At 44.0% G+C, this 144,179-nt stretch overlaps 4 pseudogenes across 3 annotated transcripts in view; all 4 read left to right on the top strand.

Moving 5' to 3' along the window:
• The window catches only part of LOC148007104 (sperm motility kinase Y pseudogene), a 22,455-nt pseudogene extending 5,556 nt beyond the window's left edge, over positions 1–16,899 (top strand). Inside the window, exons 3-6 of the transcript XR_015648500.1 lie at positions 10,275–11,989; positions 12,703–13,668; positions 15,782–15,960; positions 16,077–16,899. The product of XR_015648500.1 is annotated as a sperm motility kinase Y pseudogene (transcript). The remainder of the gene's footprint in view (positions 1–10,274; positions 11,990–12,702; positions 13,669–15,781; positions 15,961–16,076) is intronic.
• Positions 16,900–22,596: 5,697 nt separating this feature from the next.
• Positions 22,597–25,856, top strand: LOC148007103 (sperm motility kinase Y pseudogene; annotated as a pseudogene). The gene is made up of 2 exons (XR_015646210.1): positions 22,597–23,190; positions 24,284–25,856. The product of XR_015646210.1 is annotated as a sperm motility kinase Y pseudogene (transcript).
• Positions 25,857–68,057: 42,201 nt separating this feature from the next.
• LOC148007102 (sperm motility kinase Y pseudogene) lies at positions 68,058–89,664 on the top strand (annotated as a pseudogene).
• Positions 89,665–115,216: 25,552 nt separating this feature from the next.
• Positions 115,217–118,662, top strand: LOC148007101 (sperm motility kinase Y pseudogene; annotated as a pseudogene). Its single transcript, XR_015646209.1, has 2 exons — positions 115,217–116,806; positions 117,525–118,662. The product of XR_015646209.1 is annotated as a sperm motility kinase Y pseudogene (transcript).
• The last annotated feature ends 25,517 nt before the right edge of the window (positions 118,663–144,179 follow it).

Below are 144,179 nucleotides of genomic sequence, written 5' to 3'. Positions count from 1 at the left end.
CAGGTGTGTACCCTGCTCACTGTGGGGTGTCAGAAGAGGCAGCTTAGCCTCTTAATAAAAGTCAATCCGAACTATGGGCTGACAGTCTCAGAGGTGATGATGTACCCCTGGTCAATGAAAACTGGAAGAGGTTCACAAATCCTTATGAAGAAGTGATCCCTCCCATGCCAGATACTCCAAAAGAGGAAGAAACGTAATATATTGAGGTTTGAGGTAAAATATTATAGATTCATTGCATCAAAAAGGTATAACCAGAACATGGCATCCTATTGCTTAATGTAACAGCAAGGAATTGCTTCACAACACAGGCTCAGCAGCTTTGTCCAGTTACGGTCCCTTTCTCTACCCTTGCTGATTTCCCTCTAGGACTAAATAGGAATAGAAGTGAACACAACATAGACACATTGTTCTCCTCATCTTCCAATGGCCTAGTGTATCCCTATGATCATAAGGCTAGTCAAAGAGGAAGCAAAGAGCCATTGGGCATGCCCTTCTTTTAGGACACTCCCGACAACACCCACAGTGAACAAAGCATACATACACACCAGAAGTATCCTGTGTCTTCACTCAACAATCAGCCATACTTAGAAGAGCTGTAGCAACGAGAAAACAGAGGACAACCTACTTTCCTGCTGTCTCTCAGCAGAGAGCAGGACATTCCCCAGCTGGGGATTTCCCAGAGGCATTAAAGGATGAACCAATTCCAATGGGAAAATTCACTGATGAAGTTGTGTTGCTGCTTTCCTTCAAGAATGAAACATTACAAGGGGGTGGAGGAAGAGTTTTCTCCCAGAAATGAGGCCAAGGGAGATTGTCCAGAGAACACGCAGATGGCAAAACCCACGTGCCTTTGTACTTTGTCCTTCCCAGTTTGCTCTGTGCTCATTCTTCCTCTGGCTCTGTTTTCCAGTTCCCCATAATTCTTACCTTCTTATATCCTCTAAGTATTTTATGATTCTTCCCCCAACCCAACCATCTCCCTCTTCTGGATTTCTTATCTTCCCAGCAAGGACTCAATATGACTGCTGTGTAGCCCACTCTAGAGCGTGGTGCAGCTGAATGCATCCATTCACCTGAAGTTTATCACACTCTAAAAACACCAGCTTCCACAAAGTGAGGTGGAGAGTGGTATGAGCTCATGAAGGCTTCCATAGGTTACTGGTCCTAGCACACACAGCATTTATCACAAGAGCTATAGAACAAATTCTTATGCGGTCAAAAGTAGCATCACATTTCATTCAGCCTTAAATCTAATAACCAGCAATGACTTTGAAAAATTGAAATTACAGTTGCTGCAACAGTGCAGATCCTGTGAAGAGGTAGGTCCTGCGACAGTGGAGGCACTGAAATAGCGCCGGTTCTGTGACAGTGAAGGTCCTTTGAAAGTGGAGGCACTGAGATCGTGGCGGTCAATCTATTTACAGGGGAGCTGGTGCACAATTGATGTTCTGCTACAGTGGAGGTCCTGCAAAATTGGAATTGCTGATACAGGGGTATTCCTGTCACTGTAGAGATCCTGTGGCAGTGAAGTTGCAGAATCATGGGAGATCTTGCTTCAGTTGATGTCCTGAAACACTTTAGTTGCTACGGGTGGTGCTACGACAGTGGAATTCCTGGGATAGTGGAGGTTATAGGACAGTGGGTGTCCTGAGACAGTTGTAGTGCTCCTACAGTGGAAGTCCTGCAATAGTAGTGTTGCTTGGACAGTCCAGTTCTTGGACAAAGGAGGTCCTGTGACACTTGAGATGCTGAGACTCTTGAGCTCCTGAACAGTAGAAGTGCTGTGATAGTTGAAGTGCTGAGACACTTGTGGTCCTGTAACAGTGGAGTTGACACACAGACAGTGGACTTCCTGAGGTAGTGGTGGTGCTTAAACAGTGGATGTCCTGTGACAGAGGAGGTCCTGCAATAGAGGAAGAACAATATATGCTGGCTGATGACCCAGAGCTTCCAGAAAATAGACCACCAACCAATATATATCAGAGGATGGCATTATTTGAAACCAATGGGATGGAAGGCCCTTGGTCCTGTGGAGATGTGATGCTCGAACATAGGAGGAGGCTGGAGTGGTGGGTTTCGAAAAGTTGGGTGACTTTAGGAGCAGCATCATAGTGGCAAAATGGAGGGAGGAGGGAGAAGATGTAGGAGTGGGCATTTGTGGATTGGCACCTAGGACGTTGGACATCATTTGAGATGTTAAAAACAGTGGAAATGATAAGGTTTACATTGTCTGACCCAAACCTAAGGGATACTACATAAGGAACACAAAAACCCACAGGTGCTCACCAACATTCAGATAAAATTTGCCCATTGGCGGTCTACTCCAAAGAAACTCTTCCAAGAACACTGTTTAGTTTTTTCAAACAAAGTTTAAAACTCTTAAGTGTACTCTCAAATCTGCCCTAATTTGCATAAATCGGTCAAAACTGTTGGCTTTGTAAATATTTCTATCTTGTCCCAATAGTCACATGCTGGTCATCCCAACAACAAGATACTTGTCAAGGTGGGAGTCAATCAACATGGGATCCTTTTTCCAACTCGGCATGCAGACCCTCAGCTCACCTTCACACACACACACACACACACACACACACACACACACACACACACACAGAGAGAGAGAGAGAGAGAGAGAGACAGACAGACAGACAGACAGACAGACAGACACACAGACACAGATTCACAAACACATGCACACACAAACACACACAGACACACACACCCATGAGAGAGTGATAGATCGAAAGTGAGGTATATATGTATATATATATATATATATATATATATATATATATATATATATATATATAGAGAGAGAGAGAGAGAGAAAGAAAGAAAGAAAGAGAGTTCTTATCATCTACTATCTAATGCATATTGTGTGCTCTTGGAGTTGAGCACAGAGACTTGCACATGTAAACCAGTCCTGTACACCTAGGAACATTTTCTGATCAGTATTTTCTCATCTTTATGCAGTTCTTAAATTATCTTTAAGAGAGTGTAGGGCATTGACCTACCATGAAATCTTGGACCTAAAGGAACATTTTAATACAAAGCTTACATATCACTTACAGATGACTCTAGTAGGAAGTACATTAAGTTCAGAATCATTCAATCAGAAACCCTTAATGTATATACCCCATTCTAACTGCCTTCACTTAACCTCATGTTTGGACCACTGTTCCTAGCTGGAGATTCCTGTTTATCTCCCAGAATAAAAGGGAGGCTCCATGCTCAATTGGAACAGCAGATTCAAGGTGGGACTGTTGGGTGACATTACCGTGAACACCAGGGACTGCCCCACAGAGGCAGGTAGTGGCCCTTTCTTTCCTCCTGGGGAATCATTAGCTACATTGTCCTGAGCAGGGAAGGATCCTCTCATTCTAGCAGATGTTCTGGATGACACAAGGAATGTGAATAGATTATGAAATCACTTTACCACATTTCTTTCTGAGGCAGAGACCCTTGAGACCATTGGCTCAGGAGTAACAGTTCCAGATAGCAAGGTGAGGTCAGTGTGGGCCCTGTGTTGACCTATGAATAGTTATTTATGTTAATCACCAAATCTTTAAAACTTACAGCATGTGAGAGAAAAGTCTCCCAGGAGTCTCAGCTAAAACTAATCAGTGAGTTTTTAAGAACAAGAACAAGTAGGAAATTTAAATTCATGTGATTGCTACAAATAAAGCAAGAAACTGTCACTAGATCACCTTTGTGTAAGGGCCCTGACGACATACACAACTTAAGATGTGAAGTGCTCAGCTAGCACTCTTCGTGGCATGAACCCAAGACACAGTTTCTCTGTGTCTCATCACCTCTGAAGCATGGTCCACAAACAATGGCAACAAACCTTCTCTTCCTCAGAGTTCAAAGTTACCTTTATTGTTAGTGATAGTTTCCACAGTTAACTAACCTCTACTGGATAGACAGGTTTGACTAACCTTCTCTGAGCTTCTCCCAACCATGTACAGATGGTACATTCCTCTGCACATGAGGCCTGTTCCTCTCAGGCCTGCTGTTCTCCTTCCCAGATTAGAAACTGGATACCTTTCAAGCCTACATTCTTAAGTCATCTATCAACTTTGGGTACATGATAAGCACAATATGACATTGGGTGCCAAATAACACTTTCCTACCTGACAATGAATATGATCCAGGGGTACCAAACATGGAAACTGGTCAGGTAAGGTCAGGTAACCCCCATGCTATCTCCATGTAAAGATGAAGATTGACACACCTTCCCAAGCAGACTTTCTCAGTTTTCTCAGCCCACACAGCAGTCCTTTGCTGAGCTTCCTAACTCCCAGTGACTGATGAGAGTACATGAGAAGATGCCTGATTTCTGGAAAGCCCTGGGCCTCATGACCCACAGTAGCAGCAGCTTCTGATCACAGGTGATTTCAGGAACTGAAAATGCCTAATGTTCCTGTGTTGATTTGAATATTCTCAGCCCAGGGAGTGGGACTATTTGCAGATGAGCCCTCATTGGATAGGTGTAGCCTTGATTGAGGAAGTGTGTCACTGTTGATGTGACCCTTATGTTTCTTGTCCTAGCTGCATGAAAATCAGTTTTCTAGTAGCGGCCTTCAGATGATGATGTAGAACACCCAGCTCCTCCTGTACCATGTCTGCCTAGATGCTGCCATGCTCCCACCTTGATGATAATGAACCCAACTGCTGAACTTGTAAGCCAAACCCAAAGCAGTGTTCTTCTTATAAGATTTGCATTGATCATGGTGTCTGTTAATAGCAGGAAAACACTAAGTAAGTCACTTTCTACCACAGATTACGAGGTTAATTGAGTGATGTCATCACCTGAGAAGACATGGCCTCTTATTAAGGTTCTAATGTCCTAAGTAATTGCAGGCTCTCTTCTGGCCTAGGCATTGGCTATAATATTAATCTTCCCAGTGTCTTTTTCTCTGTAAACTGTACATTTTGCATTTCTATTTGCCCCATTTGCTCTTTTTCATTGAAGTCCTATACCTCAGTATAACAGAGGCCATACTGGGCTCTCTTCAAATTTTCATCGAAGAAATTTGTTTATTACTTTTTAATTAAGCCTCAGGTAGGTTTTTACGATGTGGGCGGAAGGAAGCCACATTTTTGTAAAAGCATCATACAAATTATCCCAGACCAGTTACAAGTATTATTGCCTTCTTAATCCCCTTGTCCTGGGCTTCCACATTCTGGATAGGTCTTGGCACTCCTGACTCCCAAGCTCCTGCCAGTATACCCCATTAAACTCTTCTTAGAGCACTGGGCCACTTCTAGTTCAAAGTTCTGAATTCTTGCATATTTTCCAAAACAAGTAACAAGCACAAACTGGCATGGTCAGGTATCACAGAGCAAGAGTCCGCTCTATTACATCCCCTTCTGCATTAGTTACCTTTGTATTTCTGTGACAGATATGCCATGAGCACAGCAAATTATAAAACATGTAGGCGACTAGTGATCCTATTTCACAGACCACCTGTTACCACAGGTTAAGTTCCATGACTACAGGGCACAGTGGAAGGAGCAGGAAGCAGAGGACTCACATCTGGAATCACAAGTACAAAGCAGAGAGTGCACATGGAGTGGTGCAGTGCACTAAAACCTCAAAGCCCAGCCCCACTGGCATTCTTTCTCCAGCAAGGGCACACCTCCTGAGTCTTCCCAAACACAGTCACCAACTGGGAAAGGAGTACTAAAATGCCCGAGACAGTGGAGGATAGCTCATGCAAAATATCATGATGATTCAGGAATTCGAATCAGTTACAGAGAGAACCTTCACTCTGGGTCAATGTGTGTTGCTGCAAAGCCAGAAAGCTGCTCTCCCTCCTCTTGAACATAAGATGTGGATTAAGTACAAATGTAAACAAGCATCTCCATGGAAAATCAACAGCCCTGTTAATCTGGTAATACTTATAGGATAAGTCCAGAGGTGCTGGATACTGAAATCACAGAAGAAGCCAACACAAACTCAAACCGTTTAGTCTATAGGAATAAAAATACCACAGAAGCCAAAATGGGTAACGATATGGAGCAAACGCTCACTCACTCAGCAGATAAATATACACCTAGCCCTTACTCACAGACCTACTTCATAAACAGTGTACATTCTGCTGGTACCTACTCAACACAATCCTAAATGCTGCAATCAAACCAAATGGTTTCTTACTTTGTTGAGTATGACTTAAAAACACTGAAGTACTCTGAAGGAGGTTAATGGAAACTTCACAGGGCCTGGGGAAGATGGCTAAGGGAGTACAGATTAACAAAGCAACACAACCCAATTTCCCCACCAGCAAGCAGAAACCGGCCTGATGTCAGTTGCCAATTCCTGAGGGTTTAAGAGAAGCCTACAGACTGGAAGGACAGAGGTAGGTGAGATTAAAGTACAGTTACACTGAATGCTCACTTGAGGAATGGGAAGGGTAGCAACTGGAAAGTGCTCGTGTGTGTGTGTGTGTGTGTGTGTGTGTGTGTGTGTGTGTGTGTGTGTGTGTTCCATGCATGTGTTTCTGTGTGCGTGTGGTTGGGTTGTTGCTGTTGTGTGCTTAATTTGAGACAGAGTGTCACCACAAACTGAAGCTGTCCTAAAACTCACCCTGTACACAAGGGTGGTTTGGACAGTAAAGAGACCTTCTCTCTCCTGACAGGGGGATTAATGATGTGTAGCACAAGCTATGTGTGAATGTAAATTTCAAAATCTGAAGATTTTATAAATCTCCTTTGGCTTGCTTTAACAATGCTGGTGATTATAGCAATACATGGTACACTGAGGACAGAACAGAATATATAGTGTGAGCTTTTGAGATGGTTCAGAGGTGAAAGGAATAGCTGATGATCTGAGTTTAGTTCCAGAGGCACTGTTAATAATCAAACACAAATGTAGCCGACTTTTATCCTGTGTAAAAATCAGTCAGGGCATCCACTCATCTAAAGTCTGGAAGCTGGGGAAGGGAACATGGAAAATGAATATCCTAGTAAGAGCACCATTGGAAGGGGAAGCCCTGGGTCCTGCTAAGACTGAACCCCCAGTGAACTAGATTGTTGGGAGGAGGGCGACAAGGGGGGGGGAGGATGGGGAGGAGGGAAGGGGATGTTTGCACGGAAACTGGGAAAGGGAATACTGGAAATGTATATAAAAAATACTCAAGTTAATATATACACATACACTGAGGTCAACCCTAGATAGGGCATAGAGCAATCCACACTTCATGGGATTCAACGGGGCATTTTATGAAAGAGCTATTTCCCAGGAGCACACCTGTGTGTCAAGGCCTCCCTTCCAGCTAGGCCTTTGGAATCTCCAGGGCTAAACACTGTCTCTTCCTTTGCAGAAGTGAAACATAATAAAAATTCACACTTCACAGTACAGTGAATAGCAGTAATCGCGAAAGGTGTAAATAGAACCGATGAGTACCAGAGTATGTGGATTGATGTTATATGAAATGTGTTTGGATGCCGTGCAGTATCCTCTTCCATGTTCCTACATACTGAGCAACGACCCTGTACAATTTCTCTCTAGACAGAACCATCTGGAATTCACTCACTGAGGGACTTATGCCCTGGAGTGGCAGCTACAGGTAGGACTTGTGCAACCATGTCACGAAGCGAAGAGACAGAGATGCCTGGATTAAATGGAGAGAAGCAGATTTGAATGGTGGAGAGGCTAACCTGCCAACGACTCCAAACCCCCAGCAGGATGACAATGGAGAACAGCGAGCAGTTTCCCAGCCAGCCTCACTCACCATAGCCAGACTTCTTCCAGTCCTTCCATTTTCCCAAGGAAAGAAAAGTTCAAAAAGCAGGGACAGGGAAAGAAAAACTGCTCTACTCCCAGGAGCCAAGGGCAAACCCCCTGGCACCTCCCTGTCTGAGCCCATAAGCAGAGACAGCCCAGTCCTGGGATCATCTCTAGAGGCTCAGGGACCCAGGCAGATGAGCCCTTGAAACACAAAGGGTTCCTCTACAGCATTCTATGGGTGTCAGTCCTGAGTCCCTGAGCCTGAGGTGCTCTGCACAGCTATTCAGAGAAGCCTTCTCCTGTTCTCTGTACAAAGATCTCTGTGTTGGATGTCAAAGGAGAGTGTCCACCCAGCATGGGTTGGGGCTCTGGCCCTCTAATCTGTTGGTCCATGTTAACTTCTCCACAGAGAAAGCTTATGAGCTTTGCTGATGCATCCATTAGGCGTTTGGGGGATTCCAACTCAAGTCTCTGCCTAGTCCTGCCGCTTTGTCTCAGGTGTTTGATGATAACCTAGAGCCTTTCTGAGGACTTATGAGAACAGTGTCCTCTTGATGGGTCAGTTTAGAAACAGCTTTGTCTTTAAAAAAAGAAAACTATACCATCAGTTTGAGGCTAATCTTTCAGAATTCAAAGATAACGTGACACCCTGAGTGTAGACATGAGGACTTTAAAGCAGGATGCAGAGTAAACATTCAAAACAGAGAACTATGGACAGCTAAACATCTTACAGGGTTTTATTTCTAACAGCCTAAAGTCTTTCCATAGCCCATAGAAGCCACGGTCTCAGAGTCCTTCCCAACCATGTTGACAGGTCCTATTGTGACCTCATGAGGAGCGATTGTGAGGCGGCCCAGAAAACACATATTAAGCTGTTGCCAGGCCTGGAATTCTTTGAGTGCTTTGAGAGTAGGAGTGGAGTGGAGCCCTCTGCGACTTGGTTGTATCTAGTGAGCTGTGTGTGGTTGTATCGAATTTTACTGTACTGTGTATATGTGTATGTATCAGTGTGTTTAAGAGAGTGTGTGTTGACAGATTGGCCTGTGTGTGAGTGCGTGTACACTTTTGCCTGTGTGTTTGTCAGTATATGTAGGAGTGTGTGAGTTTACAGGTTTGTATGTGTGTATGTGTTTGTATGTGTGTATGTCTTCTTGTGCGTATGTGTATCCCTGTGTGTATGTGTGTATGTGTCTGACGTGTGTTTTTCCAGCTTTGCTTGTGTGTAAGTATGCGTGTTTTGTGTGAATCTGGGTGTTTGTAAGAGTTTGTGTGAGTATAAGTTCACTTCTGTGTATTTCTGTGTGTGTGCCTATGTGTGTGCCTGTGCCTGTGTGAGTGCCTGTGTTTGTGTGTGTGTGTGTGTGTGTGTGTGTGTGTGTCTGTGTGTGCACGTGCCCATCCCCTTTTGCCCCTTGTATCTATATTACCTGCACCTCAGTGCAAGAGAGTGTAGAGGCCAGAAGTCACCCCGGCTGCTGTTCCTGAGGTAGGTTCTCAACCTTATTTTCAAGACAGGCTCTCTCACTGGCCTGCAGCTGCCCAAGTATCTGGGCTGGCTGACCAGTCGCTCCCAGGCATTTGGTATGCCAACCCCATAATATCAGTTTAAAGGCCTATGTAGATGGCTGGCTGCCTATTTCTTGATTGATTGATTTTTGGATGACTTCAAGAGAAAGAATTAGGTCACATATTGCCACGCCACTGGCTATTTCCTTATTGGGGTTTTGTTTTTTGTTTTATTTACTTATTTATTTATTATGGATTGCTGGTTTCATTTTTTAGTGGTTTTTATGTTCTCACATGCTATATTACTGCTTTGATTATTTACGGTTCTGCAGTCGGATGATTAACTCTATCTCCATTTTCAATGTCCTATGGTTTCATCCTTTTACATTATTCCTGTTTCTCTATTTCTTGAGTATAAGCAATCATTGGCTTAGACTTGATACAAATTTGCCCTTTGTGACACTTTGACTCTTCGGCCTTTGTTTAAGGTTTATTATTCACTGATATTTAACTGCCTTATTCCTTGTGGTTGGTTAATTTTAATTTTCAGTATTTTGCTCTGGAGAGTTGTGGATTTTTGTGGATCACTAGGTCCTGAAATTCAATGGAATTTTCCCTTAAGTGTTGGCTTTTTATATTTGTTTGTTTTGTCTTATACTAATTCTTTCTCCTCTCGTTTCTTTCATCTGTTTTTTTTTCTTCAGTGAACATCTATTCATAGTATTGAATATCTTTGGCCGCCCAATCCTATTGTAGTATGACGATTTTTATTTTCATCATTGCATTTAGTATGTGTGTGCTCTTGGCTTTCTCTTTTGGGGTTGGTTATTTGGGTGGCTTTTACTTATGACTCTTGATATTTTCCCCTTAACTTTTTCATAATTTTGCTCTATTTTTCTAGTCTAGTTTTTACTTTGTCTTTGTTTGTTTTTTTTTCTTTTTCTTTTGTTTGTTTATTTAGGTACCACAAGTGTAATTTTAGCTCCTATATTGCTCCATCTTTTTCATTATTTGATTCCATTTTTGTTATTTTTAGGTAGCATTAGTACTGATAAAATGCCTACAGAGACTGAGGAGGAGTTACCAACCCCTACACCCAAGCCCAGTATCTCTGAGGAGGGCAACTTCCATTCCCAATACCAAGTATTGGGGACAATTGGGCAAGGGGGCAACGCCAAAGTCCTCCTGGCCCACCACCGGCTCACAGGAACCCCGGTGGCTGTCAAAGTTCTGCGAAAGGACAAGCAGTGGTTCCAGCCAGCCATGATGGAAGCAAACATAATGAGAAAGATCAACCACCCCAACATAGTGTCTCTCGTACAAGTTATTGAAAAGGAAACGAGAATATACCTCATAATGGAGCTGGTGGAAGGCCAAGAACTCTACCAGTACATCAGAGAGTCAGGGCACATAGAGGAGGATGAGGCCCGGCAAATATTTGAACAGATATTGTCAGCAGTGAGCTACTGCCATGGAAAGGGGATTGTTCACCGAGACCTCAAACTGGACAATATAATGATTGATAAAAACAAAAAGGTCAAAGTCATCGACTTTGGGCTTAGCACCCAATTTCAACCTGGAAAAATGCTAAACCACCACTGCGGCACGTACTCTTTTGGTTCCCCTGAACTCCTCCTTGGCCTTCGGTATGACGGGCCGAAGAATGATATGTGGATTATAGGAGTGGTCTTGTACTGTATGGTAGTGGGAAAGCTCCCATTTGATTCAGTGATCATCCAAGAACTGCAAAGACAAGTAGTGGCAGGGGTATATCCTGCTCCCTGTGGAGTTTCAAAAGAACTGGAGGACCTCCTTAGTAAATTACTGAGGGTAAATCCCAACTTTAGACCAACAGCAAGAAAGGCGATGAAACACCCTTGGTTCAAAGAACACTGGAACAGATTAATAGGTCCCTATGAAGAAATGCTTCCCCTCACACCAGACCCGGCCATTTTGGATGCCATGAAAAGCATTGGATTCCAAGCCTCTGTAGTAAAACACTCTTTAAAACAAAGAAAATATAATGAGGAAATGGCAACTTATTTCTTTCTTTCTTTTTTTTTTTTTTTTGGTTCTTTTTTTCGGAGCTGGGGACCGAACCCAGGGCCTTGCGCTTCCTAGGTAAGCGCTCTACCACTGAGCTAAATCCCCAGCCCCCAACTTATTTCTTTCTACAAAAGCAGGCTCTCCAGGGGGATGGCTGCACAGCCCAGGCACAGCAAGTGAGTCCCGTTGCAGCACCATTCCCTAGCCTTGATCCTGCTGCTGCTTTTAGATTAGAACCAAAGAGGAGTGGAAGCCTGCCAGTCCTTGGCACCTTGCGGGTGTCATCCTCCCATGGTCACATATCTCACTATGGCCAGAATGCTCATCCAAAAGGAGGCAAAAGATACACTGTAGCTGGTCGTCTCAGGCCTCTACCGATGACACCTACAAAGGACCACTATCACAAATGTGCCATGAGTGTCCCATGCATTCAAACAACAAGCATCTTCAGTGAGAAGAGTAGCAATAAGGAAATCAAAGAAGACAACCCACTCTCCCACAGAGCCCCATTAGAGGATAAGCCCATCCCCAGCAGGGTCCGGCACAGAGGTTTTAAGGGGTGGACCAGGAATATAGCAAATGCCCTTATAAAGCTGTGTTGCTGCATGCCAAGGAGAAAGAAACCTCGCCTGGGGCAGAACAGAATCTCCCCCCAGAAATGAGCCACAAGGAGAGTCCAGAGAACAAGCAGCAGGCATAGCCCAGGTACCTTTGTGCTTTGTCCTTTTCAGTTTGCTCTATGCTGGTCCTTCCTCTGTCTCTGGTTTCCATTTTCCCCACAATTCTTACCTTGTATCTGCTCTAAGTTCTTTATCAGGTTTCCCCAACACCAAGCCTTCTCCCTCTTCTTGATTTCTCCTCTTCCCAGCAGGGACCCAATAGGATTGATGAGTTCCACACTCTACAGAGTTTTCTAGTTGGCCCATCCCTTCAGATGGACTCCAGCTCCCCCTTAGGCCAATAGCTCCCACAGGGTGAGGACAAGAGGTTCATGGGCTCATGGACTCCTCCAGGGGCTACTGATCTTTTCACATGTGGTCATCAATCACAAGTGCTGCAGAACAGAGTCTTATGTTTTCAAATGTAACATCCCATTCCATTAAGCCTCAAAATTAATTAACAAGGTTTGTCATTGAATAAGTATCAACAACCTAGTTTGTGGGATATAGTTGATGGTCAGAATCCTGCATGCATGCATATTATTTTGCATACTGGTTTTTTTTTTTGTTCCTAAGACCTAGTGATCTATTGAATTTTATAGGTAGTAGTTCTAAATGGTTTCTTTCAAAGACCTCAACTGAGAAGTAGAAAAAAGAAGTTATAATATAGTAAGGCAAATCAAAGCCCCAAATGGTAAGCTAAGAATTCTACCTCACTGTCTTTTTTGCTTGGAATAAATTGTCTTGTCTATTTCACAGTGTCATCTGGAAATTCTTTCATGTCCTCAGTATAAACAGTAGGTGATTTCAGACACATGGCAATGGAAAAGACACCAGCAGAACCTACAGCAGCAACAGGAGTAACAACAATAGCAGAAGCAGCATTAGGCACAGCAGCAGCAGGAGGAGGAGAACGAGGAGCGTAGGAGGAGGAGGAGGAAGATGAAGAGAGGAGGAGAAAGAAGAGGAGGAGGAGGAAGAGAAGGAAGAGGAGGAGAAAGAGGAGGATGAAGAGCAGGGGGAAGATTTTGATTCCCAGTCCCCGTGAGAATTGCTGATGACTACTTCTGGACACAGATATCATGCTGAGAACTGTTTATCAAAATGATTTAACAGAATATTAATTTTCATAGAAGACATGTCAATGTTCCTGAGGGCATGCAGCCCTGGAAAAGAGAGCCAGATGGCAGAGGCAAGCAGTGTGGAATGTTCTTACTGAGGAAGACCTTCTCAAAGCTGATGATGTAATAGGTATGAAGGAGCATTTCATGGGAGTCATGGTCCCATGCCCCTGTGTCAGGGCACACAGAGCTCCTAGCCTTGCATCCTGCGAGAGAGGGGGCCTGGAATATTCCCTGATCCCAACAGGGTCCTGGATTGCATGGTTCTCCCTCAGTCATGGTCCTCCCTGTGCCTCATGGGGTACGCAGCTTCTACGGGCTGAATTTATATCCGTGATTAACTGGAGCTGGACCACAACCACACCACAGGCAAGCCCAGGGCACTGAGGACATTAAGAGCAGCAGACAACATCTCCTCCACTGCTTCTGACTCTGCTCCACAAGGCAAGGCAGCTCCCACACAGCAGGCATCCAGCCTAACTCCCAGCAGGGAGAGTGTGAGATGTCTGTGGATGAGCCCACAGGGACTACAGGATTCTGTGGGAAGACATCTGGTAGCTTCTGGAGCAGCTGCAGCAGCCAGGACACATGAACTACAGTGGAGGTGAGCTATAGGAACAGGTAGCAAAGAGCCTGATCTGGCCAATGCTGATCTGAATCCCTGAGGGCAGGCTGGAATGGTCACTCAGGGCTATTAGAGTGAAGGCCAGCCAAGGGCATACAATGTGTCACTAACATTCTTAAAGTCTTGTCCAGGAAAAAAACCACTGGCCTTGACCACTAAAGTTGAGTCCAGACTCATGGGCTACAGGATAGCAGATTGAACTGAGTCTGAATTCCCATGAGTATGACCTCTGGCTGCTCCCTAGGCTCAGTGTAGATGAGCATGAGAAGGCACCATTGCTGTGTTTGCAGGAGTAGCAGAGAGCTCGGAATACATGACCCACTCCTAACCCAGACTAGAGCCACTCTGGGGAGGAGATGGCATCATTTGAGAGATGGGCTTATGCGGGACACTGTGCTCTGGTTTGTGGCACATACAGCTCCTGTCTTTCTTGCTGACAGTTCAGATCCTCAGCTGGCCTCATCACGGACAGTCCCATGAGGAGTGGGTGTTTGGTTCCTGCTTCCCAGTTAGGGCAGGAACAAGCCCAGATGCAGTGAGTAAGGACAGTGCTTCTGTCTTGACCCAGCTTCCTTGTCCTCCCCCCTCCCCCAACTCATCAGGAGCCACCCAGAGACCTTCATAGGAGTGTGGGTCATGTTAATCGGAATGCACAGCTGGATATTAAATTCTGGGTAAGGTCTCCATACAGCCCTGGTGGCTCCCACACCCTGCCTACCTAAGTTTTCCCAATTGGGTCCTCAGGGTCGTGGAGAATCTTCTACAGGCTGCCATGAATATACAGCCAGTTTCTTGGTAACATTGTGTTTAGCAGAGGTTCTCTGCTTCAGGCACAGAGCCTTCCAGTGAGAGGGTTTGCTGAGTAGCACACCAGGACCCTAAAAGTGTAGAGCCCTCCAGTGGTAGACATGAAGTACTGCAGGAGTTTATTTCCTGATTTCTTCACATCTACCTTGTTCTAAAGGCTTTTTGTCAGACACATAGGGACCTAAGAAACTTGAGTTTGCACCCCCATAGGGAACCCAGGACACCAAATCAGCAGCCCTGTTAAACGTCGGCAGAGGACAGTCTGGGCTCTGTGTTTATAGAATGGCTCTAGACTGGTAAAGACTGATTGACCAGCCAGTCAAGGAGAGTTAGGGACAGTTAGAGATTTGGAGGAGAGCATGAGCGGCAGACACAGCAGAGTCCAGGCCAACAGTGGAACCAGTTCATTTAATAGAGAAGCATATGCCCTCCCAAAAGGCTGTCAGCTTAAGGCACTGCACTGAAGACCTGACCCAATAACATGCCCAATTTACACATCACACACCTGTGGCTTGTGGAGGGTCCTCAGGGTAGATCCTAAAGTCCATCATGGCTGAAAGGCAGAAGTTTGCACATCATTGCAATGTGGAGGCTACTCTCTGCTGATGGGACCCACACACTCTGTGAAAAAGTTTGCTTAAGTGAAAGTTGGCTGTCCTTGAACTCTCTGGTCTTCCAGGGTAGTGTGTGTTGACCACATGCAGAGCCATTCCTGAAAAATGTAAGAGCCAAAATTCAACAATTGGGGAGAATCCTGTGCCAGATGGAATCCCTCAGGCCAGTGCGGATTCAGGGACATCCTATGCCATGGCATGGAGGCTCCCAAGAACTTCTAGGATCAATGTGAGCCACACCAGAGGCCACAGTCTATCCTGGGAGAACATTAAAGTATCTGGAATTATCAGGGACCCTAAGGTAGGTTCGTCAGGATATGGAGCTGATGCATGGTGGGATGCTTGGAGGATACAGCCTAAGGCAACGTAGAGGAAAGTGTGTTATGAGAGCTAAGACAGAGCAACCACACAGTCTGAGAACAAGTTTGCTTAAGTGAAATTTGGCCGTCCTTGAACTCTCTGTTCTTCCAGGGTAGGATGGCCTATCGGGCCCAGGACAGAGCGACTATGCCAGAATTACAATGGTCTGTAATAGAGGTGGAGAAGGTGTCAGGATGGGACTTGGGCAGTGGATGGAGCTCTATGACTGCAAAGCCTGCCTAGGCTCCAAGCACCCAGAGTTGGCTGCTGCAGGAAGTCCTAGATCACAACTCTGCATTTCCTCTTCCCAGGTCTTGCTTTTAACTACTGGACCCAACACAAAGCCTCCCTTGCAGGCTTACCAGAGCATGAAAATGAAATGGCCACCTCCTGTAACAAGAAAGACTTCTAGAAGAGGAAGGAGACATCAATACATTCACAAAACCTTCAACTCGAAATCTGTCTTGCCAATAAGTGTGCAGGGATAAAGGTAAAGCAGATATTGAGGGACCAACCAATCAATGACTGACACAAAGTGAGATCTGTCTCATGTGACAGACACAACCTCTGACGCTATTTATGATATTCTTTCTGATTTACTTGTAGACAGAAAAGTAGCACACCTGTCTCCAGAAGCTTCACTCAGCAGCTGAAAGCCACAGCCAATCCTCAGATGGAGCTCGGGAAGTCTTGTGGAAGAGTGGGGGAGAGTGCCAAGCAAACTGGTTGGGTTAAAACACTACAAGAAGTCCCCTACCGTCAGATACCTTGGACCATGGAGTATGCTAGAGCCTGTGCAACCAACCCCAGAGCCGGGTTAGCTATCTGCCGTTGGTCTCCATGTGGGTCATCTGACAAGTAGATCCAGGACTGTCTGTCTGTGTTGCCTGCATTGGATCTGTTCCCCATACCCGGACTGCCTGATTGTAAATCTTTGGGGCAGAATGTGCTCGGTCCATCTGGGACTAGAAGTCCCGGTGTGGTGTGGTACCCAAGGGACTCTCCCCTTGTCTTAAGAGAAGGGAGAGCATTATGGTAGAAAGGATTTTAAGGTGGGACTGGGAAGGGAAGAGGGAGAGTGACTGGGATCAGCATGTAACCTGAATAAAGAAGAAATTATTGGAACTAAACAAGTTAGCCTGGACAATGGAAAGATTGGTAAGTGGCTAAGAGCACTGAATGCTCTTCCAGAGGTCCTGAGTTCAAATCCCAGCAAACACATGGAGGCTCACCAATGTCTCTAATGACATCTGATGCCCTCTCTGGTCTTTCTAAATACAGCTACCCTGTACGTATGTATAACGAATGATTGAATGAATGAATGAATGAATGAATGAATGAATGAATAAATAAATAAATAAATAAATAAATTTTACCCTGTCTTAGTTATCAGGCAATGAATAAAATGTCGAGAAAATGTTCAAACCCATGTCATGGATTGCCTGGATCTTTTAGATCTGCAGGAAACATCTCAAGGAAGAACAAGAGAGGGTGGAGAAGAATGGGGAAGGGTTTGATCCCTGAAGTTCCTCAGTGTCCACTATCACAGCACTTGTCTTTGGGAGGTGACATCTTTCACTCTTCCAGACTGTCTCACCAATCAGAATTACAAGCTCTGTGGATGAACCTGTAAAAAGGACAGTTGCTCTTGGGCCAATATGGAGGTTCCTGACCTCTCAGCAAGCTCACTGCTGCCTTTTGAGGTCTCTGGAGGGTGAGCAAAATGAAGACACACAGAGTAGCCTCAGGTTGAGTCAGCCAGGCCCAGGGGGCTCAGTGGTGTCTCTCAGATTCCCAGGCCCTCCCTGAGATTGAACACTCTACACAGTGTAAGAGGATTAGGGGATAACCAGGAAATGCAGTTGCTCAGGTGGCTGACTCTGTAGGAGGGAAATAAATCACAGTGGGAAGCTTCAGGACAGTCAGGTGACCTGAGCCCTCCACAGAGTCTAAGTCCAGACTCACAGACATTCATCTGTCCACAAGTCTCCTAAACACAGGCCTTGTCTGACCTGCAGTCCAGAGTATGTTATCGTACAGTGTCCCTTAGAGAGAGGACATACTTTCCAGTTAGGCCTCTTCTGTGTCACACTGAGACTGGGTTTGTTGTACAGGTGATGCAGATGGGGACTGGACACAAGTGGCAGTCTATCACAGATCATGCAATAAGTAAATACATAAATAAATAAATAAATAAATAAATAAATAAATAAATAAATAAATACCCACTTATATCACTGCCTGCAATCCTCATTGTCACCACAAGGGAGCGCTGCTTTGACCTTCTCAGAAAGAAAAGCTGACTTCCCTCAGGGAAATGGATGGATGGATGGATGGATGGATGGATGGATGGATGGATGGATGGATGGATGGATAGACAGAGAAGTGATTTGACTTAATCAGTTTCTTCCAGTCCTACTTTTCTGGGCTAAACACCTTGGACATGGCTGTTGCAATTGCTTCTTCTTCATTTCTGCTTTCTTTGGCTGTTCATTGAAGGGAGCCCCCTTAGAATCTGCTCATCTCAATAAAGGCCCATCTGTGGAATGTATAGCTTCTCAGTTAGGAGCTGAGGCATTCTTGGAAGGACTTCCCAAAATCCCCTCTGGGGCAGTTGCCAGTGTTCTCTACTTCAGACAGCAGCTGCATGAAGCAAACACATACCTGCCTGAACATTCCAGCTTGGGTGCACGTCACAGTGCACCTGACCCAGGGTCCCTGTCAGTTACACATGCCACAGGGCCACTACTACAAGATCCCTTCCCCAGGACTCCTGCCCCATTGCATCTCCCCCAGGATCCCTGCTCTGTTGTAACTGAACCAGGGTCCCTGCCCTGTTGTTCCTGGCTCAGGGTTCCTACTCAGTTTTACCTGCCCCAACGACCCTGTCCCACTGCACCAGCCTCAGGGATCCTGTCCCATTGTGCCCACCACGCTGCACTTTCCTGAGAGTTCCTACTAACTGTCCCAAGGTGGCATTTTTCAAAATCTAATTCAAAGATCTTGCCAGTCAGAACCCATTGTCTTTGGTAACACCAAGTAGATATTTGCAGGGCACCCTCACCTACACTTAATCAATCCCTTCTCTCAGTTGTCCATGTGGAAGCAAAGAAACTAGCAGCAGAACATGGATTATTCATCCAGGATATCAGCACCCCAAGAATTCTCATGAGATGGGCTGCTGTGACTGTGATACAGGGTTGGCAGGGAGGCTTTGACACTGAACAAGCCCAGAGTGCTGACCCTGCTCACATGTGTGCCAGCACCTTAGCCTACCTCTAGATGTCCTAAACTCTGAGAGGAAGAAGGAGATCTTCCTACATAGAAGCTGTTCTCTGAATCTCTGATGGCCAAGGTCAAGCCAGAGTGTTTGAACATGCCAGTTCCAGCCCCTGAGGTTTCTCTGCCTGCCTGGTGTTTTGTTGTGCTTTACGTATGGCACGGTGAAGATGTGGTCCATACTAGGAATATCTTTGTAGACAACCGCCCTGGGTTCCCATGCTAAAATTCAATTAGGGACTGACAGGGACCTAAATACCAACAAGACAGTGCCAAGACCATGAGTTCCAAAATCAAGAGCAAATGGGGCCTTGATGCTATCCTGTGCTGATCTGACAGGAGTCAGCACACACAATTCTCCTGCACATCCAATGCCCCTTGGAAAAATCCTCTGTCAAGGGCAGGTGATGCCTCATGAGAATGAACTGTCAGCGTAGGACAAGACACTTGGGACTACTGTCCTGAACTCACCAGTCTCAGAAGAATGGGCTTTGAAAAGTTTTCAGAACACAGGACAGGGGTGTGTAAGCAAGTGCAGGTAATCCTTGGGAAACACATAGTTCCTGAGGAGGTTCTGAGATATGTTGGATCCAAACCTGGAAAAGGCAGCATTGTGTTCAGGGGGGTAAGAAAGCAGGAGCCTGCTGATGTTTTCACAGTATTGCATGGGAACAGTAACAATGCCCTTAGGAGCAGGATGTCCTAGCACTCTCAGATCAAGCAGACAGCCTAGAGCCTATTAGGCCCATATCCCAAGAGAATGCCGCTCATGTGTGAAGCTTCTATAGCCAGGAAGCTGAGGCAGGGAACATCGACATTGTCTCAGTTAGGGGTTTACTGCTGAGAACAGACACACCATGACCAATGCAGCTCTTATGAGGACAACATTAATGGACACAGGATTGCAGGTTCAGAGACTCAGTCCAGTATCATCAAGCTGGGAGCATGGCAGCATCCAGGCAGTCATGGTGCCAGAGTAAGTGAGAGGTCTACATATTCATCTGAAGGCTGCTTGGGGAAGATTGGCTTGCATGTGGATAGGAAAATGGTTTTAAAGCCCATGCCCACAGTGACACACCTACTTTAACAAGACCACGCCTCCTAATATTGCCACTCCCTGAGCTAAGCATATACAAACCATCATAGACATCTTGCAGGAGGGTGGTACTGTTCTATCAGAGAGAAGCCTCTGCTCCCGTTAATATACTGAGGTCAACCCTGGATAGGGCCCAGAGCCCTCCACGCATCCTGGGACTCAGGGAGGCATCCTATGAAAGAGCTTTTTCCTTGAAGGACACATGGGTGTTAAGGCCTCCCTTCCAGCCATGACGTAGGGAGTGTCCAATGCTAAACTCTGTCTCTTTGCAGAAGTGAAACAATAAAAATTCACCCTTCACAGTACAGTGAGTAGCAAAAATGGTGAAAGGTGTAAATAGAACCAATTAGTACCTGAGCATGAGGATTGGTTTTATATGAAATGTGGGTGGGTGCAGTGCAGTATCCTCCTGCATGTACCTACATGTTCAGTAACTACCCTGTTCGATGCTGCTTTACACAGAACCATCTGGAATCCATTCACTGAGGGACTCCATCCCTGGACTGGAAGCTACAGGTGGGATTTTGTATCCAGTTCTCCCAGCCCTGGGACAGGGATGCATGGATAAAGTGGAGAGAAGCAGACTAGAATGGTGCAGAGGTTATCCTGCCAACAACCCCAAGCCCCCAGCTGCATGACAATGTAGAATAGCCAGCAGTTTCCCAGACAGCCTCACTCCCCATAGACAGACTTCTTCCAGTCCCTCCTTAGGCCAAGGGAAAGAAAAGCAAAAAAAGCAGGAGCACGGAAAGAAAAATTGCACTACTCCCAGGAGCCAAGGACAAGCCCCCTCCCATCCTCTGATCTGACCCCATAACCATCCACAGCCAAGGCCTGGGCTCATCTCTAGAGGCACAGGGACCCAGGCAGATGAGCCCTTGAATCACAATCGGCTCCTCAAAAGCATCCTATGGGTGTCAGTCCTGAGTCCATGAATTGGAGGTGCTCTGCACAGCTATTCAGAGAAGCCTTCTCTTGATCTCTGTCAAAGATCTCTGTGTTGGATGTCAGAGGAGAGTGTCCACCCAGTATCAGTCCTGGGACTGTGGCCCTCTAATATGTTAGCCCATGTGAACCTCCCCACAGAGCGCCACCTCTCCTTGTGCAACTCCTCTTTGATCGCCTTCTATAGGAAGATGTTTAGAGTCCCTTGCACGAGGCAGGGAAAATGGCACACAGCTGAGGGTGGTAGACAAAGCTGGGAACACATCAGATATTGAGTTGGTGTGAGGCTCCCTAATCCATGCTTGGGCCGGTCTGTGCCAGCGATCCCATAAGTCCCTTTGATTCTCCCCATGTACACAGCAAGAACCAATTGCCAGGCCTACCCTCTGCCCAGAGCAAAGGGAGATTGGGACTTGGATTCCAACCTTGGCCATTATTGTAATACCTGACCTTGTAACCCTTGCTCCCTTTGGGGCTCGAACAGTCCCCCTCAAATGTAGACAGCAATGTCTAGATGGTGTTCACAGCTTTTCTTGCCTGAAACTGTGCTGTGTTTGATACTACAAACCAGGAAGTAGGGACTTGAACTTGAGATCACTGACTCGGGCTAGGGAGGACTCCAGGGCACCTGAGCTCAGCTGCAAAGGCAGAAGCTGAACCACAGTGAGCAGAGGTGGCACATTTTTCTGTTTCTTTCCTTTTCTGCTCTCAGGTCTTTCAGTGAACTCCACAGATGAGGATCTTTCCTCCCAGGCTGAGTGTCTGCAGCCATGAGGGTCCTCTCCAGGGGATTCAAAACCCCAGAAGAGTCTTCAGAAGGAAAGCGCTACACACTGCTCTGCCCCCAGCACTCTGAAAAACAGAGACCCTTTCTGGGCTTGGGCCAGTCAGTGCTCAATAGTTAGCTTCTGGCTGCACTGGCTGCTCACAAATAACACAGCAGACTGGGTCCTGTGACCTGGCTCTCACAGACTGTGATTGAGAATTTATTTCAACTGTGTCAGCACAGCCACTCTGTTCCTTCTGGTCCCAGTTTGCACAGAGCTCCTTGTCCTCATACACGCCTGTTCCATCACTGGACCTTAATATTTAAATTGAGCCCTACACTCAGGATGGACTTGGTTTTCTATACATCATGCCAACCTCTGTGTGAGAGGAAGTGTCTGCATGTGTATGCATACCCCCTTATGTGCCTAGGTGTCCATGCATACCACTACCCCATGTCCTGTCAGGGGCCATCCTCTGGACAGGTCCTCACGCCTGCATGTCAGACCACCTGTCTTCAAGCCCCAACCCCTCCCCACTCCACAGATGCTGAGCTTGTGGGCTTTGGGTATTCAAACTCAAGTCCTCACCCTTGGGAGGCAAGTGCTCTGCCTATCCCTGCAGCTTTGTCTCAGGTGTTTGATGATAACCTAGAGCCTTTCTGAGGATTTATGAGAACAGTGTCATCTTGATGGGTCAGTTTAGAAACACAGCTTTGTCTTTTTTCATTTTTTAAAATCTGTACCATCAGTTTGAGGCTAATCATTCAGAATTCAAAGAAAAAGTGACACAGCGAGCATAGACATGAGGACTTTAAAGCAGGAGGCACAGCAAATATTCAAAACAGAGAACTGAGGAGAGGTAAACATCTTACATGCTTTGATTTCTAAAAGCCTAAAGTCTCTCCATAGCCCACAGAAGCCAGAGCCTTGAAGCCCTTCCCAACCATGTCATGACAGGTCCTATTGTGACCTCATGAGGAGCGACTGTGAGGAGGTGCAGCCAACAGATGTTAAGCTGTAGCCAGGCCTGGATTTCTTTGAGTGCTTTGAGAGGAGGTGTGGAGTGGAGCCCTCTGGGACTTGGTTGTATCTAGTGAGCTGTGTGTGGTTGTATCGGATTTTACTGTACTGTGTATATGTGTATGTGTCTATGTGTGTAGGATGATGTGTGTTGACAGATTTCCTTGTGTGTGACTGTGTGTACACTTTCGCCCGTGTTTGTCAGTATATGTAGGAGTGTGTGAGTTTACAGGTTTGTTTGTGTGTATGTGTTTGTATGTGTGTACGTTTTCTTGTGCATGTGTGTGTCCCTGTGTGTATGTTTGTGTGTGTATGTGATGTGCGTTTTTATTGGTGTGCTTGTGTGTAAGTATGTGTGTACCTGTTCATATGTGATTGGGTTTTGTGTGAATCTGGGTGTTTGTAAGAGTTTGTCTGTGTGAGTATAAGTACACTTTTGTGTATTTCTGTGTGTGCTTCTGTGTGTGCCTATGTGTGTGTGTGTGTGTGTGTGTGTGTGTGTGTGTGTACACACGTTCCCATCCCCTTTTGCCCCTTCTTGTATCTATACTACCTTCACCTCAGTGCAAGAGAGTGTAGAGGCCAGAAGTCAGCCCGGGCTCCTGTTCCTAAGGTAGGTCATCAACCTCATTTTCAAGACAGGCTCTCTCACTGGCCTGCTGCTGCCCAAGTACCTGTGTTGGCTGACCAGTGGCTCCCAGGATTTTGATATGCCAACCCCATAATATCAGATTAAAGGCCTATGTAGACGGCTGCCTGCTCATTTATGGTTTGATTTTTTTTTCTGTGTTTAAGAGATAGAATTAGGCCATATATTCTCAAGACCACTGGCTATTTCCTTATTGTGGTTTTGATCTTTCTTCCTTTCTTTCTTTCTTTCTTTCTTTCTTTCTTTCTTTCTTTCTTCCTTTCTTTCTTTCTTTATTATGGATTGCTGGTTTCATTTTTTGGTGGTGGTTTTTATGTTCTCACATGCTATATTACTGCTTTGATTATAGACATTTGTGCAGTCGGATGATTCACTCTATCTCCATTTTCAATGTCCTGCGGTTTCATCCTTTTACATTATTCCTGTTTCTCTATTTATTGAGTACAAGCAATCATTGGCTTAGTCTTAATACAAATTTGCCCTTTGTGACACTTTGACTCTTCGGCCTTTGTTTAAGGTTTACTGTTCACTGATATTTAACTGCCTTATTCCTTGTGGTTGGTTAATTTTAATTTTCAGTATTTTGCTCTGGAGAGTTGTGGAGTTTTGTGGAACACTAGGTCCTGAAATTCAATGGAGTTTCCCTTAAGTGTTGGCTTTTTACATTTCTTTGTTTTGTCTTATACTAATTGTTTCTCCTCTCGTTTCTTTCATCTGACCTTTTTCTTCAAACTACATCCATTCACAGTATTGATCAGCTTTGGCTGCACAATCCTATTGTAGTATGACAATTTTTATTTTCATCATTGCATTTAGTATGTGTGTGCTCTTGGCTTTCTCTTTTGGGGTTGGTTATTTGGGTGGCTTTTACTTATGATTCTTCATATTTTCCCCCTTTTCATAATTTTATTCTATTTTTCTAGTCTAGTCTTTTCTTTGTTTTTATTTTTTTCTTTTTGTTTCATTTGTTTCTTTTAGGTTCCACATGTGTAATTTTAGTTCCTGAATTGCTCCATCTTTTTCATTATTTGATTCCATTTTTTTTTGTTATTTTTAGGTAGCATTAGTACTGATAAAATGCCTACAGAGATTGAGAAGGAGTTACCCCCTCCTAGGCCCGATCCCAGTATCTCTCAGGAGGGAACCTCTCATTCCCAACATAAAGTACTGAAGACTATTGGAAAAGGAAGCCATGCCAAGGTCCTCCTGGCCCACCACCAGCTCACAGGAACCCCAGTGGCGGTCAAAGTTCTCCGAAGGAACAAGCAGTGGTTCCGGCCAGCCATGACAGAAGCAAACATAATGAGAAAGATCAACCACCCCAACATTGTTTCTCTCTTACAAGTCATTGAAAACAAAACTAGAATATACCTCATAATGGAGCTGGTGGAAGGCCAACAACTCTACCAGTACTTCAGAGAGTCAGGGCACATAGAGGAGGATGAGGCCCGGCAAATATTTGAACAGATATTGTCAGCAGTGAGCTACTGCCATGGAAAGGGGATTGTTCACCGAGACCTGAAAGTGGACAATATAATGATCGATAAAAACAAAAAGGTCAAAGTCATCGACTTTCGGCTTAGCACCAAAACACAACCTGGACATATGCTAAACCAGCACTGCGGTGCGTACTCTTTTGGTTCCCCGGAACTCTTCCTTGGACTTCTGTATGACGGGATGAAGAATGACATGTGGACAATAGGAGTGGTCTTGTATTATATGATAGTGGGAAAGCTTCCATTTGATTCAGTGATCATCCAAGAATTACAAATACAAGTTGTTGCAGGGGTGTATCCTGCCCCCTGTGGGGTTTCAGAAGAACTGGAGAACCTCCTTAGTCAATTACTAACAGTAAATCCAATGTATAGACCAACAGCCAGTGAGGTGATGAAACACGCCTGGTTCAAAGAACACGGGAAGGGGTTCACAGGTCGTTGTGAAGAACTGCTTCCCCTCAGGCCAGACCCTGAAATTTTGGGTGCGAGGAAATGCATGGGATTTCAAGCCTCTGCAATAAAATACTCCCTAATAAAAAGAAAATATAATGAGGAAATGGCAACTTATTACTTCCTACAACAGCAGGCCCTCCCGGGGTATGGCTGCACAGCCCAGGCACAGCAAGTGAGTCCCATTGCAGCCCCATTTCCTAGCCTTGATCCTGCAGGTGCTTTTAGATTACAAAGAAAGAGGAGTGGAAGCCTGCCAGTCCTTGACACCTTGCAGGTGTCATTCTCCCACGGTCAAGTATCTCAGTATGGCCAGAAGGCTCATCCAAAAGGAGGAAGAAGGTCAACTGTGCCTGGTCCTCTCAGGGCACTACCACTATCACAAATGTGCCATGAGTGTCCCATGCATTCAAACAACAAGCATCTTCAGTGAGAAGAGTAGCAACAAGGAAATAAAAGAAGATAATCTACTCTCCCGCAGAGCGCCATTAGAGGATAAGCCCATCTCCAGCAGGGTCCGGCACAGAGGTTTTAAGGTGTGGACCATGAATATAGCAAATGCCCTGATTAATCTTTGTTGCTGCCTGCCAAGGAGAAAGAAACCTCGCCTGGGGCAGAACAGCATCTCACCCGAGAAATGAGCCACAGGGAGAGTCCAGAGAACAAGCAGCAGGCATAGCCCAGGTATCTTTGTGCTTTGTCCTTTCCAGTTTGCTCTATGTTCCTCCTTCCTCTTGTCTCTGGTTTCCATTTTCCCCACAATTCTTACCTTGTATCTTCTCTAAGTTCTTTATGAGGTTTCCCCAACACCAAGCCTCCTGCCTCTTCTTGATTTCTCCTCTTCCCAGCAGGGACCCAATATGAATGATGAGTTCCCCACTCTACAGATTTGTCTTGTTGACCCATCCCTTCAGATGGACTCCATCCCCACCTTAGGCCAATAGCTCCCACAGGGTGAGGACTAGAGGTTCATGGGATCTTGGACTCTTCCATGGGCTACTGGTCCTAGCACATGTGGTCATCAATTCCAAGTGCTGCAAAACAGAGTCTTATCTTTTCAAATGTGACGTCCCATTCCATTAAGCCTTAAAATTAATAACAAGGTTTGTCATTGAATAAGTATCAACAACCTAGTTTGTGGGTTATTGTTGATGGTCAGAATCCTGGATGCATGCATAGTTTTTTGCATACTGATTTTTTTTGTTCCTAAGGCCTACTGATTGGTAACATTTCTAAATGATTTCTTTCAAAAATCTTAACTGAGAAGTAGAAGAGAAGAAGTAATAAAATAATAAAGCAATCAAAGCTCCAAATGGTAATCTAAGTATTCTACCTCATATTTTTTTTGCTTAGAATAAATTCTTTTTTTCTTTCACAGTGCCATCTTGAAATTCTGTCATATCCTGTGTATAAACAGGTGGTGATTTCAGACACATGGCCAATGAAAAGACACCAGCAGAAGCTACAGCACCAACAGGAGTAACAGCAATAGCACCAGCAGCATTAGCAGTAGCAGAAGGAGGAAGAGGAAGAAGAGGAGGAGGAGGAGGAGAATGAGGAGGAGGAGGCAGAGCAGGAGGAGGAGGCAGAGCAGGAGGAGGAGGCAGAGCAGGAGGAGGAGGCAGAGCAGGAGGAGGAGGAGAAAAATCTGGAGGAGAAGGAATAGGAAAAGTGGAATAGGAGGAGAAGAAGGAGGAGGAGAAGGAGGAGAAGGAGGAGGAGGAGGAGTAGAAGGAGGAGTAGGCAGAGCAGGAGGAGGAGGCAGAGCAGGAGGAAGAGGAGAAAAATCTGGAGGAGAAGGAATAGGAGAAGTGGAATAGGAGGAGAAGAAGGAGGAGGAGAAGGAGGAGGAGGGGTAGGAGGAGGAGGAAGAGGAGGAGGACTTTGTTTCCCTGTCCTGGGATAATTGCTGAATGACTTCTTTTGGAGACAGATACTATGCTGAGCAATGTCTATGAAACAAATTATCAGAATATTAACCATTCATAGAAGACATCTCAATATTCCTGAAGAGGATCACCCCTGGAAGACAGAGTTAGATGGCAGTGCAAGCTGTGCGGAAAGTCCTTAATGAGGACGACTTTCTCAAAGCTGATGATGTAATAGTTCTGAAGGAGCATTTTGTGGGAGTCAGGGTCCCATCTACCTCTGTCTGGGCACACAGAGCTCCTGGCCTTGCATCCTGCCTGAGAGGTGACCTGGATTATTGGCTTCCCTGGTCCACACAGGGTCCTGGATTGCTTGGTTGCCCCTCATTCCTGGTCTACCCTGTGCCCCATGGTGTTTGCAGCTTCTATGGGCTGAATTTAATCAGTGATTCACTGGAGCTGGATCTGAACCCAAACCACAGGGAAGCCCTGGGCACTGAGGAAAATAAGAGCAACAGACAACATCTCCTCCACTGCTTCTCTGTCTGCTCCACAAGGCAAGGCAGCTCTCACACAGGAGGCATCCAGCCTAACTCCCAGCAGGGAGAGTGTGAGATGTCTGTGGATGAGCCCACATTACAGTACGATTCTGTGGGAAGACATCTGGTAGCTTCTGGTGCAGCTGCAGCAGTCAGGACACATGGAACTACAGTGGAGGTGAGCTATAGGACCAGGTAGCAAAGAGTCTGATCTGGCCAATGCTGATCTGAATCCCTGGGTGCTCAGGGCTACAAAGAATGCCAGTCATGGGCATGCAATGTGTCACTAACACTGTGTGTGACCACATTCTGAAAGTCTTGTCCAGAAAAAAAAACAAGTGGTCTTGAGCACTGAGTTTCAGTCCCGACTCATGGGGTACAGGATAGCAGATTGACCTGAGTATGAAATCGCATGAATATGCCCTCTGGCTGCTCCCTGGGCTCAGGATAGATGGGCCCTGAGAAGGCACCATTCATGGGTCTGCAGGAGTATGGGAGGTCTTGGCATTCATGAGGCACTCCTAACCCTTACTTGAGCCACTCTGGGGAGGAGATGGCATCATTTGTGAGATGGGCTTATGTGGGACACTATGCTTCGATGTATGGCACAGACAGCTCCTTTCCTTGCTGACAGTTCAGACCCACAGCTGGCCTCATCTCAGACAGTCCCATGAGGAGTGGTGTTTGGTTCTTGCTTCACAGTTAGGGCAGGAAAACACCTAGGATACGATGGGCCACTGCAGTGAGTACGGGCCACGTGCCTGTCTTGTCCTTGCTTACTTGTTTTTTCCTCTTCCTCCTCCTCCTCCCCCTCCTTCTTCTCTTCCTCTTCTTCTTCCTCCTTCTCCTTCTCCTCCTCCTCCTCCTCCTCCTTCTCCTCCTCTTACTCCACCTAATTTCAGGAACCACCCAGAGACCTTCACAGGAGTGTAGTTCATGCTAATCAGAATGCAGGGCTGGAGATCAAATTCTGGGTAAGGTCTCCATCCAGCCCTGGTTGCTCCCCCACACACCCTGCCTACCTGAGATTTCCAAATTGTGTTCTCAGGGTCGTGGAGAATCCTCTACAGTTAGCCCTGCTGATACAGCCAGTTTCTTGGGAACACTGGGTTTAGCAGGAGTCCTCTCCATCAGGCTCAGAACCTTAGAGTGAGTGAGAGGGCTTGCTGAGTGGCACACTAGAACCAGAAAGGTGTAGAGCCCTCCAGTGGTAGTCATGTAGTACTGCAAGAGTTTATTTCCTAATTTCTTCACCTCTACCTTGTTCTAAAGCCTTTTCAGGGACCCCTAGGGACCTAAGAAACTTGACTTTGGACCCCCATAGCGCAACAGAGAGACTAAAGCAGCAGCCCTGTGAAACTTCTGCAGAGGACAGTGTGGGCTCTGTGTTGTAGAGTGGCTGTGGAGTGGCATGAATGCTGACTGACCAGCCAGTCACAGAGAGCTAGGGACAGTTAGATTCTTGGAGGAGGGAGCATGAGCGGCAGACACAGCAGAGTTGAGGCCTTCAGAGGAGCCAGCTCATTTAATAGAGAAGCATTAAGCATTAAGCATCAGCTTAAGACACTGCACTGAAGACCTGACCCAGTAACATGCCTCATTTACACATCACCTACCTGTGCCTTGTGTATGGTCCTCAGGTTAGATCCTATGTCCATCATGACTTAAAAGCAGAAGTTTGCACATCACGCAATGTGGAGGCTACTCTCAGCTGATGGGACCCACGCAGTCTGTGGACAAGTTTGCTTAAGTGAAAGTTGGCCGTCCTTGAACTCTCGGGTCTTCCAGGGTAGTGTGTGTTGACCACATGCAGAGTCATTCCTAAAGACATAAGTGCCAAAATTCAACAATAGGGAGAGAATCCTGTACTGGATGGAATCACTCGGCTCAGTGTGGACACAAAGATATCCTATGCCATGGCATGGAGGCTCCCAAGAACTTCTAGGATGAATGTGAGGCACACAAGAGCCCACAGTGCAGCCTGGGAGAACATTAAAGTATCTGGAATTATCAGGGACACTAAGGTATGTTGGGCAGGATATGGAGCTGATGCATGCTGGAGAAGGTGTCATGAAGGGACATGGGCAGTAGAGGGAGGTCTATGACTGCAAGGCCTGCCTAGGCTCCAATAATCCAAACTGGGTACTGCAGAATTTCCGAGATCACAGCTCTGCAGTTACCCTTCTCATGTCCTGGTTTTAACTACTGCACCCAACACAAAGCCTCCCTTGCAGTATGTCTCAGATCCATTTGAGACTCTGCAAACCAGACATCTTTGTACGGAATGGAAAAGAACCCTTACTGCACAACTCAGGTTGTGGAGGCTGGTCCATCCTGTCTGACAGTGTTTCTGAGGCACTGGTATAGGGCTGTTTGGGGTCTCCTCTCCTCACCTTAGCCAAGGAGGTCCAGGGTCATCAAGCAGGTACAGTCCATGGGCTCTGATATGGTTCATGGTATGTTATCTACTCATGGAGCCCTCAAGATTTCTTTACTGCCCAGGCTCCAAAGAAGTATTTGATGTACCTTTACTTGGATGAGAGGAGACTTGAATGTCACTGCTGCTCACAGGTTCTCGGTAGTTGAGCCCAATAGTGGATGTATTTTTGTGAGTCATATCTGCACCTCCTCCTAACATCTGTTAGAGTAGATAAAGTCTGTCTGGCTGGGTGGGGCAGTACCTCCTCATCTAGGCCTTCTTGTGTGCATCTTGACCTCGGCCAGAACATGTGGAGTTGGGACAACCATTCTGGATGTCAGCTGATGCAATGCCTCACACAGAGGTGCTGGCAGAACTGAGGGTTCTATTCCCTGGACATTGTGACACGAAACAGACTGGGAACAGTGGGAAGAGGAGGGTCCACAAGGCTAGCTCAGACTCCAATCTCTAAAGATCAGATTTCATTTTCGTACAAAATCTGGTGAATTAGCCCTGTACAAGACTCATATTACCTTCCATTAGAAAACCTTTGGGAACAAAAACCCTATTGTAAAGTGGTGTCTGTGCCAACTGTGGGTGCCTGGCATCAGTCAGGTCTGGTGTCAGGATAGGCCCATCCACAGACATACACAGGCACACACACACACACACACACACACACACACACACACACACACAAACATCATTTCATGCAAGCCTACACCGCCCCCCCCCAATCACCTGCTATCTTGGGATGTGTCCAGGCTGCCTCAACTTAGCTTCTTCCCACCACATATGTCCCTAAATTGTGTGAACCAGGGGTGGTCACTCCCCTTGCTGGGTTCCCTATTCCTCAAGTTCAGGTGAGGTCACTCTGCTCCTCCTGATCCTTTCCTGGTCTAGAGCTTGTCACCTGACCCTGTGGTTCACAAGTGCTCCCAAGGAAGAAATAATCCATGTCTCCATGTTTACGTGGTTGCCCATACTGCTGATTCCTGGCAGGAGTCATGTGTGGATGGGTACTTGACAGGGTCTTGGTCCTTAGTTTGTCAGTGTCTCCATGAACACAGCATTCCTGTGAGACCAAAGCACTCCAGACACAGCTTGGGATATGCTGAGTGGCATGGCAGAGTATGCCCCTGAAGAGCAGGCAGGCCCAGCATGGCCACAGAACAGCCTTGGATGTGCCTGTCTGCCTTTCCCACCAGAGCATGACCTGCTGTAACAGGTGCTTGTCATTATCTTGGGGAACACAGCAGTGAGAACCCTGCTGGGGCTTCTGGTCTCCATGGAGCAGGCAGGGGCCTTGTGCTCACTTGTCCCTCACTAGTCCCCTTGGCCCAGGGATTGTGGTTTTCAGGACTCCCAGAAGCATCAGAGGCCAGCACAAGTCATCCTTAGTGTGTGCAGCAGCTACAGGTGCATGCAGGTCAGGACCTGTGCCCTGTGTCTTCAGAGACAAGAAGGAGCCAAGAGTATTGGCTGACCCTGAGAAGCCACTTGGGTCTCATAAAAATTCTATTTATGTCCTTCCTCTGGGCCTGTGGAGACATTGTAGGGAACTATACCAATTTCCTTGGATGCCAGGCTGTGCAGAACTGCAGACTGTGGTCACAATCCATAGGGAATGGACAGGACAATTACAGGCCACGCTCTGCCATGCCTCTGCCTAAAAGTGTGCAATGGGGTCAGGGTATGGGCATAAGGAGGAGCCCACGCAGATTCGAGTCTCCTTCCAATATTCATCTGTGGGCTGGGTAAAGAAAGCCAGCACAAAATCACAGTAACTTTATATGATTGTCTTTTAAAAGAAACATCAAAGATAACAGTTGTAAATCATGAAAATGGCATCTGTGTATGCGTAGACAGCTGTTTGCATGGAGCGTGTGTACCCACACTCCAAGCACAGACTACAGGCATGGGGAGTGTCTGTCTACACTTGGAGCAGAGCATACATGCTATCAAACACACAATAAAGGCCATCATGCCCAGGCCCTGGGTCTATAAGCCACTGAAAGCCTCTCACTCCTCAGTGGGGTCTGATGTCCAATACCTTAGAGACATCTGCAGACTGTGCTGCCAGAACATGAAGAGCCATGAGAGTCTCCCCCGGAAATTCTGTAGTCTTGCTGGAAATGCAAGAGGAAAGCCCAGCCTCTAGGCCAACGTGTAGCATAGTTCATACAAGTATCACTGACACACAAACATGTTGAAGACAACATGGCAGGGCCTGGCAGAGCTGTAACTTGGCCAAAGGTGGAGTGGCTGGGACAAATGAACAATCATGGCTGTGGTAGCTCCCTAAAGCCTGGATTTCTGCCCCCTCTATTATGGGGTCTCTGAAGAAGACAAACGGATGGACTCCTAGAGCATCCTGTTGATTAGCTTGCTGTTCAGATGTGGGATGTGGTCACAGTGCTCTGACAAGGCCACAAGAACATCCATGGGAGTGGAAACTAGCCTAGGTGTGTCCTACTGTGCCCAGGGATCTGCACTCTGGCTTATGGTGTGGAGGCCCAGGGTGCAATGGGGTCAAGGTGTGGCATAAGGAGGAGCCCACGCAGCATAGCATGTGAGTCCTTGAACTCACTGCATTTAAGTCCTGGGGTGAGTCTCATGTGGTCAAACTCTGCATGACTCAGGTGGCTGACATCTTACCTGCTGTGATTGACATCACCGGCTTTTACAATGTGGGTGTAGCCTTAAGAGCCATGTTATATACTTGTCAACTGGAAAACAGAACTTGTGTTTCACTTAGGATGGATGTGTGTCCTTCCAAAGTGTGAGTGTACCATACTTTTGTTTTCTTCCCTCCCTCTCCACTTCCAAAGTCTGGAAGGCCTCCTTGATGTGGGCTCTAGACCGCCAACGCTCACTGCAATGATCACTTGGGTTTGCCATGAATGAACTTCTGTACTGGGAACTGACCTGGCACAGGGCTAGGCTTCCCTTCCTTGCTGACCGAGCAGAAACCTGTGACAATCAAGTGACACCTGAAAGAGTTCCTGTGCACCAAGTTGGGGTGCAGTTCTCTGAGTTGCATGCCTCTGTGGATGAGTCCCACAAACGCCAAGGCACTGGTGACAGGCCTGGAAAAGGACAGCATAAGTCACAGGAGACCCCATGTTGATCTGGCAAGGGATAAGCACTCTTTGCTATGATTAACCTTATCTTGCTCATGGACAGACAATTCTCATGTGAACCAAGTGTGCTAAGTTTAAGAAAATGGGCTGGGGCTGGAGAGCAGGCTCAGTGGTTCAGAGCCTGGCTTTCAAAGCACTTTCAAAGGTCCTGAGTTTGATTCCAGTCACCATATTATGGATACTAACTAACTATAATCAGATCTGATGCCCTCTTTGGACACACAGATGTACATGCAGATAGACCACTCAAATAATTGAATCTTAAAAGAAAGGAACAAAGGAATGAAAGAAGGAAGAAAAGAAAGTTAAAGAATGAAAGAAAGGAAGGAAAGTATGAAAGAACGAAAAATCAAGAAAGGCAGAGAGAGAGAGAGAGAGAGAGAGAGAGAGAGAGAGAGAGAGAGAGAGAAAGGAAGGAAGAATGAAAGAAAGAGAGAGAGAGAGAGATAGAAAGAAGAAAAGAAAGGAGGAAGCAAGCAAGCTGGTCAGCTGTAGAGAAATGGGCCTGTAATACCAGACAATCAAGACACACAGTAGGAAGGGGGATCAGAAGTTCAAGGCTAGCCTGGTCTACAGCATGAGTTCAAGGTCACCATGGACAACTTAGTCACACCCTTTTTCTAAAGGTGAGGAGGGCTAAGGCTACTAACTCAGTGGTAGAGCACTCGTGGGGAAAGCAGACTGCTGTCCATTGATACCTCTCCTTCCTTGCTCTGAAATACACAATGGTATTAGAAGAGTCAAAGGTTCTTGGCCTAGTATCCACTATTCTATTTGCTACATCGTTAAGGGTGCAGTTTTTGGTATTTTGGTCAGGGATCAAATCTATGAAATAAAACTTAAGCAATACTCTTATTGCTGTCAGAGTGGCAGGTGGATGATAAATGCTTGCCCACCTGCATCAGTACAAAGCTGGTTCCTTGGACTCCCTGCAAACACATCACTGCTAACTGTATGCCCTGTGTAGGCTTTTCCAGCACTGTACATAGCTTGAAAACCTTCCCTGCTATGGACCCTTGAGTGGGCATCCTGCCTCTCTCAGTCTCAGAAGGGAGCACCTGGTCACCTCTAGGCTCACAGGTCAGGGACCTCTTCCATCCCATGGTGAACAAGACTGGCACGGCTGCACACACCTTGAAAAAAGAATATTTTGGCAACCCTTAATGAAAAAGATGGTTCTTACTTTCCATTATGGCATTCTATAAAATACGGGTATTTCCTGGTACAATTACACATGTCATTGATTGTGTGTGTGCGTATGTTTTTGGAGGTTGGAGGGGGATAATTCATTTCTCTAAGCCCCTTCCTCAATGCGAGGCGAAAAACATTGACTCTCATACAGACTTTTAATAATTACACAGTTATTTACATATTTTTAAGATTTGTTTATTTTTCCAACTTTTTTTAGTGCTCTCTCTCTCTCTCTCTCTCTCTGTGTGTGTGTGGGTATGTGTGTGTAATTAGATATAATACTCAGGGTCAGTACATCCTACACTTGAGCTACCCTATAACTTTTTATGTTTTAAACAGCTTTATTATGATATCTTTGACATATAAAGCTGATATGTGCTAGAGGTGAGCATATTGATGTTCTTAAGGACATGTTCTTTCTCAGATACAGAACGCAAGCTGGCTAAAATCCTTGCTGCTTTTGCAGATTAACCTTGTCATGCACTGAAGCAATGGGGCACATACTAAGCACACTCCCTGAGCTGCTTCCTAGGTCGGTAGCACTTGCTCCATCCCAGGCACAGCTGGAGTGGGCAGCTGTAAGGTTGAGGACCTGCATTTAGGACACTGGTCCCCAGGAGCACCTTACCTGCAGGTCATCCTTTGTACCTCTGAATGTCACTCCTGGGTTCTCACTGCCTGGCACTTAACCATAGACACCACTGTAGAACTGTCTAAGGCCAGAAGGGCAAAAACATTGTTGTTATAAATTTCTACTATGTAAACGTCAAATGTTGAGCTTCTTGAACAGTATTCTGAAATGAACCTGGGAGAAACACAAGAAATATGGTCTGAAGTCTCTTCTGGAACTGCCACTCCAGCATATTCTTCCACAGGCAGTCACTCTCCTCTGCACTACCGTCCCCCTTGTTTTGCAGCTCATGGATCTCCTTGCTTAGCATATCCACAAGGTGCATTTGCTGTTGCTTCTCCAGCTTCTCCCTGGCATCTTGTTTCCATGGGTCTGGAGACAGACTCCCCAGAGGACAACTCCTCTTTACTGATAGTTATGAACTGCAGATACCTGTGCTCAATAGTGGGGGGCTGCTGCGGGGACTACAACACCAGAATGACTGTTTCTTGGGGCCTCTGCAGTGTGGAAGGTTTTCCTGGTTTGGTCGGTGTGGTCAAAGAAGAGAAGGAAGCAGGTTCAGGGAATGAGAGTGCATCTGTCACCCATTCCTCTCCTGCTCCCTGTGCTTCCTCTCTGCTTCCTTGTCCAGGCAGGCCTTCTATATCTCAGACCACCGCTGCTGCTCCTCACTCTCTTTTGCTAGCCAGCAGCCACCTGAACAGACTGGGATCCTGCCTTGTTTGCAGAAGGTGGTGGGAGGGGCAAATCCACTAAAATGCCGCCAAAATCTGGTGTAGTGGACCTGTGGTAGAGGAGGTGGTGGAGGGAGGTCTGTTCATATGGGCTGGGAGACAGTAACAGTGGTGGGCAGCACCTCTGCTGGGGTTTCCCAATGGCCAGGACCACTCTTAGTCAGAGTGGAAGCAGGGGTAACTGACTTGGAGGAAGGGTTCAGGTGCTCCTGTCTGGATGTCATAGATTCCAATGAGGAGCTCTGGATCCACATATTACTGTCACACTAGAGACCCTTGCCAGCCTCTACTCAATGGAGCTCAAGTAGGTAAAACTCTTCCTGAAGTTCTTCCTTGGAAGAGGTAAGAGGCTGAGAAAAGAAAAGAGGAAGCTCTACTACTTCAGGGACTCACCAGAGATGTTAGCAAAATTTCATGCATGTTTCTTCCTCACAGAGGAGGTAACAAAAACTGGGGAATGGGTGAATAACCAGACCTGACACTGCTTTATGGCTCACCTGCCAAGTAGCCAGCTGTTCCTGTGTCTATGAAGGAATAAAAAGATTTTTCTATACACTGATGCATGCTGTTTGTGGCACTGTCACTCCTGCAATTTAGCTCCTAACCAGGTCTAGGATGAGGGGGTCTGTTCTTGTGAAATGTAAAGAAATAAACAATCAGATGCTTGAAACTGCATAAAAGGCATACTTTTTCCTCAGGGATCTGTTGTACAATCTTTTAAAAAGCATTCAAGGGGGTTGAAACCCCGAAAGGAGCTTTGCCATTTCAGGAAAGGGTGATGGAGGGAAGATTTGTATGGTGGGTTACTGGGAAGACAGGAAGGGCTAATATTGGATTATAAATGAAATAAATAAACGGTTTTCTAAAAAGCATGTATTTTAAATGCTGTGCTAAAAATGTAATGTTGACCCTATGCTTTCAATAAAAAACATTTCACATTTTCTTATTTACTCATTTACACTAATTCTCATTTTCCAGATTCATTAATTTAGTATTAGTTTACTTGAGTAGCGTAATAAAAATAAAACTTCAGTGAACAAAATTCAGGAATGATAGTTAATGTAATTTGTTGAGAACTGTATCAAAGAAGTCAGATATTTCACAAGTAAGAAAGTGTTCCAGGTCATCTCAGATCTCATGCAGAGGTCTCCAGTGGAGACAGATGTTAGCTGCTGTTCTAGTGGTATATGCACACTTCTCTCCAGGAATAGGAGGCTGATCTATTAGAAATAGTGTTAAAAACCCAAGTGTCACATTAAATGACAAGTAAAATAAACATAACAATGTTCCTTTAAATGCAGGAGCCATGTCATACCCATCATACACTGAGGGCAGGATGTTTAGCACTGAGCCAGAGACAAAGATGTACCAGAAGTCGGCTTCACGCACCCCTACAAGTCTCCTGACACCACAGACCAGGATAAGGACTTTCTCCAGGACCAGATGAGATCTGTGCTAGAGACATGAGAGTAAATACGTGAAGCCTTTTGGAGGTTGAAGCCTTTTGGAGGTTGGGGTCCCTATTCAGGATATTCCATCCTCACTACTTTGTTAGCCAGCCTTTTAAGTGTAAAAATGATCTCCACTACCTTGGAAACCTGACACTTTTTTGAAGACACATTTACAGTGCATTTTGATCTATAAGGTCAAGGGTTTTTCAAGTAAAATCCTAATTTTGGACTAATTTGAGACCTCTATGAAAACAACAATGATCGAAGTACAATGTGCCTCACTGGCTTCTGGGTTACAAGGTGACTTAGAGAGTGCCTCCTCTTGTCACTTTGGGGCTGAAAAGGTGATCTGCTCTGTTTTTCATCAGCCTGTCTTTACCAGGCAGATTCGTTGGATCACTGTGCTCTGTCCAAGGCTTTTGAGGACTCTCTGGGGAGTCGTTTTGAGCTGAATTATTATAGAGCTCAAAACCTTTACTCTTCCACCTATCGATGATGGACAATGCCATCGTCTGCTACACATGTGGCTGGAGCCATGGATCCCTCCATGTGTACTCATTAGTTGATAGTTTGCTACCTGGTAGTTCTGGTGGGTTGTGGTTGGTTGATATTGTTGTTCTTCCTGTGGGGTTGCAAACCCCTTCAGCACCTTCAGTCCTTTCTCTAACTCCTCCATTGGGGTCCCCCTATTCAGTGCAATGGTTACATGCAAGCATACTTATTCCAGAGCAGTGAGATGGGAATGGGTGGGTGGGAGCGGGAGCATCCACATAGAAGCAGAGGCAGGGGGTTGGGAGAGCATGGGACGGGGATAACGTTTGAAATGTGAATACATAAAATATCCAAGAAAAATAAAACTTACAAAAACTTCACCCTGTGCTCTGGGTTTACCTGAGCCATAATGATCTGAAACTGAAACCAAAGCCAATTCATTCATTCTCTCCCTCTCACTGGTTCTAAGACTTGAAGAGCTTCAAAGTATGCATCTAAAATTCTTATATTTAATAACTGCTCTTGGTACAATAGGGTGATCTTTATATACATTCTTTGACTAGCGTAAAAATTCAAAACCAACCAAGCAATCAGAAGAAACCATAGCCCAGGGTCTCACTATATATTTGAGGCTCAGACAGGGGCACCGGAAACTAACAGAAATCTGCCTCTTTCTGCATTCTTAGAGCTGGCATTAAATGCACATGCCACCACAAGTAGCTTTATATGAACATTTTCAAAAGCTTTTACATATATTGTGTCTAGAAAAACATTTCATTTAATTAGTAAGTATCTATGGGGGAAACAACTTATTTTTTTTCTCAACACCTGAATTGTAATTTGTAAATAACAAAGTAACCTTTTTTAGATTATTTTTTAAAAAGTACTCAACTTCTCTTCTCTCAACTGATAACACACATATTATTATCCATCAGAATGACAGCATCACATGGTGCTGTCACCTGGTGTGATTATCCACACCTGTTCACAGTTTAGTCTTCCTGTCTGCTCACCTGGGACTCATTCGTTACCCACGTCCCTCTTTGTGTTTGTAAATGGTGTTCTGCTTTAACATGCCAACACATGGTCTAGCCAGGATTGTTTCCTGTTCTACGCTTTAGTAAAGAGTATTCTAGGCTGTCAGATACTGATACTGTTGTTGATACTCTAGCTACAAAGGTCAGGGCTAGGGTGTGCAGGTTCCACAGCTGAGTCAGGGTCAGAAGAGTGTTCACAATACTGCACCTAACAGACTGTGAATATATCTAGGAAACTGTACCATCCGATCTGATCTGAATCATGATCCAGAAGTATTTCTCAGCATCATGCACTCAGTCTCAACTAACTTCTTCCTTGAAGAGTTGAGCAAGAGCTGTGGTAGGAGTTACTACATGGGACTTTTAGGGCCTCTCTTTATAAAAATAATTTATGTGTATGAGTGTTTGCCCAGCATGTGTGCACATGAATGTTTGACTGGTGTCCAAAGAACTTAGAAGAAGGTTTCAAATCCCCTGAAATTAGGGGCAATTGTGAGCTAACACTGGTGTTGTAAAATTCTGAACCATCTTTCTAGTCCCAGATTTTGATAACTTTTAGGAGGAGCCATATCTCAATACAGGATTACTATATGTTGGCTAACCTGGCTTGAGTCACTAGCTCTTACCTCTCTGCACCATGGAGGACAATGTCTGGGTAAGAAAGGTGGACAGGCAGTGAGAGAGGATGCCTTGATTTGCAACTTCCAGGGTAACCATGGAACTGGTACTAGTCATGAGTTCAGCTGCCTTAGGTAGAAAAGAAACAGCGGTCACTGTCACAGTAGAGTCTATGTTCAGAATACTTGTGCTTAGGTTCCTCAACCCGGTTGCTGTGTGGGAAATAAACTAGGCTTTCAGAAGATTATGTCCTGTCCACATCACTTATGATAATTAATTATAAAACAGGTAAATATATTCTATGCTATAACATTAACATTAAGATATTTAAACATTTTACAAGCTCTAAGTATATGTGTACATATTTATATAATTATTTAAGGAAATATTCTAAAGAATATACATTCTTATGAGTGAACACAAATGAGATTCATGTGCTCTAACAACTAGGATTATAGGGGAAGATGAGTAAACACAAAGAGCTTTTACATCACTTCTTTTTGAATTCAAATTTCCAAATAAAAAGCAAAATATCACTTCAATACACTAAGACTAACCAATCAGCTTTAAAGTAACCAATTAGTCATACCTTTCCTGAGAAAGTCCAACCAGACTAAATCCATCCACAATGACGAGTTGGTCATGGGCACCTAGTTGTAACCTAAGGGATACTACATAAGGAACACAAAAACCTACAGGTGCTCACCAACAATCAGATAAAATTTGGCCTTATGCGCTCTACTCCAAAGAAACTATTCCAAGAACACTGTTTTTTGTTTTTTCAAACAAAGTTTAAAACTCTTAACTGTACTCTCAAATCTGCCCTAATTCGCATAAATTGGTCAAAACTGTTGGCTTTGTAAATACTTCTATCTTGTCCCAATAGTCACATGCTGGTCATCCCAACAACATGATACTTGTCAAGGTGGGAGACAATCAACATGGGATCCTTGTTCCAACTGGGCCATGCAGACCCTGAGCTCACCTTCAGTTTTTCATACAAACACACACACACACACACACACACACACACACACACACACACAGAGAGAGAGAGAGAGAGAGAGAGAGAGAGAGAGAGAGAGAGAAGAGAGTGCTTATCATCTACTTTCTAAGGCATATTGTGTGCTCTTCGCGTTGAGCACAGAGACGTGCACATGTAAACCAGTCTTGTACACCTACGAACATTTTCTGTTCCGTATTTTCTCTTTTCTATCCAGCTTTTAGGATATCTTTAAAAGCAAGTAGGACATTGTCCTACCATGAAATCTTGGACGTAAAGGTACATTTTAATACAAAGCTTACATGACACTTACAGATGACTCTAGTAGGAAGTACATTAAGTTTAGAATCATTCAATCAGAAACCCTTAATGTGTATACACCATTCTCAATGCCTTCACTTAACCTCATGTTTGGACCACTGTTCCTAGCTGGAGATTCCTGTTTATCTCCCAGAATAAAAGGGAGGCTCCAGGCTCAAGTGGAACAGCAGATTCAAGGTGGGACTGTTGGGTGACATTACAGTGAACATCAGGGGCTGTCCCATGGAGGGAGGACGTGGCCCTTTCTTTCCTCCTGGGGAAGCAGTACCTACATTGTCCTGAGCAGGGAAGGATCCTCTCATTCTAGCAGATATTCTGGATGACACAAGGAATGTGAATAGATTATGAGATCACTTTACCACATTTCTTTCTGAGGCAGAGACCCTTGCGACCCTTGGCTCAGGAGTAACAGTTCCAGATAGCAAGGTGAGGTCAGTGTGGGCCCTGTGTTGACCTATGAATAGTTATTTATGTTAATCACCAAATCTTTAAAACTTACAGCATGTGAGAGAAAAGTCTCCCAGGAGTCTCAGCTAAAACTAATCAGTGAGTTTTTAAGAACAAGAACAACTAGGAAATTTAAATCCATGTGATTGCTACAAATAAAGCAAGACACTGTCACTAGGTCACCTTTGTGTAAGGGCCCTGACGACATACACAACTTAAGATGTGAAGTGCTCAGCTAGCATGCTTCATGGCATGAACCCAAGACACAGTTTCTCTGTGTCTCATCACCTCTGAAGCATGGTCCACAAACAATGGCAACAAACCTTCTCTTCCTCAGAGTTCAAAGTTACCTTTACTGTTAGTGATAGTTTCCACAGTTAACTAACCTCTACTGGATAGACAGGTTTGACTAACCTTCTCTGAGCTTCTCCAAACCATGTACACATGGTACATCCCTCTGCACATGAGGCCTGTTCCTCTCAGGCCTGCTGTTCTCCTTCCCAGATTAGAAACTGGATACCTTTCAAGCCTACATTCTTAAGTCATCTATCAACTTTGGGTACATGATAAGCACAGCATGACATTGGGTGCCAAATAACACTTTCCTACCTGACAATGAATATGGTCCAGGGGTACCAAACATGGAAACTGGTCAGGTAAGGTCAGGTAACCCCCATACTATCTCCATGTGGAGATGAAGATTGACACACCTTCCCAAGCACACGTTCTCAGCTGTCTCAGCCCACACAGCAATCCTTTGCTGAGCTTCCTTACGCCCAGTGACTGATGAGAGTACATGAGAAGATGCCTGATTTCTGGAAAGCCCTGGGACCCATGACCCACAGTAGCAGCAGCTTCTGATCACAGGTGATTTCAGGAACTGAAAATGCCTAATGTTCCTGTGTTGATTTGAAGATGCTCAGCCCAGGGAGTGGGACTATTTGCAGATGAGCCCTCATTGGATAGGTGTAGCCTTGATTGAGGAAGTGTGTCACTGTAGATGTGACCCTTATGTTCCTTGTTATAGCTGCATGAAAATCAGTTTTCTAGTAGCAGCCTTGAGATGATGATGTAGAACACCCAGCTCCTCCTGTACCATATCTGCCTAGATGCTGCCATGCTCCCACCTTGATGATAATGAACCAAACTGCTGAACTTGTAAACCAAACCCAAAGCAGTGTTCTTCTTATAAGATTTGCATTGGTCATGGTGTCTGTTAATAGCAGGAAAACCCTAAGTAAGTCACTTTCTACCACACATTACGAGGTTAATTGAGTGATGTCTTCACCCGAGGAGACATGGCCTCTTATTAAGGTTCTAATCTCCTAAGTAATTGCAGGCTCTCTTCTGGCCTAGGCATTCGCTATAATATTAATCTTCCCAGTGTCCTTTTCTCTGTAAACTATACATTTTGCATTTCTATTTGCCCCATTTGCTCTTTTTCATTGAAGACCTATAACCTCAGTATAACAGAGGCCATACTGGGCTCTCTTCAAATTTTCATCGAAGAAATTTGTTTATTACTTTGTAATTTAGCCTCAGGTGGTTTTTACGATGTGGGCAGAAGGAAGCCACATTTTTGTAAAAGCATCATAGAAATTATCCCAGACCAGTTACAAATATTATTGCCTTCTGAATCCCCTTGTCCTGGGCTTCCACATTCTGAATAGGTCTTGGCACTCCTGACTCCCAATCTCCTGCCAGTATACCCCATTAAAATCTTCTTAGAGCACTGGGCCAGGGTTCTAGTTCAAAGTTCTGAATTCTTGCATATTTTCCAAAACAAGTAACAAGCACAAACTGGCATGGTCAGGTATCACACAGCTCTATTACATCACCTTCTGCATTAGTTAACTTTGTATTTCTGTGACAGAAATGCCATGAGCACAGCAAACTATAAAACATGAAGGCGATTAGTGATCCTATTTCACAGACAACCTGCTACCATAGGTTAAGTTCCATGACTACAGGGCACAGTGGAAGGAGCAGGAAGCAAAGGACTCACATCTGGAATCACAAGTACAAAGCAGAGAGTGCACAGGGCGTGGTGCAGAGCACTAAAACCTCAAAGCCCAGCCCCACTGGCATTCTTTCTCCAGCAAGGGCACACCTCCTGAGTTTTCCCAAACAGAGTCACCAACTGGGAAAGGAGTACTCAAATGCCCGAGACAGTGGAGGATAGCTCATGCAAAATGTCATGATGATTCAGGAATTCGAATCAGTAACAGAGAGAACCTTCACTCTGGGTCAATGTGTGTTGCTGCAAAGCCAGCAAGCTGCTCTCCCTCCTCTTGAACATAAGATGTGGATTATGTAAAAATGTAAACAAGCATCTCCATGGAAAATCAACAGCCCTGTTAATCTGGTCATACTTATAGGATAAGTCCAGTGGTGCTGGATATTGAAATCAGAGAAGAAGCCAACACAAACTCAAACCCTTTATTCTAATGGAATAAACATACGACAGAAGCCAAAATGGGTAACGATATGGAGCAAATGCTCACTCACTCAGCAGATAAAATTACACCTAGCCCTTACTCACAGACCTACTTCATAAACAGTGTACATTCTGCTGGTATCTACTCAACACAATCCTAAATGCTGCAATCAAACCAAATGGTTTCTTACTTTGTTGAGTATGACTTAAAAACACTAAAGTACTCTGAAGGAGGTGAATGGAATGTTCCCAGGGCCTGGGGAGGTCAGCTAAGGGAGTACAGATTAACAAAGCAACACAACCCAATTTCCCCACCAGCAAGAAGAAACCGGCCTGATGTCAGTTGCCAATTCCTGAGGCTTTAAGAGAAGCCTACAGACTGGAAGGACTGAGGTAGGTGAGGTTAAAATACAGTTACACTGAATGCTGGAAAGTGCTGTGTGTGTGTGTGTGTGTGTGTGTGTGTGTGTGTGTGTTCCATGCATGTGTTTCTGTGTGAGTGTGGTTGGGTTGTTGCTGTTGTGTGCTTAATTTGAGACAGAGTGTCACCACAAACTGAAGCTGTCCTAAAACTCACCCTGTACACAAGGGTGGTTTGGACAGTAAAGAGACCTTCTCTATCCTGACAGGAGGATTAATGATGCGTAGCACAAGCTTTGTGTGAATGTAAATTTCAAAATCTGAAGATTTTATAAACCTCCTTTGGCTTGCTTTAAAAATGCTGGTGATTACAGCAATACATGGTACACTAAGGACAGAACAGAATATACAGTGTGAGCTTTTGAGATGGTTCAGAGGTGAAAGGAATAGCTGATGATCTGAGTTTAGTTCCAGAGGCACTGTTAATAATCAAACACAAATGTAGCCGACTTTTATCCTGTGTAAAAATCAGTCAGGGCATCCAGTCAGAGTTTAAAGTATTTATGGTGTTGTGATGCTACACAATCATAAGACTGATTCCTGTGGAACAGGCTAGTGAAGCAGACAGTAATCAACAGGACACGAGAAAACCTACAGAGCAGGAACTAGAGAGAAAGCTCAGGATTTCAGAGCATTGGCTGCATTTGCAGAGGACCTTCACTTGTTTTTCAACACTTCCAAGTCAGCTCACAGTCATGTGCAACTCAAGATCTAGAATATCTTACCCTCTTCGGGTTTTGTGGGCACTACATAACGCACACAGTGCACATATACTCATGTACACCCTTGTTGGATGACCATAATCCAACACAGCAGGGATAGAGCTCGCCACCCTCAAGCTTGCCAATTTGAAGGAGGAAGCCTTCTTGTTAAAAGCACTGGAGAACAGCAGGCACAAGGACACCTGACTCACACATTCCACCCGAGATCTTGAGATGGAAGCCACACATAACTCTGGCCTTCTCACTGAAGAGAGGTCATCTTTGGATAAGGAGCTTTCATCTGATCCTGTTTTCCTCTTGGATCCCATTACAGAAAAGCATTTGTGTTTGTCCAAGTCTGCACAGGTTCCCAGCACCCTTCCTAGTCATGTCTGACAAATCCATATGGAAACCACTGTGTAACTGGAGTCCTAGTCTATAGCATCTCTCTCCTTCATGCTACCCTCCTTTTATAATGGAGATTTCATAGGAAATCATATTCTTTGTGTACTTACAAATCCCATGTTGTTTACATGTGGCTAAGGTTTCTTCCTCAGCATGCATGGCTGGAGACAAGGCTGGATGCAGGTATTCTGTAGACAAGGCAAGATGCAGCTGCTCTGGAAGCCATAGGACACCAGCATCACAGCTGTAGTTCAGTGCATGCATGGCATGCATTCACAAAGACTGTAGCCCCAAGGTCAGGTACATCCACAAGGTACTAAGGAGAGGGACCTGATTGCTACTGTTGATGTTGCATTTCCTCTTTGTTCTGACTATTTTAACTGGAATTGCCCCCACACAGCAAAATTCCTAAGATATCTGACAGCCACACACAGATGCACATCCAGGTAAAATACAAATGCATGTGAAATAAAAATAAATAATTTTAAACTGGTGAGAGAGAGAGAGAGAGAGAGAGAGAGAGAGAGAGAGAGAGAGAGAGAATGGTGTTTATAAAAGAGAAACTTACCCTCAAAATCTATTTACTGTCCTGAAACTTCTTTCTCATGCGCAGAGGAACATAGACATGAAATTCTTTCTCTCTACACTTCTCAGTGTGTGCTGGGGTACTCTAGATTACTGGTTATTTGGTGAAATGTTGAGAGGTTTAGAAAGATGAACATCATGTTGCAAGTCAGTGGTCTTTAGTCCCTCGTGAGTTCCGTGATTTCAGCTGAGGATCTCTTGCAATGGGTTCTGTATCCAGAGTTATAATCATGAGCTGTGGAACTTCATTTTCTACATGGATACAGGGGCCCCAGTGTAGTCATCTGTTACTTCCCCAACGCATGAGCATGACCCAGGCCCAGTCACAAGTCAGAATTGGGTCCTCAGAGATGCCACTAGTAATGTATGTAGACAAAAGTAAGAAGTCTGGGGAGGGTAAGGAGGAAGAGTGTCAGGTTGAAGCCTGTTTCAAATTCAGAATAGCAGAGTATGTATTTCAGTTAACTGCTTTCATATTTCCCTAGTCGGTGCAATATTAGGATTTGTTAGATTAGATCTTTGAGCCAGAGAGCTAACACCACTGAAGCCAAAAATTTATACAGACAGGCTATCAGGAGTGTCACCCATGTTTACTCTCTCTGCTTCCAGAAGAGGTACAGACACATATTTCCTCACTCATGGTGAGTACAGCACAAAGGAAACCAGTGCATGCTCCTTACACGCCTGAGGACTTCCCAGGGTAGGGGTCCCCAACACACTGGGATCTGACAGTGAAAGTGTCTGTGATTTGACTAGGGCACTAGGGACTACTTACATCACTTTTCCAGGGATGGCACTGCAGAGATCAGACAGTAGTTAAACTTGAAATCTCATCACATTCAACTTCTTCCTGTGCTCCTAACACACCTGATCCCCACACCCTAAGAACTGGCATCCCTTTAAGCTGCTGCTGTACTTTCACACCCTGCCTCCCGGGACTCTGGACTCTTCCTCCTGATGCTCTGCTCCCAACTGCCTTACACCTAGCATTTTACTCCTTTCTTTTTATTTCTTGTTCCCATATCCTGCATGTGTTCTGAGTGGGTCAGCTATGCAGCTATGGGTAGGATCATGAAATATGTGGCTACACACACACACACACACACACACACACACACACACACACACACACACACCAGGTACCAATTTAAGACAAGGCAGACTGTTTATCTTCAGGGGATGCAATGCCTTCAAGAATTGGGACCCTGAAAAAAGAGCAATACACTTCAAAACAAAAATCCAAGGAAAATAAACAACTGGAGTGTCAGTGGAGGTTCTGTAAGAAGAGTGTCAGAAGAGCCTGTGAGAAGATGAAGGGTACACTGAACACCAAGCCAAACTGGAAACGTCTGCATCTGAACTGTGCAGCATCCACCCTGCAGTGTGGCATGCTGTGGGGGTGTCTGAGAAACCATATCTCATCACCTGAGTTTGCACGTATTTAGACCAAGTCTTTGGGTGTTGGAGGTGACTACTATATCTATAGATTAATTAAAATTAATATGGATGAATTCATCATGCATAAACAGTACAACAAAGTTGTCTAGACCCAACTGTTGGATGTATCATTAATGGATTATTCCTCAAATATTTCTGAGCACGAGGATGAAAAATTTAGGATTAATCTCAGTTCCACTAGTGGATGACTCACCAAATGTGCACCACACTGGAGGGGACCAACCATCAAAGGAAAGCTACGGTTCTTTTAATCTTTTGCAACTGCAGTAGCCTATGCAAAGCAAATACTCACATGTGTCTCATCAGTCAATCAGTCCACAGGACAGAGATTACCTATGCCAATCTCAGGGACAGAACAGCATTTTCTGTTTCCAGTTCAACTACCTTTTTTTCTTTAACCTGCAGCCAGGATCCAAAAAAATGCATCAAAACAGCATTTACCTGCTCACACTGAAACACCATTAATGAACAGAGAACAAGAAATGGTAGAAACAGTCTCAGCAAGGAGAAAGTCAACAGTCAGGTTGTGAAGACTCCATCACATACTACAGAGACAAGACAAGTCGGCCTCAGCAAGGCCCGGCCAGCTACCCACACACCCCATGGCTCTGAGCCCATCAGCAACAGACCTGAGGACTACCAGGGAAGCACGCTTGACACTCGAGACTCTTTTATCTTTCGGTCAGTAAGGTGCCGTGGAAAGTAGCTGGGAAGCAGAGTTTACAGAGAAAGTCATAGAAACATTTCAGCATTAAAAATCAAAATCTGATCCCTTCAAAGCCAGGTGTGCGTGCGTGTGTGTGTGTGTGTGTGTGTGTGTGTGTGTGTGTGTGTGTGTGTGTGTATAGGGGCTCATAAGACATAGGTGGTTTGGAAAATCAAGCAGAGGAAGGATTTATTGAGAAGCTGAGATGGTGGGCAATGAAGGGTGGATGTTGTAAGGAAGCTAGAGCATGGTGGGATTTTATAAGCCAAAGAAGTGAAATTCGTATTTAATTCCCTTAGACAACTGGTCCAGGTGCAGTGTTCCTGATGGTGGCTCAGTGCTCCAGCTGTGGATTCAGGGAACTCAGAACATCATACTGAAAATAATCTCTCAGACTACAGAGTCAAATTCCTGCTGGTGCTCCAGTCCCATCAGAGAAGAAAGTAAGTCCCTCCTCCTATGGATCCTCTCATTTTTGTCATTCTCGCCTGCAGGAGATTCAGTCCTTCCTCTGAGGGGGCTACTCATACCTGCAGGTGATTTAGACCCTCTTGAAGGGAATTCTGTCTCCAGATTGGGACGCGGACCCTCCTGTTAGAGAATTAACTCTCTACACATTCTCACAGAGTATGTGTGACTACCTGGAGACAGCATTATCTGCACTTCTAAACTCTGATTGGTAAAGAGAACCCACGATATGAGTTTGAAAACCTCTGAGTTATATACTGAGTAATGAAAACCTCTGAGTTCTATAATATTGATTTCTAAATGTATTCAGTTGATTATGAAAATCTCTGCAATATTTTGATGAAATTTACTTACTTCCTAGATTTCAAACAATAATAGAAGCTATAGTTAAAAGTTTAGTGTGTGTTTGGCCAAATTATTTACAAAATATTTTTGATTTTTATAAAAGTTGGTGTACGACATAGAAATTTTCCCCTATTTTGTTTTGTTTACTGCTAGGATATAGAAATGCTTTATTTCTGCTGACAGAGCTTATATTCATTGGTCTTGTATAACTCACTGTTCAGTGCTAAACTTTAGCAGATTCCTTAGGGTCTCTGCCATTTATAACAGGATTCCATCTACAAGTCGACTGCCTTGTTCTTCGTTTCTCATGGGATGCCTTTTGTTCAGTTTTCCCCCATAAATGACAGAGCTATACTGTGAGAAAAATGATGGACAGCAGTGCCAGAAAGACCTGGGACACATTTACAAAGTCTAGTCCAATTAGAATGGGGCATGGTGAGATAGTTCTGTTATGTTTGCTCTGACCCGATGAGTCTCTCTTCACTACCTTCACTTGGACAAGTTGTAACCCAATTAATATGGTGAAGGATGAAGTCCCTGACACTCAGTAGGTGACACTTAAAGACAGTGCCTCCCAGGTGATCCATTCAAGGAAGCCTGAAAGGTGGGCTCTCTTGTAATGACATTGGTGTCCTTATGAAAGGAACCCTAAAGTCACAGACACTTGAAGGGTGTAGACAATGACCACAGGGCACCACGAGGAACCAGCTACCTACAAACGGAGGAGAACTGGAGCCAACTCTTGGACCCCAGTCCTCCAAACGGAAGCCAACAGAAACCTCTGCTCAGTTCTGCCTGCAGCCCACAAACACTAGAGTGTGAATTCTTGGTGCCCTAGAGCCTGGAACTCGCTGCCTTAACCCCAGCTCTGTCTTGGGGTGGATGGAAGTCTTTTCTATCTTGGGGTGGATGGAAGTCTATCTCTCAAGGTGAGATAAAGTGGTCCTGAGTTAGGTGCCAAGGTACAGTCCCGGGGGAAGCTTCTCCATAGCTAAGCTGGAGCTTGAAGCAGGCAGAGCTGTGCTCTCCTTAAGGAACTTGGCACTTGTTGCTAGAACAGAGGTTTCTTCTTTCAATGTACACTTAGGCAAATTTGCAAAGATCCAAAACGCTGGCTGCGGCTCTCACCAGTTTCCTTGGAGTATGCCCACAGAGTTCCTTGTCTGCTACTGCCAATCCAAGCCTTGTCTTTTAAGGGGCTGCTCATGCCGTCATCTGACTTCTCTGGTCAGGAAGCACACCTGCTAAAAACTGAATTTTAGGAGGCAGATCAGATGAGAGAAAGGACTGAAAGAGATTGAAGGGGCTCGAGACCCCATATGAACAACAATGCCAAGCAACCAGAGCTTCCAGGGACTAAGCCACTTCCCAAAGACTAAACATGGACTGACCCTGGGCTCCAACCTCATAGGTAGCAATGAGTAGCCTAGTAAGAGCACCAGTGGAAAGGGAAGCCCTTGGTCCTGCCAAGACTCTACCCTCTAGTGAATGTGATTGTTGGGGGGAGGGCGGTAATGGGGGAGGATGGGGAGAGGAACACCCATAGAGAAGGGGAGTGGGAGGGATTAGGGGGATGTTGGCTCAGAAACTGGGAAAGGGAATAACAATCGAAATGTAAATAAGAAATACTCAAGTTAATAAAAAAAAAAAAGGCATAGTGACAGGAGGAACTGCATCCTGAACTTTTGTGTAGGAATTTTTGCTTGGACTGATCAAGTATCAGAAAGACCATGAATTCCCTATGTTTATACCAAGAGAGCTCCTTGAAATACCTGATCTGCATTTTGCGCTCCCTTTTACAAGCAACTACTCAGTTGAATGTAAGTGACTACATCCAGGTTACTTAGTTGGCTGCTAAGTGTAAATCTACTTTTACCTGTATTTAAACATACGGTTCACATGCCATTAAATGGAAAAGCCCCAGTGGTATTAGTTATAAAGGTGCTCACATAATAAGTTTTTGCCAAGAAATTTTCAGTAATTTATGTAAAAATCTATATGGAGAATGCAGTATAGTACAGTCAAATCACAGGCTTCATAATCCTATATTTAAAGTTTGATATGATTACAAAAATTAAAGCAGGACTATTTTAAATATTCTACTATATTTAATTTAAAATTAATCTGTTTTTCGATGCACCAATCAGCCATAATGTAGGTTAGCTTGTTTCCTAAGTCATGTGTTTTAAGAGGCGTATCAGTCTACCAGTTGAATTTGAAACACCTTTGACAGGATTGTATTATTTAGGTACCAGGAATATTAAAGAAGATGAAAAGAATAGGAAAGTTAAAATGATTTAGTAAGCATTAAGTTTTATGGATGCATAACAGCTTAAATCTTGATGAGATATGTGTGAGAAAACTAGTAGGGGGAGCATAAGTAAAGGAATGATCCTATCACTGCCTCTAAACCATAAAATGCATTCCTACAGTTATCTGAACTCCATTGACTATGGAAATCATGGTGACCAAAAAAAAAAAAAAAAAAAAAAAAAAAAAAAAAAAAAGAGGCAGATCAGATCATTTTTCTTTCTGATTATGTTCACAGCATAGTCTTCTTTATTTGTTTGTTTGTCTGTTTTTGGTTTTTAATTTTTTATTAGATACATTTCTTTACCTACACTTCAAATGTCATTCCCCTTCCCGGTTTCCTGTTCATAAATCTTAGGTGGGGCTTCTGTAAGGTTCAGACTCTCTGCTTGGGAGCCATTACCACACATGATGTTTATATTTTTGTTCACTTTTATCAATCTATTTGTTCTGCAGTGTGCTCTAAGAGGGCAATGAGTAGGGTTACATCCCAAATCCTACTCATTATGGAGTCTGCTGATGTTCAGCATAAGGAGTTGCCAAGTCAGGGGTCCTTGATGTGCTGATGCAGCAAATGAGAGTCCACAGAGGCCCCAAGCGGGAGATGGAGGAAGGAGCCATAAGGACAGTTGGGAAAAACAGGTCAACTTCCCTAAGATTCAGAAAAGAAGCAGTTGGTCTCCATCCCGAGGGAACTCAAGCTAAGACTCACAAAATAGTGCTACTAAGCCAACCCAAATTCTCTTATTTTTCCCAAATCCCTGAGAGCAGAAAGGAGTGGTTTCAAACTCCATGGGCTCCCGTCATACTCACTGGAATTCGATGCTGAAACTGCCATAATCTCTGTTCTGAAAAATCCCCTCAGGAACTAATGAAGGTCGTGGCTAAATCCGAGAGGAGGTGCGGGTATTGTTCATTGGCCACTCATGCGCATGAGCTCTATGCCCGAACACTGAAGTTTTCCAGGCTACCTTTCAGGATCCTTCGCATTTACAGTGCTTGTAAAATACAAATCAATTTACTGTGGCATCGAATACCAATCTCACCTAGAGGCATCACTTTCCCAGCCCACTGGCGATCCTGCCCCCTGAGACTTGTAATGGAGGAGGCCCTTCCCCTTCCTCTCTACCATCTCAGGAGAGTCTACCACACAGACAATGTCTTACAGGGTCCTTCAATCAGGGCCCGCAGGTTCTGTGTTCATCTCACACTTTAACATTTATCCACACCTGTGGTCTGATGATGTCTCCTGATCCCCCAGCCTTTCCTGTATGTGAGTGCCTGGGATCACAGGGTGAGTAGGGGCAGTACTATCTACATACTGTTTAAAACGTTTAGGCAATCTCAAGACTGGCACTTACCTCCCAGCGCTGTGAGTGAACAGGTTGAAAAAAACTCTTATACAAACAAATCACTTGACACTTTAGGAGATGAAAATTTCTTCTGCCAAGTCAATCAACCACCCTATTCTGATTAATTGTATAATAAATTCATGAGTATAACTGTTTCTGAAATCACTTTATTACCTGGGAATGGGCAAAGGAAGACTCATGTAGGATTTGGCAGAAAATGAAGTGGTACAGAGACCAGGGGCCACAGTAGGCCTGAGCCACAAATCCCACACAGGACAGGGAGCACAAGAAGACATGGTCCTGGGTCAGCACCAAATCTAGTTTCTAAGGGATGTCTCTACAGAATTTTTAAAATAAAGTAAATTAAACTATACAAATCCAAACACTAATCCCAATATATAAGTTCTGTTCTTCCACAAAAGTTCCCCACAAGCTTTTTAAACCCTCAAACATGCTTCCCCTTTCTTAAAGTTCCTTTGCATTATTTATAGGACACTGCTGAGTGTCATAGGCTACAGGTAACAGTACTCAAAGTCATTCCCTGTTCATCTGAACTTTACATCCTTTGACCAGCAACTTCCCAACTCCATCCTTACATTTCACCCAAACCCTGAGATTTGGACACTGTCCTGCTCCCCGTGCTAAAGCACAGTAGTCATGAGGGTGAGGGGACACAACATCCCACTGACCCTTCAGCCTGCTGGAACTGATCAGTGTATCTTGTGCCATGATAATAAAACATACCTTCCTTCCATCAGTACTGAGTGGCCACTTACATTTGAAACGTGAATGACCAGAAGACCTTTAAGGCAATGGGCTTATCAGTGCGTAGTTTGGGGAGTCCAGGCCTTAGGAAATCATTTCCCAACAGTAGTGTATGCTATTCAATATGCTCTTGCAACACTTATTCACATCTGACCTCACTGTCCAGGGATGGCCAAGTCTACTTCACTACAGGTCTCACAAACACACATGCAGTGTTTTCAGATGCTTGCAGGTTCTTGAGTGCATCTGTCTTCCCATAGACTAGGGACAGCAGGTACCTGCTCACATTCGGGAGGTATTTTTATGCTATCGAAGGCTGCCCATGTGCTGCAGACACAAGGAGAATGCACTTCCTGGGCAAGACAAGTGTGCAAATCCTTCATCAGCTCTCTGGGACATTCTATTCTCTTACAGAGGAAAAAGCAAAGACACACTTTCAAATAGGAAACTCGATAAACGTAAAAAATACTAATGGTTGTATTTCAACAATTGATCGTACAGCTCTTATTAAAAAGAATTTTTAGGTTTCAAATGCTTCCGTTTTATTTAAAATTGTGATTATTTCCCTGAGGCACAGATTTCTATGGAACAGAAAGTTCTTCTGAAACCATATTAGGGATTCTGAAAAAGAAAATGTGTTGAAATCATAAAGTCACCTTTCACACAAAATAAGCAAACTGAGGCCTTTCTCCCATAGCTCAACTGAGGAATGAGGATGCAAAATTCAGGAATTAAAATTAAATAAATCTGTTACGCTGAGAAAGAGATGCAGACTCAGCTGACACAAGTGTTCTTATAGCACTTAAGTCACAGGGGGCACAGCAACACGCTTCTTCCTTTCCTGACAGTTTTTATAAATCTCTTTACTAAATTTACAACTTCTGAGATAGCTGTGCTTGACAGCCACCCATGAGCTCCCATTTATCTCGGACGTCTTTGTTCCTACCTGCAAGAATGCTGTGTAATGCTCTGAGAGTTCTAGAGCCTTTGGAACCACTGAAGTATTAGTTAACTCTAACAGAACTGTCACCTTTGCTTTCCACCAATGACTAGTGTTCTGGTGATTTGAATTGATAAAAATAAAATCCCTAGCATCAAATCTGAAGCATTTCTCTAGAATTTTGGAAATTAAATTATGAATTAGATATTCAATCTCAAACATTTACATTGGATCAGGAGGCTCACATTTTAGAGGAATGATGTGTTGTGCGCCTTACATAAAAAACTACTTGTAGCCCACTCATGTAAATTAAAGAACGTACAGGCAACATTTCACCTGCCCCAAGAGACCTGTCTCCAGCATACAGGGTTCCCAATGACACAGGAATGCCCTAGGCTGAGAGGCCTGTCTCCTGCAGACAAGGTCCATTATGACACAGTAGTGCCCTGAAATTTTCGGCTATCACTGTCTGGTAGGAAAATGGAGTTTGGAGAAAGAAGAGAAAGATAATATCTAGGCCTACTGCCCTTGGAATGACAATGGAAAAGGTAGGGTAGAGGAAACACCCTGTCATATTTAAAGCCCTTCATTCTGCCTTCTGGGTCCAAGAGTGCCAAAGCTAACAAGAACGGGTAACTTCACCTTATTCAGATCACTAAGAACTAGGCAGGATTTTTCTTGGTAAAGTAAGACAAAATTTGTGGATGTGGAGCATCTCTCAATTGCAACCATTTCAGAAAAAGAAATTAAACATCACTTAGAAGTACATTTGTTCCTTCCTCTTCAGGCCCACCCCACAAATCCACTGCCAAGGTGAGACCTGCTTGAGTACAGGTGACCTCTCTCTTCTCACTTACTGTTCAGTTCATTCTCAAACTCTGTTACTTTATGAGAAGCTTCCACTTTGTCAGACACATCATGACTTTTTGAGAAGATGTGTGGACGCTCTTTAAACATCAGGTTTTCATGATCTCCAGAACTGCCAGATAAGTGTGCATCTTGGCTGGACAAGAGCAGAACACAAAAGATTATACATAAAAATACAACTAACTAGCCTAACTAAATTTTCATCTAAATTTTAATGTTTCAGTGAGAGCTGTTCATTTTTGCACATTATTTCAGTTATTTTATGTATTCTGGCTGAAACAAACTATACCTACTCTACGGTCTGAGCAGAACTTTAAAATCCAATCTTTGCTCATCAACTAAATGTCAGTTCAAAGAAAAGGGCAGGATTTGTGGAATAACCCTATAACCAACCTGGCCAAAAAGGTATGAGTACAACTTAAAATATATCAAAAGAGTAATAAACCAAGAAAGAATTCCATGCAGAAAAGGGGCAAAATAAACTCTTGATTGTGACTTTCAAAAATAAATATGTGCACTACTGATGGCTCAGTGATCAACTGATGATTACATAAATGCTAGGAAGAACAGGCAGCCAGCTTAGCCATTGAGAGACTCTCTTTCATTGAGCAAGGGAGAGTAATGAGAGGATAATTTCCGTCAACCTCAGGGCAAGCCTCCACACGCACCTATATACACAGATGTATATGGTGGTCCAACATAGCCACACTTATAAGGGAGAAAGAAAATAACAAAGTGAGGGTGCTCAATTTCATTAAGCATCAGAATTTAAATGTTTTGGCCATGTAAACCTACTTAATTATGGGGGTAGTTTAAAAGTACACCATTTCCACAAACTTTTCCCCTTTATACTACTGAGAGCTAGAACAACCCTGATTAATGTAATTCAGTGTTTCAAGGGCAGAGGACATATAACCTGAATGAATGTCCATACACACACACACACACACACATACACACACACACACACACAAACACACACACACACACGCATATATATATATATATATATATGTATGTATTTGGTCATACACATTCATACTTACGTAAATATAAAACCATATACAACAAACAGCCAATACCAAACAAAAAGTAGAGAAACTTGAAGCAATCCCACTAAAATCAGGAACAAGGCAAGCCTGCCCACTCTGCCCCTATCTATACAATATATTACGAGAGTTTATAGACAGAGCAATAGGAGAACAAAAAGAGATCAAAGGGATACACATTGGGAAGGAGGAAGTTAAGATATCACTATTGGTGGATGAAATGGTAGTATAAACATGTGACCAGAAAAAATTGTACCAGAACTCCTCCAGCTGATAAACAACTTAAGCAGAGTGCCTGGATAGAAAATTCACTCTACCAAATCAGCTGTCTTCCCCTACTCAAAAAAATAATGGGCTGAGAAAAATTAGGGAAACAGCACCCTTCACATTAGTCACATATAATATAAAATACCTCAGCGTGACTCTAACCAAGCAAGTGAAAGATCTGTACAACAGGGACAAGTCTCCGATGAAAGAAATTGGAGAAGACCCCAGAAGATGGAAAGATCTCCCATGCTCTTGGAGCAGCAGGATAAAGAGAGTAAAATGGCCATCTTACCAAAAGCAGTCTATAGATTCAATGCAATCCCCGTCAAAATTCCAACTCACTTCCTCATAGATTTAGAGCAATTCTCAAATTCATCTAGAATGACAAAAAAAACACAGGATAGGGCAAATATTCTCAACAATAAAAGAAATTCTGGGAGATCAGCATTCCTGACTTCAACCTGTACTACAGAGTAATAATTTTAAAAAACAAACAGTTATTGGTACAGGGACAGGAAAGTAGATCAAAGTAATGCAATGTACAACCCAGAAAATAACCCTACACATGGATGGGAACTTAATCTGTGACAAAGAAGCCAAATCCATCTGGCATTAAAAAAAACAGCATTTTCAACCAAAGGTATTGGTTGAACTGTCGGTGAGCATGAAAAGAGTGCAAATTTATCTATTCTCAACTCCTTGTACAATGTTCAAGTCCAAGTGGATCAAGAACCTCCATATAAAACCAGACATGCTGAATATAATAGAAGAGACCGTGGGAAAGAGCCTCAAACACATTGGCACAGGGGGAAATTTCTGACTAGAATTCCAATGGCTTATGTTCTAAAATCACCATTCGACAAATGGGACCTCATAAAATTGAAAAGTATCTGTACGGCAAAGGTCTTAATCATTAGGAGAAAATGGCAATCCAGAGATTGGGAAAAGATCTCTACTGATCCTACATTTGATAGAGAGCTAATATAAAAAATACACAAAAATTCAGAAGTTAGTCTCCAAAAATCCAAAAACAATATTTTTCAAACGGTGTACAGAGCTAAACAAAGAATTCTCAACTAAGGAGACTTGAAAGGATGAGAAGCACTTAAAGAAGTGTTCAACATCCTTCCTCTTCAGGGAAGTGTAAATCAAAATGACCCTCACAATCCACAGCACAGCAATGACTAAGATCAAAACCACAGGTGACAGGAAATGCTGGCAAGGATGTGGAGAAAGATCAACACTCTTCTACTGCTGGTAGAACTGCAAGCTGGTAAAATCACTTTAGAAATCAATTCAGTGCTTCCTCAGAAAATTAAAAATAGTTCTACATGAACAACTAGCTATAACACTACTAGACATAAATCCTCAAAGATGTTCCAACATATAACAAGGCCCCATGCTCCCTTATGTTTATATAAGCCTTATTTATAATATCTAGACGTTGTAACCAATCCACATGTACCTCAATGGAAGCATGGATATAGAAATTGAGATGCATTTGCACATTAGAGTACTACCAAGTTAGTATAAACAATGACTTCACGAAATTACAGGGAAATGAATAGATCTAAAATATATAAACTTGAGAGAGGTAACCCAGACACAAGCTGTGTACAAACTCATAAGTTGTTATTACCCCCAAAAGCTCAATATGCCACAATAAACCTCACAAACCATATGGAGCTTAAGAAGAAGGAAGACCGGGTTGGGGATTTAGCTCAGTGGTAGAGCCCTTGCCTAGGAAGCGTAAGGCCCTGGGTTCAGTTCGGTCCCCAGCTCCGAAAAAAAAAAAAAAAGAAGAAGGAAGACCAAAGTGTGGATGTTCATTCCCACATAGTACAGGGAACAAAATAATCACAGGAGGTAGAGCAAGGCAGGGACCTGTGAGCAAGAGAGTAGTGGTAGATACATATGCAGGGTTGTGGGGAGGACAGGATCAGGTGATAGAAAAGACATGAGCGAATTAGAGTTTCAGGAAATTGATTAAAAGTATGTAGCAGTGGGGAATGATGAACTGGGTGTAGCCACTACAAAGTCCCAGATGTTAGGGTAGTGAGAGTCCCCCAGGATGCAAAAGGTTGACTTTATCTGACGTAGCAACAAGGGGGACCTGCAATCTGTATTGACACCTCCACTAGATAGACACAGCCCCACATAGGCAAAGGGGCCACACAATCATCCTAAATTTTTTTTTCTTTTTCTTTTTTTTCGGAGCTGGGGACCGAACTCAGGGCCTTGCACTTGCTAGGCAAGCGCTCTACCACTGAGCTAAATCCCCAACTCCTCATTTCAAATTTTTAACCTAGGTATGTTCAAGTCCAAAGTAAAGACAGCAATAAAAAAATAGAACAGACACTGAAGGAAAGGCCATTCCTTTCCTTCAGTGCTCCACCTAGGATTCCATCCCATGAGCAGATACCAAACTGAGACACTGTTACTGATGTCAAGATGTGCTTACTGACAGAAGCCTGCTATTGCTATTCCCTGAGAGGTTGTACCAGCACTTGACCCATACAGCTGTAGATACTTACAGCCAACAATCAGACTGTGCCTGGGGACCCCACTGGAAGAGCTAGGTGAAGGACTGAAGGACCTGAGGGAATTCAGCCCCATAAGAAAAACATTATCAGGTTACTGGACACACAGAGCTCCGAAGAACAAAGCAAAAACTAAAGAATACACATGGAGGGAACCATGGCTCAAGATACATGGCTTTCACTGACATCAATGGGAGAGGAGGCCCCTGGTCCTGTGGAGGTTTGATATGCCAGCATAGGGGAATGTTAGAGTGGTCAGGCGGGAGTAGGGGAGAGAGTGGAGGAGCTCCCTCATAGACGCCAAGCTGAGGGGCATGGGGAGGATGGAATGGGTGATTGCGGAGGGGCAACAAGGAAGTGGATATCATTTGAAATTAAATGAATAAATTGTTTAATTTTAAAAAATCTCATGATCATCTCAGTAGATTCTGAAAAGGCCTTTGGCAAAACGTGACAGTCCATCATGTGAAACTTACACAGAGAGAAGGATACAGAAGAATACATGAACACAAAGTAATATACAGCAGTCCACTAGCCAATGTCAAACTAAATAGAGAGAAACTTAAAATAATTCCCATAAACTCTGGGGCAGGGCATGGCTGGCCACCCTCTCCCTAACATTTCAATATAGTTCTTGAAGTTCAGGCTAGAGGAATAAGACAACTAAATGTGAAAAACGAGATATGCATTGGAAGGGAAGAAGATATCATATTGGCATTTGTGATGATATCATAGTATGTACAAGAGCCCCCAAAAATTCTATCACAGAACTCCTACATTTGATAAATACCTTCAGTAAAGTGGGTGGATACAACATTAACTAAAAAAAATCAGTACCATTCTTTTAAACAAACAATGAAGGGGCTGACAAATAAATTAGGGAAACATTGCTCTTTACAATAGCAACAAATAATATAAATGTCTTAGTGTAACTCTGAGAAAGTGAAAGATCTGTATGACAAAAATTTTAAATCTCTGATAAAAAACAATTGAAAGATATCAGAAAGTGAATGCAATACCCATTAAAATACCAAAACAAGTCTTTACAAACCTTAACAGTGAAATTCTCAACTTCAAGTGAAAGATTTAATAAACCCAAGAAAGCTAAAACATTCCTGAACAATAACAGAATTTCGGGAGGAATCACCATCTCTCATTTACTGCTGTCCTACAGAGCTATAGCAATAAAACTACAGTATTGGTATAGGAACAGGCAGGCTGATCAATAAAATGAAATCCAAGACCCTGAAATAAACCCACACAAGTATGGATGCTTATTGTCAATAAAGTGGGCAAAATCATATGACAAAAAATAAGAAAGCATCTTGAACAGGTGGTGCTGGTTTAATTGGATATAGGCATAGGGAAGAATGCAATGAGCCTTATCTATAAACCTGTGCAAAACACATGTCCAAGTGGATCAAAGACCTCAAAATAAAACCTTATACATCAAATCTGATACAAGAAAAAGTGAGAAATAGGCTTGAGCACATTGGTACAGGAGACAACTTCCTGAGCAGAACACCAATGGCGCTCAGATATTGAGATCAACAATTAATAAATGAAACTTGATGAAACTGAAAAGCTTCTGTAAGTAAAACAAAACACTTAATAGAAATGTCTGCATACAGGTTGGAAGAGGATCTTCACCAACCCTATAGTGCACAAAAGGCTAATATTAAAATTACATAAATAACAATTGAAACTACAAGAGACCAAATATCCTAACCTAATAATGTGGTGCAGAGATAAATTCATCAGCAGAACTTTGAATGGCCAAGAGCCACTTAAAGAACTGGTCACCATCCTTGGTCATCAGGTATATCCAAATCAAAAGCACCCTGGGATTCCAACTTATGTGCATCAGTATGGATAAAATAAAAATCTAAAGTGACATCCAGCACATGCTGATGAGGATGTGGAATAGTGGGAACACTCCTCCATTGCTGCTTGGATTGAAAACTTGTACATCCATTTTCGAAATCATATTGGCAGTTTCTCAGAAAACTGGGAATCAGTTTTCATCTGGACTTAGCAAAACAACCCTGGGACATATAATCAAATGGTGACCCACCATCCCACAAGGACGCTTGATGAACTATGTTAATAGTGGTTTTATCTGTAATGTCCAAGAACTGAAAACAACCTGTATGTCCCCCTACTGAAGAATGGATACAGGAAATATTGTATATCTAGACAATGGAATACTCGTCAGCTATTAAGAATAAATACATTATGAATTTTGTAGGTAAATGGATGAACTTGAGAATGTTATCCTGAGTGAGGTAACCCAGAACCACAGAAAAATGTATGTCATTTATAAGTGGACATTAACCATAAAGTGCAGGATAACAGGTTGATAGGCATGAAGGAAGAAGGAGGGCCTGAGTGAGGAGGTGTGGATCTCACAAGAAGGAGAAACAAAATAGTCTAAGAAGGATGAAGTGATGGAACAGGGTAAGAGAAGAGGCAGGAAAGGAGATGGAAATGCTGGTCAGGTCTAGGGAGAGTGGTTTGGAAGAGGGCTAGGAGTGAGATTACAAATTGTCTGGGCAGGAGTGTCCAGGGATCTCTGGTGACTTGCTGGATGCCTGGTAAGGGAGAGGATGGGGGAGTCTATGGGGGTGACTCTAGCTTAGATTCCTACTGGAGCAGAAGATGGAAATGGCCACCTCCTGTAGCAAGAAAGAACTTCTAGAAGAGGAAGAGGACATCAATGCACTCACAACACCTTCAACTCAAAATCTGTTTTGCCAATAAGTGTGCAGGGATAAAGGTAAAGCAGATATTGAGGGACCAACCAATCAATGACTGCCCCAAAGTGAGATCCATCTCATGTGACAGAGACAACCTCTGACAGTACTTACGTTACTCTGATTTACTTGCAGACAGAAAAGTAGCACACCTGTCTCTGGAGAGGTTTCACTCAGCAGCTGAAGGCCACAGCCAGTCCTCAGATGGAGCTTGGGAAGTCTTGTGGAAGAGTGGGGGAGAGTGGTGAGCAGACTAGAGGGGTTAAAACACTACAAGAAGTCCCCTACAGTCAGATACCTTGGAACATGGAGTATGCTAGAGCCTGGGCAACCAACCCCAGGGCCAGGTGTAGCTATCTGCAGTTGGTCTCCATGTGATCATCTGACAAGTAGATCCAGGACTGTTTCAGTCTCTCTTGCCTGCCATGGGAACCCTTCCCCATACCTGGGCAGCCTGATTGTAAATCTGTGGGACAGCGGGTGCCTCATACTGTTGGGAGTAGATGCCCCAGGGAAAGGTGGTACCTAGGGAGTCTGCCCTTCTACAAAGAGAAGGGAGAGCATTATGATGAGAAGGATTTGTAAGGTGGCACTGGGAAAGGAGGAGGGAGAGTGGCTGGGATCAGGATGTAACCTAAAGAAAGAATACAGTACTGGAATTAAGAAAGTTAGACTGGAAATTGGAAAGATTGCTCAGTGTTAAGAGAACTGATTGCTCTTCCAGAAGTCCTGAGTTCAAATGCCAGCAACCACATTGTGGCTCACAAATATCTCTGATGAGATTTGATGCCCTCTCTGGTATTTCTAAAGACAGCGACATTGTATATATGTATACAGACACACACACACACACACACACACACACACACACACACACACACACACACACACACATATATATATAAATCAAATGAATAAATGAATAAATAAACAAACAAACGTAGGATTATTATTATTATTATTATTATTATTATTATTCATCCAGGATATCAGCAGCCCTAGAATTCTCATGAGATGGGCTGCTGTGACTGTGATACAGGGGTGGCAGGGAGGCTCTGACACTGAACAAGCCCAGAGTGCTGCCTCTGCTCACATTGTGCCAGCACCTTAGCCTAACTCTAGATGTCCTAAACTCTGAGAGGAGGAAGGAGATCTTCCTACATAGAAGATGTTCTCTGAATCTGTGCTGGCCAAGGTCAAGCCAGAGTGTTTGAACATTCCAGTTCCAGCCCCTGAGGGTTCTCTGCCTGCCTGGTGTTTTGTTGTGCTTTATGTCTGGCAAGGTGAAGATGTGGCCCATACTAGGAATATCTTTGAAGACAACTGCCCTGGGTTCCCATGCTAAAATTCAATTAGGGACTGACAGGGACCTAAATACCAACAAGACAGTGCCAAGACCATGAGTTCCAAAATCAAGAGCAAATGGGGCCTTGATGGTATCCTGTGCTGATCTGACAGGAGTCAGCACACACAATTCTCCTGCACATCCAATGCCCCTTGGAAAAATCCTCTGTCAAGGGTAAGTGATGCCTCATGAGAATGAACTGTCAGCGTAGGACAAGACACTTGGGACTACTGTCCTGAACTCACCAGTCTCAGATGAATGGGCTTTGAAAAGTTTTCAGGACACAGAATAGGGGTGTGTAAGCAAGTGCAGGTAATCCTTGGGAAACACATAGTTCCTGAGGAGGTTCTGAGATATGTTGGATCCACTCCTGGAAAAGGCAGCATTGTGTTCAGGGGGGTAAGAAAGCAGGAGCCTGCTGATGTTTTCACAGTATTGCATGGGAACAGTAACAATGCCCTTAGGAGCAGGATGTCCTAACACTCTCAGATCAAGCAGACAGCCTAGAGCCTATTAGGCCCATATCCCAAGAGAATACCGGTCATGTGTGAAGCTTCTATAGCCAGGAAGCTGGAGCAGGAAACATTGACATTGTCCCAGTTAGGGGCTTACTGCTGAGAACAGACACACTATGACCAATGCAGTTCTTATAAGGACAACATTAATGGACACAGGATTGCAGGTTCAGAGACTCAGTTCAGTATCATCAAGCTGGGAGCATGGCAGCATCCAGGCAGTCATGGTGCCAGAGTCAGTGAGAGGTCTACATATTCAACTGAAGGCTGCTTGAGGAAGACTGGCTTGCATGTGGATAGGAAAATGGTTTTAAAGCCCATGCCCACAGTGGCACACCTAATTTAACAAGACCACGCCTCCTAATATTGCCACTCCCTGAGCTAAGCATATACAAACCATCATAGACATCAAGCAGGAGGGTGGTACTGTTCTAACAGAGAGAAGCCTCTGCACCCGTTAATATACTGAGGTCAACCCTGGATAGGGCACAGAGCCCTCCACACATCCTGGGACTCAGGGAGGCATCCTATGAAAGAGCTTTTTCCTAGAAGGACACATGGGTGTAGGCCTCCCTTCCAGCCAGGCTGTAGGGAGTCTCCAATGCTAAACTCTGTCTTTTTGCAGAAGTGAAACAATGAAAATTCACCCTTTCAGTACAGTGAATAGCAAAAATGGTGAAAGGTATAAAAAGAACCAATTAGTACCTGAGCATGAGGATTGGTTTTATATGAAATGTGGGTGGGTGCAGTGCAGTATCCTCCTACATGTACCCACATGTTCAGTAACTACCCTGTTCGATGCAGCTTTACACATAACCATCTGGAATCCATTCACTGAGTGACTCCATCCCTGGACTGGAAGCTATAGGTTGCACTTTTTTATCCAGGTCTCCCAGCGCAGGGACAGGGATGCATGGATAAAGTGGAGAGAAGCAGACTGGAATGGTGCAGAGGTTATCCTGCCAACCACCCCAAGCACCCAGCAGCATGACAATGTAGAACAGCAAGCAGTTTCCCAGCCAGCCTCACTCCCCATAGACAGACTTCTTCCAGTCCCTCCTTATGCCAAGGAAAGAAAAGCAAAAAAAGTAGGGGCAGGGAAAGAAAAATTGCTATACTCCCAGGAGCCAAGGACAAGCCCCCTCCCATCCTCTGATCTGACCCCATAACCAGCCACAGCCAAGTCCTGGGCTCATCTCTAGAGGCACATGGACCCAGGCAGATGAGCCCTTGAATCACAATCGGCTCCTCAAAAGCATCCTATGGGTGTCAGTCCTAAGTCCATGAATCGGAGGTGCTCTGCACAGCTATTCAGAGAAGCCTTCTTTTGATCTCTGTGAAGATCTCTCTGTTGGATGTCAGAGGAGAGTGTCCATCCAGCATCAGTCCTGGGACTGTGGCCCTCTAATGTGTTAGCCCATGTGAACCTCCCCACAGAGCCCCACCTGTCCTTGTGCAACTCCTCCTTGATCGCTTTTATAGGAAGATATTTAGAGTCCCTTGCAGGAGGCAGGGAAAATGGCACACAGCTGAGGGTGGTAGACAAACCTGGGAACACATCAAATATTGAGTTGGTGTGAGGCTCCCTAAGCCTTGCTTGGGCAGGTCTGTGCCAGCGATCCCATAAGACCCTTTGATTCTCCCCATGTACACAGCAGGAACCAATTGCCAGGCCTACCCTCTGCCCAGAGCAAAGGGTGATTGGAACATGGATTCCAACCCTGGCCATTCCTATAATACCTGACCTTGTAACCCTTGCTCCCTTTGGGGCTCAACAGTGCCCCTCAAATGTAGACAACAATGTCTAGATGGTGTTCACAGCTTTTCTTCCCTGAAACTGTGCTTTGTTTGATACTACAAACCAGGAAGTAGGGACTTAAACTTGATATCACTGACTCAGGCTAGGGAGGACTCCAGGGCACCTGAGCTCAGCTGCAAAGGCAGAAGCTGAACCACAGTGAGCAGAGATGGCACACTTTGCTGTTTCTTTCCTTTTCTGCTCTCATGCCTTTCAGTGAACTCTACAGATGAGGATCTTTCCTCCCAGGCTTAGTGTCTGCAGCCATGAGAGTCCTCTACAGGGGACTCCAAACCCCAGAAGAGTCTTCAGAAGGAAAGGGCTACACACTGCACTGCCCCCAGCACTCTGAGAAACAGAGACCCTTTCTGGGCTTGGGCCAGTCAGTGCTCAATAGTTAGCTTCTGGCTGCACTGGCTGCTCACAAATAACACAGCAGACTGGGTCCTGTGACCTAGCTGTCACAGACTGTGATTGAGAATTCATTTCAACTGTGTCAGCATAGCCACTCTGTTCCTTCTGGTCCCAGGTTGCACAGAGCTCCTTGTCCTCATACATGCCTGTTCCATCACTGGACCTTAATATTTAAAGTGAGCCCTACACTCAGGATGGACTTGGTTTTCTATAAATCATGCCAACCTCTGTGTGATAGGAAGTGTCTGCCTGTATATGCATACCCCCTTATGTGCCTAGGTGTCCATGCATACCACTACCCCCTGTCCTGTCAGAGGCCATCCTCTGGACAGGTCCTCACGCCTGCATGTCAGACCACCTGTCTTCAAGCCCCAACCCCTCCCCACTGCACAGATGCTGAGCTTATGGGCTTTGCTGATGCACCCAACATTGATGGGGGTTTTGGGGATTGAAACTCAATTCCTTACCCTTCGGAGGCAAGTGCTCTGCCTATCCCTGCAGCTTTGTCTCAGGTGTTTGATGATAACCTAGAGCCTTTCTGAGGATTTATGAAATCAGTGTCATCTTGATCGGTCAGTTTAGAAACACAGCTTTGTTTTTTTTTTTTAATTTTTTTAACAGTGTACCATTAGTTTGAGGCTAATCATTCAGAATTCAATGAAAAAGTGACACCCTGAGTGTAGACATGACGACTTTGAAGCAGGAGGCATAGAAAACATTCAAAACAGACAACTGAGGAGAGGTAAACATCTTACAGGCTTTGATTTCTACAAGCCTTAAATCTCTCCATAGCCCACAGAAGCCAGAGCCTTGAAGCCCTTCCCAACCATGTCATGACAGGTCCTATTGTGACCTCATGAGGAGCGACTGTGAGGCGTCCCAGCCAACAGATGTTAAGCTGTTGCCAGGCCTGGATTTCTTTGAGTGCTTTGAGAGGAGGTGTGGAGTGGAGCCCTCTGCGACTTGTTTGTATCTTGTGAGCTGTGTGTGGTTGTATTGGATTTTACTGTACTGTGTATATGTGTATGTATCAGTGTGTGTAAGAGAGTGTGTGCTGACATATTTGCCTGTGTGTGAGTGTGTGTACACTTTCGCTTGTATGTTTGTCAGTATATGTAGGAGTGTGTGAGCTTACAGGTTTGTTTGTGTGTATGTTTGTATGTGTGTACCACCTCTTTTGTGTGTGTGTGTGTGTCCCTGTGTGTGTGTGTCTGTGATGTGCATTTTTTGAGGTTTACTTGTGTGTAAGTATGTGTATGCCTGTTCCTAAGTGATTGTGTTTTGTATGAATCTGGGCGTTTGTCTGTGTGTTTGCCTGTGTGTGTGTGTGTGTGTGTGTGTGTGTGCGTGTTTGTGTGTGCATGCACGTGCCCATCCCCTTTTGCCCCTTGTATCTATATTACCTGTACCTCAGTGCAAAAGAGTGTAGAGGCTAGAAGTCACCCCGGCTCCTGTTCCTGAGGAAGGTCCTCAACCTCATTTTCAAGACAGGCTCTCTCACTGGCCTGCAGCTACCCAAGTACCTGTCTTGGGTCTCCAGTGGCTCCCAGGAATTTGATATGCCAACCCCATAATATCAGATTAAAGGCCTACGTAGACTGCTGGCTGCTTATTTATGGATTGATTTTTTTCTATGTGTTTAAGAGATAGAATTAGGCCATATATTCTCAAGACCACTGACTATTTCCTTATTGTGGTTTTGTTTTATTTATGTATTTATTTATGTATTTATTTATGTATTTATTTATTTATTTATTATGGATTGCTGGATTCATTTTGGTGGTGGTTTTTATGTTCTCACATGCTATATTATTGCTTTGATTATTTACGGTTCTGCAGTCCGATGATTAACTCTATCTCCACTTTCAATGTCCTGCAGTTTCATCCTTTTACATTATTTCTGTTTCTCTATTTATTGAGTACAAGCAATCATTGGCTTAGACTTGATACAAATTTGCCCTTTGTGACACCTTGACTCTTCGGCCTTTGTTTAAGGTTTACTGTTCACTGATATTTAACTGCCTTATTCCTTGTGGTTGGTTAATTTTAATTTTCAGTATTTTGCTCTGGAGAGTTGTGGATTTTTGTGGATCACTAGGTCCTGAAATTCAATGGAGTTTTCCCTTAAGTGTTGGCTTTTTACATTTGTTTGTTTTGTCTTATACTCAGTCTTTCTCCTCTCATTTCTTTTATCTGACCTTTTTCTTCAAACAATCCATTCACAGTATTGATCAGTTTTGGCCGCCCAATCCTATTGTAGTATAACGATTTTTATTTTCATCATTACGTTTAGTATTTGTGTGCTCTTGGCTTTCTCTTTTGGGGATGGTTATTTGGGTGGCTTTTACTGATGATTCTTCATATTTCCCCCTGTTCATAATTTTACTCTATTTTTCTAGTCTAGTCTTTTCTTTGTTATTATTTTTTTCTTTTTGTTTCGTTTGTTTCTTTTAGGTTCCACATGTGTAATTTTAGTTCCTGAATTGCTCCATCTTTTTCATTATTTGATTCCATTTGTTTGTTATTTTTAGGTAGCATTAGTACTGATAAAATGCCTACAGAGACTGAGGAGGAGTTACCACCTTCTAGTCCCGATCCCAGTATCTCTCAGGAGGGAACCTTTCATTCCCAATATAAAGTACTGAAGACTATTGGAAAAGGAAGCTATGCCAAGGTCCTCCTGTCCCACCACCAGCTCACAGGAACCCCAGTGGCGGTCAAAGTTCTCCGAAAGAACAAGCAGTGGTTCCGGCCAGCCATGACAGAAGCAAACATAATGAGAAAGATCAACCACCCCAACATTGATTCTCTCTTACAAGTCATTGAAAACAAAACTAGAATATACCTCATAATGGAGCTGGAGGAAGGACAACAACTCTACCAATACATCAGGGAGTCAGGGCATATAGAGGAGGATGAGGCCCGGCAAATATTTGAACAGATATTATCAGCAGTGAGCTACTGCCATGGAAAGGGGATTGTTCACCAAGACCTGAAAGTGGACAATATAATGATTGATAAAAACAAAAAGGTCAAAGTCATCGACTTTGGGCTTAGCACCGAAACACAACCTGGACAAATGCTAAACCAGCACTGCGGTGCATATTCTTTTGTTTTCCCGGAACGCTTCCTTGGACTTCTGTATGACGGGATGAAGAATGATATGTGGACAATAGGAGTGGTCTTGTATTATATGGTAGTGGGAAAGCTCCCATTTGATTCTGTGATCATCCAAGAATTACAAAAACAAGTTGTTGCAGGGGTGTATCCTGCCCCCTGTGGGGTTTCAGAAGAACTGGAGATCCTCCTTAGTCAATTACTAACAGTAAATCCAATGTATAGACCAACAGCCAGCGAGGTGGTGAAACACGCCTGGTTCAAAGAACACGGGAAGGGGTTCACAGTTCGTTGTGAAGAACTGCTTCCCCTCAGGCCAGACCCTGAAATTTTGGGTGCGATGAAATGCATGGGATTTCAAGCCTCTGTAATAAAATACTCCCTAATAAAAAGAAAAATATAATGAGGAAATGGCAACTTATTGCTTCCTACAACAGCAGGCTCTCCCGGGGTATGGCTGCACAGCCCAGGCACAGCAAGTGAGTCCCATTGCAGCCCCATTTCCTAGCCTTGATCCTGCTGCTGCTTTTAGATTACAAAGAAAGAGGAGTGGAAGCTTGCCAATCAGATGCTTAAAACTGCATAAAAGGCATACTTTTTCCTCAGGTATCTGTTTTATAATCTTTTAAAAAGCATTCATGGGGGTTGACACCCCGAAACAAGCTTTGCCATTTCAGGAAAAGTGTGATGGAGGGACGATTTGTATGGTGGGTTACTGGGAAGACAGGATTGTAAAGGAAATAAATAAATGGTTTTCTAAAAATCATGTATTTTAAATGCCCTGCTAAAAACTATAATTTTGATACTATGCTTTCAATAAAAAACATTTCACATTTTATTTACTCATTTAAACTAATTCTCATTTTCCCAGATTCATTAATTTAGTATTAATTTACTTGAGTAGCATAATAAAAATAAAACTGAAAAAATAAAAAGTAAAAATAAAAGCTGAGTCAGGGTCAGAAGAGGATTCACAATACTGCACCTAACAGACTGTGAATATATCTAGTAAACCGTACCATCAGATCTGATCTGTATCATGATCCAGAAGTATTTCTCAGCATCATGAACTCAGTCTCAACTAACTTCTTCCTTTAAACCTGAGCAAGAGCTGTGGTAGGAGCTACTACATGGGACTTTTAGGGTCTCACTTTATAAAAATAATTTATGTGTATGAGTGTTTGCCCAGCATGTGTGCACATGAATGCTTGACTGGTGTCCAAAGAACTTAGAAGGTTTCAAATCCCCTGAAATTAGAGTTTTAGGCAGTTGTGAGCTAACACTGGTGTTGTAAAATACTGAACCATCTTTCCAGCCCCAGATTTTGATAACTTTTAGGAGGAGCCATATCTCAATACAGGATTACTATATGTTGGCTAACCTGGCTTGAGTCACTAGCTCTTACCTCTCTGCACCATGGAGGACAATGGCTGGGTAAGACAGGTGGACAGGCAGTGAGAGAGGATGCCTTGATTTGCAACTTCCAGTGTAACCATGGAACTGGTTGTAGTCATGAGTTCTGCTGCCCTAGGAAGAAAATATAAAGAAACAGTGCTCACTGTCATAGAGGAGTCTATGTTCAGAATACTTGTGCTTAGGTTCCTCAGCCTGGTTGCTGTTTGGGGAAATAAACCAGACTTTGAGAAGATTATGTCCTGTCCACATCACTTATGATAATTAATTATAAAACAGGTAAATATATTCTATTCTAGAACATAAACATTATTATATTTAAAGATTTTACAAGCTCTAAGTATATGTGTACATATTTATATAATTATTTAATGAAATGTTCTATACTAATATACATTCTTATGAGTGAACCCAAAATGAGATTCATGTGCTCTAAGAACTAGGGTTATAGTGAAGGTGAGTAAACACAAAGAGCTTTTACATCACTTCTTTTTGAATTCAAATTTCAAAATTAAATGCAAACTATCACTTCAGTACACTAAAACTAACCAATTAGTTGACGTGTTTAAGTGACCAATTAGTCATACCTTTCCTGAGAAAGTCCATCCAGACTAAATTCATCCACAATGAGGAGTTGGTCATGGGCACCTAGTTGTCCAACCTGAGCCACCAGAAGGGTGTAGGGAGAAAAGAAAAAAGGCAGCGTCACTGGTTGCTGCCGCTGCGGAGAGCTCATAGGCAGCACCCCACGAGCAAACTTGAGCCTCGGGACCACAGGTAAGACCAACTTTTCTACTGCAAGAGACCTGCCTGGTGAACTCAGGACACAGAGAGGCAAAAATCCTCTAGGACCAGGCACTTCCGGGGTTTACCGAGAGTCCCAAACCCGCGGATCCTGAAACGCAGCAGCTCTCTGCTCCCGAACCCTGTGGGAGAGAGACCTCACCACCTGGTCAGGTGGGCACTCCTGAGGCTGCAGAGCAGAGGAGACCACCAACACTGCCCACCCCAGCCCACATCCCTGGCCCAAGAGGAAACTGTATAAGGCCTCTGGGTTCCTGCAGAGGAGGGCCCAGGAGCAGCAGGACCGCTGCGTCTGAGACACCACCAGAACCTTAAGGGACAGACCAGATAAACAGTTCTCTGCACACAAATCCCGTGGGAGGGAGAGCTAAACCTTCAGAGATGCAGACACGCCTGGGAAACCAGAAGAGACTGCACTCTGCACACATCTCTGACGCCAGAGGAAAACACCAAACACCATCTGTAACCCTGGTGCACGGAAGCTCCCGGAAAGGGCGGTGCAGATCTTCCTGGTTGCTGCCACCGTGGAGAGCTCATAGGCAGCACCACACCAGCAAACTTGAGCCTCGGGACCACAGGTAAGACCAACTTTTCTGCTGCAAGAGACCTGCCTGGTGAACTCAGGACACAGAGAGGCAAAAATTCCTCTAGGACTGGGCACTTGCGGGGTTTACCGGGAGTCCCAAACCCGCGGATCCTGAAACGCAGCAGCTCTCTGCTCCCAAACCCCGTGGGAGAGAGACCTCACTGCCTGGTCAGGTGGGCACTCCTGAGGCTGCAGAGCAGAAGAGACCACCAACACTGCTCACCCCTGCCCACATCCCTGGCCCAATAGGAAACTGTTTAAGGCCTCTGGGTTCCCGCAGAGGAGGGCCCAGGTGCAGCAGGACCGCTGCATCTGAGACACCACCAGAACCTGAAGGGACAGACGGGATAAACAGTTCTCTGCACCCAAATCCCGTGGGAGGGAGAGCTAAACCTTCAGAGAGGCAGACATGCCTGGGAAACCAGAAGAGACTGCACTCTGCACATATATCTGACGCCAGAGGAAAACACCAAACTCCCATCTGGAACCCTGGTGCACGGAAGCTCCCGGAAAGGGCAGCGCAGATCTTCCTGGTTGCTGCTGCCGCAGAGAGCTCATAAGCAACACCCCACGAGCAAACTTGAGCCCCAGGACCACAGGTAAGACCAACTTTTCTGCTGCAAGTGACCTGCCTGGTGAACTCCAGACACAGGCCCACAGGAACAGCTGAAGACCTATAGATAGGAAAAACTACACGCCCGAAGGCAGAACACTCTGTCCCCATTACTGGCTGAAAGAAAACAGGAAAACAGGTCTACAGCACTTCTGACACACAGGCTTATAGGACAGTCTAGCCACTGTCAGAAATAGCAGAACAAAGTAACACTAGAGATAAACTGATGGCGAGAGGCAAGCGCAGGAACCTAAGCAACAGAAACCAAGACTACATGGCACCATCTGAGCCCAATTCTCCCATCAAAACAAACATGGAATATCCAAACACACCAGAAAAGCAAGATCTAGTTTCAAAATCATATTTGATCATGATGCTGGAGGACTTCAAGAAAGACGTGAAGAACTCCCTTAGAGAAACACAGGAAAACATTAATAAACAAGTAGAAGCCTACAGAGAGGAATCACAAAAATCCCTGAAAGAATTCCAGGAAAACATAAATAAACAAGTAGAAGCCCATAGAGAGGAGTCACAAAAATCCCTGAAAGAATTCCAGGAAAACACAATCAAACAGTTGAAGCAATTAAAAATGGAAATAGAAGCAATCAAGAAAGAACACATGGAAACAACCCTGGATATAGAAAACCAAAAGAAGAGACAAGGAGCTGTAGATACGAGCTTCACCAACAGAATACAAGAGATGGAAGAGAGAATCTCAGGAGCAGAAGATAACATAGAAATCATTGACTCAACTGTCAAAGATAATGTAAAGCGGAAAAAGCTACTGGTCCAAAATATTGGTCCAGGACTCAATGAGAAGATCAAACCTAAGGACAATAGGTATAGAAGAGAGTGAAGACTCCCAGCACAAAGGACCAGTAAATATCTTCAACAAAATCATAGAAGAAAACTTCCCTAACCTAAACAAAGAGATACCCATAGGCATACAAGAAGCCTACAGAACTCCAAATAGACTGGGCCAGAAAAGAAACACCTCCCGTCACATAATAGTCAAAACACCAAACACACAAAATAAAGAAAGAATATTAAAAGCAGTAAGGGAAAAAGGTCAAGTAACATATAAAGGCAGACCTATCAGAATCACACCAGACTTTACACCAGAAACTATGAAAGCCAGAAGATCCTGGACAGATGTCATACAGACCCTAAGAGAACAAAAATGTCAGCCCAGGTTACTGTATCCTGCAAAACTCCCACTGAAAATAGATGGAGAAACCAAGACATTCCAGGACAAAAACAAATGTACACAATATCTTTCTACAAATCCAGCACTACAAAGGATAAGAAATGGTAAAGCCCAACATAAGGAGGCAAGCTATACCCTAGAAGAAGCAAGAAACTAATCCTCTTGGCAACAAAACAAAGAGAAGAAAAGCACAAAAACATAACCTCATATCCAAATATAAATATAACAGGAAGCAATAATCACTGTTCATTAATATCTCGCAACATCAGTGGCCTCAACTCCCCAATAAAAAGGCATAGATTAACAAACTGGATACGCAACGATGACCTTGGATTCTGCTGCCTACAGGAAACACACCTCAGAGACAAAGACAGACACTACCTCAGAGTGAAAGGCTGGAAAACAACTTTCCAAGCAAATGGTCGGAAGAAGCAAGCTGGCGTAGCCATTCTAATATCACATACAATCAATTTTCAACTAAAAGTCATCAAAAAAGATAAGGAAGGACACTTCATATTCATCAAAGGAAAAATCCACCAAGATGAACTCTCAATCCTAAATATCTGGGCCCCAAATACAAGGGCACCTACATACGTAAAAATACCTTACTAAAGCTCAAAAACATATTGCACCTCATACAATAATAGGAGATTTCAACACCCCCACTCTCATCAATGGACAGATCATGGAAACAGAAATTAAACAGAGACGTAGACAGACTAAGAGAAGTCATGAGCCAAATGGACTTAACAGATATTTATAGAACATTCTATCCTAAAGCAAAAGGATATACCTTCTTCTCAGCTCCTCATGGTACTTTCTCCAAAATTGACCATATAATTGGTCAAAAAACGGACCTCAACAGGTACAGAAAGATAGAAATAATCCCATGCGTGCTATCAGACCACCACGGCCTAAAACTGGTCTTCAATAACAATAAGGGAAGAATGCCCACATATACGTGGAAATTGAACAATGCTCTACTCAATGATAACCTGGTCAAGGAAGAAATAAAGAAAGAAATAAAAGACTTTTTAGAATTTAATGAAAAGGAAGGTACAACATACCCAAACTTATGGGACACAATGAAACCTGTGCTATAGAGGAAAACTCATAGTGCTGAGTGCCTGCAGAAAGAAACAGGAAAGAGCATATGTCAGCAGCTTGACAGCACACCTAAAAGCTCTAGAACAAAAAGTTGCAAATACACCCAGGAGGAGTAGAAGGCAGGAAATAATCAAGCTCAGAGCTGAAATCAACCAAATAGAAACAAAAAGGACCATAGAAAGAATCAACAGAACCAAAAGCTGGTTCTTTGAGAAAATCAGCAAGATAGATAAACCCTTAGCCAGACTAACGAGAGGACACAGAGAGTGTGTCCAAATTAACAAAATCAGAAATGAAAAGGGAGACATAACTACAGATTCAGAGGAAATTCTAAAAATCATCAGATCTTATTATAAAAGCCTATATTCAAGAAACTTGAAAATCTGCAGGAAATGGACAATTTCCTAGACAGGTACCAGGTACCGAAGTTAAATCAGGAACAGATAAACCAGTTAAGCTACCCCATAACGCCTAAGGAAATAGAAGCAGTCATTAAAGGTCTCCCAACCAAAAAGAGCCCAGGTCCAGACGGGTTTAGTGCAGAATTCTATCAGACCTTCATAGAAGACCTCATACCAATATTATCCTAACTATTCCATAAAATTGAAACAGATGGATCACTACCGAATTCCTTCTATGAAGCCACAATTACTCTTATACCTAAACCACACAAAGTCCCAAGAAAGAAAGAGAACTTCAGACCAATTTCCCTTATGAATATCGACGCAAAAATACTCAATAAAATTCTGGCAAACCGAATCCAAGAGCACATCAAAACAATCATCCACCATGATCAAGTAGGCTTCATCCCAGGCATGCAGTGATGGTTTAATATACAGAAAACCATCAACGTGATCCATTATATAAACAAACTGAAAGAACAAAACCAAATGATCATTTCATTAGATGCTGAGAAAGCATTTGACAAAATTCAACACCCCTTCATGCTAAAAGTCCTGGAAAGAATAGGAATTCAAGGCCCATACCTAAAAATAGTAAAAGCCATATACAGCAAACCAGTTGCTAACATTAAACTAAATGGAGAGAAACTTGAAGCAATCCCACTAAAATCAGGGACTAGACAAGGCTGCCCACTCTCTCCCTATTTATTCAATATAGTTCTTGAAGTTCTAGCCAGAGCAATCAGACAACAAAAGGAGGTCAAGGGGAAACAGGTCGGAAAAGAAGAAGTCAAAATATCACTATTTGCAGATGATGTGATAGTATATTTAAGTGATACCAAAAGTTCCACCATAGAACTACTAAAGCTGATAAACAACTTCAGCAAAGTGGCTGGGTATAAAATAAACTCAAATAAATCAGTAGCCTTCCTCTACACAAAAGAGAAACAAGCTGAGAAAGAAATTAGGGAAACACCACCCTTCTTAATAGACCCAAATACCAAAGTACCTCGGTGTGACTTTAACCAAGCAAGTAAAAGATTTGTACAATAAGAACTTCAAGACTCTGAAGAAAGAAATTGAAGAAGACCACAGAAGATGGAAAGATCTCCCATGCTCACGGATTGGCAGGATTAATATAGTAAAAATTGCCATTTTACCAAAAGCGACCCACAGATTCAATGCAATCCCCATCAAAATACCAATACAATTCTTCAAAGAGTTAGACAGAACAATTTTCAAATTCATCTGGAATAACAAAAAACCCAGGATAGCTAAAACTATCCTCAACAATGAAAGGACTTCAGGGGGAATCACTATCCCTGAACTCAAGCAGTATTACAGAGCAATAGTGATAAAAACTGCATGGTATTGGTACAGAGACAGACAGATACACCAATGGAACAGATTTGAAGACCCAGAAAAAAACCCGCACACCTATGGGCACTTGATTTTTGACAAGGGAGCCAAAACCATCAAATGGAAAAAAGATAGCATTTCCAGCAAATGGTGCTGGTTCAACTGGAGGGCAACATGTAGAAGAATGCAGATCGATCCATGCTTATCACCCTGTACAAAGATTAAGTCCAAGTGGATCAAGGACCTCCATATCAAACCAGATACACTCAAACTAATAGAAGAAAAACTAGGGAAGCATCTGGAACACATGGGCACTGGAAAAAATTTCCTGAACAAAACACCAATGGCTTATACTCTAAGATCAAGAATCGACAAATGTGATCTCATAAAACTGCAAAGCTTCTGTAAGGCAAAGGACACTGTGGTTAGGACAAAACGGCAACCAACAGATTGGGAAAAGATCTTTACCAATCCTACAACAGATAGAGGCCTTATATCCAAAATATACAAAGAACTCAAGAAATTAGACCGCAGGGAGACAAATAACCCTATTAAAATGGGGTTCAGAGCTAAACAAAGAATTCACAGTTGAGGAATGCCGAATGGCTGAGAAACACCTAAAGAAATGTTCAACATTTTAGTCATAAGGGAAATGCAAATCAAAACAACCCTGAGATTTCACCTCACACCAGTGAGAATGGCTAAGATCAAAATCTCAGGTGACAGCAGATGCTGGCGAGGATTTGGAGAAAGAGGAACACTCCTCCATTGTTGGTGGGATTGCAGACTGGTACAACCATTCTGGAAATCAGTCTGGAGGTTCCTCAGAAAATTGGACATTGAACTGCCTGAGGATCCAGCTATACCTCTCTTGGGCATATACCCCAAAAATGCCCCAACATATAAAAAAGACACGTGCTCCACTATGTTCATCGCAGTCTTTATTTATAATAGCCAGAAGCTGGAAAGAACCCAGATGCCCTTCAACAGAGGAATGGATACAGAAAATGTGGTACATCTACACAATGGAATATCACTCAGCTATCAAAACAATGACTTTATGAAATTCGTAGGCAAATGGGTGGAACTGGAAAATATCATCCTGAGTGAGGTAACCCAATCACAGAAAAACACACATGGTATGCACTCACTGATAAGTGGCTATTAGCCCAAATGCTTGAATTACCCTAGATGCCTAGAACAAATGAAACTCAAGACGGATGATCAAAATGTGAATGCTTCACTCCTTCTTTAAAAGGGGAACAAGAATACCCTTGGCAGGGAAGAGAGAGGCAAAGATTAAAACAGACACAGAAGGAACACCCATTCAGAGCCTGCCCCACATGTGGCCCATACATATACAGCCATCCAATTAGACAAGATGGATGAAGCAAATAAGTGCAGGCTGACAGCCGGATGTAGATCGCTCCTGAGAGACACAGTCAGAATACAGCAAACACAGAGGCGAATGCCAGCAGCAAACCACTGAACTGAGTATAGGACCCCCGTTGAAGGAATCAGAGAAAGAATTGGAAGAGCTTGAAGTGGCTCGAGACCCCATATGAACAACAATGCCAAGCAACCAGAGCTTCCAGGGACTAAGCCACTACCTAAAGACTATACATGGACTGACCCTGGACTCTGACCTCATAGGTAGCAATGAATATCCTAGTAAGAGCACCAGTGAAAGGGGAAGCCCTGGGTCCTGCTAAGACTGAACCCCCAGTGAACTAGATTGTTGGGGGGAGGGTGGCAATGTGGGGAGGATGGGGAGGGGAACACCAATAAAGAAGGGGAGGAGGGAGGGGGATGTTTGCCCGGAAACCGGGACAGGGAATAACACTCGAAATGTAAATAAGAAATACTCAAGTTAATAAAAAAAAAAGTGGGGAAAAAAGGCAGCATCAATGCACAGCAGCATTCCTCACACCACACAGTCAGTGCACAGCAGCATCCCTCACACCACACAGTCAGTACACAGCAGCATTCTTCACACCACACAGTCAGTGCACAGCAGCATTCCTCACACCACACAGTCAGTGCTCAGCAGTATACCTCACACCACACAGTCAGTGCACAGCAGCATTCCTCACACCATATTCAATGAACTGCAGTGTTCTTCACACCACAAAGCATCCACAGCCATGAGCATCTGCACACTTTTTCACAAAGCTCGAGTGCAGAATGCCCTTCACTGATTCCTTTAAAACAAATACTGGCCACATCTGCAACACTGCCTTGGACAACGACTTAACATACATTTCCAGTTTATACCGGCCAGCACCCTATGCAAAAACTAGGTCAGAAGAGCACAATGAAATCACACAGCAGGAAATGAGCAAAATCCTACCCACATATACCCTGGAATCTTCACTAGTTAGGAAAATTTCTATTTTATGGTTCCAAACTTCTAAGAAAAATACTCCTGTAAAATGGACAATTGGGTCAGAAAATGCCTATGGACTTGGAATACACAAAATGATTATTTATAAAGTCTAAAACAGCTACAAATCTAAAGGAATGTGAAACATGACAAGTGACCAGCCCTTACCCACATCAGGACAGAAAACCAGCTTGGTACTAAATAATCCAGCATCTGCCTTCTCTATCTTCCATTTAAACATAATTTATAAATTTTAAAACAAGAAATTAACTTCTTGGAGGAAGCAGTTAACAGCATTTTGTAAGGAAATATTATCCAGAAAGTACTCTACTGGAATTCATATCCTGGAACTGAACAGTCAAATGCACTTACAATAGCATTCTATGGAAAGCTAATGAAATGTTTGAGAAAAATCTTAGGTATTGTATATAATTTCAGGATCATCAATATTCTGCTTAGAGATCATAATATAACAACGAAAGAGTTTTGGATCACATAGGGAAATATTATACAGTGCAGTCATGTGCATGAAGCCTTACCCGGACATTACTGGAATTAGCACAACATTATGTGTATACTTTTGTACTAACAATAAAAATAACTTACCATAATAACTGTGAGATAGTATATCATATAATAATGTATCATAAAAAGTGACTTCAAGAAATGAAGAAAAATTTCTAAAGAAGGAATCAAGAAGATGTTATTTTATATGCACACCATCTGTATTTCCACCCAGTAGTTAACATTTTAGTTTACCTTTTTCATTGCTGAGACTGGTCCATTTTCTCCCCTGCAGTAGGGAGTAGGGACAAGGCAGCAGTCATCAAGTATGCCGTGTGTTACTGTTTCATAGGCATACAACCTGTGTTTTATTTACATATAAATATATGGATGTATGTAATAAAATTATGAATAAAATAAAAAATTACATTGTACATTAATATATAAATAGAAATTATATATTATAAAAGAGAATTGTCTTATATAGGGTTCTTTAGAGTCACAGAACTTATGGGTAATCTCTGTACAGAGAGACAATTTGTTGATGACTTGCAGTCTGTAGTCCAACTCCCCAACCATGATCAGCAGCAGGTATGAATGGGAGTCCAAGGATCTAGCAGTGGCTCAGTCCCACAAGGCAGGCAGACAGGCAGGTGAAAAAGAGAGACTCTTCCTTCTTCCAATGTCCTCATGTAAATCCCCAGCAGAAGGTGTGTCCCAGGTTAAAGGTGCATACAACCACAGCTGGATCTGGGACTTGCTTTGTCCCAGGTGACCTTGAACTCAGAGACCTCCTTGCCTTAAGCTCCTGAGATTCCTAGCCACTTTGCCTCATGATCTCCATGCCAAGATGCAGTTCAGAAACTTGTATCTCCCAGCCTCAACATCAGGATCAAAGGTGAGCTTTACAATTCTGGGTTGTAGATCATTCCACTTATAGTCAAGTTCACAACCAGGAATAGCCACTACGAGTACATACGATGTGTCATTATACATGCACAATATATATACATACATACATATATATATATATATATATATATATACATATAAATTTGAAAACACCACAACATTTTATTAGTATATGTTAACCGAGTAAAGTGACAGATGTGGCATTTGTCTGCACATCATGCATGGGTGGGAGAAGAAATTATAAGCCCTTGCATCAAATGAGGAGCTGCAGTTAACAGCAGCTGATAGAAATTCATTCTTCCTTGGGGGAAGGCCATTGGTACGACTCCCAGTGAACAGCTGTACACACAGTATGCAAGCCTGACCAGGTCTAACAGGGCTTAATGAGATACAAAAAATTGGTTATGTGTATTTCTGTACACACACACACACACACACACACACACACACACACACACACACACACACAGAGGGGTGGGTTAGTGGTGCTGACTTTTTTTTTTTATTAACTTGAGTATTTCTTATATACATTTCAAGTGTTATTCCCTTTCCCGGTTTCCGGGCAAACATCCCCCTCCCCCCTCCCCTTCCTTATGGGTGTTCCCCTCCCAACCCTCCCCCCATTGCCGCCCTCCCCCCATAGACTAGTTCACTGGGGGTTCAGTCTTAGCAGGACCCAGGGCTTCCCTTTCCACTGGTGCTCTTACTAGGATATTCATTGCTACCTATGGGGTCAGAGTCCAGGGTCAGTCCATGTATAGTCTTTAGGTAGTGGCTTACTCCCTGGAAGCTCTGGTTGCTTGGCATTGTTGTACTTTTGGGGTCTCGAGCCCCTTCAAGCTCTTCCAGTTCTTTCTCTGATTCCTTCAACAGGGGACATATTCTCAGTTCAGTGGTTTGCTGCTGGCATTCGCCTCTGTATTTGCTGTGTTCTGGCTGTGTCTCTCAGGACCGATCTACATCCGGCTCCTGTCGGTCTGCACTTCTTTGCTTCATCCATCTTGTCTAATTGGGTGGCTGTGTATGTATGGGCCACATGTGGGGCAGGCTCTGAATGGGTGTTCCTTCAGTCTCTGTTTTAATCTTTGCCTCTCCCTTCCCTGCCAAGGGTATTCTTTTTCCTCATTTAAAGAAGTAGTGAAGCATTCACATTTTGATCATCCGTCTTGAGTTTCGTTTGTTCTAGGGGTCTAGGGTAATTCAAGCATTTGGGCTAATAGCCACTTATCAATGAGTGCATACCATGTATGTATTTCTGTGATTGGGTTAGCTCACTCAGGATGATATTTGTGGTGCTGACTTTTAACCCAGGATCTGATTCAGGTGGACCTCTGTGAGTTCTAGACTAATCTGATTTACACAGCCAGTCCCAGACTAACCAGGGCTATAGAGTCAAAAGGGGGATTCTGAGAGGAATCTTTTAGAATTTGGAGGAGAGAAGTTAGGGTTGATAAGACCATATTTTACTGTATAGATGTATGGAAATTTAAATAAGTGAGAAAATACATGAAGTAACTGAGAGGAAAAAAGTACACTCAATAATGGCAACTTTTTGAACTGACTTTTGTCCAGTTACTTGGCAAAGCAGAAATAAATATGCCTTTAACTGATTTCATCTATGGCAATGCCACTTTCCTTGAGTCAAAACACTTAACATAGATGATTGGAAATGACCTTGAAATCACAGTTACCCTCAGCATCCATGGGCTACATTGAAAATTTATAGTTCTGATTAAGAAGCTGGAAGATATTTCATAACTTTGTATTATCCACTGCGGATTATTTTATAGATCTATAGAATTCCACAACTCAGCTGTTAATTCATTCAATTCTCCCAGTAAACATCCATGATACAGTAATGATGCCCTAATCTCTTTGAACAGGTGCTCTGGTGCAGAGTTTGCCTGAGATAGCCCAACAGCTGCATCCTCTCTTGTCTCCTTCTAGAGAGCTTCATGACTCTGCTGAACAGAATATAAAGTTGGTTATTTGTTTGGATTTTACTTGGGATTTTTGTTTTTAGCCTTTTCCCTGATATCTTTCCATGATATATATTCTATTTTTCTAACTTTGATTTTAGTTCATTTCAAGCACATTATGCTACATGCAATTTTAAAATAACCCAGCACTAAGTCTGGCTAAACACAGGCATCAGAGTTTCACGCAGCCTCCATGGCTACTTCTATGCACTTGTTACTCTGCATCCTAAGGCTCGATTGCTAAGCCGATTGTGAGCCAGTTTAACATAAAATACCTTGACTACTCAAGATGAAATTGCTCTTTGTTTGAGCATGTGAAAAGATAGTCTTTTTATGAGCCAAATTTAATAATAACCAATCATAAGTCTTTGCTCATGCCTTGTGAAGGATGGCATAAGGAATCTTTACCTTTCTTGTTTGGTTCTCTAGAATTTTCTAGTTCATCAGGGTGGCTCCCTCTGCCCTTTCTGATCCAGAGAACTCTGGAAGGAGTCCAGGGCCTAATTACTTTTCCTATAAGCAGAAACATAAGGTCTTTCTCCCAAACTAGCATGTCCTTTAGCCAGTAACCAGAAAGATTTTTAGCTTGACATCTTTCCCAGAAAAATAGTAAAATAACCAGAAAATTCAAAATCACACACATTTTGAAAATTAACTTCTCAACAAAGTAACTAAACCAAACAAGCACAGTAGAAACCTTTCTTTCCGGCCTTTTCTAATCTGCCAGGCCAGGATATTGAACCCACTTTTGAGAGAACAGGAGCATCCTGTGAGACACTGAGACTTTCCTAGAGGATTTTATCCTCATCCAATCTCTGTTGTCTGCTTTGCAGGTTGTAGTTTTTCTGTTAGCTCAGCTTCTCCCTGCACAGCAGGAGCTCCCAGATAATCTGGGCCCATTTTCCCTGAGTTAGCTCTGAACCTCAGGAGGAATTCCCCAGGTGACTGAGGCCAAAATTGTGTCCTCTTCTATCCAATTAAACCAAATTAGCAACAACTAAACCAAACTTTATTAAAAGCAGGCACCCTTTACTTTCCCTCTCTGCCTGGAGCCATTCATTATACTGATTCTTTTTACAGGAGGAGAACCCAGAGCCTGATTTGGGTCTGTCTATCCCTGTGTTTAGATTCCCATGTGCTGGAGTCACTTGACTCATCTCTGCTCATTCAGGAATCTAATTCTCTCATCCCTAGGACAAGAATCCTAACTCCCTAGTGGATTGTTGACTACCACACTCGACGTCATCTATTGCATGTAGTTTTAAATTAAACCCATGCTAATTCATTCTATGCTCTGGTATCAGTGGTTAGGTTCACCCTACATGGCTAGTTCTATGCAGCCATCTTGTCTTGGTTCCTGCTGTTAGTTTGCTACTTTAACCAAACAAATTTTAACTGAAGTGCCTGGAGTGCTGTTGCATTTCTCATCCCACCCACACCCTCTGGCTGGCCTGCAGAAGGCTGGGTAAAGTTCCTCTCACAGGACTTGCCTTAGTCATTTGAAATGAAAATACCAGAGGTTTATACTAACCAGATTTACATGGGTAAATCTCCAAACCAAAAACGCCAATGGAAGGAACAGAAAACTCAATAATATAACGACAAAGTGTACGATTAGATTGGACAAATACACCTCTACACTACTCTGTTGCCCATTTATGAAATCTCTAGCTATTTGTGGCTCCTCCAGGCCACAGGGGTCTGCTCCATTTTCAACCTCTTCCTCCTCCATCTCCTTCTTGCCCACATCCTCCATCTCTATTTTTTTCTCTCCCTTTTCCAATGCATTCTGCTCTACCTTTTCCTTCCATTGTCCAATCAGAGGAAGTAACCTTTATTTGGCTAATTACTATTTCACCTGACATCATCTGAATATGTGATCTATTGCACTACAGGTCCACCCTGTTGGGAAAGCAAAAATACAAAGAGCTATCCACAAGACATTTTGCTCATTTTGAGTTAACACATATAGTAATTTCACTACATCTTTTTCATCATTTTTATTCTATTCTTATTAAGTTATTTCTAGGGAATATTTGTAGTTTTTAACTACAATGCTTACACATAGTAAGGAGGAGTTACAACACCCTAGACCTGAGCAGAATCTCTGAGGAGGTATACTTCCACTGTCAATACAAAGACTTAAGGACCATGGGACACAGGAGCAACGCCAAGGTCCCAATACCACACCATCAGCTCCCTGGCAGCCCCATGACCATCAAACTGCTTCTAAAGAAGCAATGGTGCCAGCCACTCATGACCAAGGCAGAGACAATGATGATGGTCGACCACCTGAACAGCATCTTATTTCCCCAAGTAAGAGCTCATTGAAGGACAACAGTTTTATGAAAACACCAGAAAATGGGGGTAAGGTAGAGGAGGATAAAGTCAGGCAAATATTTAGGCAAATTAGAGCAACTGTGAGCTAATGCCATGAGCACGGTATAGTACACAGGGAACTCAAACCATATAAGATTATGTTGGACATAAATGGATAAGTTAAAATCATAGACTTTATTTCGCCTTAGAACACAAGTTGAACCAGGGCAATGCTGAACTGGCACTGTGATGCTTTGTCTTTTGGAACTCCTGAACTCTTGCCCAGCAAACTTTATGATAGTCCACAAAATGACATTTGGACCTTAGTTTTACATGGTACTTAAAAAGTTAAGATCTTTACTCTGTATTCATACTAGATTTGAAAAGACTTGTTGTGGCAATTGTATTCTGCCACCTGTTGGGTGTTAGAAGAGATGGATAACATGCTTAGCCTCTTAATGATACTCAACATGAAATATAGGATGACAGTCACCGATGTGATTATGTACCGCTGGTTAAAGGAAGACCGGAAGGCTTTCTCAAATCCCTATGAGGACTGAGCTCCATCACACAAGACCCTGTAATTGTGGACGACATGGAACATATTGAGTCCAGAGCCTAAGATATTACAATGTATAATCAACCCATGGGATCATGTTGCTTACTGTCCTGGCAAGTTCTCCAGGTGCAAGGCTGAACAACAGAGGCTCACACATTGAGTTCAGTTATTCCCTACCCTTGATGATAATGATTCATTCCCTTTGGGCTCAAGGAAGTTTGGAAGCTACCCCACCCTAAGCACACTGGTCTCATCATCCTCCAATGGCTTTCAGTTTCCCTGCGGCCATAAACTATTCCATGATTAGGCATAAGAGCACCTGGTGCTGCCCTTCTCTCTTCAGGCCACTCCAGATGACACCCACACTTGAGAAACATGCATCCATGCCTCCAGTGTCGCCTGAATACACTAAATAATCAGCCTCACTGAGAAGAACAATAGCAATAAGAACACAGAAGCCAATCTACTCTCCTGGTGTGCCTCAGTAGGGAGAAAGTCTGTCCTCAGCTAGTGCCAGCCCAGAGGCTTTAGGGACAGACCAAGCAAAAGTGGTGTTCCTGACACAATGAGGTCCATTGTCAATGGAGGTACTGGGACAGTGGATGTGCTTCAACATTTGAGGTCCTCAGAATATAGAGTAGAAGCTATGGAGGTCCCAGGACAGGGGAAGTGCCATATCAATGGTGCTTCGACAACTGTGGAGGTGCTGCAACAGTCGAGTTCCTTCAAATTGGAAGACTTGTGACAGTGGAGTGGCTGAGTTTTTGGAGGTACTGCAAGAGTGGAGGTACTGTGACAGTTGAGGTGCTTCATCAGTTGAGGTCCTGTAACAGTGGAGTTCCTAAGACATTTCAGGTCCCTTGACAGTGGAGTAGCAGCTGGGACAGTGGATATGCTGCTACAGTGGAGGTCTTGAAAAACTTCAATTGATGCACGAGTCAGGATCTTTGACCTAGGAGGTGATGGGACAGTACAGGTGTAGGAGAGCAAGTAGAGGTGTGGCGACAATAGAAATGCTATAATAGTGAAAGCCTTGCAGCACTAGAGGTCCTGTGATAGTGGAACTGCTTCGACAGTAGACGTACTGTGACAGAGGAGGTCCTGCCAATTCTAGTTTCAGAGGAAATAGATGTCCTGAAAAGTGGAGGTCGTTCAATAGTGGGCTTCATGTGATAGTTGAGGTGCTACCACTGTGAAAGTCCAACATCAGTGGGTGGACACGCTGTGCCAGTTGAGGTAATGGAACTTGGATTTCCTGAGTTATTGGAGGTCCTGGGACTGTGGGGTCCTGGGAGAGTAGAGGTGTTGAGACACTGCTCTGTGACATTGGATGACCTTGTGACAGTTTAGGTGCAATGGCAATGAAAGTCCAGCAACAGTACACATACTGTGACAGTAGATGTCCTGAAAATTGAGGGTCCTGACAATGCAGCCGCTGTTAGTGAGAAGGTCCTACGACACTGGAGGTCCAGTGATAGTGGAGGTACTGGGACAGAAGCCACACTGGAACAGTGGATGTCCTGCTACAGTGCACATCAAAGTGCTCGTAACGATGATGATTTTTGACCACTCTAACTTCATTTCAAATTCATTTCAATTACGCAAGTAATTGAGTCTGAGGCAAGATAATACCTTGTCATGGTGCTACTTGAATGCCACTAGTTTTACAGTTAAGTCTGAAGGTCTAGGCTGTGACAGAGGAGGTCCTTTGACAGTGATAGCCCTGCAAAATTGGACATCCTACAACACTGGAGCTCCTGCAACAGTGGAGGTCTTGAGACTCTAGATTTACATTGACATTGCAGGTCCTGCAGCAGTGGAATTTCTCTGCGAGCTGAGGTCCTGCAACATACTAGTTGCTGAGAGAATCAATTTTCTGCAACAGTGAAGGTCCTACAATAGTTCAGGTCCTGAAAAGTTGAGACTCTGTGAGAGTAGAAGTACAGGGAAAGTGTATGTCCTGTGCCAGGAGAGGCCCTGCAATTTGGAGGCCCTGAGAATGTGGAGTTGATTTGACAACAGAGTTTCTACCACACTGGTGTTCCTGTGACAGTGTCCAACAAAGTCCTTGTATTAGAGAAGAAATAATGCCAGCCAGCAATGACCATGGAAGTGATGATGATGGTTGATCACCCCAACATCATCTCGATTCTTCAAGTAATTTAGACCAAAACAATACATCTATTCATGGAGCTGGTTGAAGGGCAACAGCTTTACAAATACACCCAAAAGTATGGCTACCTAGAGCAAGGCAAGGCCAGCAAAATATTGTGTAAATAATAGCTGTGATGAGCTACTGCTATGGGCACACAATATTTCACAGGCACCTAAAGCCAAAGAATATTGTGTTGTACATCAATGGGAAAGTCAAAATTACCAACTTTGGCCTTAGTATCCCATTCCAATCAGGGTAAATGATGAACCAGCCCTGCAGTACTTATACTTTTTGTGTTCCTGAACTCTTCTTTGGCAAATTTTATGTCGTTCCAAAGGACTAAATTTGACGCTTAGGTGGAGTTTTATATTTCATGGCAGTCAGAAAGTTTCCATTTGACTCTCTCTTCATTCTAGAGTTGAGAAGACAGGTTGTAGGAGGAGTGTGTGGTGCCTCTGGTGTGGTGTCAGAAGGACCTACTTAGCCTCGTAATGACAGTCAACCCTAGATATAGGCCAAAAGTCACTGTGGTCATGATGCAACCCTAGTTCAACTAAGGCTAGAAGCAGTTCCCAAATCCCTATGAGCAACTGATCCCCCTCAGGCCAGACCCTGTAAGTATAAGAGCAATGGAATATATAGGATTCCAAGTGCTGGAAACTAAGGACACTTCAACTGAACAAAATTATAACCAGACCATGGCATCCTACTTCCTTCTGCAAAGGCAGGAAGTTCACAGGCAAGACAGCACAAAATAGGCTTGGACAGTCAGCACAGTGGAGATGTGGGGAAAAAGCAGGTGCTAAGACAGTGGATGTCCTGCTACAGTGGCCTCCAAGTCCTTGTGATGAAGAAGCACTTATGCCATCCAATAATGACCATGGCAATGATGACAATTGTGGTTAACCACTCCAACATCATCTTCAATAATTGAGACGAAAACAAGTAGATACCTTGTCATGGAGCTGTGTGAGGTTCAATGTCTTCATTAATGTATCTGAAAGTATGGCTACATAGTGAAAGACAAGGCATGGGAAATACTTATGCAGATATTAGCAGCCTGGATCTACTGTCAGGGGCACAGAATAAATACAGGACTTCAAAACAAATAAAATGGTGGATAAGAACAATAAAGTCAAAATCATCGACATTGGCCTTAGTACCCAAGACAAACCAGAGCAAATGCTGAACCTGTACTACAGTGCTAACACTTTTGATGCCCCTGAACTCTTCCTGGGTTATACTTATGATGGTCCAAAGAACCACATATGAATGTTAGTCTTACATTTTATGGTACCTGAAAAAGTTACCTATGTTTTCATATAAGAGCTGAAAAGACAGGTTGTGGCAGGTGTGCATCTTGACCACTGTGGGGTGTCAAGAGAGCTAGATGACCTGCTTAGCATTTAATAACAGTCAAACCCAGAAATATCAGTCATAGACATGATAATGCACCCCTGCTTCAAAGAAGATTGGGAGCATTTCCCAAATCCCTATGAAGAAATGATACCTCTCAGGCCACACCCTGGAAGTTTGGAAGTAGTGCAACATGTTCCATTCAAAACACAAGACATAAAGATTCTTTACATCAAAGAAAGTCTAAGCGGATCATGGCATCCAACTGCTTACTGGAAGGACAGGCTATTCTGATGCCTGGCTTCATACCCAGGCTCAGACAGTGAGACTAGTAATGGCTCCATTCCCTACCCTTAATGATTATGCTGCTGTCCCTCTAGGACTGGACTGCAGAGGAGTGGAAGCCAACCCACCATTGACACATTGGACTTGTCAACCCCATGGCCTCATTTATGCCTTTGTCTATATTCTAGTCATAGAGCTTTCAGAAGAACCACTGGGACTGGCTTTCTTCACAGGCCACTACATTTGACCTGGACAAAACATACATGCCAGAGTGTCTTCTTCCTTCATTCAACAAGCAGCCTCAGGCCGAACAGAAGCATCAATGAGAACACAGAAGACAACCTATTATCTCTCTGTGCATGAGGAGAGGGCGAGTCTTTCCCCATCAGTGGCTGGCTAAGAGGATTCAAGGGATGGTCCAAGAAATTAGGAATATCCAAATGAAGCAGTGTTCCTGTGCTCAATCAAGCAAGAAAACTCTCCTGGGCAGGACAGTATCTCTCCTGAGAAATGAGGGCTGGAGACAGCATCCAAAAAATAAGCGGCAGGCAGGCAAGGACAGGTACCTTTGTGCTTTGTTCTACCCAGTTTGCTCTGTGTTGCTTAGCTCTGTCTCTGGTATCCATTTCTGCAAAATCGTTTCTGTCTTAACTTTTTAAGTACTGTATGATTCTTCCGCCAATTCTTCTCCCTCTTCTAGATTTCTCCTCTTCCGAACAAGGACTCAATATGACTGATGTGTACCCCAGGCTTCAGAGTTGTCCTGTTACCCCATGCCTTTACCAGGACGGTATCACCACCAAAAGGAAACGGTTCCCACAAGGTGAGGTCTAGAGGCCTATGGATTCATGCAATCTTCTAGGGGCAACTGCTCCTTGCACATATTGCAATTAATCACCAGCGATTTGGAACAAATTCTTATTTTGTCAAAAGTAACATCATTCTCCATTAAGCTTCAAAATAAATAACCAGCAAAGCCTTGTAATAAGTGATAGTGGTGTTGATAAAACAGTGCAGCACCCGTGACATTGTAGGTCCTTCAACAGTGGAGGCACTGAGAGACATTGTAGTTCGTGCAACAGTGGAGGCACTGAGATAGCGAAGGTCCTTTTACATTCAAGATCATGCAGCAGTGGAGGTCCTGAAAGAGTGGGCATCCTGAGACATTGGAGATGGGATTGGTACAGTGGAGGTCCTGAGACAATGCAGGTGTTGCAAGAATGGATGTCCTGCAACAGTGGAGTTCTTTGCACAGTAAAGGTCCTGCAATAGGGGTTGTCTTTAGACAGAGGAGGTCCTGCTACAGTGGAATTCCTGTGATAGCTGAAGTTTTGAGACAATGTCAGACCAGGCACAATGGAGATGCTGTGCCAGGAGAGGTTCTACCCAAGTCGAGTTGGTTATAGAGTGGATGTTCTAAGACAGTGGAGATCTGGTGACAGTGGAGGTCCTGGCCCACTGGAGGTTCTGGAACAATCGAGGTCCTGAGACAGTGCAGTTGCTCGAACATTGGAGTTTATGCACCATTGTAGGTCATGTGAGAGTGGAGGTGCTGGGACAGTAAGGGTGTTGGGACAATGGAGGTGCTATGTCACCTGAGGTCCTGGGACATTGAGGTCCTGCAATATTGGAGGTCCTAAGACAGTGTAGATGACCTTGGAATAGTTGAAGTCTGGAATAAAGGGAGGCTCTGCACCAGTAAATGTCCTGAGACACTGGAGATCCTGCAGTTTGCCTGGACAGTGAAGGTCCTACAAAAGTGGAGGTCCTGTGACAATGGAGGTCATGAATCGGTGCATTGGCACTGACCATAGAGAGCCAGCAGCAGTGGACTGTCTTTGCCAGTAGAGGTCCTGCAAGATTCTAGCTGTTGTGAAAGTGGATATCCTACAACATTGGAGAGCTGGCATTAGTGAATGCCCTGAGACAATGGAGATCCTGCAGGAGTTGGTTTGTTTGGACAGTGAAGGTGCTACAAAAGTGGAAGTCTTGCGTCAGTGGAGGGGCTTGGCAAAAATGGATGTGCTGCCACACTACTGGTCCAGCAACAGTGAATATCATGAGACAGTGCATTTGCAGTGACAGTGGAGCTCCAGCAACTGTGGAATTTTTGTGCCAGTAGAGGTCCTGCAAGTTCTAGCTGCTGAGAGGGTCTATGTCCTGCAACCTTGTTGGTCCTGCAACAGTTGAGGTACTGCAAAAGTGTAAGTCCAGCTACAGTGGATATCCTGTTATAGTAGAGGTCCTTTAAATTGACCTTGGTGAGACAGTGGACGTCCTGTGATAGTGGAGGTCCTATGACACTGGAGGGGCTGGAACACTGGAGGTCATGCCAAAATTGCAGTTCTTGTAATGGTTGCGGTGTTGTGACAGTGGAAATCTAGCGACAGTGGACATTCTGTAGGACAGTAGAGGTCCTACAATATAAAAGTCCTTGGACAGTGGAGGTACTGACGCACTGGAGGTCCTGTGAGAACGGAGGTTCTTATAACAGCTGTGACACTGGAAGTACAGAAAATGTAAATGTCCTCTGATAGGAGAGCTCCAACAAACTGAAGTTGCTGAGAGACAGGAGGTCCTCCAACAGCAGCGGTCCTAAGACAGTAGAGATCCTGTAACAGTGGAGAGGCTGAGACCCTGGAGGTCCTTTGACAGTGGACTACTTTGTAACAATAGACGTGCTATGACAAGGGGGTTGTACAATAGTAGAGGTCCTTTTTATAGTTGAGGTACTCCAACAGTGGAAGTTTAGGGACAGTGACTTCCAGTGCCCATATAGGTCTTGCAATTTGGAGGGTCTGAGACAGAGGAGTTGCCTGACCACAGACGCCCTACCACAATATTGGTCCTTTGACTGTGGAGGTCTTGGGATAGTTCAGGTGCTGGGACAGTGGAAGTTCTGCTATAGGGGTTATCAAAGTGCATGCAAAGAAGAAGCAATGGTGCCAGCCAAACATGACCATGGCAAATATAATGAAGTTTTTCATCCACCCCAACATCATCTTGCTTCTCCAATTGAGTCTGAGACAATTCTAATAACTTATCGTGAAACTGGTTGAAATTTTAAAACTTTACAAATACATCTGAAAGTCTTTCCACCGAGAGGAGGAAGGAGCCAAGGAAATATTTAGGCAAATATTAGCAGGCTTTATCTATGGCTATGGGCACTGTATAAGTTCACAGTGACCTTAAACCAGATTATATTTTGTTAGAGAAGAACAGAAAAGTCAAAAGCATCGACTTTGGCCTTCAACTCAAGACAAACCTGGGCAAATGCTGAACTGGCAGCATGGTGCTTACCCTATTGGTGCACCTGATCTCTTCCTAGGACAACTTTATTATGGTGCAAAAAAAAAAAAAAAAAAAAAAAAAAAAAAAAAAAAAAAAACAACGTATGGATCTTAGGAGTAGGCTTATATTTCACTGTTGTATTTGACTCTGTTGTCATACAACAGTTCAGAAGACAGGTTGTAGCAGGTGTGTACCCTGCTCACTGTGGGGTGTCAGAAGAGGCAGCTTAGCCTCTTAATAAAAGTCAATCCAAACTATGGGCTGACAGTCACAGAGGTGATGATGTACCCCTGGTCAATGAAAACTGGAAGAGGTTCACAAATCCTTATGAAGAAGTGATCCCTCTCATGCCAGATACTCCAAAAGAGGAAGAAACGTAGTATATTGAGGTTTGAGGTAAAATATTATAGATTCATTGCATCAAAAAGGTATAACCAGAATATGGCATCCTATTGCTTAATGTAACAGCAAGTTATACACAGGAATTGCTTCACAACACAGGCTCAGCAGCTTTGTCCAGTTACGGTCCCATTCTCTACCCTTGCTGATTTCCCTCTAGGACTAAATAGGAACAGAAGTGAACACAACATAGACACATTGTTCTCCTCATCTTCCAATGGCCTAGTGTCTCCCTATGATCATAAGGCTAGTCAAAGAGGAAGCAAAGAGCCATTGGGCATGCCCTTCTTTTCAGGACACTCCCGACAACACCCACAGTGAACAAAGCATACATACACACCAGAAGTGTCCTGTGTCTTCACTCAACCATTAGCCACACTTAGAAGAGCTGTAGCAACGAGAAAACAGAAGACAACCTACTTTCCTGCTGTCTCTCAGCAGAGAGCAGGACATTCCCCAGCTGGGGATTTCCCAGAGGCATTAAAGGATGAACCAATTACAATGGGGAAATTCACTGATGAAGTTGTGTGGCTGCTTTCCTTCAAGAATAAAACCTTACAAGGGGGTGGAGGAAGAGTTTTCTCCCAGAAATGAGGCCAAGGGAGATTGTCCAGAGAACACGCAGATGGCAAAACCCACGTGCCTTTGTACTTTGTCCTTCCCAGTTTGCTCTGTGCTCATTCTTCCTCTGGCTCTGTTTTCCTTTTCCCCATAATTCTTACCTTCTTATATCCTCTAAGTATTTTATGATTCTTCCCCCAACCCAAGCCTTCTCCCTCTTCTGGATTTCTTCTCTTCCCAGCAAGGACTCAATATGACTGCTGTGTAGCCCACTCTAGAGCGTGGTGCAGCTGAATGCATCCATTCACCTGAAGTTTATCACACTCTAAAAACACCAGCTTCCACAAAGTGAGGTGGAGAGTGGTATGAGCTCATGAAATCTTCCATAGGTTAGTGGTCCTAGCACACACGGCATTTATCACAAGAGCTATAGAAGAAATTCTTATGCTTTCAAAAGTAGCATCACATTTCATTCAGCCTCAAATATAATAACCAGCAATGACTTTGAAAAATTGAAATTACAGTTGCTCCAACAGTGCAGATCCTGTGAAGAGGTAGGTCCTGCAACAGTGGAGACACTGAAATGGCGCCGGTTCTGTGACAGTGAAGGTCCTTTGAAAGTGGAGGCACTGAGATCGTGGAGGTCAATCTACCTACAGGGGAGCTGCTGCACAATTGAAGGTTCTGCTACAGTGGAGGTCCTGCAAAATTGGAATTGCTGATACAGGGGTATTCCTGTCACTGTAGAGATCCTGTGGCAGTGAAGTTGCAGCATCATGGGAGATCTTGCTTCAGTTGATGTCCTGAAACACTGTAGTTGCTATGGGTGGTGCTACGACAGTGGCATTCCTGGGATAGTGGAGGTGATAGGACAGTGGGTGTCCTGAGACAGTTGTAGTGCTCCTACAGTGGAAGTCCTGTGACAGTGGAGGTCCCGCAATAGTAGTGTTGCTTGGACAGTCCAGTTCTTGGACAAAGGAGGTCCTGTGACACTTGAGATGCTGAGACTCTTGAGCTCCTGAACAGTAGAAGTGCTGTGATAGTTGAAGTGCTGAGACACTTGTGGTCCTGTAACAGTGGAGTTGACACACAGACAGTGGACTTCCTGAGGTAGTGGTGGTGATTAAACAGTGGATGTCCTGTGACAGAGTAGGTCCTGCAATAGAGGAAGAACAATATATGCTGGCTGATGACCCAGAGCTTCCGGAAAATTGACCACCAACCAATATATATCAGAGGATGGCATTATTTGAAACCAATGGGATGGAAGGCCCTTGGTCCTGTGGAGATGTGATGCTCGAACGTAGGAGGAGGCTGGGGTGGTGGGTTTCGAAAAGTTGGGTGAGTTGAGGAGCAGCATCATAGTGGCACAATGGAGGGAGGAGGGAGGAGATGTAGGAGTGGGCATTTGTGGATTGGCACCTAGAACGTGGGACATCATTTGAGATGTTAAAAACAGTGGAAATGATAAGGTTTACATTGTCTGACCCAAACCTAAGGGATACTACATGAGGAACACAAAAACCTACAGGTGCTCACCAACAATCAGATAAAATTTGGCCTTTGGCGGTATACTCCAAAGAAACTATTCCAAGATCACTGTTTTTTGTTTTTTCAAACAAAGTTTAAAACTCTTAAGTGTACTCTCAAATCTGCCCTAATTTGCATAAATTGGTCAAAACTGTTGGCTTTGTAAACACTTCTATCTTGTCCCAATAGTCACATGCTGGTCATCTCAACAACATGATACTTGTCAAGGTGGGAGTCAATCAACATGGGATCCTTGTTCCAACTCGGCATGCAGACCCTCAGCTCACCTTCTCACACACACACACACACACACACACACACACACACACACACACACACACAGGAGAGAGAGAGACAGACAGACAGACAGACACACAGACACAGATTCACAAACACATGCACACACACACAGAGACACACACACCCATGAGAGAGTGATAGATCGAAAGTGAGGTAGAGAGAGAGAGACAGAGAGAGAGAGAGAGAGTTCTTATCATCTACTTTCTAATGCATATTGTGTGCTCTTTGAGTTGAGCACAGAGACTTGCACATGTAAACCAGTCTTGTACATCGAGGAACATTTTCTGATCAGTATTTTCTCTTCTTCATGCAGTTCTTAAATTATCTTTAAGAGAGTGTAGGGCATTGACCTACCATGAAATCTTGGACGTAAAGGTACATTTTAATACAAAGCTTACATATCAGTTACAGATGACTCTAGTAGGAAGTACATTAAGTTCAGAATCATTCAATCAGAGACCCTAAATGTATATACCCCATTCTAACTGCCTTCACTTAACCTCATGTTTGGACCACTGTTCCTAGCTGGAGATTCCTGTTTATCTCCCAGAATAAAAGGGAGGATCCATGCTTAAGTGGAACAGGAGATTCAAGGTGGGACTGTTGGGTGACATTACAGTGAACACCAGGGACTGCGCCACAGAGGCGGGTAGTGGCCCTTTCTTTCCTCCTGGGGAATCATTTTCTACATTGTCCTGAGAAGGGAAGGATCCTCTCATTCTAGCAGATATTCTGGATGACACAAGGAATGTGAATAGATTATGAGATCACTTTTCCACATTTCTTTCTGAGGCAGAGACCCTTGAGACCCTTGGCTCAGGAATAACAGTTCCAGATAGCAAGGTGAGGTCTGTGTGGGCCCTGTGTTCACCTATGAATAGTTATTTATGTTAATCACCAAATCTTTGAAACTTACAGCATGTGAGAGAAAAGTGTCCCAGGAGTCTCAGCTAAAACTAATCAGTGAGTTTTTAAGAACAAGAACAAGTAGGAAATTTAAATTCATGTGATTGCTACAAATAAAGCAAGACACTGTCACTAGATCACCTTTGTGTAAGGGCCCTGACGACATACACAACTTAAGATGTGAAGTGCTCAGCTAGCAAGCTTCGTGGCATGAACCCAAGACACAGTTTCTCTGTGTCTCATCACCTCTGAAGCATGGTCCACAAACAATGGCAACAAACCTTCTCTTCCTCAGAGTTCAAAGTTACCTTTACTGTTAGTGATAGTTTCACAGTTAACTAACCTCTACTGGATAGACAGGTTTGACTAAACTTCTCTGAGCTTCTCCCAACCATGTACAGATGGTACATCCCTCTGCACATGAGGCCTGTTCCTCTCAGGCCTGCTGGTCTCCTTCCCAGAATAGAAACTGGACACCTTTCAAGCCTACATTCTTAAGTCATCTATCAACTTTGGGTACATGATAAGCACAACATGACATTGCGTGCCAAATAACACTTTCCTACCTGACAATGAATATGGTCCAGGGGTACCAAACATGGAAACTGGTCAGGTAAGGTCAGGTAACCCCCATGCTATCTCCATGTGGAGATGAAGATTGACACACCTTCCCAAGCAGACTTTCTCAGCTGTCTCAGCCCACACAGCAGTCCTTGCTGAGCTTCCTTACTCCCAGTGACTGATGAGAGTACATGAGAAGATGCCTGAGTTCTGGAAAGCCCTGGGCCCCATGACCCACAGTAGCAGCAGCTTCTGATCACAGGTGATTTCAGGAACTGAAAATGCCTAATGTTCCTGTGTTGATTTGAATATGCTCAGCCCAGGGAGTGGGACTATTTGCAGATGAGCCCTCATTGGATAGGTGTAGCCTTGATTGAGGAAGTGTGTCACTGTAGATGTGACCCTTATGTTCCTTGTCCTAGCTGCATGAAAATCAGTTTTCTAGTAGCAGCGTTCAGATGATGATGTAGAACACCCAGCTCCTCCTGTACCATATCTGCCTAGATGCTGCCATGCTCCCACCTTGATGATAATGAACCAAACTGCTGAACTTGTAAACCAAACCCAAAGCAGTGTTCTTCTTATAAGATTTGCATTGGTCATGGTGTCTGTTAATAGCAGGTAAACCCTAAGTAAGTCACTTTCTACCACAGATTACGAGGTTAATTGAGTGATGTCTTCACCTGAGGAGACATGGCCTCTTATTAAGGTTCTAATCTCCTAAGTGATTGCAGGCTCTCTTCTGGCCTAGGCATTGGCTATAATATTAATCTTCCCAGTGTCTTTTTCTCTGTAAACTATACATTTTGCATTTCTATTTGCCCCATTTGCTCTTTTTCATTGAAGTCCTATAACCTCAGTATAACAGAGGCCATACTGGGCTCTCTTCAAATTTTCATCGAAGAAATTTGTTTATTACTTTTTAATTTAGCCTCAGGTAGGTTTTTACAATGTGAGCTGAAGGAAGCCACATTTTTGTAAAAGCATCATACAAATTATCCCAGGCCAGTTACAAATATTATTGCCTTCTGAATCTCCTTGTCCTGTGCTTCCACATTCTGGATAGGTCTTGGCACTCCTGACTGCCAAGCTCCTGCCAGTATACCCCATTAAACTAGAAGTGGCACTGGGCCACTTCTAGTTCAAAGTTCTGAATTCTTGCATATTTTCCAAAACAAGTAACAAGCACAAACTGGCATGGTCAGGTATCACGGAGCAAGAGTCCGCTCTATCACATCCCCTTCTGCATTAGTTACATTTGTATTTCTGTGACAGAAATGCCATGAGCACAGCAAAATATAAAACATGTAGGCGATTAGTGATCCTATTTCACAGACCACCTGTTACCATAGGTTAAGTTCCATGACTACAGGGCACGGTGGAAGGAGCAGGAAGCAGAGGACTCACATCTGGAATCACAAGTACAAAGCAGAGAGTGCACAGGGAGTGGTGCAGAGCACTAAAACCTCAAAGCCCAGCCCCACTGGCATTCTTTCTCCAGCAAGGGCACACCTCCTGAGTCTTCCCAAACAGAGTCACCAACTGGGAAAGGAGTACTCAAATGCCCGAGACAGTGGAGGATAGCTCATGCAAAATGTCATGATGATTCAGGAATTCGAATCAGTAACAGAGAGAACCTTCACTCTGGGTCAATGTGTGTTGCTGCAAAGCCAGCAAGCTGCTCTCCCTCCCCTTGAACATAAGATGTGGATTAAGTAAAAATGTAAACAAGCATCTCCATGGAAAGTCAACAGCCCTGTTAATCTGGTCATACTTATAGGATAAGTCCAGAGGTGCTGGATACTGAAATCACAGAAGAAGCCAACACAAACTCAAACCGTTTAGTCTATAGGAATAAAAATACCACAGAAGCCAAAATGGGTAACGATGTGGAGCAAACGCTCACTCACTCAGCAGATAAAATTACACCTAGCCCTTACTCACAGACCTACTTCATAAACAGTGTACATTCTGCTGGTACCTACTCAACGCAATCCTAAATGCTGCAATCAAACCAAATGGTTTCTTACTTTGTTGAGTATGACTTTAAAACACTGAAGTACTCTGAAGGAGGTTAATGGAATCTTCTCAGGGCCTGGGGAGGTTGGCTGAGGGAGTGCAGATTAACAAAGCAACACAACCCAATTTCCCCACCAGCAAGCAGAAACCGGCCTGATGTCAGTTGCCAATTCCTGAGGGTTTAAGAGAAGCCTACAGACTGGAAGGACTGAGGTAGGTGAGATTAAAGTACAGTTACCCTGAATGCTCACTTGAGGAATGGGAAGGGTAGCAACTGGAAAGTGCTGTGTGTGTGTGTGTGTGTGTGTTTGTGTGTGTGTGTGTGTGTGTGTGTGTGTGTGTATGTGTGTTCCATGAATGTGTTTCTGTGTGAGTGTGGTTGGGTTGTTGCTGTTGTGTGCTTAATTTGAGACAGAGTGTTACCACAAACTGAAGCTGTCCTAAAACTCACCCTGTACACAAGGGTGGTTTGGACAGTAAAGAGACCTTCTCTCTCATGAAAGGGGGATTAATGATGTGTAGCACAAGCTATGTGTAAATTTCAAAATCTGAAGATTTTATAAATCTCCTTTGGCTTACTTTAACAATGCTGGTGATTATAGCAATACATGGTACACTGAGGACAGAACAGAATATATAGTGTGAGCTTTTGAGATGGTTCAGAGGTGAAAGGAATAGCTGATGATCTGAGTTTAGTTCCAGAGGCACTGTTAATAATCAAACACAAATGTAGCCGACATTTATCCTGTGTAAAAATCAGTCAGGGCATCCAGTCATCTAAAGTCTGGAAGCTGGGGAAGGGAACATGGAAAATGAATATCCTAGTAAGAGCACCATTGGAAGGGGAAGCCCTGGGTCCTGCTAAGACTGAAGCCCCAGTGAACTAGATTGTTGGGAGAAGGGCGACAATGGGGGGAGGATGGGGAGGAGGGAAGGGGATGTTTGCACGGAAACTGGGAAAGGGAATACTGGAAATGTATATAAAAAATACTCAAGTCAATATATATATATAAATACACTGAGGTCAACCCTAGATAGGGCATAGAGCAATCCATACATCATGGGATTTAACGGGGCGTTTTATGAAAGAGCTATTTCCCAGGAGCACACCTGTGTGTCAAGGCCTCCCTTCCAGCTAGGCCTTTGGATCTCCAGTGCTAAACACTGTCTCTTCCTTTGCAGAAGTGAAACATAATAAAAATTCACACTTCACAGTACAGTGAATAGCAGTAATCGCGAAAGGTGTAAATAGAACCGATGAGTACCAGAGTATGTGGATTGATGTTATATGAAATGTGTGTGGATGCCGTGCAGTATCCTCTTCCATGTACCTACATACTGAGCAACTACCCTGTACAATTTCTCTCTAGACAGAACCATCTGGAATTCACTCACTGAGGGACTTATGCCCTGGAGTGGCAGCTACAGGTAGGACTTGTGCAACCATGTCACGAAGCGAAGAGACAGAGATGCATGGATTAAATGGAGAGAAGCAGATTGGAATGGTGGAGAGGCTAACCTGCCAACAACTCCAAACCCCCAGCAGGATGACAATGGAGAACAGCGAGCAGTATCCCAGCCAGCCTCACTCTCCATAGCCAGACTTCTTCCAGTCCTTCCATTTTCCCAAGGAAAGAAAAGTTCAAAAAGCAGGGACAGGGAAAGAAAAACTGCTCTACTCCCAGGAGCCAACGGCAAACCCCCTGGCACCTCCCTGTCTGAGCCCATAAGCAGACACAGCCCAGTCCTGGGATCATCTCTAGAGGCTCAGGGACCCAGGCAGATGAGCCCTTGAATCACAAAGGGTTCCACTACAGCATTCTATGGGTGTCAGTCCTGAGTCCCTGAGCCTGAGGTGCTCTGCACAGCTATTCAGAGAAGCTTTCTCCTGATCTCTGTACAAAGATCTCTGTGTTGGATGTCAGAGGAGAGTGTCCACCCAGCATGGGTTGGGGCTCTGGCCCTCTAATCTGTTGGTCCATGTTAACTTCTCCACAGAGAAAGCTTATGAGCTTTGCTGATGCATCCATTTGGCGTTTGGGGGATTCAAACTCAAGTCTCTGCCTAGTCCTGCAGCTTTGTCTCAGGTGTTTGATGATAACCTAGAGCCTTTCTGAGGACTTATGAGAACAGTGTCCTCTTGATGGGTCAGTTTAGAAACAGCTTTGTCTTTAAAAAAAGAAAACTATACCATCAGTTTGAGGCTAATCCTTCAGAATTCAAAGATAACGTGACTCCCTGAGTGTAGACATGAGGACTTTAAAGCAGGATGCAGAGTAAACATTCAAAACAGAGAACTATGGACAGCTAAACATCTTACAGGGTTTTATTTCTAACAGCCTAAAGTCTTTCCATAGCCCATAGAAGCCACAGTCTCAGAGTCCTTCCCAACGATGTCATGACAGGTCCTATTGTGACCTCATGAGGAGCGATTGTGAGGCGGCCCAGCAAACACATATTAAGCTGTTGCCAGGCCTGGAATTCTTTGAGTGCTTTGAGAGGAGGTGTGGAGTGGAGCCCTCTGCGACTTGGTTGTATCTAGTGAGCTGTGTGTGGTTGTGTCGAATTTTACTGTACTGTGTATATGTGTATGTATCAGTGTGTGTAAGAGAGTGTGTGTTGACAGATTGGCCTGTGTGTGAGTGCGTGTACACTTTTGCCTGTGTGTTTGTCAGTATATGTAGGAGTGTGTGAGTTTACAGGTTTGTATGTGTGTATGTGTTTGTATGTGTGTATGTCTTCTTGTGCGTATGTGTATCCCTGTGTGTATGTGTGTATTTGTCTGACGTGTGTTTTTCCAGGTTTGCTTGTGTGTAACTATGCGTGTTTTGTGTGAATCTGGGTGTTTGTAAGAGTTTGTGTGAGTATAAGTTCACTTCTGTGTATTTCTGTGTGCGTGCCTGTGTGTGTGCCTGTGCCTGTGTGAGTGCCCGTGTGTGTATGTGTGTGCATGTGTGTGTGTGTGTGTGTGTGTGTGTGTCTGTGTGTGCACGTGCCCATCCCCTTTTGCCCCTTGTATCTATATTACCTGCACCTCAGTGCAAGAGAGTGTAGAGGCCAGAAGTCACCCCGGCTGCTGTTCCTGAGGTAGGTTCTCAACCTTATTTTCAAGACAGGCTCTCTCACTGGCCTGCAGCTGCCCAAGTATCTGGGCTGGCTGACCAGTCGCTCCCAGGCATTTGGTATGCCAACCCCATAATATCAGTTTAAAGGCCTATGTAGATGGCTGGCTGCCTATTTCTTGATTGATTGATTTTTGGATGACTTCAAGAGAGAGAATTAGGTCACATATTGCCACACCACTGGCTATTTCCTTATTGGGGTTTTGTTTTTGTTTTATTTATTTATTTATTTATTTATTATGGATTGCTGGTTTCATTTTTTAGTGGTTTTTATGTTCTCACATGCTATATTACTGCTTTGATTATTACGGTTCTGCAGTCGGATGATTAACTCTATCTCCATTTTCAATGTCCTGCGGTTTCATCCTTTTACATTATTCCTGTTTCTCTATTTATTGAGTACAAGCAATCATTGGCTTAGACTTGATACAAATTTGCCCTTTGTGACAATTTGACTCTTCGGCCTTTGTTTAAGGTTTACTGTTCACTGATATTTAACTGCCTTATTCCTTGTGGTTGGTTAATTTTAATTTTCAGTATTTTGCTCTGGAGAGTTGTGGATTTTGTGGATCACTAGGTCCTGAAATTCAATGGAGTTTTCCCTTAAGTGTTGGCTTTTTATATTTGTTTGTTTTGTCTTATACTAATTCTTTCTCCTCTCGTTTCTTTCATCTGTTTTTTTTTTTCTTCAATGAACATCTATTCATAGTATTGACCATCTTTGGCCGCCCAATCCTATTGTAGTATGACGATTTTTATTTTCATCATTGCATTTAGTATGTGTGTGCTCTTGGCTTTCTCTTTTGGGGTTGGTTATTTGGGTGGCTTTTACTTATGACTTCATATTTTCCCCTTAACTTTTTCATAATTTTGCTCTATTTTTCTAGTCTAGTTTTCACTTTGTCTTTGTTTGTTTTTTTTTTTTCAAAAGAACTGGAGGACCTCCTTAGTAAATTACTGAGGGTAAATCCCAACTTTAGACCAACAGCAAGAAAGGCGATGAAACACCCTTGGTTCAAAGAACACTGGAACGGATTGATAGGTCCCTATGAAGAAATGCTTCCCCTCACACCAGACCCGGCCATTTTGGATGCCATGAAAAGCATTGGATTCCAAACCTCTGTAGTAAAACACTCTTTAAAACAAAGAAAATATAATGAGGAAATGGCAACTTATTTCTTTCTACAAAAGCAGGCTCTCCAGGGGGATGGCTGCACAGCCCAGGCACAGCAAATGAGTCCCGTTGCAGCACCATTCCCTAGCCTTGATCCTGCTGCTGCTTTTAGATTAGAACCAAAGAGGAGTAGAAGCCTGCCAGTCCTTGGCACCTTGCGGGTGTCATCCTCCCATGGTCATGTATCTCACTATGGCCAGAATGCTCATCCAAAAGGAGGCAAAAGATCCACTGTGGCTGGTCGTCTCAGGCCTCTACCGATGACACCTACACAGGACCACTATCACAAATGTGCTGTGAGTGTCCCATGCATTCAAACAACAAGCATCTTCACTGAGAAGAGTAGCAATAAGGAAATCAAAGAAGACAACCCACTCTCCCACAGAGCCCCATTAGAGGATAAGCCCATCCCCAGCAGGGTCCGGCACAGAGGTTTTAAGGGGTGGACCAGGAATATAGCAAATGCCCTGATAAAGCTGTGTTGCTGCATGCCAAGGAGAAAGAAACCTCGCCTGGGGCAGAACAGAATCTCCCCCCAGAAATGAGCCACAGGGAGAGTCCAGAGAACAAGCAGCAGGCATAGCCCAGGTACCTTTGTGCTTTGTCCTTTTCAGTTTGCTCTATGCTGGTCCTTCCTCTGTCTCTGGTTTCCATTTTCCCCACAATTCTTACCTTGTATCTGCTCTAAGTTCTTTATGAGGTTTCCCCAACACCAAGCCTTCTCCCTCTTCTTGATTTCTCCTCTTCCCAGCAGGGACCCAATAGGATTGATGAGTTCCACACTCTACAGAGTTTTCTAGTTGGCCCATCCCTTCAGATGGACTCCAGCTCCCCCTTAGGCCAATAGCTCCCACAGGGTGAGGACAAGAGGTTCATGGGCTCATGGCCTCCTCCAGGGGCTACTGATCTTTTCACATGTGGTCATCAATCACAAGTGCTGCAGAACAGAGTCTTATGTTTTCAAATGTAACATCCCATTCCATTAAGCCTCAAAACTAATTAACAAGGTTTGTCATTGAATAAGTATCAACAACCTAGTTTGTGGGTTATAGTTGATGGTCAGAATCCTGCATGCATGCATATTATTTTGCATACTGGTTTTTTTTTTGTTCCTAAGACCTAGTGATCTATTGAATTTTAAAGGTTGTAGTTCTAAATGGTTTCTTTCAAAGACCTCAACTGAGAAGTAGAAAAAAGAAGTTATAATATAGTAAGGCAAATCAAAGCCCCAAATGGTAAGCTAAGAATTCTACCTCACTGTCTTTTTTGCTTGGAATAAATTGTCTTGTCTATTTCACAGTGTCATCTGGAAATTCTTTCATGTCCTCAGTATAAACAGTAGGTGATTTCAGACACATGGCAATGGAAAAGACACCAGCAGAAACTACAGCAGCAACAGGAGTAGCAACAATAGCAGAAGCAGCATTAGGCACAGCAGCAGCAGGAGGAGGAGAAGGAGGAGCGTAGGAGGAGGAGGAGGAAGATGAAGAGAGGAGGAGAAAGAAGAGGAGGAGGAGGAAGAGAAGGAAGAGGAGGAGAAAGAGGAGGATGAACAGCAGGGGGAAGATTTTGATTCCCTGTCCCCGTGAGAATTGCTGATGACTACTTCTGGACACAGATATCATGCTGAGAACTGTTTATCAAAATGATTTAACAGAATATTTTTTCATAGAAGACATGTCAATGTTCCTGAGGGCATGCAGCCCTGGAAAAGAGAGCCAGATGGCAGAGGCAAGCAGTGTGGAATGTTCTTACTGAGGAAGACCTTCTCAAAGCTGATGATGTAATAGGTATGAAGGAGCATTTCATGGGAGTCACGGTCCCATGCCCCTGTGTCAGGGCACACAGAGCTCCTAGCCTTGCATCCTGCGTGAGAGGGGACCTGGAATATTCGCTGATCCCCACAGGGTCCTGGATTGCATGGTTCCCCCTCAGTTATGGTCCTCCCTGTGCCTCATGGGGTACGCAGCTTCTACGGGCTGAATTTATATCAGTGATTAACTGGAGCTGGACCACAACCACACCACAGGCAAGCCATGGGCACTGAGGACATTAAGAGCAGCAGACAATATCTCCTCCGCTGCTTCTGACTCTGCTCCACAAGCCAAGGCAGCTCCCACACAGCAGGCATCCAGCCTAACTCCCAGCAGGGAGAGTGTGAGATGTCTGTGGATGAGCCCACAGGGACTACAGGATTCTGTGGGAAGACATCTGGTAGCTTCTGGAGCAGCTGCAGCAGCCAGGACACATGAACTACAGTGGAGGTGAGCTATAGGAACAGGGAGCAAAGAGCCTGATCTGGCCAATGCTGATCTGAATCCCTGAGGGCAGGCTGGAATGGTCACTCAGGGCTATTAGAGTGAAGGCCAGCCAAGGGGATACAATGTGTCACTAACATTCTCAAAGTCTTGTCCAGGAAAAAACCACTGACCTTGACCACCAAAGTTGAGTCCAGACTCATGGGCTACAGGATAGCAGATTGAACTGAGTCTGAATTCCCATGAGTATGACCTCTGGCTGCTCCCTAGGCTCAGTATAGATGAGCATGAGAAGGCACCATTGCTGTGTTTGCAGGAGTAGCAGAGAGCTCGGAATACATGACCCACTCCTAACCCAGACTAGAGCCACTCTGGGGAGGAGATGGCATCATTTGAGAGATGGGCTTATGCGGGACACTGTGCTCTGGTTTGTGGCACATACAGCTCCTGTCTTTCTTGCTGACAGTTCAGATCCTCAGCTGGCCTCATCACGGACAGTCCCATGAGGAGTGGGTGTTTGTTTCCTGCTTCACAGTTAGGGCAGGAACAAGCCCAGACGCAGTGAGTAAGGACAGTGCTTCTGTCTTGACCCAGCTTCCTTGTCCTTCCGCATCCCCCAACTCATATCAGGAGCCACCCAGAGACCTTCATAGGAGTGTGGGTCATGTTAATCAGAATGCACAGCTGGAGATTAAATTCTGGGTAAGGTCTCCATACAGCCCTGGTGGCTCCCACACCCTGCCTACCTAAGTTTTCCCAATTGGGTCCTCAGGGTCGTGGAGAATCTTCTACAGGCTGCCGTGAAGATACAGCCAGTTTCTTGGTAACATTGTGTTTAGCAGAGGTTCTCTGCTTCAGGCACAGAGCCTTCCAGTGAGAGGGTTTGCTGAGTAGCACACCAGGACCAGAAAAGTGTAGAGCCCTCTAGTGGTAGACATGAAGTACTGCAGGAGTTTATTTCCTGATTTCTTCACATCTACCTCGTTCTAAAGGCTTTTTGTCAGACACATAGGGACCTAAGAAACTTGAGTTTGCACCCCCATAGGGAACCCAGGACACTAAACCAGCAGCCCTGTTAAACGTCGGCAGAGGATAATCTGGGCTCTGTGTTTATAGAATGGCTCTAGACTGGTATGAAGACTGATTGACCAGCCAGTCAAGGAGAGTTAGGGACAGTTAGAGACTTGGAGGAGAGCATGAGCGGCAGACACAGCAGAGTCCAGGCCAACAGTGGAACCAGTTCATTTAATAGAGAAGCATATGCCCTCCCAAAAGGCTGTCAGCTTAAGGCACTGCACTGAAGACCTGACCCAATAACATGCCCAATTTACACATCACCCACCTGTGGCTTGTGGAGGGTCCTGAGGGTAGATCCTAAAGTCCATCATGGCTGAAAGGCAGAAGTTTGCACATCATTGCAATGTGGAGGCTACTCTCTGCTGATGGGACCCACACACTCTGTGAAAAAGTTTGCTTAAGTGAAAGTTGGCCGTCCTTGAACTCTCTGGTCTTCCAGGGTAGTGTGTGTTGACCACATGCAGAGCCATTCCTGAAAAACGTAAGAGCCAAAATTCAACAATAGGGAGAGAATCCTGTGCCAGATGGAATCCCTCAGGCCAGTGCGGATTCAGAGACATCCTATGCCATGGCATGGAGGCTCCCAAGAACTTCTAGGATCAATGTGAGCCACACCGGAGGCCACAGTCTATCCTGGGAGAACATTAAAGTATCTGGAATTATCAGGGACCCTAAGGTAGGTTCGTCAGGATATGGAGCTGATGCATGGTGGGATGCTTGGAGGATACAGCCTAAGGCAACGTAGAGGAAAGTGTGTTATGAGAGCTAAGACAGAGCAACCACACAGTCTGAGAACAAGTTTGCTTAAGTGAAATTTGGCCGTCCTTGAACTCTCTGTTCTTCCAGGGTAGGATGGCCTATCGGGCCCAGGACAGAGCGACTATGCCAGAATTACAATGGTCTGTAATAGAGATGGAGAAAGTGTCAGGATGGGACTTGGGCAGTGGATGGAGCTCTATGACTGCAAAGCCTGCCTAGGCTCCCAGGACCCAGAGCTGGCTGCTGCAGGAAGTCCTAGATCACAACTCTGCCGTTCCTCTTCCCAGGTCTTGCTTTTAACTACTGGACCCAACACAAAGCCTCCCTTGCAGGCTTACCAGAGCATGAAAATGAAATGGCCACCTCCTGTAACAAGAAACACTTCTAGAAGAGGAAGGAGACATCAATACATTCACAAAACCTTCAACTCGAAGTCTGTCTTGCCAATAAGTGTGCAGGGATAAAGGTAAAGCAGATATTGAGGGACCAACCAGTCAATGACTGACACAAAGTGAGATCTGTCTCATGTGACAGACACAACCTCTGACACTATTTATGATATTCTTTCTGATTTACTTGCAGACAGAAAAGTAGCACACATGTCTCCAGAGGCTTCACTCGGCAGCTGAAAGCCACAGCCAATCCTCAGATAGAGCTCGGGAAGTCTTGTGGAAGAGTGGTGGGGAGAGTGACAAGGAAACTGGTTGGGTTAAAACACTACAAGAAGTCCCCTACCGTCAGATACCTTGGACCATGGAGTATGCTAGAGCCTGTGCAACCAACCCCAGAGCCGGGTTAGCTATCTGCAGTTGGTCTCCATGTGGGTCATCTGACAAGTAGATCCAGGGCTGTCTCAGTCTGTGTTGCCTGCCATTGGATCTGTTCCCCATACCCGGACTGCCTGATTGTAAATCTGTGGGGCAGAATGTGCTCGGGCCACCTGGGACTAGATGTCCCAGGATGGTGTGGTACACAGGGACTCTCCCCTTGTCCAAAGAGAAGGGAGAGCATTATGGTAGAAAGGATTTGTAAGGTGGGACTGGGAAGGGAAGAGGGAGAGTGACTGGGATCAGGATGTAACCTGAATAAAGAAGACATTATTGGAAGTAAAAATTTAGCCTGGAAAATGGAAAGATTGGTAAGTGGCTAAGAGCACTGAATGCTCTTCCAGAGGTCCTGAGTTCAAATCCCAGCAAACACATGGAGGCTCACAAATGTCTCTAATGACATCTGATGCCCTCTCTGGTCTTTCTAAATACAGCTACCCTGTACGTATGTTTAACAAATGAATGAATGAATGAATAAATAAATAAATTTTACCTAGTCTTACTTATCAGGCAACGAATAAAATGTCGAGATTATGTTCAAACCCATGTCATGGATTGCCTGGATCTTTTAGAACTGCAGGAAACATCTCAACGAAGAACAAGAGAGGCTGGAGAAGAATGGGGAAGGGTTTGATCCCTGAAGTTCCTCAGTGTCCACTAGCACAGCACTTGTCCTTGGGAGATGACATCTTTCACTCTTCCTGACTGTTGCACCAATCAGAATTACAAGCTCTGTGGATGAACCTGTAAAAGAGGACAGTTGCTCTTGGGCCAATATGGAGGTTCCTGACCTCTCAGCAAGCTCACTGCTGACTTTTGAGGTCTCTGGAGGGTGAGCAAAATGAAGACACACAGAGTAGCCTCAAGTTGAGTCAGCCAGTCCCAGGGGGCTCAGTGGTGTCTCTCAGATTCCCAGGCCCTCCCTGAGATTGAACACACTACACAGTGTAAGAGGATTAGGGGATAACCAGAAAATGCAGTTGCTCAGGTGTCTGGCTCTGTAGGAGGGAAATAAATCACAGTGGGAAACTTCAGGACAGTCAGGTGACCTGAGCCCTCCACAGAGTCTAAGTCCAGACTCACAGACATTCATCTGTCCACAAGTCTCCTAAACACAGGCCTTGACTGACCTGCAGTCCAGAGTATGTTATTATACAGTGTCGCTTAGAGAGAGGACATACTTTCCAATTAGGCCTTTTCTGTGTCACACTGAGACTTGGTTTATGGTACAGCTGATGCAGATGGGGACTGGCCACAAGTGGCAGTCTATCGCAGATCATGAAATAAATAAATAAATAAATAAATAAATAAATAAATAAATAAATACCCACTTATCTCACTGCCTGCAATCCTCATTGTCACCACAAGGGAGCGCCGCTTTGACCTTCTCAGAAAGAAAAGCTGACTTCCCTCAGGGAAATGGATGGATGGATGGATGGATGGATGGATGGATGGATGGATGGATGGATGGATGGATGGATGGATAGACAGAGAAGTGATTTGACTTAATCAGTTTCTTCCAGTCCTACTTTTCTGGTCGAAAACACACTGAACATGTCTGCTGCAATTGCTTGTTCTTCATTTCTGCTTTCTTTGGCTGTTCATTCAAGGCAGCTCCCTTAGAATCTGCTCATCTCAATAAAGGTCCATCTGTGGAATGTATAGCTTCTCAGTTAGGAGCTAAGGGATTCTTGGAAGGAGTTCCCAAAATCCCCTCTGGGGCAGTTGCCAGTGTTCTCTACTTCAGACAGCAGCTGCATGAAGCAAACACACACCTGTCTGAACATTCCAGCCTGGGTGCACGTCACAGTGCACCTGCCCCAGGGTCCCTGCCAGTTGCACATGCCACAGGGCCACAACTACAAGATCCCTTCCCCAGGAATCATGCCCCCTTGCATCTCCCCCAGGATTCCTGCTCTGTTGTAACTGAACCAGGGTCCCTGCCCGGTTGTTCCTGGCTCACGTTTCCTACTCAGTTTTACCTGCCCCAACGACCCTGTCCCACTGCACCAGCCTCAGGGATCCTGTCCCATTGTGCCCACCATGCTGCACCTTCCTGAGAGTACCTACTAACTGTTCCTAGGTGGCATTTTTCAAAATCTAATTCAAAGATCTTGCCAGTCAGAACCCATTGTCTTTATTAACACCAAGTAGATATTTGCAGGGCTTCCTCACCTACACTTAATCAATCCCTTCTCTCAGTTGTCCATGTGGAAGCAAAGAAACTAGCAGCAGAACATGGATTATTCTTCCAGGATATCAGCAGCCCTAGAATTCTCATGAGATGGGCTGCTGGGACTGTGATACAGGGGTGGCAGGGAGGCTTTGACACTGAACAAGCCCAGAGTGCTGCCTCTGCTCACATTGTGCCAGCACCTTAGCCTACCTCTAGATGTCCTAAACTCTGAGAGGAGGAAGGAGATCTTCCTACATAGAAGATGTTCTCTGAATCTGTGCTGGCCAAGGTCAAGCCAGAGTGTTTGAACATGCCAGTTCCAGCCCCTGAGGATTCTCTGCCTGCCTGGTGTTTCTTTGTGCTTTATGTCTGCCAAGGTGAAGATGTGGCCCATACTAGGAATAATTTTGAAGACAACTGCCCTGGGTTCCCATGCTAAAATTCAATTAGGGACTGACAGGGACCTAAATAACAACAAGACAGTGCCAAGACCATGAGTTCCAAAATCAAGAGCAAATGGGGCCTTGATGGTATCCTGTGCTGATCTGACAGGAGTCAGCACACACAATTCTCCTGCACATCCAATGCCCCTTGGAAAAATCCTCTGTCAAGGGTAAGTGATGCCTCATGAGAATGAACTGTCAGCGTAGGACAAGACACTTGGGACTACTGTCCTGAACTCACCAGTCTCAGATGAATGGGCTTTGAAAAGTTTTCAGGACACAGAATAGGGGTGTGTAAGCAAGTGCAGGTAATCCTTGGGTAACACATAGTTCCTGAGGAGGTTCTGAGAGCTGTTGGATCCACTCCTGGAAAAGGCAGCATTGTGTTCAGGGGGGTAAGAAAGCATGAGCCTGCTGATGTTTTCACAGTATTGCATGGGAACAGTAACAATGCCCTTAGGAGCAGGATGTCCTAACACTCTCAGATCAAGCAGACAGCCTAGAGCCTATTAAGCCCATATCCCAAGAGAATGCCGCTCATGTGTGAAGCTTCTATAGCCAGGAAGCTGGAGCAGGGAACATTGACATTGTCTCAGTTAGGGGTTTACTGCTGAGAACAGACACACCATGACCAATGCAGCTCTTATGAGGACAACATTAATGGATACAGGATTGCAGGTTCAGAGACTCAGTCCAGTATCATCAAGCTGGGAGCATGGCAGCATCCAGGCAGTCATGGTGCCAGAGTAAGTGAGAGGTCTACATATTCATCTGAAGGCTGCTTGGGGAAGATTGGCTTGCATGTGGATAGGAAAAGGGTTTTAAATCCCATGCCCAGTGACACACCTACTTTAACAAGACCACGCCTCCTAATATTGCCACTCCCTGAGCTAAGCATATACAAACCATCATAGACATCTTGCAGGAGGGTGGTACTGTTCTATCAGAGAGAAGCCTCTGCTCCCGTTAATATACTGAGGTCAACCGTGGGTAGGGCACAGAGCCCTCCACACATCCTGGGACTCAGGGAGGCATCCTATGAAAGAGCTTTTTCCTAGAAGGACACATGGGTGTAGGCCTCCCTTCCAGCCAGGCTGTAGGGAGTCTCCAATGCTAAACTCTGTCTTTTTGCAGAAGTGAAACAATGAAAATTCACCCTTAACAGTACAGTGAATAGCAAAAATGGTGAAAGGTATAAAAAGAACCAATTAGTACCAGAGCATGAGGATTGGTTTTATATGAAATGTGGGGGGGTGCAGTGCAGTATCCTCCTCCATGTACCAACATGTTCAGTAACTACCCTGTTCGATGCAGCTTTACACAGAACCATCTGGAATCCATTCACTGAGGGACTCCATCCCTGGACTGGAAGCCACAGGTGGGACTTTTGTATCCAGGTCTCCCAGCCCTGGGACAGGGATGCATGGATAAAGTGGAGAGAAGCAGACTGGAATGGTGCAGAGGTTATCCTGCCAACAACCCCAAGCCCCCAGCTGCATGACAATGTAGAACAGCGAGCAGTTTCCCAGCCAGCCTCACTCCCCATAGACAGACTTCTTCCAGTCCCTCCTTATGCCAAGGAAAGAAAAGCAAAAAAAGTAGGGGCAGGGAAAGAAAAATTGCTCTACTCCCAGGAGCCAAGGACAAGCCCCCTCCAATCCTCTGATCTGACCCCATAACCAGCCACAGCCAAGTCCTGGGCTCATCTCTAGAGGCACATGGACCCAGGCAGATGAGCCCTTGAATCACAATCGGCTCCTCAAAAGCATCCTATGGGTGTCAGTCCTAAGTCCATGAATCGGAGGTGCTCTGCACAGCTATTCAGAGAAGCCTTCTCTTGATCTCTGTGAAGATCTCTCTGTTGGATGTCAGAGGAGGGTGTCCATCCAGCATCAATCCAGGGACTGTGGCCCTCTAATGTGTTAGCCCATGTGAACCTCCCCACAGAGCCCCACCTGTCCTTGTGCAACTCCTCCTTGATCGCCTTTTATAGGAAGATATTTAGGGTCCCTTGCAGGAGGCAGGGAAAATGGCACACAGCTGAGGGTGGTAGACAAAACTGGGAACACATCAAATATTGAGTTGGTGTGAGGCTCCCTAAGCCATGCTTGGCCAGGTCTGTGCCAGCGATCCCATAAGACCCTTTGATTCTCCCCATGTACACAGCAGGAACCAATTGCCAGGCCTAACCTCTGCCCAGAGCAAAGGGAGATTGGAACTTGGATTCCAACCCTGGCCATTCCTATAATACCTGACCTTGTAACCCTTGCTCCCTTTGGGGCTCAACAGTCCCCCTCAAATGTAGACAACAATGTCTAGATGGTGTTCACAGCTTTTCTTGCCTGAAACTGTGCTTTGTTTGATACTACAAACCAGGAAGTAGGGACTTAAAATTGAGATCACTGACTCAGGCTAGGGAGGACTCCAGGGCACCTGAGCTCAGCTGCAAAGGCAGAAGCTGAACCACAGTGAGCAGAGGTGGCACACTTTGCTGTTTCTTTCCTTTTCTGCTCTCAGGCCTTTCAGTGAACTCTACAGATGAGGATCTTTCCTCCCAGGCTTAGTGTCTGCAGCCATGAGAGTCCTCTACAGGGGACTCCAAACCCCAGAAGAGTCTTCAGAAGGAAAGCGCTACACACTGCACTGCCCCCAGCAATCTGAGAAACAGAGACCCTCTCTGGGCTTGGGCCAGTCAGTGCTCAATAGTTAGCTTCTGGCTGCACTGGCTGCTCACAAATAACACAGCAGACTGGGTCCTGTGACCTGGCTGTCACAGACTGTGATTGAGAATTCATTTCAACTGTGTCAGCATAGCCACTCTGTTCCTTCTGGCCCCAGGTTGCACAGGGCTCCTTGTCCTCATACATGCCTCTTCCATCACTGGACCTTAATATTTAAAGTGAGCCCTACACTCAGGATGGACTTGGTTTTCTATACATCATGCCAACCTCTATGTGATAGGAAGTGTCTGCCTGTGTATGCATACCCCCTTATGTGCCTAGGTGTCCATGCATACCACTACCCCATGTCCTGTCAGAGGCCATCCTCTGACAGGTCCTCACGCCTGCATGTCAGACCACCTGTCTTCAAGCCCCAACCCCTCCCCACCCCACAGATGTTGAGCTTATGGGCTTTGCTGATGCATCCAACATTGATGGGGGTTTTGGGGATTGAAACTCAATTCCTTACCCTTGGGAGGCAAGTGTTCTGCCTATCCCTGCAGCTTTGTCTCAGGTGTTTGATGATAACCTAGAGCCTTTCTGAGGATTTATGAAATCAGTGTCATCTTGATGGGTCAGTTTAGAAACACAGCTTTGTTTTTTTTTTTTTATTTTTTTAACAGTGTACCATCAGTTTGAGGCTAATCATTCAGAATTCAATGAAAAAGTGACACCCTGAGTGTAGACATGACGACTTTGAAGCAGGAGGCATAGAAAACATTCAAAACAGAGAACCGAGGAGAGGTAAACATCTTACAGGCTTTGATTTCTAAAAGCCTTAAATCTCTCCATAGCCCACAGAAGCCAGAGCCTTGAAGCCCTTCCCAACCATGTCATGACAGGTCCTATTGTGACCTCATGAGGAGCGACTGTGAGGCGTCCCAGCCAACAGATGTTAAGCTGTTGCCAGGCCTGGATTTCTTTGAGTGCTTTGAGAGGAGGTGTGGAGTGGAGCCCTCTGCGACTTGTTTGTATCTTGTGAGCTGTGTGTGGTTGTATTGGATTTTACTGTACTGTGTATATGTGTATGTATCAGTGTGTGTAAGAGAGTGTGTGCTGACAGATTTGCCTGTGTGTGAGTGTGTGTACACTTTCGCTTGTGTGTTTGTCAGTATATGTAAGAGTGTGTGAGTTTACAGGTTTGTTTGTGTGTATGTTTGGATGTGTGTACCACTTCTTTTCTGTGTGTGTGTGTCCCTGTGTGTGTGTGTGTGTGTGTGTGTGTGTCTGTGATGTGCATTTTTCCAGGTTTACTTGTGTGTAAGTATGTGTGTGCCTGTTCCTACGTGAGTGTGTTTTGTATGAATCTGGGTGTTTGTCTGTGTGTGTGCCTGTGTGTGTGTGTGTGTGTGTTTGTGTGTGCACGCACGTGCCCATCCCCTTTTGCCCCTTGTATCTATATTACCTGCACCTCAGTGCAAAAGAGTGTAGAGGCTAGAAGTCACCCTGGCTCCTGTTCCTGAGGCAGGTCCTCAACCTCATTTTCAAGACAGGCTCTCTCACTGGCCTGCAGCTGCCCAAGTACCTGTCTTGGCTCTCCAGTGGCTCCCAGGAATTTGATATGCCAACCACATAATATCAGATTAAAGGCCTACGTAGACTGCTGGCTGCTTATTTATGGATTGATTTTTTTTTTCTATGTGTTTAAGAGATAGAATTAGGCCATATATTCTCAAGACCACTGGCTATTTCCTTATTGTGGTTTTATTTTATTTATTTATTTATTTATTTATTTATTTATTTATTTATTTATTATGGATTGCTGGATTCATTTTGGTGGTGGTTTTTATGTTCTCACATGCTATATTACTGCTTTGATTATTTACGGTTCTGCAGTCGGATGATTAACTCTATCCATTTTAAATGCCCTGCGGTTTCATCCTTTTACATTATTCCTGTTTCTCCATTTATTGAGTACAAGCAATCATTGGCTTAGACTTGATACAAATTTGCCCTTTGTGACACTTTGACTCTTCGGCCTTTGTTTAAGGTTTACTATTCACTGATATTTAACTGCCTCATTCCTTGTGGTTGGTTAATTTTAATTTTCAGTATTTTGCTCTGGAGAGTTGTGGATTTTTGTGGATCACTAGGTCCTGAAATTCAATGGAGTTTTCCCTTAAGTGTTGGCTTTTTACATTTGTTTGTTTTGTCTTATACTAATTCTTTCTCCTCTCGTTTCTTTCATCTGACCTTTTTCTTCAAACTACATCCATTCACAGTATTGATCAGCTTTGGCCGCCCAATCCTATTGTAGTATAACGATTTTTATTTTCATCATTACATTTAGTATTTGTGTGCTCTTGGCTTTCTCTTTTGGGGATGGTTATTTGGGTGGCTTTTACTTATGATTCTTCATATTTCCCCCTGTTCATAATTTTACTCTATTTTTCTAGTCTAGTCTTTTCTTTGTTATTATTTTTTTCTTTTTGTTTCATTTGTTTCTTTTAGGTTCCACATGTGTAATTTTAGTTCCTGAATTGCTCCATCTTTTTCATTATTTGATTCCATTTGTTTGTTATTTTTAGGTAGCATTAGTACTGATAAAATGCCTACAGAGACTGAGGAGGAGTTACCACCTTCTAGTCCCGATCCCAGTATCTCTCAGGAGGGAACCTTTCATTCCCAATATAAAGTACTGAAGACTATTGGAAAAGGAAGCCATGCCAAGGTCCTCCTGGCCCACCGCCGGCTCACAGGAACCCCAGTGGCGGTCAAAGTTCTCCGAAAGAACAAGTAGTGGTTCCGGCCAGCCATGACAGAAGCAAACATAATGAGAAAGATCAACCACCCCAACATTGTTTCTCTCTTACAAGTCATTGAAAACAAAACTAGAATATACCTCATAATGGAGCTGGTGGAAGGCCAACAACTCTACCAGTACATCAGAGAGTCAGGGCACATAGAGGAGGATGAGGCCTGGCAAATATTTGAACAGATATTATCAGCAGTGAGCTACTGCCATGGAAAGGGGATTGTTCACCGAGACCTGAAAGTGGACAATATAATGATTGATAAAAACAAAAAGGTCAAAGTCATCGACTTTGGGCTTAGCACCGAAACACAACCTGGACAAATGCTAAACCAGCACTGCGGTGCGTATTCTTTTGGTTTCCCGGAACGCTTCCTTGGACTTCTGTATGACAGGATAAAGAATGATATGTGGACAATAGTAGTGGTCTTGTATTATATGGTAGTGGGAAAGCTCCCATTTGATTCTGTGATCATCCAAGAATTACAAAAACAAGTTGTTGCAGGGGTGTATCCTGCCCCCTGTGGGGTTTCAGAAGAACTGGAGAACCTCCTTAGTCAATTACTAACAGTAAATCCAATGTATAGACCAACAGCCAGCGAGGTGATGAAACACGCCTGGTTCAAAGAACACGGGAAGAGGTTCACAGTTCGCTGTGAAGAACTGCTTCCCCTCAGGCCAGACCCTGAAATTTTGGGTGCGATGAAATGCATGGGATTTCAAGCCTCTGTAATAAAATACTCCCTAATAAAAAGAAAATATGAGGAAATGGCAACTTATTGCTTCCTACAACAGCAGGCTCTCCCGGGGTATGGCTGCACAGCCCAGGCACAGCAAGTGAGTCCCATTGCAGCCCCATTTCCTAGCCTTGATCCTGCTGCTGCTTTTAGATTACAAAGAAAGAGGAGTGGAAGCCTGCCAGTCCTTGACACCTTGCAGGTGTCATTCTCCCAAGGTCACGTATCTCATTATGGCCAGAAGGTTCATACAAAAGGAGGAAGAAGGTCCACTGTGGCTGGTCGTCTCAGGCCACTACCGATGACACCTACACAGGACCACTATCACAAATGTGCCATGAGTGTCCCATACATTCAAACAACAAGCATCTTCAGTGAGAAGAGTAGCAACAAGGAAATAAAAGAAGATAATCTACTCTCCCACAGAGCCCCATTAGAGGATAAGCCCATCTCCAGCAGGGTCCGGCACAGAGGTTTTAAGGGGTGGACCAGGAATATAGCAAATGCCCTGATAAAGCTTTGTTGCTGCTTGCCAAGGAGAAAGAAACCTCGCCTGGGGCAGATCAGAATCTCACCCCAGAAATGAGCCACAGGGAGAGTCCAGATAACAAGCAGCAGGCACAGCCCAGGTACCTTCGTGCTTTGTCCTTTCTAGTTTGCTCTATGCTGGTCCTTCCTCTGTCTCTGGTTTCCATTTTCCCCACAATTCTTACCTTGTATCTTCTCTAAGTTCTTTTATGAGGTTTCCCCAACACCAAGCCTTCTCCCTCTTCTTGATTTCTCCTCTTCCCAGCAGGGACTCAATATGAATTCCCCACTCTACAGAGTTTTCTTGTTGACCCATACCTTCAGATGGACTCCAGCTCCCCCTTAGGCCAATAGCTCCCACAGGGTGAGGACTAGAGATTCATGGGCTCATGGACTCATCCATGGGCTACTGGTTCTAGCACATGTGGTCATCAATCACAAGTGCTGCAGAACAGAGTCTTATGTTTTCAAATGTAACATCCCACTCCTTTAAGCCTTAAAATTAATAACAAGGTTTGTCACTGAATAAGTATCAACAACCTAGTTTGTTGGTTATTGTTGATGGTCAGAATCCTGCATGCATGCATATTGTTTTGCATACTGATTTTTTCATTCCTAAGACCTAGCAATTGATATATATATATATATATATATATATATATGTAACATTTCTAAATGATTTCTTTCAAAAATCTTAACTGAGAAGTAGAAGAGAAGATTTGATAAAATAATAAGGCAATCAAAGCTCCAAATGGTAATCTAAGTATTCTACCGCATAAGGTTTTTGCTTAGAATAAATTGACTTTTTTTCTCTCACAGTGCCATCTTGAAATTCTGTCATGTCCTGAGTATAAACAGGAGGTGATTTCAGACACATGGCCAAGGAAAGACACCAGCAGAAGCTACAGCACCAACAGGAGAAACAGCAATAGCACCAGCAGCATTAGCAGCAGAAGGAGGAGGAGGAGGAGAAAGATGAGGAAGAGGAGGATTCCACAACACCAATCTCCTCCCTCCTCTTGATTTCTCCTCTTCCCAGCAGGGACCCAATATGAATGATGAGTTCCCCACTCTACAGAGTTGTCTTGTTGACCCATCCCTTCAGATGGACTCCATCTCCCCCTTAGGCCAATAGCTCCACAGGCTGAGAACTAGAGGGTCATGGGATCATGGACTCTTCCATGGGCTACTAATCCATAGAGAAACGGGCCTGTAATACCAGACACTCAAGACACACAGTAGGTAGGGGGATCAGAACTTCAAGGCTAGCCTGGTCTACATCATGAGTTTAAGATCAGCTTGGACAACTTAGTGACACCCTTTTTCTAGAGGTGAGGAGCGCTAAGGCTACTAACTCAGTGGTAGAGTACTCGTGGGGAAACAGACTGCTGTCCATTGATACCTCTCCTTCCTTGCTCGGAAATACACAATGGTATTAGAAGAGTCATAGGTTCCTGGCCTAGCATCCACTATTCTATTTGCTACATCATTAAGGGTGCAGTTTTTGGTATTTTGGTCAGGGATCAAATCTATGAAATAAAACTTAAGCAATACTCTCATTGCTGTCATAGTGGGAGGTGGATGATAAATGCTTGCCCACCTGCATCAGTACAAAGCTGGTTCCTTGGACTCCCTGCAAACACATCACTGCTAACTGTGTGCCTTGTATAGGCTTTTCCAGCACTGTCATAGCTTGAAAACCTTCCCTGCTATGGACCCTTGAGGGGGCATCCTGCCTTTCTCAGGCTCAGAATGGAGCAAAGATCCCCTGCTCACCTCTAGGCTCACAGGTCAGGGACCTGTTCCATCCCATAGTGAACAAGACTGGCACAGATGCACACACCTTGGAAAAAGAATGTATTGGCAACCCTTAACAAAAAAGATGGTTCTTACTTTCGATTATGGCATTCTATAAAATACGGGTATTTCCTGGTATAATTACACATGTCATTGATTGTGTGTGCGTATGTTTTTTGAAGTTGGAGGGGGGATAATTCATTTCTCTAAGCCCCTTCCACAATGCTGGGTGATAAACATTGACTCTCATATAGATTTTAATAATTATACATTTATTTATATATTTTTAAGATTCGTTTATTTTTCCAACTTTTGTAGCGTTTTCTGTGTGTGTGTGTGTGTGTGTGTGTGTGTGTGTGTGTGTGTGTGTGTAATTAGATATAATACTCAGGGTCAGTAATCCTACCCTTGAGCTACCTTATAACTTTTTATGTTTTAAACAGCTTTATTATGATATCTTTGATATATAAAGCTGATATGTGCTAGAGGTGAGCATCTTGATGTTCTTAAAGACATGTTCTTCCTCAGATACAGAACGAGAGCTGGCTAAAATCCTTGCTACTCCTGCAGATTAACCTTGTCATGCACTGAAGCAATGGGGCACATACTAAGCACATTCCCTGAGATGCCTCCTAGGTTGGTAGCACTGGCTCCATCCCAGGCACAGCTGGAGTGGGCAGCTGTAAGTTTGAGGACCTGCACTCAGGACACTGGGCCCCAGGAGCACCTCACCTGCTGGTCATCCTGTGTACATCTGAATGTCACCCCTGGGTTCTCACTGCCTGGCACTTAACCATAGACACCACTGTAGAACTGTCTAAGGCCAGAAGGGCAAAAACATTGTTGTTATAAATTTCTACTATGGAAACATCAAATGTTGTGCTTCTTGAACAGTTTTATGAAATGAACCTGGGAGAAACGCAAGAAATATGGCCTGAAGTCTCTTCTGGAACTGCCACTCCAGCATAAGCGTCCACAGGCAGTCAGTCTCCTCTGCACTACCGTCCCCCTTGTTTTGCAACTCATGGATCTCCTTGCTTAGCATATCCACAAGGTGCATTTGCTGTTGCTTCTCCAGCTTCTTCCTGACATCTTATTTTTATGGGTCTGGAGACAGACTCCCCAGAGGACAGCACCTCTTTTCTGATAGTTATGAACTGCAGATCCCTGTGCTCAATAGTGGGGGGCTGCTGCAGGGACTACAACACCAGAATGACTGTTTCTTGGGGCCTCTGCAGTGTGGAAGGTTTTCCTGGTTTGGTCGGTGTGGTCAAAGATGAGAAGGAAGCAAGTTCAGGGAATGAGAGTGCATCTGTCGCCCTTTCCTCTCCTGCTCCCTGTGCTTCCTCTCTGCTTCCTTGTCCAGACAGGCCTTCTATATCTCAGACCACCACTGCTGCTCCTCACTCATTTTTCCCAGCCACCTGTGCAGACGGGGATGCTGCCTTGTTTGCAGAAGGAGGGGGGAGTGGCAAATCCACTGAAATGCCACCAATATCTGGTGTAGTGGACCTGTGGTAGAGGAGGTGGTGGAGGGAGGTCTGTTCATATGGGCTGGGAGACAGTCACAGGGGTGGGCAGCACCTCTGCTGGGGTTTCCCAATGGCCTGGACCACTCTTGGTCAGAGTGGAAGCAGGGGCAACTGACTTGGAGGAAGGGTTCAGGTGCTCCTGGCTGCATGTGCTAGATTCCACTGAGGACCTCTGGATCCACATATCACTGTCACACTAGAGACCCTTGCCAGCCTCTACACAGTGGAGCTCAAGTAGGTAAAACTTCCTGAAGCTCTTCCTTGGAAGGGGTAAGAGGCTGAGAAAAGAAAAGAGGAAGCTATACTACTTCAGGGACTCACCAGAGATATTAACAAAATTTCATACATGTTTCTTCCTCACAGAGGAGGTAACAAAAACTGGGGAATGGTTATATAACCAGACCTGACACTGCTTTATGGCTCACTGGCCAAGTAGCCAGCTGTTCCTGTGTCTACAAAGGAATAAAAAGATTTTTTCTATACACTGATGCATGCTGTTTGTGGCATTGTCACTCCTGAAATTTAGCTCCTAACTTCAGGTCTAGGTAGAGGGGTCTGTTCTTGTGAAATGTAAAGAAGTAAACAATCAGATGCTTAAAACTGCATAAAAGGCATACTTTTTCCTCAGGTATCTGTTTTACAATCTTTTAAAAAGCATTCATGGGGGTTGACACCCCGAAACAAGCTTTGCCATTTCAGGAAAAGTGTGATGGAGGGAAGATTTGTATGGTGGGTTACTCGGAAGACAGGATTGTAAAGGAAATAAATAAATGGTTTTCTAAAAAGCATGTATTTTAAATGCCCTGCTAAAAACTATAATTTTGACACTATGCTTTCAATAAAAAACATTTCACATTTAATTTACTCATTTAAACTAATTCTCATTTTCACAGATTCATTAATTTAATATTAATTTACTTGAGTAGCATATTAAAAATAAAACTGAAAAAATAAAAAGTAAAAATAAAAGCTGAGTCAGGGTCCGAAGAGGATTCACAATACTGCACCTAACAGACTGTGAATATATCTAGTAAACCATACCATCAGATCTGATCTGTATCATGATCCAGAAGTATTTCTCAGCATCATGCACTCAGTCTCAAATAACTTCTTCCTTGAAAAGCTGAGCAAGAGCTGTGGTAGGAGCTACTACATGGGACTTTTAGGGTCTCACTTTATAAAAATAATTTATGTGTATGAGTGTTTGCCCAGCATGTGTGCACATGAATGCTTGACTGGTGTCCAAAGAACTTAGAAGAAGGTTTCAAATCCCCTGAAATTAGAGTTTTAGGCAGTTGTGAGCTAACACTGGTGTTGTAAAATACTGAACCATCTTTCCAGCCCCAGATTTTGATAACTTTTAGGAGGAGACATATCTCAATACAGGATTACTATATGTTGGCTAACCTGGCTTGAGTCACTAGCTCTTACCTCTCTGCACCATGGAGGACAATGGCTGGGTAAGAAAGGTGGACAGGCAGTGAGAGAGGATGCCTTGATTTGCAACTTCCAGTGTAACCATGGACCTGGTTGTAGTCATGAGTTCTGCTGCCCTAGGAAGAAAATATAAAGAAACAGCGCTCAGTGTCATAGAGGAGTCTATGTTCAGAATACTTGTGCTTAGGTTTCTCAGCCTGGTTGCTGTTTGGGGAAATAAACCAGACTTTCAGAAGATTATGTCCTCTCCACATCACTTATGATAATTAATTATAAAACAGGTAAATATATTCTATTCTATAACACAAACATTAAGATATTTAAAGATTTTACAAGCTCTAAGTATATGTGTACATATTTATATAATTATTTAATGAAATGTTCTATACTAATATACATTCTTATGAGTGAACCCAAAATGAGATTCATGTGCTCTAAGAACTAGGGTTATAGTGAAGGTGAGTAAACACAAAGAGCTTTTACATCACTTCTTTTTGAATTCAAATTTCAAAATTAAATGCAAACTATCACTTCAGTACACTAAAACTAACCAATTAGTTGACGCGTTTAAGTGACCAATTAGTCATACCTTTCCTGAGAAAGTCCATCCAGACTAAATTCATCCACAATGAGGAGTTGGTCATGGGCACCTAGTTGTCCAACCTGAGCCACCAGTAGGGTGTAGGGAGAAAAGAAAAAAGGCAGCGTCACTGGTTGCTGCCGCTGCGGAGAGCTCATAGGCAGCACCCCACGAGCAAACTTGAGCCTCGGGACCACAGGTAAGACCAACTTTTCTGCTGCAAGAGACCTGCCTGGTGAACTCAGGACACAGAGAGGCAAAAATCCTCTAGGACCAGGCACTTCCGGGGTTTACCGAGAGTCCCAAACCCGCGGATCCCGAAACGCAGCAGCTCTCTGCTCCCGAACCCTGTGGGAGAGAGACCTCACCACCTGGTCAGGTGGGCACTCCTGAGGCTGCAGAGCAGAGGAGACCACCAACACTGCCCACCCTAGCCCACATCCCTGGCCCAAGAGGAAACTGTATAAGGCCTCTGGGTTCCTGCAGAGGAGGGCCCAGGAGCAGCAGGACCACTGCGTCTGAGACACCGCCAGAACCTAAAGGGACAGACCAGATAAACAGTTCTCTGCACCCAAATCCCGTGGGAGGGAGAGCTAAACCTTCAGAGAGGCAGACATGCCTGGGAAACCAGAAGAGACTGCACTCTGCACACATCTCTGACGCCAGAGGAAAACACCAAACACCATCTGTAACCCTGGTGCACGGAAGCTCCCGGAAAGGGCGGCGCAGATCTTCCTGGTTGCTGCCACCGTGCAGAGCTCATAGGCAGCACCCCACGAGCAAACTTGAGCCTCGGGACCACAGGTAAGACCAACTTTTCTGCTGCAAGAGACCTGCCTGGTGAACTCAGGACACAGAGGCAAAAATTCCTCTAGGACTGGGCACTCCCGGGGTTTACTGGGAGTCCCAAACCCGCGGATCCCGGCCCGCAGCAGCTCTCTGCTCCCAAACCCCGTGGGAGAGAGACCTCACTGCCTGGTCAGGTGGGCACTCCTGAGGCTGCAGAGCAGAAGAGACCACCAACACTGCTCACCCCTGCCCACATCCCTGGCCCAATAGGAAACTGTTTAAGGCCTCTGGGTTCCCGCAGAGGAGGGCCCAGGTGCAGCAGGACCGCTGCGTCTGAGACACCACCAGAACCTGAAGGGACAGACGGGATAAACAGTTCTCTGCACCCAAATCCCGTGGGAGGGAGAGCTAAACCTTCAGAGAGGCAGACATGCCTGGGAAACCAGAAGAGACTGCACTCTGCACATATATCTGACGCCAGAGGAAAACACCAAACTCCCATCTGGAACCCTGGTGCACGGAAGCTCCCGGAAAGGGCAGCGCAGATCTTCCTGGTTGCTGCTGCCGCAGAGAGCTCATAAGCAACACCCCACGAGCAAACTTGAGCCCCAGGACCACAGGTAAGACCAACTTTTCTGCTGCAAGTGACCTGCCTGGTGAACTCCAGACACAGGCCCACAGGAACAGCTGAAGACCTATAGATAGGAAAAACTACACGCCCGAAGGCAGAACACTCTGTCCCCATTACTGGCTGAAAGAAAACAGGAAAACAGGTCTACAGCACTTCTGACACACAGGCTTATAGGACAGTCTAGCCACTGTCAGAAATAGCAGAACAAAGTAACACTAGAGATAAACTGATGGCGAGAGGCAAGCGCAGGAACCCAAGCAACAGAAACCAAGACTACATGGCACCATCTGAGCCCAATTCTCCCATCAAAACAAACATGGAATATCCAAACACACCAGAAAAGCAAGATCTAGTTTCAAAATCATATTTGATCATGATGCTGGAGGACTTCAAGAAAGACGTGAAGAACTCCCTTAGAGAAACACAGGAAAACATTAATAAACAAGTAGAAGCCTACAGAGAGGAATCGCAAAAATCCCTGAAAGAATTCCAGGAAAACACAATCAAACAGTTGAAGGAATTAAAAATGGAAATAGAAGCAATCAAGAAAGAACACATGGAAACAACCCTGGATATAGAAAACCAAAAGAAGAGACAAGGAGCTGTAGATACGAGCTTCACCAACAGAATACAAGAGATGGAAGAGAGAATCTCAGGAGCAGAAGACTCCATAGAAATCATTGACTCAACTGTCAAAGATAATGTAAAGCAGAAAAAGCTACTGGTCCAAAACATTGGTCCAGGACTCAATGAGAAGATCAAACCTAAGGACAATAGGTATAGAAGAGAGTGAAGACTCCCAGCACAAAGGATCAGTAAATATCTTCAACAAAATCATAGAAGAAAACTTCCCTAACCTAAACAAAGAGATACCCATAGGCATACAAGAAGCCTACAGAACTCCAAATGGATTGGACCAGAAAAGAAACACCTCCCGTCACATAATAGTCAAAACACCAAACGCACAAAATAAAGAAAGAATATTAAAAGCAGTAAGGGAAAAAGGTCAAGTAACATATAAAGGCAGACCTATCAGAATCACACCAGACTTTTCACCAGAAACAATGAAAGCCAGAAGATCCTGGACAGATGTCATACAGACCCTAAGAGAACACAAATGTCAGCCCAGGTTACTGTATCCTGCAAAACTCCCACTTAACATAGATGGAGAAACCAAGATATTCCAGGACAAAAACAAGTGTACACAATATCTTTCTACAAATCCAGCACTACAAAGGATAAGAAATGGTAAAGCCCAACATAAGGAGGCAAGCTATACCCTAGAAGAAGCAAGAAACTAATCGTCTTGGCCTCAAAACAAAGAGAAGAAAAGCACAAAAACATAACCTCATATCCAAATATAAATATAACAGGAAGCAATAATCACTGTTCATTAATATCTCTCAACATCAGTGGCCTCAACTCCCCAATAAAAAGGCATAGATCAACAAACTGGATACGCAACGAGGACCCTGCATTCTGCTCCCTACAGGAAACACACCTCAGAGACAAAGACAGACACTACGTCAGAGTGAAAGGCTGGAAAATAACTTTCCAAGCAAATGGTCGGAAGAAGCAAGCTGGCGTAGCCATTCTAATATCACATACAATCAATTTTCAACTAAAAGTCATCAAAAAAGATAAGGAAGGACACTTCATATTCATCAAAGGAAAAATCCACCAAGATGAACTCTCAATCCTAAATACCTGGGCCCCAAATACAAGGGCACCTACATACGTAAAAGAAACCTTACTAAAGCTCAAAACACACATTGCACCTCACACAATAATAGGAGATTTCAACACCCCCACTCTCATCAATGGACAGATCATGGAAACAGAAATTAAACAGAGACGTAGACAGACTAAGAGAAGTCATGAGCCAAATGGACTTAACAGATATTTATAGAACATTCTATCCTAAAGCAAAAGGATATACCTTCTTCTCAGCTCCTCATGGTACTTTCTCCAAAACTGACCATATAATTGGTCAAAAAACGGACCTCAACAGGTACAGAAAGATAGAAATAATCCCATGCGTGCTATCGGACCACCACGGCCTAAAACTGGTCTTCAATAACAATAAGGGAAGAATGCCCACATATACGTGGAAATTGAACAATGCTCTACTCAATGATAACCTGGTCAAGGAAGAAATAAAGAAAGAAATTAAAGACTTTTTAGAATTTAATGAAAATGAAGGTACAACATACCCAAACTTATGGGACACAATGAAACCTGTGCTATAGAGGAAAACTCATAGTGCTGAGTGCCTGCAGAAAGAAACAGGAAAGAGCATATGTCAGCAGCTTGACAGCACACCTAAAAGCTCTAGAACAAAAAGATGCAAATACATCCAGGAGGAGTAGAGGGCAGGAAATAATCAAGCTCAGAGCTGCAATCAACCAAATAGAAACAAAAAGGACCATAGAAAGAATCAACAGAACCAAAAGTTGGTTCTTTGAGAAAATCAGCAAGATAGATAAACCCTTAGCCAGACTAACGAGAGGACACAGAGAGTGTGTCCAAATTAACAAAATCAGAAATGAAAAGGGAGACATAACTACAGATTCAGAGGAAATTCTAAAAATCATCAGATCTTATTATAAAAGCCTATATTCAACAAAACTTGAAAATCTGCAGGAAATGGACAATTTCCTAGACAGATACCAGGTACCGAAGTTAAATCAGGAACAGATAAACCAGTTAAGCTACCCCATAACGCCTAAGGAAATAGAAGCAGTCATTAAAGGTCTCCCAACCAAAAAGAGCCCAGGTCCAGACGGGTTTAGTGCAGAATTCTATCAGACCTTCATAGAAGACCTCATACCAATATTATCCAAACTATTCCACAAAATTGAAACAGATGGATCACTACCGAATTCCTTCTATGAAGCCACAATTACTCTTATACCTAAACCACACAAAGTCCCAAGAAAGAAAGAGAACTTCAGACCAATTTCCCTTATGAATATCGACGCAAAAATACTCAATAAAATTCTGGCAAACCGAATCCAAGAGCACATCAAAACAATCATCCACCATGATCAAGTAGGCTTCATCCCAGGCATGCAGGGATGGTTTAATATACGGAAAACCATCAACGTGATCCATTATATAAACAAACTGAAAGAACAAAACCACATGATCATTTCATTAGATGCTGAGAAAGCATTTGACAAAATTCAACACCCCTTCATTATAAAAGTCCTGGAAAGAATAGGAATTCAAGGCCCATACCTAAACATAGTAAAAGCCATATACAGCAAACCAGTTGCTAACATTAAACTAAATGGAGAGAAACTTGAAGCAATCCCACTAAAATCAGGGACTAGACAAGGCTGCCCACTCTCTCTCTATTTATTCAATATAGTTCTTGAAGTTCTAGCCAGAGCAATCAGACAACAAAAGGAGGTCAAGGGGATACAGGTCGGAAAAGAAGAAGTCAAAATATCAGTATTTGCAGATGATATGATAGTATATTTAAGTGATACCAAAAGTTCCACCAGAGAACTACTAAAGCTGATAAACAACTTCAGCAAAGTGGCTGGGTATAAAATAAACTCAAATAAATCAGTAGCCTTCCTCTACACAAAAGAGAAACAAGCTGAGAAAGAAATTAGGGAAACACCACCCTTCTTTTTTTTTTTTTTTTGATTCTTGTCTTTGTATTTCTTTTTTTTTTTTTTTTTATTAACTTGAGTATTTCTTATATACATTTCGAGTGTTATTCCCTTTCCCGGTTTCCGGGCAAACATCCCCCTCCCACCTCCCCTTCCTTATGGGTGTTCCCCTCCCAACCCTCCCACCATTGCCGCCCTCCCCCCATAGACTAGTTCACTGGGGGTTCAGTCTTAGCAGGACCCAGGGCTTCCCCTTCCACTGGTGCTCTTACTAGGATATTCATTGCTACCTATGGGGTCAGAGTCCAGGGTCAGTCCATGTATAGTCTTTAGGTAGTGGCTTAGTCCCTGGAAGCTCTGGTTGCTTGGCATTGTTGTACTTTTGGGGTCTCGAGCCCCTTCAAGCTCTTCCAGTTCTTTCTCTGATTCCTTCAATAGGGGACCTATTCTCAGTTCAGTGGTTTGCTGCTGGCATTCGCCTCTGTATTTGCTGTATTCTGGCTGTGTCTCTCAGGAGCGATCTACATCCGGCTCCTGTCGGTCTGCACTTCTTTGCTTCATCCATCTAGTCATATTGGGTGGCTGTATATGTATGGGCCAAATGTGGGACAGGCTCTGAATGGGTGTTCCTTCAGTCTCTGTTTTAATCTTTGCCTCTCCCTTCCCTGCCAAGGGTATTCTTTTTCCTCATTTAAAGAAGGAGTGAAGCATTCACATTTTGATCATCCGTCTTGAGTTTCGTTTGTTCTAGGGATCTAGGGTAATTCAAGCATTTGGGCTAATAGCCACTTATCAATGAGTGCATACCATGTATGTCTTTCTGTGATTGGGTTAGTTCACTCAGGATGATATTTTCCAGTTCCAACAATTTGCCTACGAATTTCATAAACTCGTTGTTTTTGATAGCTGAGTAGTATTCCATTGTGTAGATGGACCCAAATACCAAAGTACCTCGGTGTGACTTTAACCAAGCAAGTAAAAGATTTGTACAATAAGAACTTCAAGACTCTGAAGAAAGAAATTGAAGAAGACCACAGAAGATGGAAAGATCTCCCATGCTCACGGATTGGCAGGATTAATATAGTAAAAATTGCCATTTTACCAAAAGCGACCTACAGATTCAATGCAATCCCCATCAAAATACCAATACAATTCTTCAAAGAGTTAGACAGAACAATTTGCAAATTCATCTGGAATAACAAAAAACCCAGGATACCTAAAACTATCCTCAACAATAAAAGGACTTCAGGGGGAATCACTATTCCTGAACTCAAGCAGTATTACAGAGCAATAGTGATTAAAAACTGCATGGTATTGGTACAGATACAGACAGATATGCCAATGGAACAGATTTGAAGACCCAGAAAAAAACCCGCACACCTATGGGCACTTGATTTTTGACAAGGGAGCCAAAACCATCAAATGGAAAAAAGATAGCATTTCCAGCAAATGGTGCTGGTTCAACTGGAGGTCAACATGTAGAAGAATGCAGATCGATCCATGCTTATCACCCTGTACAAAGCTTAAGTCCAAGTGGATCAAGGACCTCCATATCAAACCAGATACACTCAAACTAATAGAAGAAAAACTAGGGAAGCATCTGGAACACATGGGCACTGGAAAAAATTTCCTGAACAAAACACCAATGGCTTAGGCTCTAAGATCAAGAATCGACAAATGGGATCTCATAAAACTGCAAAGCTTCTGTAAGGCAAAGGACACTGTGGTTAGGACAAAATGGCAACCAACAGATTGGGAAAAGATCTTTACCAATCCTACAACAGATAGAGGCCTTATATCCAAAATATACAAAGAACTCAAGAAATTAGACCGCAGGGAGACAAATAACCCTATTAAAAATGGGGTTCAGAGGTAAACAAAGAATTCACAGTTGAGGAATGCCGAATGGCTGAGAAACACCTAAAGAAATGTTCAACATTTTAGTCATAAGGGAAACGCAAATCAAAACAACCCCGAGATTTCACCTCACACCAGTGAGAATGGCTAAGATCAAAAACTCAGGTGACAGCAGATGCTGGCGAGGATGTGGAGAAAGAGGAACACTCCTCCATTGTTGGTGGGATTGCACACTGGTACAATCATTCTGGAAATCAGTCTGGAGGTTCCTCAGAAAATTGGACATTGAACTGCCTGAGGATCCAGCTATACCTCTCTTGGGCATATACCCCAAAAATGCCCCAACATATAAAAAAGACACGTGCTCCACTATGTTCATCGCAGCCTTTATTTATAATAGCCAGAAGCTGGAAAGAACCCAGATGCCCTTCTACAGAGGAACGGATACAGAAAACATGGTACATCTACACAATGGAATATCACTCAGCTATCAAAAACAATGACTTTATGAAATTCGTAGGCAAAAGGGTGTAACTGGAAAATATCATCCTGAGTGAGGTAACCCAATCACAGAAAAACACACATGGTATGCACTCACTGAGAAGTGGCTATTAGCCCAAATGCTTGAATTACCCTAGATGCCTAGAACAAATGAAACTCAAGACAGATGATCAAAATGTGAATGCTTCACTCCTTCTTTAAAAGGGGAACAAGAATACACTTGACAGGGAATAGAGAGACAAAGATTAAAACAGACACAGAAGGAACACCCATTCAGAGCCTGTCCCACATGTGGCCCATACATATACAGCCATCCAGTTAGACAAGATGGATGAAGCAAATAAGTGCAGGCTGACAGCCGGATGTAGATCGCTCCTGAGAGACACAGCCAGAATACAGCAAACACAGAGGCGAATGCCAGCAGCAAACCACTGAACTGAGAATAGGACCCCCGTTGAAGGAATCAGAGAAAGAACTGGAAGAGCTTGAAGGGGCTCGAGACCCCATATGAACAACAATGCCAAGCAACTAGAGCTTCCAGGGGCTAAGCCACTACCTAAATACTATACATGGACTGACCCTGACTCTGACCTCATAGGTAGCAATGAATATCCTAGTAAGAGCACCAATGGAAGGGGAAGCCCTGGGTCCTGCTAAGACTGAACCCCCAGTGAACTAGATTGTTGGGGGGAGGGTGGCAATGGGGGGAGGATGGGGAGGGGAACACCAATAAAGAAGGGGAGGGGGGAGGGGGATGTTTGCCCGGAAACCTGGAAAGGGAATAACACTCGAAATTTAAATAAGAAATACTCAAGTTAATAAAAAAAAACAGTGGGGAAAAAAGGCAGCATCAATGCACAGCAGCATTCCTCACACCACACAGTCAGTGCACAGCCGCATTCCTCACACCACACAGTCAGTGCACAGCAGCATTCCTCACACCACACAGTCAGTGCACAGCAGCATTCCTCACACCACACAGTCAGTGCTCAGCAGCATTCCTCACACCACACAGTCAGTGCACAGCAGCATTCCTCACACCACACAGTCAGTGCACAGCAGCATTCCTCACACAACATGGTCAGTGCACAGCAGCATTCCTCACACCATATTCAATGAACTGCAGTGTTCTTCACACCACACAGCATCCACAGCCATGAGCATCTGCACACTTTTTCACAAAGCTCGAGTGCAGAATGCCCTTCACTGATTCCTTTAAAACAAATACTGGCCACATCTGCAACACTGCCTTGGACAACGACTTAACATACATTTCCCGTTTATACCGGCCAGCACCCTATGCAAAAACAAGGTCAGAACAGCACAATGAAATCACACAGCAGGAAATGAGCAAAATCCTACCCACATATACCCTGGAATCTTGACTAGTTAGGAAAATTTCTATTTTATGATTCCAAACTTCTAAGAAAAATACTCCTGTAAAATGGACAATTGGGTCAGAAAATGCCTATGGACTTGGAATACTCAAAATGATTATTTATAAAGTCTAAAACAGCTACAAATCTAAAGGAATGAGAAACATAACAAGTGACCAGCCCTTACCCACATCAGGACAGAAAACCAGCTTGGTACTAAATAATCCAGCATCTGCCTTCTCTATCTTCCATTTAAACATAATTTATAAATTTTAAAACAAGAAATTAACTTCTTGGAGGAAGCAGTTAACAGCATTTTGTAAGGAAATATTATCCAGAAAGTACTCTACTGGAATTCATACCCTGGAACTGAACAGTCAAATGCACTTACAATAGCATTCTATGGAAAGCTAATGAAATGTTTGAGAAAAATCTTAGGTATGGTATACAATTTCAGGATCATCAATATTCTGCTTAGAGATCATAATATAACAACAAAAGAGTTTTTGGATCACATAGGGAAATATTATACAATGCAGTCATGTGCATGAAGCCTTACCCGGACATTACTGGAATTAGCAAACATTATGTGTATACTTTTGTACTAACAATAAAAATAACTTACCTTAATAACTGTGAGATAGTATATCATATAATAATGTATCATAAAAAGTGACTTCAAGAAATGAAGAAAAATTTCTAAAGAAGGGATCAAGAAGATGTTATTTTATATGCACACCATCTGTATTTCCACCCAGTAGTTAACATTTTAGTTTACCTTTTTCATTGCTGAGACTGGTCCATTTTCTCCCCTGCCGTAGGGAGTAGGGACAAGGCAGCAGTCATCAAGTATGCAGTGTGTTACTGTTTCATAGGCATACAACCTGTGTTTTATTTACATATAAATATATGGATGTATGTAATAAAATTATGGATAAAATGATAAATTACATTGTACATTAATATATAAATAGAAATTATATATTATAAAAGAGAATTGTCTTATATAGGGTTCTTTAGAGTCACAGAACTTATGGGTAATCTCTGTACAGAGAGACAATTTGTTGATGACTTGCAGTCTGTAGTCCAACTCCCCAACCATGATCAGCAGCAGGTATGAATGGGAGTCCAAGGATCTAGCAGTGGCTCAGTCCCAAAGGCAGGCAGACAGGCAGGTGAAAAAGAGAGATTCTTCCTTCTTCCAATGTCCTCATGTAAATCCCCAGCAGAAGGTGTGTCCCAGGTTAAAGGTGCATACAACCACAGCTGGATCTGGGACTTGCTTTGTCCCAGGTGAACTTGAACTCAGAGACCTCCTTGCCTTAAGCTCCTGAGATTCCTAGCCACTTTGCCTCATGATCTCCATGCCAAGATGCAGTTCAGAAACTTGTATCTCCCAGCCTCAACATCAGGATCAAAGGTGAGCTTTACAATTCTGGATTGTAGTTCATTCCACTTATAGTCAAGTTCACAACCAGGAATAGCCACTACGAGTATATACGATGTGTCATTATACATGCACTATATATATATATATATATACATATATATATATATGTATATACATATAAATTTGAAAACACCACAACAATTTATTAGTATATGTTAACCGAGTAAAGTGACAGATGTGGCATTTGTCTGCACATCATGCATGGGTGGGAGAAGAAATTATAAGCCCTTGCATCAAATGAGGAGCTGCAGTTAACAGCAGCTGATAGAAATTCATTCTTCCTTGGGGGAAGGCCATTGGTTCGACTCCCAGTGAACAGCTGTACACACAGTATGCAAGCCTGACCAGGTCTAACAGGGCTTAATGAGATACAAAAAAATGTGTTTATGTGTATTTCTGAACACACACACACACACACACACACACACACACACACACACACACACACAGAGGGGTGGTTTAGTGGTGCTGACTTTTAACCCAGGATCTGATTCAGGTGGACCTCTGTGAGTTCTAGACTAATCTGATTTACACAGCCAGTCCCAGACTAACCAGGGCTATATAGTCAAAAGGGGGATTCGGAGAGGAATCTTTTAGAATTTGGAGGAGAGAAGTTAGGGTTGATAAGACCATATTTTACTGTATAGATGTATGGAAATTTAAATAAGTTAGAAAATACATGAAGTAACTGAGAGGAAAAAAGTACACTCAATAATGGCAACTTTTTGAACTGACTTTAGTCCAGTTACTTGGCAAAGCAGAAATAAATATGCCTTTAACTGATTTCATCTATGGCAATGACACTTTCCTTGAGTCAAAACACTTAACATAGATGATTGGAAATGACCTTGAAATCACAGTTACCCTCAGCATCCATGGGCTACATTGAAAATTTATAGTTCTGATTAAGAAGCTGGAAGATATTTCATAACTTTGTATTATCCACTGCGGATTATTTTATAGATCTATAGAATTCCACAACTCAGCTGTTAATTCATTCAATTCTCCCAGTAAACATCCATGATACAGGAATGATGCCCTAATCTCTTTGAACAGGTGCTCTGGTGCAGAGTTTGCCTGAGATAGCCCAACAGCTGCATCCTCTCTTGTCTCCTTCTAGAGAGCTTCATGACTCTGCTGAACAGAATATAAAGTTGGTTATTTGTTTGGATTTTACTTGAATTTTTGTTTTTAGCCTTTTCCCTGATATCTTTCCATGATATATATTCTATTTTTCTAACTTTGATTTTAGTTCATTTCAAGCACATTATGCTACATGCAATTTTAAAATAACCCAGCACTAAGTCTGGCTAAACACAGGCATCACAGTTTCACGCAGCCTCCATGGCTACTTCTATGCACTTGTTACTCTGCATCCTAAGGCTCGATTGCTAAGCCGATTGTGAACCAGTTTAACATAAAATACCTTGACTACTCAAGATGAAATTGCTCTTTGTTTGAGCATGTGAAAAGATAGTCTTTTTATGAGCCAAATTTAATAATAACCAATCCTAAGTCTTTGCTCATGCCTTGTGAAGGATGGCATAAGGAATCTTTACCTTTCTTGTTTGGTTCTCTAGAATTTTCTAGTTCTTCAGGGTGGCTCCCTCTGCCCTTTCTGATCCAGAGAACTCTGGAAGGAGTCCAGGGCCTAATTACTTTTCCTATAAGCAGAAACATAAGGTCTTTCTCCCAAACTAGCATCTCCTTTAGCCAGTAACCAGAAAGATTTTTAGCTTGACATCTTTCCCAGAAAAATAGTAAAATAACCAGAAAATTCAAAATCACACACATTTTGAAAATTAAATTCTCAACAAAGTAACTAAACCAAACAAGCACAGTAGAAACCTTTCTTTCCGGCCTTTTCTAATCTGCCAGGCCAGGATATTGAACCCACTTTTGAGAGAACAGGAGCATCCTGTGAGACACTGAGACTTTCCTAGAGGATTTTATCCTCATCCAATCTCTGTTGTCTGCTTTGCAGGTTGTAGTTTTTCTGTTAGCTCAGCTTCTCCCTGCACAGCAGGAGCTCGCAGATAATCTGGGCCCATTTTCCCTGAGTTAGCTCTGAACCTCAGGAGGAATTCCCCAGGTGACTGAGGCCAAAATTGTGTCCTCTTCTATCCAATTAAACCAAATTAGCAACAACTAAACCAAACTTTATTAAAAGCAGGCACCCTTTACTTTCCCTCTCTGCCTGGAGCCATTCATTATACTGATTCTTTTTACAGGAGGAGAACTCAGAGCCTGATTTGGGTCTGTCTATCCCTGTGTTTAGATTCCCATGTGCTGGAGTCCCTTGACTCATCTCTGCTCATTCAGGAATCTAATTCTCTCATCCCTAGGACAAGAATCCTAACTCCCTAGTGGATTGTTGACTACCACACTCGACGTCATCTATTGCATGTAGTTTTAAATTAAACCCATGCTAATTCATTCTATGCTCTGGTATCAGTGGTTAGGTTCACCCTACATGGCTAGTTCTATGCAGCCATCTTGTCTTGGTTCCTGCTGTTAGTCTGCTACTTTAACCAAACAAATTTTAACTGAAGTGCCTGGAGTGCTGTTGCATTTCTCATCCCACCCACACCCTCTGGCTGGCCTGCAGAAGGCTGGGTAAAGTTCCTCTCACAGGACTTGCCTTAGTCATTTGAAATGAAAATACCAGAGGTTTATACTAACCAGATTTACATGGGTAAATCTCCAAACCAAAAACGCCCATGCAAGGAACAGAAAACTCAATAATATAACGACAAAATGTGCGATTAGATTGGACAAATACACCTCTACACCACTCTATTGCCCATTATGAAATCTCTAGCTACTTGTGGCTCCTCCAGGCCACAGGGGTCTGCTCCTTTTTCAACCTCTTCCTCCTCCATCTACTTCTTGCCCACATCCTCCATCTCTATTTTTCTTTCTCTCCCTTTTCCAATGCATTCTGCTCTACCTTTTCCTTCCATTGTCCAATCAGAGGAAGTAACCTTTATTTGGCTAATTACTATTTCACCTGACATCATCTGAATATGTGATCTATTGCACTACAGGTCCACCCTGTTGGGAAAGCAAAAATACAAAGAGCAATCCACAAGACATTTTGCTCATTTTGAGTTAACACATATAGTAATTTCACTACATCTTTTTCATCATTTTTATTCTATTCTTATTAAGTTATTTCTAGGGAATATTTGTAGTTTTTAACTACAATGCTTACACATAGTAAGGAGGAGTTACAACACCCTAGACCTGAGCAGAATCTCTGAGGAGGTATACTTCCACTGTCAATACAAAGACTTAAGGACCATGGGACACAGGAGCAACGCCAAGGTCCCAATACCACACCATCAGCTCCCTGGCAGCCCCATGACCATCAAACTGCTTCTAAAGATGCAATGGTGCCAGCCACTCATGACCAAGGCAGAGACAATGATGATGGTCGACCACCTGAACAGCATCTTATTTCCCCAAGTAAGAGCTCATTGAAGGACAACAGTTTTATGAAAACACCAGAAAATGGGGGTAAGGTAGAGGAGGATAAAGTCAGGCAAATATTTAGGCAAATTAGAGCAACTGTGAGCTAATGCCATGAGCACGGTATAGTACACAGGGAACTCAAACCATATAAGATTATGTTGGACATAAATGGATAAGTTAAAATCGTAGACTTTCTTTCGCCTTAGAACACAAGTTGAACCAGGGCAATGCTGAACTGGCACTGTGGTGCTTTGTCTTTTGGAACTCCTGAACTCTTGCCCAGCAAACTTTATGATAGTCCACAAAATGACATTTGGACCTTAGTTTTACATGGTACTTAAAAAGTTAAGATCTTTATTCATACTAGATTTGAAAAGACTTGTTGTGGCAATTGTATTCTGCCACCTGTTGGGTGTTAGAAGAGATGGATAACCTGCTTAGCCTCTTAATGATACTCAACATGAAATATAGGATGACAGTCACTGATGTGATGATGTACCTCTGGTTAAAGGAAGACCGGAAGGCTTTCTCAAATCCCTATGAGGACTGAGCTCCATCACACAAGACCCTGTAATTGTGGACGACATGGAACATATTGAGTCCAGAGCCTAAGATATTACAATGTATAATCAACCCATGGGATCATGTTGCTTACTGTCCTGGCAAGTTCTCCAGGTGCAAGGCTGAACAACAGAGGCTCACACATTGAGTTCAGTTATTCCCTACCCTTGATGATAATGATTCATTCCCTTTGGGCTCAAGAGGAGTGGAAGCTACCCCACCCTAAGCACACTGGTCTCATCATCCTCCAATGGCTTTCTGTTTCCCTGCGGCCATAAACTGGTCCATGATTAGGCATAAGAGCCCCTGGTGCTGCCCTTCTCTCTTCAGGCCACTCGAGATGACACCCACACTGGAGAAACATGCATCCATGCCTCCAGTGTCGCCTGAATACACTAAATAATCAGCCTCACTGAGAAGAACAATGGCAATAAGAACACAGAAGCCAATCTACTCTCCTGGAATGCCTCAGTAGGGAGAAAGTCTGTCCTCAGCTAGTGCCAGCCCAGAGGCTTTAGGGACAGACCAAGCAAAAGTGGTGTTCCTGACACAATGAGGTCCATTGTCAATGGAGGTCCTGGGACAGTGGATGTGCTTCAACAGTTGAGGTCCTCAGAATATAGAGTAGAAGCTATGGAGGTCCCAGGACAGGGGAAGTGCCATATCAATGGTGCTTCGACAACTGTGGAGGTGCTGCAACAGTCGAGTTCCTTCAAATTGGAAGACTTGTGACAGTGGAGTGGCTGAGTTTTTGGAGGTACTGCAAGAGTGGAGGTACTGTGACAGTTGAGGTGCTTCATCAGTTGAGGTCCTGTAACAGTGGAGTTCCTAAGACATTTCAGGTCCTTTGACAGTGGAGTAGCAGCTGGGACAGTGGATATGCTGCTACAGTGGAGGTCTTGAAAAACTTCAATTGATGCACGAGTCAGGATCTTTGACCTAGGAGGTGATGGGACAGTACAGGTGTAGGAGAGCCAGTAGAGGTGTGGCGACAATAGAAATGCTATAATAGTGAAAGCCTTGCAGCACTAGAGGTCCTGTGATAGTGGAAGTGCTTCGACAGTAGACGTACTGTGACAGAGGAGGTCCTGCCAATTCTAGTTTCAGAGGAAATAGATGTCCTGAAAAGTGGAGGTCGTTCAATAGTGGGCTTTATGTGATAGTTGAGGTGCTACCACAGTGAAAGTCCAACATCAGTGGGTGGACACGCTGTGCCAGTTGAGGTAATGGAACTTGGATTTCCTGAGTTATTGAGTCTGAGACAAGATAGTACCTTGTCATGGTGCTACTTGAATGCCACTAGTTTTAGAGTTAAGTCTGAAGGTCTAGGCTGTGACAGAGGAGGTCCTTTGACAGTGATGGCCCTGCAAAATTGGACATCCTACAACACTGGAGCTCCTGCAACAGTGGAGGTCTTGAGACTCTAGATTTACATTGACATTGCAGGTCCTGCGGCAGTGGAATTTCTCTGCGAGCTGAGGTCCTGCAACATACTAGTTGCTGAGAGAATCAATTTTCTGCAACAGTGAAGGTCCTACAATAGTTCAGGTCCTGAAAAGTTGAGACTCTGTGAGAGTAGAAGTACAGGGAAAGTGTATGTCCTGTGCCAGGAGAGGCCCTGCAATTTGGAGGCCCTGAGAATGTGGAGTTGATTTGACAACAGAGTTTCTACCACACTGGTGTTCCTGTGACAGTGTCCAACAAAGTCCTTGTATTAGAGAAGAAATAATGCCAGCCAGCAATGACCATGGAAGTGATGATGATGGCTGATCACCCCAACATCATCTCGATTCTTCAAGTAATTTAGACCAAAACAATACATCTCTTCATGGAGCTTGTTGAAGGGCAACAGCTTTACAAATACACCCAAAAGTATGGCTATCTAGAGCAAGGCAAGGCCAGCAAAATATTGTGTAAATAATAGCTGTGATGAGCTACTGCTATGGGCACACAATATTTCACAGGCACCTAAAGCCAAAGAATATTGTGTTGTACATCAATGGGAAAGTCAAAATTACCAACTTTGGCCTTAGTATCCCATTCCAATCAGGGTAAATGATGAACCAGCACTGCAGTACTTATACTTTTTGTGTTCCTGAACTCTTCTTTGGCAAATTTTATGACGTTCCAAAGAACTAAATTTGAACCTTAGGTGGAGTTTTATATTTCATGGCAGTCAGAAAGTTTCCATTTGACTCTCTCTTCATTCTAGAGTTGAGAAGACAGGTTGTAGCAGGAGTGTGTGGTGCCTCTGGTGTGGTGTCAGAAGGACCTACTTAGCCTCGTAATGACAGTCAACCCTAGATATAGGCCAAAAGTCACTGTGGTCATGATGCAACCCTAGTTCAACTAAGGCTAGACGCAGTTCCCAAATCCCTATGAGCAACTGATCCCCCTCAGGCCAGACCCTGTAAGTATAAGAGCAATGGAATATATAGGATTCCAAGTGCTGGAAACTAAGGACACTTCAACTGAACAAAATTATAACCAGACCATGGCATCCTACTTCCTTCTGCAAAGGCAGGAAGTTCACAGGCAAGACAGCACAAAATAGGCTTGGACAGTCAGCACAGTGGAGGTGTGGGGAAAAAGCAGGTGCTAAGACAGTGGATGTCCTGCTACAGTGGCCTCCAAGTCCTTGTGAGGAAGAAGCACTTATGCCATCCAATAATGACCATGGCAATGATGACAATTGTGGTTAACCACTCCAACATCATCTTCAATAATTGAGACGAAAACAAGTAGATACCTTGTCATGGAGCTGTGTGAGGTTCAATGTCTTCATAAATGTATCTGAAAGTATGGCTACATAGTGAAAGACAAGGCATGGGAAATACTTATGCAGATATTAGCAGCCTGGATCTACTGTCAGGGGCACAGAATAAATACAGGACTTCAAAACAAATAAAATGGTGGATAAGAACAATAAATCAAAATCATCGACATTGGCCTTAGTACCCAAGACAAACCAGAGCAAATGCTGAACATGTACTACGGTGCTAACACTTTTGATGCCCCTGAACTCTTCCTGAGTTATACTTATGATGGTCCAAAGAACCACATATGAATGTTAGTCTTACATTTTATGGTAGCTGAAAAAGTTACCTCTGTTTTAATATAGGAGCTGAAAAGACAGGTTGTGGCAGGTGTGCATCTTGACCACTGTGGGATGAGAAGAGAGCTTGATGACCTGCTTAGCATTTAATAACAGTCAAACCCAGAAATATCAGTCATAGACATGATAATGCACCCCTGCTTCAAAGAAGATTGGGAGCGTTTCCCAAATCCCTATGAAGAAATGATACCTCTCAGGCCACACCTTGGAATTTTGGAAGTAGTGCAACATGTTCCATTCAAAACACAAGACAAAGATTCTTTACATCAAAGAAAGTCTAAGCAGATCATGGCATCCAACTGCTTACTGGAAGGACAGGCTCTTCTGATGCCTGGCTTCATACCCAGGCTCAGACAGTGAGTCTAGTAATGGCTCCATTCCCTACCCTTAATGATTATGCTGCTGTCCCTCTAGGACTGGACTGCAGAGGAGTGGAAACCAACCCACCATTGACACATTGGACTTGTCAACCCCATGGCCTCATTTATGCCTTTGTCTATATTCTAGTTATAGAGCTTTCAGAAGAACCACTGGGACTGGCTTTCTTCTCAGGCCACTACAGATGACCTGGACAAAACATACATGCCAGATTGTCTTCTTCCTTCATTCAACAAGCAGCCTCAGGCTGAACAGAAGCATCAATGAGAACACAGAAGACAACCTATTATCTCTCTGTGCATGAGGAGAGGGCGAGTCTGTCCCCATCAGTGGCTGGCTAAGAGGATTCAAGGGATGGTCCAAGAAATTAGGAATATCCAAATGAAGCAGTGTTCCTGTGCTCAATCAAGCAAGAAAACTCTCCTGGGACAGGACAGTTTCTCTCCTGAGAAATGAGGGCTGGAGACAGCATCCAAAAAATAAGCGGCAGGCAGGCAAGGACAGGTACCTTTTTGCTTTGTTCTACCCAGTTTGCTCTGTGTTGCTTAGCTCTGTCTCTGGTATCCATTTCTGCAAAATCTTTTCTGACTTAACTTTTTAAGTACTGTATGATTCTTCCGCCAATTCTTCTCCCTCTTCTAGATTTCTCCTCTTCCGAACAAGGACTCAATATGACTGATGTGTACCCCAGACTTCAGAGTTGTCCTGTTACCCCATGCCTTTACCAGGACGGTATCACCACCAAAAGGAAACGGTTCCCACAAGGTGAGGTCTAGAGGCCTATGGATTCATGCAATCTTCTAGGGGCAAATGATCCTTGCACATATTGCAATTAATCACAAGCGGTTTGGAACAAATTCTTATTTTGTCAAAAGTAACATCATTCTCCATTAAGCTTCAAAATAAATAACCAGCAAAGCCTTGTAATAAGTGATAGTGGTGTTGATAAAACAGTGCAGCACCCGTGACATTGTAGGTCCTTCAACAGTGGAGGCACTGAGAGACATTGTAGTTCATGCAACAGTGGAGGCACTGAGATAGCGAAGGTCCTTTTACATTCAAGATCATGCAACAGTGGAGGTCCTGAAAGAGTGGGCGTCCTGAGACATTGGAGATGGGATTGGTACAGTGGAGGTCCTGAGACAATGCAGGTGTTGCAAGAATGGATGTCCTGCAATAGGGGTTGTCTTTAGACAGAGGAGGTCCTGCTACAGTGGAATTCCTGTGATAGCTGAAGTTTTGAGACAATGTCAGACCAGGCACAATGGAGATGCTGTGCCAGGAGAGGTTCTACACAAGTCGAGTTGGTGATAGAGTGGATGTTCTAAGACAGTGGAGATCTGGTGACAGTGGAGGTCCTGCCCCACTGGAGGTTCTGGAACAATCGAGGTCCTGAGACAGTGCAGTTGCTCGGACATTGGAGTTTATGCACCATTGTAGGTCATGTGAGAGTGGAGATGCTGGGCCAGTAAAGGTGATGGGACAATGGAGGTCCTGTGACTGTTTTGGTGCTGCGATATTGGAGATCCTTCATCAGTTGAGGTCGTGGCACATTTGAGGTCCTGAAATATTGGATGTCCTGCATTATTGGAGGTCCTCAATCAGTGGAGATGGGCCTGGGACAGCTGAGATCTGGTAAAAATGGGGGTGTTTCCACAATAGAGGTCATGCAACAGTAAATGTCCTGATACAATGCAGTTGTTCCAACACTGTAGGTTCTGCAATAGTTGGTTTGCTAGAACAGTGAAAGTGGAGATCCTGCATCAACAGAGGTCCTTTGACAGGGAATGCCCTGCAACAGTGAACATCCTTCAACATTGGAGGTCCTGTAACAGTGGATGTCATGAGTCAGTGCCATTGAAATGACGGTGGAGGTCCAACAAAAGAGGAATTATTGTGCCAGTAGAGGTTCTGCAAAAGTCTGGCTGCTAAAAGAGTGCATGTTCTAAATTGGAGGTCCTGCAACAGTTAAGGTACTGCAACAGTCTAAGTATAGATACTGTGCATATCCTGTGCTAGTAGAGGTCTTGCACATTGGTGTTGCTCACCGTGAAGTTGATGAGACACTGAAGGTCCTGCCACAGTGGAGGTCCTTATAACAGTTGAGGTCCTGCAACAGTGGAAAACCAGTGTCAATGGATAACCTGTGCTAGTAGAGTTCCTTCAGCTTGGAGGTCCTGAGAAAGTGGAAGGGCTGAGACAATGGAGGTCTTTTGACAATGCAGGTCCTTATAACCGTGATATAGGAGGTCTTGTGACAATAGAGGTCCTTGAAACAGTTGAAGTGCTGTGACAGTGGATGTTCAGGGACAGTAGAATTCCTGTGCCAGTAGAGATCTTGCAGTTTGGAGGTACTGAGTCTGTGGAGTTTCCTGACAGCCGAGGTACTACCACAGTGGATGTCCTGTGACAAGGGAGTTCTTAGGGTAGTGCAGGTCCTGGGAAAGTGGAAGTACTTCTACAATGGTTATCAAAATGCATGGAAAGAAGCAGCAAGAATGCCACCCAGACCAGACCATGGCAAATATAATGAAGATATTAATCCACCCCAAATTCATATTGCTTCACCAAGGAATTGAGTCTGAGACACGTCTACCTTCTCATGGAGCTCTTTGAAGTTCTACAGCTTTACAAATTCATCTGAAAGTCTGTGATAGTGGAGGCCTTAGACAATGTAAGACCAGCCACAATGGAGATCCTGTTCCAGTAGAAGTTCTGCAAAAGTCTAGTTGGTGATAGAGTGGATGTCCTGAGACAGTGGAAGTCTGGTGACAGTGGAGGTCCTGCACCATTAGAGGTTCTGGATCATTCGAGGTCCTGAGACATGCAGGTGCTCAGACAATGGAGTTCCTGCAACAGTGTAGGTCCTGTGAGAGTGGAGGTGCTAGGAAAGTGAAGGTGATGGACAGTGTAGGTCCAGTGTAGGAATATTGTGTTCCTACAACATTGGAGGTCCTGCAACAGTTGAGGCTCTCATACCGTGCAGTTCTTCCAACTTTGGAGGTCATGCAACTGAACAGGTCGTGGGAAAATTGAGGTTCTGAGACAGTAAGGGTGTTGGGACAATGGAGGTGCTATGTCACCTGAGGTCCTGGGACATTTGAGGTCCTGCAATATTGGAGGTCCTAAGACAGTGTAGATGACCTTGGAATAGTTGAAGTCTGGAATAAAGGGAGGCTCTGCACCAGTAAATGTCCTGAGACACTGGAGATCCTGCAGTTTGCCTGGACAGTGAAGGTCCTACAAAAGTGGAGGTCCTGTGACAATGGCGGTCATGAATCGATGCATTGGCACTGACCGTAGAGAGCCAGCAGCAGTGGACTGTCTTTGCCATTAGAGGTCCTGCAAGATTCTAGGTGTTGTGAAAGTGGATATCCTACAGCATTGGAGAGCTGGCATTAGTGAATGCCCTGAGACAATGGAGATCCTGCAGGAGTTGGTTTGTTTGGACAGTGAAGGTGCTACAAAAGTGGAAGTCTTGCATCTGTGGAGGGGCTTGGCAAAAATGGATGTGCTGCCACACTACTGGTCCAGCAACAGTGAATATCATGAGACAGTGCATTTGCAGTGACAGTGGAGCTCCAGCAACTGTGGAATTTTTGTGCCAGTAGAGGTCCTGCAAATTCTAGCTGCTGAGAGGGTCTATGTCCTGCAACCTTGTTGGTCCTGCAACAGTTGAGGTACTGCAACAGTGTAAGTCCAGCTACAGTGGATATCCTGTTATAGTAGAGGTCCTTTAAATTGACCTTGGTGAGACAGTGGACGTCCTGTGATAGTGGAGGTCCTATGACACTGGAGGGGCTGGAACACTGGAGGTCATGCCAAAATTGCAGTTCTTGTAATGGTTGCGGTGTTGGGACAGTGGAAATCTAGCGACAGTGGACATTCTGTAGGACAGTAGAGGTCCTACAATATAAAAGTCCTTGGACAGTGGAGGTACTGACGCACTGGAGGTCCTGTGAGAATGGAGGTTCTTATAACAGCTGTGACACTGGAAGTACAGAAAATGTAAATGTCCTCTGATAGGAGAGCTCCAACAAACTGAAGTTGCTGAGAGACAGGAGGTCCTCCAACAGCAGTGGTCCTAAGACAGTAGAGATCCTGTAACAGTGGAGAGGCTGAGACCCTGGAGGTCCTTTGACAGTGGACTACTTTGTAACAATAGACGTGCTATGACAAGGGGGTTGTACAATAGTAGAGGTCCTTGTTATAGTTGAGGTACTCCAACAGTGGAAGTTTAGGGACAGTGACTTCCAGTGCCCGTAAAGGTCTTGCAATTTGGAGGGTCTGAGACAGAGGAGTTGCCTGACCACAGACACCCTACCACAATATTGGTCCTTTGACTGTGGAGGTCTTGGGATAGTTCAGGTGCT

This window comes from Rattus norvegicus, chromosome 1 (genome assembly GCF_021556685.1).
Source record: "Rattus norvegicus strain SHRSP/BbbUtx chromosome 1, alternate assembly SHRSP_T2T, whole genome shotgun sequence".
Lineage (NCBI taxonomy): Eukaryota > Metazoa > Chordata > Mammalia > Rodentia > Muridae > Rattus > Rattus norvegicus.
Note: the sequence above shows the minus strand (reverse complement) of the source record. Positions and strands in the feature narration are given on the sequence as shown.